This window comes from Gavia stellata, chromosome 16 (genome assembly GCF_030936135.1).
Source record: "Gavia stellata isolate bGavSte3 chromosome 16, bGavSte3.hap2, whole genome shotgun sequence".
In the NCBI taxonomy this organism is placed as follows: domain Eukaryota; kingdom Metazoa; phylum Chordata; class Aves; order Gaviiformes; family Gaviidae; genus Gavia; species Gavia stellata.
In genome coordinates, this window is record NC_082609.1 from 2,467,640 (window position 1) to 2,606,796 (window position 139,157).

The 139,157-nt window shown below is 45.1% G+C and overlaps 3 protein-coding genes across 9 annotated transcripts; all 3 read left to right on the forward strand.

Annotated features, from left to right (window-relative positions):
- The first annotated feature begins 1,674 nt into the window (after positions 1-1,674).
- Positions 1,675-31,220, forward strand: ACSL6 (acyl-CoA synthetase long chain family member 6). 6 transcript variants are annotated; one of them, XM_059825642.1, is made up of 20 exons: positions 1,675-1,896; positions 3,114-3,228; positions 6,024-6,088; positions 6,527-6,628; positions 6,773-6,872; positions 7,413-7,591; positions 8,124-8,156; positions 9,152-9,203; positions 14,374-14,447; positions 17,322-17,399; positions 20,064-20,198; positions 21,531-21,665; positions 23,510-23,605; positions 24,444-24,516; positions 25,945-26,033; positions 26,601-26,717; positions 26,967-27,110; positions 27,926-28,027; positions 28,684-28,755; positions 31,000-31,220. In XM_059825642.1, the coding sequence occupies exons 1-20, from the start codon at positions 1,702-1,704 to the stop codon at positions 31,138-31,140; spliced, it is 2,097 nt and encodes a 698-aa protein (XP_059681625.1). In that variant the 5' UTR covers positions 1,675-1,701; the 3' UTR covers positions 31,141-31,220. The 6 variants fall into 6 exon arrangements, with proteins under 6 accessions (XP_059681625.1, XP_059681626.1, XP_059681627.1 ...); XM_059825643.1 differs by lacking the exon at positions 17,322-17,399 and adding an exon at positions 17,457-17,534; XM_059825644.1 differs by having other exon boundaries at positions 1,684-1,791.
- A 5,804-nt stretch (positions 31,221-37,024) lies between these two features.
- Positions 37,025-48,236, forward strand: MEIKIN (meiotic kinetochore factor). Its single transcript, XM_059825407.1, has 14 exons — positions 37,025-37,208; positions 38,814-38,901; positions 39,128-39,206; positions 40,237-40,297; positions 40,963-41,106; positions 41,532-41,651; positions 41,879-41,918; positions 43,183-43,244; positions 44,027-44,121; positions 44,454-44,633; positions 45,006-45,086; positions 45,789-45,944; positions 46,232-46,355; positions 47,875-48,236. Exons 1-14 carry the CDS (start codon positions 37,025-37,027, stop codon positions 47,919-47,921), a joined length of 1,461 nt encoding a protein of 486 aa, XP_059681390.1. The 3' UTR covers positions 47,922-48,236.
- A 4,147-nt stretch (positions 48,237-52,383) lies between these two features.
- On the forward strand, positions 52,384-120,599 carry FNIP1 (folliculin interacting protein 1). Of its 2 annotated transcripts, none has more exons than XM_059825274.1 (18): positions 52,384-52,472; positions 83,451-83,577; positions 92,330-92,473; positions 96,783-96,883; positions 97,137-97,211; positions 97,751-97,842; positions 100,453-100,536; positions 101,528-101,599; positions 102,342-102,477; positions 103,029-103,230; positions 104,036-104,121; positions 110,927-111,073; positions 113,056-113,225; positions 114,588-116,013; positions 116,379-116,547; positions 118,438-118,635; positions 119,027-119,142; positions 120,122-120,599. In XM_059825274.1, the coding sequence occupies exons 1-18, from the start codon at positions 52,384-52,386 to the stop codon at positions 120,198-120,200; spliced, it is 3,513 nt and encodes a 1,170-aa protein (XP_059681257.1). In that variant the 3' UTR covers positions 120,201-120,599. The 2 variants fall into 2 exon arrangements, with proteins under 2 accessions (XP_059681257.1, XP_059681258.1); XM_059825275.1 differs by lacking the exon at positions 52,384-52,472 and adding an exon at positions 76,255-76,312.
- The last annotated feature ends 18,558 nt before the right edge of the window (positions 120,600-139,157 follow it).

Consider the following 139,157-nt stretch of genomic DNA (forward strand, 5'->3'; position numbering starts at 1 on the left):
AGCTCCGCAGGCTGGAGCGAGGCCAGAGGGTGAGCGGAAAGGGGCTGCCTGGGCTCCCGCGGCAGAAAAGCTTTTTCTTTAAGATCTTGACTGCTGGTAAAGTCATAAATAGCACTGTGGGGCTTAACAGGAAAACTTAACTGTTTGGATCCCCTCCTCTGCAGCATCTGCTCAGCTTGTCCCTCGCAGGGCTGGCGGTTATTGGAGACTCCCTGGCGGGGAGTTGACACTGGCCTGCCGCTATAAATACAAGTTATTTAAAATGCTCCTAGGGTACTCAACACCCAAACACAAGTCCCCTGAGGACAGCCTCACCTCGCGCCCCAGGAGCAGCGAGGCGGGTGCCCGGCTCCTCTCTCCAGTGCTGTTTCTGCAAAAGAGAAGAGTAAGGCAACCTGCAGCGGCTGCGTTTGGAAAGACGCCCGCTCAGCTGCTTCCCCTCTGCTCGCCCAGCGAGTAGCTCTCACTCCGTGAGTCCGGCACAAGCCAGACTGTACGGCAGAGAGCCGCTCTCCCTGCGCCCACAGCAAAGTGATGCCGGCAGGTATGAAGGGGACGAGTTGGGGGTGGCAGAGTGTTTCCATTCCGTGTCATAAAATTCGTCCCCTTGCCTGTCTCCTCCGTGCACAGCTCTATTTACAGAAAAGGAGGAAAGGTTTTCTCTTTGCTTTTGGTTTCAGCGCCGTCAGAGCAGCGCAGGGGCTGGCAGCAGGGGCAGGGGGATCCCCAGCAGCCCCACCGTGTCTGAGGAGCCGAGGCTCCAGCCCTTCTCTTCTTGTGCCAGGACTGCACCCTGCGGGACTGCCCACCCTGCGGGACTGCCCGCTGGGGAATACCCTGGCATTTCTCCCTCCCGGGAGCCACCCATCTCCCCCGTGGAGCAGCACCCGGAGGCGTTGTGTCTGGCGGGGCCGCAGGGTGGGGACCCTGCGGTGGCGTGCTCTCAGCCTGATACCCCAGCACTCCCTTATCCCCGCTCCGCAGTTGCTTGTTTTTTCTTCCAGGAAACATTTAAGCGATGAAATGAAACTTTCCTTGGCTTGAATCACCTATAATTTACCCCAAGGTAAAGCATAAGGAACTCGAACTTGAGCATGTGAAGCTGGCACAAAGGCAGGCAGTGGTGTTTCAGCGCGTGCCTGCGCAGCGTTTTGCACGCAGAGGCACGCTGGCTTTGCCCCGCTCCACGTGAGCCGTGGGCTTGTGGCCGGAGCTGGTGCCGTGTTGCCTGACCCTGCCGTGCTGCCTGTCCCTGCCAGGGGCTGTGACCACCACGCAGCTCCTGTCCTGCTCAGGGAAGGCGGAGCGAGCTCCTGGCAGCCCTGAGGGTACAGTCGTAGCTGGATCCCAGAGCCCGTCACAGCATCTGTCTGCTACAGATAACTGCAGCTGCATCGCCTAATGTACGTTTGTGCTCAATTGTCATTTAGGAGTGAGCTGTCGGCTCCTGCTCGCCCTTCTAGGGATGTTTCCCCCTTTCTCGTATCTCTTCCATAGATGCTGCTGTTCTCAAGTTCAGGTCGCTGTTGGTAGGCAGCCCTGCGGGTCGGCAGAGCAGCGTGTTTGCAATGGCTGACAAGGGAAAGCATCTTCTCCCCTTCCCGGGCCGCAGAGACCTGCGCTGCCCGTGCCCATCCGGCGACGTGGCCTGACTGCATCCCTCTGGCTCTTGCAGAGTTTGCTGTTTCGCTCGTGGAGAAGATGCAGGCTCAGGAAATCCTGCGGAGCCTGCGGCTCCCCGAGTTCGATGACCTCAGCCAGTTTTTCCGCAACCTGCCGGCCACGGCGCTGGTGGGCATCGGTGCCTTCGCGGCCGTCGTCGCTTACTGGTTTGCCAGCCGGCCCAGAGCCGTGAAGCCGCCCTGCGACCTGCGGATGCAGTCGGAGGAAGTCGAGGTGAGGCCAGGGGCACGCCGGATGGAGGGGCTGGGTTTCACCCGAGGTTTGCGTGCCTGGAAATGACCGCAGGGGATGCCAGGAGGTGCTTCGGTTGTTTTGAGGGCTCCCCAACCTCATCCTGAAATCAGTCGTCTAATGCGCTGTGCCAGGGATCACTTCGCTGCTTAATTCACCTTTTTCTGGAAACTGGAAAAGTAGAATACAGCTCATTAATTTATTCTCTTAGATTTTCAGTAACATTTTGGTCTTAGCTTTACTTAACCATCCATGACCAAAAATTACAGGAGCTGTCGTTGCATGGGAGAAACCACTGAAAGGCAACCGCTGATAAGATCAAATCAGCTGGCACTTCTTGTGTGCGCCCATTACTGAGCTTGCTGCTGCGAACTTTGTAACGATAAGAAAAAGTAGACCCGAATCCCTGCTTAAAGGCTGAGGAGCTATTAATTTTCATGCTCGCAAAAGGTTTTAAAGTTTAATGAAGCTGCTCCATTTCAAAGAGCAGAAATATTTCTGGAAATTGTTTCCACTTAAATTAATATCTGGAAGTGTGATGAGAATTTTTAAAGCCTTTTGTGATGTCCCCTCTTAAAACATTATTGTCTTTAATTCCAACAACTTTTTAAAAGGGTGGGAGGAATTAACATTTTCCAAGACGGCGTTCCCCTGTGGTTAGGGCTTTAGCGAGACCTTCTTCTGGCTCACAGCGCAGTCCCGGTTCGGTCACTCTTGCCCTGCCTGCCTCCCCCTGCCCACTCCTACAACGCCACTACTGAACCCACGTGCTGGGGTCTGGACTCTGGCCTCTGCTTTAGCCTGGCCTTGGTGTTGGTCTAGATGTCCTCGAGAAGGTGCCCGTGGTGCTGGTCCTGGGGACCTGTGGAGCCCAGAGCAGTCGCTCCCGCCAGGACGTCCCCACTTTGTTACTTGCAGATTTATAATTCCTCCTCAAATCTCCTTGGGAAATATCAACCATCTCCTGTGGCAACGAGCCGGGCCAAGTGCACCTCTCTGGGAAGGTGGTTCTCCACGTTACGGGGGCGTTGAGGTGGACATCCCACCTCTCCCGTCCCTTTGGGTCTTGGGGCAGGAACACGGTGGCGGCTGCAGAGGCTCCTCTGGCATTTGGGGAGCGTGCTGCTTTATGGTTCGGGGTTTCCCCATCTCCCGCCCGTTGGGCGGTGCTGACGGCTGTGTCACATCGTGTCGCACAGGGCCTGGCTGGGGCGCGCCGGTCGGTGATCGGGGACAGCCCACAGCTGCTGACGCACTACTACGATGACGCCAGGACCATGTACGAGGTCTTCAGGAGGGGATTCAGCATCTCCGGTGAGAGCGCGGTGACGAGGAGGCCTGGGAGCAGAGGCAGGGAGAGGTGGAGGACCAGACAATGTAGAGGCCCAAACGGTGTGGGAGGCTCGAAGGCTTAGGAAGCTCAGAGAGTGTAGAGGCTGAAAGAATGTGGGAGCCCATAAAAGTGTGGGAGGCCCAAATGATGTAGAGGCCCATTTGGACTCAAAGGCCAAAGGAGTGTGGGAGGCTCAAAAAGGAGTGGGAGGCTCAAAAAGGAGTGGGAGGCTCAAAAAGGAGTGGGAGGCCATCGGAATGTGGGAAGCCACAAAACTGTGGAAGTCAAGAGAGCGAGAGGCTGGAAGAATGGGGGAGGCACAAATAGTGGAGAGGCTGAAAAAGTGTAGGAGGCCCCAAGGGTGCGGGAGGCACAAAGAGCGCAGAAGCAAAAAGAGTGTGGGAAGCTGAAGGAGATACGATTGCTGAAGGAGAGAGGGAGGCTGAAACAGTATGGGAGGCCAAAAAAGTGCAGAGTCCCAAAAAGCGTAGAGCCTAAGAGAGTGTGGGAGGCACAAGAACTACGGAGGACTATTACGTGTGGGAGGCCAAAAGAGTTTAGAGGCCAAAAAGGGAGGACCAAGAAGAGTGGGAGGACACACAAGCGTTGAGGCCAAAGACTGGGAGGCCTGAGTGTTGAGGCCCAAAAGGTGTGGAAGGCCTGACAACGGTAGAGGTCAAAAAGGTGTAGGAGGCCAAACGAGTGCTGAGGCCCAGCAAGTGGGAGGCTGAAAAGGTGGGGGAGGCTGACGAGGAGGGGGAGGCAAATAAAAGGAGTGGGAGGCAAATAAAAGGAGCGGGAGGTCAATGTGTTGTAGAGGCTGATAAAGGTGTGGGAGGCTGAAAATCTGTAGAGGCCGATAAAGGTGTGGGAGGCTAAAAAGGTGTAGAGGCTGAAAAATGTGTTGGAGGCTGATGAGGTAGAGATGCCGAAGAGCTGTGGGAGAACGAAAAGGTGTGGGAGGCCAATGAGGTGTAGAGGTCAAAGAGGTGTGGAGGCTGAAAAAGTGTGGGAGGCCCTTTGAGAGTTTAAAGGCGCAAGGAGGGTAGAGTCCCCAGACTTGTAGGAGGGCCAAGGACTGTGGAGGCCCAGGGAGTGTGAGGCCAAAAAGGTATGAGAGGTTGAAAGAGTGTATGAGGCCAAAATATTGTGGGAGGATGAAAAGGGGTGGGAGGCCGAAGAAGTGAAAAGGCCCAAAAAGCGTGGGAATGCACAAAAGCATGGGAGGTCAAATGAGTGTAGCGGCCCAAAAAGTGGGGGTGCCGAAAAGGTGTGGGAGGGAGAAAGTGATTGAGAGGACCGCAGGGTGGGAGGCCCAACTGGTGTGGGAGGCCCAGCAAGTGGACATCTCAGAGAATGGGGGGCCCAAAGAGTGGAGGCCAATAGAGTGGGGAAAAAAGTGAAGGGAGACCCAGAGATGGAGGCCCAAACAGAGTGGGAGGCCCAGAGAGTGGGAGGCCTGAGGGGCAGAGGCCAGGAGAGTGGGAGATCGGGGGAGCGGGAGGTTCGAGGAGAGGAGGCCAAGGAAGGAGGAGGCCCAGTGAGGGGCAGGGCGGGCGCTGCGGCCTGCACGGCCCGTGGTGGTGCAGGTGCCGCTTTTGGAGCATGGGGGTTATAATTAGGGTTATTATTTGCAACGTGTGTTATTTTGCCCTTAATGCCATTGTATTTTACTGTGCAGCCTGTTGGTACCACGAGATCTTTTTGCCGCCACTGGCGGACAGCATAACGTCCTGAACTGTGCAGCATCAGCAAAGCTCATCATACATTATTCACTTCCAGAACATTTATGAATACATTAAACGGGGCTGATCCGGGCATAGAACTGTGGAACCCAACAGAGCTCTTCCTCTGCTGCAAATGCTGATACTTATTTCTGCTTGTTGCTGCCTTTTCATCAGTAACCCATCCAGCTTACTTTTTATTCCGCAACAGGGCAGGGTAAGGGGCTCTGCCAAAAGCTCTTAGGAAAGCTGAGTGTGGTGTATCAGCCCATCGCCCTTACCCCATGATGGATGGTCCCATCAAAGAGCTCTCACACAGCTGTGAGACATCGTTTCCCACTCCAAAAAGCCACGATTACTCTTCCCTGCTATATCTGTGCCCACTGCTTACGATGTCCCACCTCGTTGAATACACCAATTTCATTGTCAGATTATTATTTTCAGCACCACCAGGAGCCTCAGTGGAATTGCAAACATTCCACCCCCCAGAACAGGGGTAAATAAATAACTCAGTAGGTGTATGGAGGGATGGATCTTGTGCAGGTCAGTACAGTTACCAAATTAATTAAGCTTCTCAAATATTCCTCCTGTCATGTAGTGCTGCATATTGTCTTGCCCTCCTCCAGAGTAGGCTGTGCTAAAAATAGCAGTTTTCACTTTGAAGTGTTTAAATCAAAAGGCAGCGAAGGCAGTGGGAGCCGGTGCTTGGGATGAAAGCCCTTATCAGACACTAACGCTCACGCTGCCTTCGGAGAAGTGTCTTTTAATGAGGCTGTTTGGGGGCAAACTGCTGCTGTCCCCTCCGCAGCTGAGGGAGGAGGATTGAAGCGACTGTTTGGCAGATCCCAGCAGCCGGTCTCCCATTAGCTGCACTCGTGTGTTTAATTTGCTCGGGCTTGCTGTGAGCTCTGCCCCAGGAGCGAGAGCCGACCCCAGTAACAACGTCTTTGCTCTTTGAGGGCTCTGCTGCATCCCCACGGTGCGGTACTGGGCAGCACGTTAACTCCTGGCACTGCCCCCGTAACTCCGTCATCTCTGCTTGTGTCTTCCAGAAAATGGCCCCTGCCTGGGGTTCAGGAAGCCCAAGCAGCCCTACCAGTGGCTGTCCTACAAGGAGGTGAGCTGGAAACGACACCCCCCGCAGAGTCCTCTCCCCCAGGGCTCTCACCCTGCCCGGCAGAAGAAGGGGTGTTAAGGCGCCCATCGGTAACACGCAGGCGCTAGACCGGGAGGTTGCTAACACGCTGTGCGAGGGCTCTCGGTTTCCCCAGCCAGGCGCATCCCGGCGTTATATAAGTGTGTCAGCTTTCGGGGACCAGCTCAATGCTGTGAGCCTGCTCTTGAGAGCGGCACTGACACGCTTAAAGCCGTGGGGCATTGCCAACCAGAGGTCAACTGCTAGTCAACAACCAATGGCTCACGATAACAAAAAATTGGGCTTTTAGATAGCAAATACAATAATTTGAGAGCCTCCCTGTATAAGCTAAGTCTTTGCTTAGTTTGGTATTGCTTGTATTCCTCTTTTTTATGTGGTTTTTTTCTCTCCAAATTCCAGGTGGCTGAAAGAGCAGAAGCTCTGGGTTCAGGGCTTCTTCAGCAGGGCTGCAAGCCATCCACAAAGCAGTTCATTGGGGTCTTTGCTCAAAACCGTCCAGAGGTGAGATTTTAAGTTCAACTCGGTGCTGTATTAATAATCTTCCTGACTTGTGAGCTTGCTTTATACTTGAAGCTTGATCTCAAGTGTGTTAAATCTACTCCCATGGTGCCCTTCTCACCTTCACGCTTTGATGTCCTCCTGCAGTGGATCATTTCCGAGCTGGCTTGCTACACCTACTCCATGGTGGTGGTTCCCCTCTACGACACCTTAGGTCCTGGAGCCATTCGTTACATAGTCAACACAGGTAAAAACAAAATGGATGTAATCTTCTCAGAAACCAGTTTTGTTGCTCGGAATGGTTCATTTTCTTCTGCTTTCCAAAAGACGGGTGATTTTACTCATTGAGTTTCTCAAAGCCACTTAGAGAAGTTTCTGGGGAGCGATGTGTCCCCATGCTGGGTCAGGGCTACCTCATTTCCCACGTACCCGGTCGTACACAGCCGTGGATGGGGCTGCTCTGACAGCGGGAATTACTCCATGGCCACCCACTCCTGTGCTGCTTCATATTTTGCCTCCCAGATTTTTTAGCCCACATGGTGAGCTATTTTAGTATTTTGAACTGAATCCCAGAATAATTCTAGATGTCAGCTACAGCTTCGGCATTAATTTAAGTCAGCTAAAATCGCAGTAATTTTATAAGAGAAATGTGTGTTATATCCTAGGGTTTCTGATGTTAGCCTGAAGTGAATATCAGAACCAATACAAAGTTAGCTATGAGCCAGCAGCCAGTCTTGCATTAAAAAAGATTTGCTGTAAGCAACTCGTTTGGCTGCTTTTCTTCCAGCTGACATTTCCACAGTCATTTGTGACAAACCTGAAAAAGCCAGAATACTCCTCGACCACGTGGAGAGGAGGGAAACACCAGGTCTGAGCTCTATCATCCTGATGGACCCGTTTGAGAAGGAGCTGACGGAGAGAGGGAGTCGCTGTGGGGTTCGCATCCAGACCATGCAGGAGGTGGAGGTATGTTTGCTCTCCCTCTCTTTTTAATATATTTCGTAGTTTCTGTAAAAAGATAGTAAAATATACAGGGACTTGTGAACTGCATGGCCGGTTCAGTGTCTGCAGAGCACAGAAGAGCAGCTTGCGGCTGTTAATACTGATGCGCAGCGCAGTTGCCTCTTAGTGTTATTCCTTGCTGATAGGAGAGCCAACAATTCAATCCCTCCAGCTCAAATAAGGTATCAGCTGCTACTTAAGCCTGGAAAGGGGGGGTGCTGTTCGAGACGCTGTCCTCCTACATGGAAGCCTACAGCCTTACACTTTTATGAAAGAGCCTGAATCCTGCTCAACCAACCCAAGCACTACTTGAAATCCAAGGATGGCGTTGCAGTTGGTGCAAGAAACTTCAGATAGAAAAGATGACCTAAGCGTTAGCCACAAATTTTTCTGCTCTAGCTCACACTCCTCCTTAGCGGTTTGCAGTTCATTAGCAAGTGGGTTCCACCACAGGAATTAAAGTGGAAATCGTTTTTGTTACTTTAATCTTTTTCAGGACTGTGGCCGTGAGAGTCGACACGTGCCTGTGGTGAGTGTTGGCATGCTGCTTTTCCCACTTAGAATTGCAGCTGGCTATGTTACATTTATTTCACTGCCAAGGGAGGGAAGGGTTTGCTCTGGGCAGAAGGAAGCCTGTGTGTGTTCAGGGGCAGTGTCCCGTGGCCCTCTCCATGTGGGAGGCAGTGGAGGAGCCCTGGGACTGTCCGTACCACCCACTGGAGATGTGTAGTATTTGCTTCATACCCTCCGCCCGGGACGCTTAACTGGGATAGTTCATCCTTGTTGAACGTGTTGACGGGACAGTAGTTAAATGCCATTATTAAGCCACACAAATTCCACTACCTTACCCAGGTGGCACAGGGGGAATGTGTTTGCACCCTTGGCTTTCCAGTGGGGTTTCTATAGCTCAGAAACACTACTTGGCAGTATTTCTCTGGGATATTTTTGGAAAATCGCACTGGTATTTTTCACTGGCTGCTCACGCTTGTGCAAATTTTTCAAAAGCAGGCTCTGATTTTCAAGCCACTTACATTTATTCATTCGTGACCCAAAATAGCCCACACATGCAGTGGTGCTTAGAATACAGAGATACTACTGGAAATGGGAGCAATCAGCAGCTTCGGAAGGGTGTCCCCTGTTGTGGATAACCACACATTTCCAGAATTTATCTAGAAATCAGTAAATTGTCTCAAGTTTTCCCACACACCTACAGGTATAGATATTATCTTTGAAAGTACTAACTGCAAGACAAATATTCCATCAAAGTCTTCTTACACTAAAGCATGCCCTTAATGCAGCTGGAGCAAAGTGTAAGGGAAGAAGAGAGTCTGCATCAACTGAAGAAACCTGATAAAAAGATTTTTATGACGGTCTTTTATATTTGTCAAGGGGAAGTAAAGCTTTTTATGGCAGAGCTGAAATAGAATTTGTTTGATCTTTAAGTTTCTACAATGACAACAGTCTACCATTGACCCTTCTGCATTTGATTGATGTGATTTTCTTATTCTCCTTGTGTATTTCTAGCCTCCTCGACCAGAAGATCTATCAATTGTCTGTTTTACTAGTGGCACTACAGGTAAAAGAAGCAGCATTTTAATCTCGAAATGTTAGAATAGATTATCAAATCAATTATTAATACCACCTCAATATGTGCAAACTTGCTGTTATAAGGGTATGGCAATGATATTTCTATGCATTTTTAATATTTGAGAATATATATGTATACACATTTCTGTAGATTGCAAATGAAAAATGATGATATATTTATTTTTCACTTGAATTCCCTGACATACACTTTGGCAGTATGATTTTCCGTTGTCTGGAAGTCTGCCCGTGTTCCTGCTTCCTATTTTGCAGTGTAGTTGTGAAGCGCTTGACTGATTGCTATTTATCTTCTGCACACGTTTAAAAAAAAAGAGATGCGGGCCCACAGCTTTCCATTCTCCGTATCCTAAGCACACCACTGTCCCCAGCCCCACCACCGTCCTCAGCACCTCTGTCTCCTCTGCGGTGTGCCCCAGCTTGCTCGCGTGTGCCCCATCTCCTCGGGTTGGCCCTGGGGCACCACGTGCTGGGGCAGGCTGGGGGACGAGCCTGGGCAGCCCACGCTGCTGGAACTCTCACGCCACTGGCCTCTTTTTCTTGGAGAGGATAAGCAGCATCACTTTCCTGCCTGTTCTTAGCAGATGCAGCGCTTTCTCCTCTCTCCACACCCTGGTTTTCATATAGCTTGCGGGAATTTCCTACTCTTGAGAACTCGACCTCTGTAACATCTACCAAAAAGCTCTACAGGTAGACAGCGCAGATGCACAAGGCGTGATTGCTTGGGAAACTGCTTTTATACTTACCTGCAGGGAAGGACCATGCTCCAGGGACCGCTGGAGCAGCTTTTCCAGGTTGACCTGTGCTCTCAGGACACTGGAGCAGCTCTTCCAGGTTGACCCGTGCTCTCAGGATCGCCTAATGCTTGGGCCTACCCCAAAGCATCCTCGATTTGGCCTCCACTCATTTAGACAAGGAGGAGATGCCACTTGACGCCAAGCTGCCCTCCAAGAAGGGAGTTCTTGTGCTGCTCAGCCTGCAGAGTGCAAAGCCTGCAGATTAGGCTGAGCAAGAGGGGACATCTTCATCTTCCACCTCCTGGAGAAGACCTGTGCTGCAGATCAGGTAGGCAACTGCTTTATCAACTCCAAGTACAAACTCAAAATGTATTAAAAGGTTTTGGTTTTTTGACTTTCATGCATCATCCTTAGTTTTGAGATCTGGGCGCTTCAGAGTACCGAAGGCAGCGCACTGTGTGAAAGGAGCCCGCGACTCTGCTCTCAGCAGTGGGAATTCCTAAAAGGAAAAGGTTGAACCCAGCGCAGGATACGGACATCACAGCCATGTACACTGTGCGCACCGTCTGTGCCAGTGCAGAGGGGCCAGGCACAAATGGGAATTGTAGGAAACCAAAGGAGCCATGCCTCCAGATACAGCGGGGCACAATTTGTTTCTGTGGATTTTCAAAAGCAGAGCAATTATTTTTTCAAGTCAGGTTTTTGTTGATATTTTTATTTCTAAATAAGAAATTCTGACTAGAGAAGGGTTTCTTGATTTTCTTTTTATTTGCAAATGCAATCATGGGCCAGTTTCTGACTTTGTGCTTTTCTTAGGAACATGACTAAAGTTACAGAAATAGGGCCACCAGGGAGCTCATTTGCTTTCTCCCATCCAAACCAGAGATTTCAAATTCTGCAAATCATCTGCAAACTAAACTCTCACAGAGCACTGCTTTGTGAACCACCAGCCCATCCATCCTCTGCTGCTGCAGGACTTTGCACGTCACCGTCTGGCTTTTCCAGGGGTCGCATCAACACTCCAGTCTGTTTTCCAGGTTGTGTTTTGATGTAAAAGGCTTGGCTTTTTGTATAGCCCATGTCGGGATATTTTTAATGACCAGATTTAGAATCTTCTTCCAGCAGATATGTTCTCAAGGGCTTTTTCAGTTCTGAAGGGCTCTAAAGTATGGTGTGAAACCATTCTTTGCTATAGGGTTTGTAACTGGGAAATTGTAGAATTGGAAAAAATTTTAGCTGTTCATAAGAAAAACCCCAGAAGCAGACTTTAATGTGTGCTTTTCTTTGATAGGATCAGATGTCCAAATGCCTTCACGGGCTGAAGGGACAGACTGAGGTTGCTGAGCTCAGATGACCAGACCAACTTCCATTGTTTCATGAAGAAATTATCAGTACTCATAAATGGGCCAAAGGCACGCAGATGTCCCCAAACCATCAGGATACAATTTTTCATGTTGGCTACTCCAGCGAAGCAAGCTGTCATTTCCTCAAGGATCCACCTGTAACCAATTGGATAAAAATTGCTTCCCAGCGGTTTCTCACAGCCTGCCAGTGCACATCCCAACTCCCGGCGGCTCCCGGGCGGAGGAAAGCACTTGCATCCCAAAATGCCAATGGATCACACCACCGAGTTAGTGCTGGAGCTGCTACCTGAAATACCCATTTAGTGACATGGAAAAGGTTCTTCTGTTGCTTATGAGAACTGTCAAACCAGCCTGGCACCGAGATAAGGAGAAACTGCCACACCCGGGCTGTTGCCCGGTTTTCGTAACAGGACACTCACAAGGTGTGTCTTTCCAAGGAAATTCAAACTTGAGAGCAGTGTTACAGATCTGGCATTGAGTTTTTTAAAAGGAAAAGCGGTATCGCTGCCAACCTTTTTCTCTCGAAGTGGTAGTTCTAGGAGAGGGCTCATAGCAAGGGGTACCTGTTCTGCTGGGTTAACTCTTAAAAGAGAAGAACAACAGAAGGTCAAAATTTACAGCAATCCCCCAGCCCAAAAAGCTGCAGCTCCCCCGTGGCAGCATGCTTTGTTCTGGATTTCTTCTGAGGAAGGCTACCCTGGCTCTAACGCTGCTGCTCTGCTTTGACACCGTTAACGCCACAGCCTGTCCTGGATGCTGAACCTGCTGCGGGCAGGACATGGGGGAAGCAGCCAGACGTTCACACTGCTTCCAGGCATCCAGGCATGTTCACACTGCTTCCAGGCATGTCACTGCGATTTGAGCAGAGGTACTGAATTTGCATTGAAAAAAAAGTCAGAGGTGGAGTAAGTAAATGCGTCTGAGGTCTCAAAGCGCCTGAGGAATCTTCCAAAAAGAGTCTGAAGAGCTCTGTCAAGATGCAGGAGCCAGATCTGCCGCTGGTATAGCCGGAAGGCACAGTTTTGAATTTCCAAACCAGTACCGAGCACGTCTTCTCCACCATTGTGCAACCTGCTGGCTGCCAACATGGAGAAACTTGTGCAACGCTGCTGGAGTACGGCTACTTGTAGAATTGCAGGGGCTGAGCATGTGTATTTGGCTAGACACAACTAAAATAACACGAGCAATTTCAGGGTCATTGGCACGTATTTACAACTGACATTGGTTCGTGGAGTTTTCTGGAGGTCTGGATCCAGGTGTGCACCCAGCTGTGAAAATAAGCGCCTCGAAATGAAACCTGCCTGGCTGAGCTGGTGCCTGCAAGCATGTCTGTACAACACGTTAGGGCAGGAGCAGTTGTGGTTGGCAAAGACATCAGTCAGCCCTAGCTTCACCTCTGAGCTTCAGAGGAGGACGAATGTAAGTGAGACCAAAATAGCTTCCTGTGCACTGGGTTCATCTGCAAGTATTTGGGACTCAATTACTCAAAGGCACTTGGAACACCAAATACGGATTTTCAGTAAAATACTTTGTGTTCAAAATGTCCTGCTGCAGTGCAATAAATGCGTGCAATAATTACTGCTTTTGTTTGGGCCTTTATTTATTTGAGAGGCCGGGTAGAAGCGATGTCAGCGAAGCCGGCAGGGCACAGGGCTCGGCACCGCGGCTCCTGAGCCGGGCCGTGCCACGTGGGTGCATGCCCGCACCGAAGGGCTGCCAGCGACGCAGCCTGCAAACTGCTCTGAAACTGAGAGGATTAAGCATATTTTCCTGTGCTGAAACTGATTGACAAAACACCATTGCCCCTTCCTAAACTGAGGAAGCTGGAATGAAATTCTGGCTGATTTACAATTTTGCGAGGCTGTTGCGCCCGTCATTTCCTGTAACAGGGTTGCAAAGCTCCTGGGGGCATCCCTGTGCCCGCCGTGCCGGGGCCACGCGGGGTACCTGCAGGCAAAGCTCCTCCGATCTGCTTCCGCATGGCGTAGCAGGAACTGCGCTGCAGTGCTGTGATCGAATTAAAACAATCTGCTTAAAAACACGCTGGAGAGAGGCTGGCTCCATAATCTTTATTTGAGCTGAGCTACACCTCCTTCTCAGAAATAAACCCTTTGAGGGTGATGAAAAGGGACAGTGCTGTGGCAGGAGGACATGCAGAGCCCTGCACGCCAGCGCTGCAGGCAGAGCCTTTCGGGTGGGGCGCTCGGCTCTGGTTTGCGCGCTCAGAGGTTTCAGCCTGTGCGTTTGCTGTTTAACAAACCCTGCGTTTTGGCGTACGAACAGATACGAAATGCAAAAGATGTATTACGGTGCGAAGGGGGATTCTCGGCTCAGAAGAGAAAAGAGGGTGAAAAAGCAAATACCGACGGTGCGGAGCGGCCCACGCGGGCGGCCGGTGAAACGCTGCAGGCACAGTGCCCAGTGCTGGGGTGATACGTTGAGGTTTTGCCAGCTCCCTGTCCTGTCTCCAGGACACCTCTGCTCTGCGGCTGACAATATTAATGACTTCCCTTAATTGCAGTCTCATTGGGTCTTCTTGTAGCCTAATTTTTACCATGTATTACCTGTTTTCTGCACTGTTCAGGTTAGCCAGTGTACTGGCTAAGTAAGAGCTTAACAGCCTTTAAAATGAGGTTTGTTGGTATTCAGGATCATTCTTAGTCAAAATCCGTATGAAATAAATGGTACCTGGAAAGGCTGGGAACAGCCAGACAGGTCTGATGGCCGTGCTCATCAAGCGGCTCCATCCAAGCTCTCTCATAATTTGCAGTTGAGCTATTTCTGGTGGAAACCATTGTTCAGAGTCTCCAATAGAACTATTCATGTTATACCGTGTTTACAGTACCATTTTATTACATTTTGAGGATTGCAATATGTGTTTATTGTGCATGTTACCGCAGACGAATGACTGCGAAAATTACGTAAGTTCTAAAATTCAAAAAGTGAACTTAAGATTTTAACCATTTCCTGCTTTGGTGTTTGTTAAGCTTTTGGAAATTACCTACAGGCTCATCTTTTAAAATCACTCTTTGTTTCCTTTCAGGAAACCCCAAAGGTGCTATGCTGACTCATGGGAACGTGGTTGCTGATTTTTCAGGCTTTTTGAAAGTGACGGAGGTGAATACCCTGATTTAGAAAATGTTGCTGTGTGCGGAGTGTGTGGGTTAAGCTGTGTCCCTGCACGGGCTGGAAATGTGCTCCTGCAGATAAGAGGTGAAATTTCTCTTACTCAGAGGGCCAAATCCATGGAAGTGGGAGCTGGTCTGAGCCTACAGCACTGGCGGGCATTAAATCCCCTTTCCAGCCCCGGCTCCCTGGCTCTGTAAGGCTCAAAGTGCTTCTGAGGAGCACCGTTGGCTCCTGTAAATCAATGAACATCTTTCCAAGAATGGGAAAGCAAGCAAGCCCTGTACAGTTGCAACTGGTGCTTCAAAAGGATTACAGGGTTCACTTCTAAGGGTGCCCACACAATGTCATCCTCGTTTATTTGAAAGCTTTCTGCATATAAAGTGTGTATATATGAGAACATAGACATTTTTACAAGAATGGTTAATTTCATTCATTTTAAAGTGTACCTCAGTTTCCGTTATACATATTTTTAAAAAAGCATAGCACTGGCCAAGTACCCGTAGAATATGTTTCATGCAAGGCGTAAACTTGTTCTTAGAAACAATATAAGAAGCAGAATTGCTTTAGCACAACATATTAAGGATTTTATACAGCTTGTACCTAACAAATGTAAAGAATCTATTTTTTTGTAGTAAACGGGCAATTCTATAAAGTAGCGATGTACACATGGGATGCACAATTTGTTACCTTATACCCCTCGCTGGTCTTATCATTGGTGCTGAAAATACTGCAGTCTTATTGTCTTAATCCTTGAACTTTCTGAGATTTCCAGACCACTGTTGTAAAGAAACTTGGACACGTGGTATGAGAAATGCACTCAACTCACGTGTTCAAGTATTTGAAGGGTTGTGACTCCAGTAATTTGCAGCACGAAATGCCAATATAGCAGCTCACTGCAGCCAGCCCTCGGGCTTCGCAGCGCGGAGCTTGTGTTGGCTTCAGAGGCAGCGAGACGCACAAATGAAAACTGATGCGTAGATAGGTCTGAGTTTCAAAGGGCAGGAACATTTATTTTGGAAGAGAGCTGATTTAGAGGGAGCTGAGGAAACTTGGCATCTTCCAGGACCGGCCCACAGAGATGGATTTAGTGTTCACTGGCGGCAATGGGACTCTGATTAATCTGGAAGGTATCAGATTGAGACGTAAGTCTGCTGTAAGCGGTCGTAAATTTGACAGCTTCAGTCACCAGAGTATCGTTGGCGAGAGTGTAAATGCCCGTCGCTGATCCACACGACTAGGGCAATGTCTAACCACAGCAATGACATCGAGCGAAGTGCAAAATACTTGAAAGTAGTATCGATGAGTAAAATAGAAATACCTAAAGCTGAGAAATACTGCAGATTTGCTGTTTACATACGCTCGTGCCAGTTTTGCTTAGTTCAGTGATTTTTATAAACGAAACATTTTTTGAAGTGAACCTAGAGCTTTATTATAAGGTTGTTCTCAAATGCCAAGAAGCTGTTTTCATTTTCACATTTAACTGGACAACTGTGCCAACTGTGAAATACTATTCAATGTCATCATTTTGGTCCGATTTAAAACGAAATCATTTACTGTCTGGGCACTTAAAGCAGTGTAAAAAAAAAAAGCAGCATAGCTAGTGATGCTACTGTTTTACATTACTGTGCTCGCAGAAAATGAGGCCAGTTTGAAATAATGCATAAATAGATCTGCAGGCCCTAATGGCTTCATTCAGACTGACACATAAAATAATACGAAACAGGATGCTGAAAACACCCGCATGGTCAATCATGTTTGACTTCACTAGGTAATGGTTGGGAGGGCATACCCAAATCTGACTTGCCCGGAGTTAACTCCAATAAAATATTCCCTGAGGAAGACGCTCCTGTGCCTCCATCCACCGCCGTGTCCCAGGTCACGGCCTATTGATTCTGTCACAGCAGTGGAGATGCAAAGTGGGTATAAACTGCGAACACTGTGAGCTAACAGATTTTACACCCATTTTCCATTAACCACTGTCCTTGGTTCAAGTTATTGGGTAATCAAGCTTTCAGTTTTTCTGATCCATAATATTATGGCAAGCCTTACCCTTGGAAATGCAGGCAGAAAGGGTACTTTTCTTTTGGGGCGTGGATCAGGTACAGCTCTCGGGGCCTTTGTTTATTCTGAGAGACAGAATTAAAACCTTGGCAAACTGAAGACTTTGGTCACTTTTATTTTTTGCATAATTTGTCCAGCCTTCTTTTTCCCCACTGCACCAGTCTGTGGGGCAGGGATAATGCCCATAAAATCACATTTTAATCACTTAAAATTATGAGAAACACTAACAGAAATCATTGAATTTTGGAGCTGAAAAAAAAAATCATTCATTTTTCCAGCATATTCTGATTCAAATCGATGGTTAACCTAAGGAAAAGAAAAAACCTATAGCTTTGACTCTCACTGGGAATCTCTGATGGGCTCTGCGCACTGTGGAAAAATGATGGCCCTGTAGAGCCCCGCTGACTTGCAGGAGGCTGCTGCAGGTCTGCAAACAGCCGAGAGTGCGAATCGTGGTCTCAGCACCTCGTGGTAGAAAGTGGAGAATAAGAATTGGGTTCTCTGTCAGGGTGAGCCTCCGTTTCCAGCGTGAGCTGTGTGGACACGATACGCCTTCTGCCGTGGAGAGACCTCTCCATTGCCCTCTGTGTACATCTCCGTGCTCTTTACTCCTCCTGCTAACTGAGCTTCATTGACGCTGTGGCTTAACGCTCCACTTCGTACGCTGCTCCCTTCCTCTCTCGACAATCTTTACCCTTTTGCTCCTCTGGTGCCATTTTTCTTTTTATTGTTTTATGACTTTCTTGTTGTCTTCCTGTCAGTGTTTCTTTCCTTTCTGTCTCCCATGCCCTTCACCTGCAGAAAGTGATCTTTCCGAGACAGGACGATGTGCTCATCTCCTTCCTGCCTCTGGCTCACATGTTTGAAAGAGTTATACAGGTAAGAAACCTGCCCGAACTGACGAGGCCTCGTGGGGCTCCTTGTGTTTTCTTCCAGAGTCAGTGGTCTCCTACTTGTGAGGATGTACACATTTCCTATTTGCCTTTAGCACACATGTTTGAGAGAATGGTACAGGTAAGGTCCTAGTGTCAGTGGAAATCATCTTTTTCCACGCCAAAAAAAATATAAAATGAATAAAATACTAAATAACCAGCGATATCTTGTAGCACTAAAAGAGCTCGTACTCCAGAAGTGCCACGTGCATAACACCAGGGCCCGGCCTCTGGTCTCGGTGACACGGCCGTGAGTCCAGAGCGATTCCAGGAGAGTTTCCCAAGCTCTCCAGCTTACCCCGGTGGCTCTGAGATTGGAAAACGGCCCTTCGTCAACCAGCAGAAACTGCTACCTGCGCGATTTTGGGGGCGGCTTTTCAAAGCACGCTAGGGTCAGGTATCGCGGGGGTAAAAATAATTTCGTGCTGTTTTCTACATCAGCTAAAATCCTTTTGTTGCATAAATAACCAGATCTGCAAAAAACTTGCAGACAGTGAAAAAGAGGAAACTGAGATCGTGGTGTGACACACGTGATCCTCCTGGCAGGGCAGCGTACGGTGGGCATTCACTGGAAGCCAGCGGCCCCTGGAGATAATGGCAAATCGAAGCGCTGACTCGTGCCAGCCCACAGAACTGACTTTTCACGTCTCTTTTCTGAAAAGACAGGTGATAATTCGTGCTGCAGTCGGTGTGTCAGGCAAGTCAGACGAGACGGTCACGTCAGTTCTCCTGGCCTGAGAAGCTGCGAACTAAAAACTGATCCGATATCTGAAGACTGGGTCTGGATTCAGTTGCAGCTCTGTACTTTCTCAGGGAGGACTGGTTCGGGCTGAAAGCATAGTTTTTGAGTCAGACAAGCATCTGAATATAAGCCTTCCACTTTGTAGTAACAACTGTGCCAGAAATAATATATTCTGCCCTGTTAAATAACTTGCAAATTGGAAGTGAAAGCCCGTGAAAGATTTGGAGAATTACAGCCCAGCCTATCTTTACTTGTAAGTCTAATTTTACAAGTTGGTCAGTATGGCAGCACTATTTAGGCAATCGCTTTGCCAGCAAACAAGAATATAATTATTAAAAAGTCATCTGATGGGGGGAAGAAAAAAAGAAAAACGTGAAATAATAACCTCATTTCACAGGATGTTGCCATATTGAAAGGGGCAGGCCTCCAAAGAATGTTCAGGTTTATCCTCTCTCCTAAAAAGTCTCATTAATATAAAGATTTTTTCAAAAGGGCTAAAAAATAATTTTCAAAATTATTCTGACCAGCAAACACTGTGTCAGCTTCCCTAGGTTTAGCCAACATAATTAGTTCCTGGAACTTACAGTTAAAATTATACAGATACATTCTTTAGAGCTAAAAATTTCTAGTAGTTATTTATAATTCCCAATGAGCACACTGATTATATTTTCCTTTTTTTTTTTTTTTTAAATTCATGTGCACATGCAGTGTAAAACACAGATTTGGCAGTGTGATGTTCGTTAAACCCACATCACATGCACAAAATTCCTGTGGTTTCAGTTGGTGGAGAGACAGTCTTGAACTGGTTGACAGAGCACTGAGAGCGCTCCGGTTAGTATTACAGATTTTTAGGAGTAGCACAAAGAGACTTGGGTGTCTCTTAAGGGATTTTTTACTGTTCTAGTTATTTGGGGGAGAAAAGTCCCAAGGGGACCAAAGACCGAAGGGAACTGATGTTCTCCATCTACCCCTTAGAGAGGTCAGAAGAGTGAGCGTGCTGCTCCGGGCTCGGGAAGGCTGGGCTCGGCTCCCGGCATCACGGCCGCTATCCTGAGGACGCCTTCTCCTGCTTGCGCTCTCAAAGCAGGGTAGGGACGCTGGTCTCAAAATGCTCTCCAGTGATAAAATGCCAGTTTTACCCAGTTAGTCACCAGTCCCCTGCAGTATTACTGACTACCAGAGCTGCTGCTTCAGCTGCCGGTTGGCTCATCGCCTGCCCGATCCCGCACATCCAGCTCTATTCCGATCTAAGTGGCCCGTTTTCTCTCCAAGTATGAAACTTCTGGATATGTAGATTCCATACAAGTAAAGCACCTTTGATGAAGGGGGCTTTTATTTCTGGGATACAGGATCAGGCACTGTATTGCTAACGTAGTCTACATTGTTGTATTTTAAACAAAACTAAAGTATTAACATCTAAAAATCGGCTGCTCTTCAGTATGTTTTACGATGTTTCTTAATACGCATTTCTTTATCGACAATAGGTCCTCATGCTGTGAGCTGCTATGGTAGGTCTGGGCTTCAGAGGAGAAGTTCAGATCCAGAATCTGACCAAACTCAGACTTCTCCATCCCCGTATGCAGGGGATGAAGGGAAATCCCTTCTAAAACCTTTGGTTCCTTGTTCTTCCGGAAACGGTGGCAAATTTGGTGGATGCTGAATTGCAGTACTGAGAAGTGCCCAGCACTATCCGTACATTTCTATTCGGTGCAAAATTTACAGTTACATTTATATATATATTTCTAAAGCCCCATTTTTGCCTTACTGAGAGTAGAATTTCAGGAAAGGCACTTCTGCGCTTGGGAGGGATGTTCTGCCATGGGAATTGCAAGCGAAGTGGTTACATGTGTTCCTTTTTCTTCCCATCAGTCTGTCGTATATTGCCATGGAGGGCGAATTGGGTTCTTTCAAGGAGATATTCGTCTCTTATCTGACGATATGAAAGCATTGCGTCCAACCATCTTCCCTGTTGTGCCGCGGCTGTTAAACAGGATGTATGATAAGGTGAGTTTAGTTTTGCTCTTTTGGTAATAATAAAGTTTATGTCCCTTGAGTACTTTTGTGAAAGAATTCCCTTAGTCATGGTGATTTCCTGAGCAGATCACAGAACCACAGAATCATTAAGGTTGGAAAAGACCTGTAAGACCATCAAGTCCAACCACCACCCCAACCCCACCATGCCCACTAAACCATGTCCCGCAGTGCCACGGCCACACGTTCCTTGAACCCCTCCAGGGATGGTGACTCCACCACCTCCCTGGGCAGCCTCTGCCAGTGCTTCACCACTAATTAGATTATACTGCTTCTGCCTTACTGCAACACATTCTTACCCTGTGTAACCGACACAGCTGCTCCGATCTGTAAGTCTATACTATGTTGATTTACACAGGCTGCAGGCATGGCTATTGCACGTTAATATGAAATCCCTCTGTATTCGCCTCTTACCCTGTTCTCACTGAGGTTACTAGTGACATTTCCAGAGACGAAGGAGCTTTTCATCAGAGAAACACCAGTCAAACCTGGATGCAGCAGGACTTTTTGTGCCCTTCAACCAGTTTTGGAACTTGAATCTCTTCCTGGTGGCAATGACAGCTGAAAATCAGGAGCTGCAAAAAGACTATGAGGATTTAGGCAGTGTGAATATGAGGTTGGCTTTTGGATCTAGACAGCTTCAAAACTAAGGGATGGTCTTGAAAGGTATTTAAGAGAGACACGTCTGGTCATCACGTTAAATCTGTTTGACCAGCTGGGAATATTTATTCCTCAGAAGACTTATCCTCTAAAGATGGGCTTAAGCACAAGCTACTGATTTAATTTTTCCCCAAGGTCAGGACTGTTGGATCAGGGGTTCTGGTGCCTCATTAGAGGGATGGGCACTGGGGGTTTCTCGTTTGTAGAGATGTAGTTCATGCTGGTGTCTGATTAAGCTTAGGTAAACGCAGCCCCCATCACCTCATCAGCCAGCGCTGATACCTGCTCAAGCTGCCAAGTATTCACGTTGCTCATTCCTAGTTGCTCAGATTTCATGATTTCACTGAATCCTATCGTAGAAATCATACAGAAATACCAGTCATGTAAATCTAGTCAAAGCCTACCCCATCATCCTCTCTCCCTTTTCCCCCGAAGTATGCACAATAGCGAATGGAGCGAAACAAACCCCTGCTTTTTTTTTTTCTCCAATAAAAAAGCCATAGTATAGTCGTATCTAACTGTACTGCTGCTGTAACTGTACCCTACCTGGCGCCGGCAGAGCTGTATAGCTGTAATTGTAAGAACAGCTGTTGATGTTTTCTCTCCCTCGGGTGCCGCGCTGCCTGCCACCCCGCACTCCCACAGATCTTCAGCCAGGCAGACACGTCCCTCAAGCGCTGGATTCTGGAATTTGCTGCAAGACGGAAAAAGGCGGAAGTTCGAAACGGCATCATTCGAAATGACAGCTTGTGGGATAAACTTTTCTTTAATAAAATACAGGTAAGCAATTTCAGAAGTGAGTCTAAAGTCAAAGAACTGTCACATCTTCTAGCAATGACTGGTTTTCCTTAAAGTCAGTGTGGTCCTCTTGCCTGATGATGAACTGCGGGCAATTGCTCCTCACTAGCGAATAGCAGACTGAAAAATTGAATAGAAAAAGGAAATGGAGCACAGTTTGTTGTTCCACTAACTTTTGCATTAACTTTGGCCACATTTATTTTTATTTACGCGTTTATTTTTAAACACCATGCATAAGACGCCAAAATTTCCGTTCTGTTAGGGATAGTTTTCCAGAGGGGAAGGGAGAAACACAAGGCAGACTGAGACGGCTTTTGCCACATCCCTCCTTCAGCAGCACTGAGAAATCGCCTCTTTGCAGAAGAGTGCCTGTTTTTTGCAGCTCTCGGCTACAAGCTGTGCCCCTGCAGAGGCACCACGGGGGGACGTGGTGCAGTGCAGAGGCACTTGCCCTCTGCCAGGTGAAGTTGCCCAGAAGCAGGATCATAGCCTCCTGCCCGACACCAGGGCTTCTCTCACCTCCTTCGTTATTTGGGTGCTCTGCCTTGCGGGGACCGGGCACCCGCCGCGGGCCCTGCCCGTGCCCCACGGGTAAACGGTTTCTCCCACTCACACCCAGCAACAGGCAGGGGAGAGGACTGCATCCAACCCACTCCCGTTCCTCCCACTGGGGATGAAATGCAGGAAAGTGGTCTGAAAAAGAGGAGTAACTGATCAAAGAGATGTTGCTCCAAAGTTTTTTGCAAACTCTCTACAGACACGATTGGACTTAGGGTCGGGTTTCAGTTGGGCATATTCAAAACTGCTTTTTTTCCTAGGAAAACAAGAATAAGGGTGTTGAGAAAAATGCACAAGTAAATCCCGATTTAACAAGAGGGAAACCAGAATGCCCTGCTGTATGTCACAGATCTTCGCAGGAAAAAAAGATTAAACTGGCTTTTAACCAGGTTTTCCGAGCGCTGTACTACTCCAGGAGGCTCCGATTACTTCGGTTTTTTAATTGGATAACTTATCTGGAGACATGCCACTTTATTTTTAACTAAAGAAACTGACTGTACTTTTCGTCTGCGGATTAGTTGTCCTCAGCGTGCAAAGATAGCAGAGTTCACACAACGCCGACGGGAGCGCAGACAGGAGGCAAGCCGGGCTGCATATTGATTCAGGATCTGGCGAGACTGGCAGTCTCAATCAGGGGTTGTTTGCTTTTGTGCTGGGTTTTCTTTTTACTTTTGGAATAAGACAAAGGAAATGAAGGGGGAAAAAGAAGTAAAATGCGACACAGGAATTGATGTAATACCCTCCACAAATATTTGAAGGTCATCTGCCTTAAAAAAGGGACAGCATTATTTCAGATGGCTTGGGAGCCAGTTCATTAAAAACAACGAGGTGCAAATAAGCAAAGAAAACTGGAGGGGGGAAGAGTCTGTTTTTTACCCAACAGTTCCCCAGAGCCAGATGTGCTTCCTGCAGGCCAAGGCTGCCTCCCCGCAGGTCTGCAGCCTGCCCGGCGCAGGCAGCCCCAGGAGTGGAGGCAGCAGCTCATCCTCTGAGAGATGCGGGACTCCCACCCCCATATGTCAAACGTTTTTTTCTTGGGGCACTATTTCTGCCTGTGAGGGGGACAGTTATTGCTTTTAAGATTTAGCTGGCTTTTTATCCCTAAGGAAAGATTCAGAGCCAGTTCATATTTCCGTAGCACGGCTGCATCTATTGTAGAGAGAGCATTTTGTGCAAGTTCCGTATAAACAATACTCACGGATGCTGCTGGTTTTGCCACCTGTAATAATCTCTCATGCTTTCTTTTGTTTTCTCATGGTATCAAACAGGCGAGTCTCGGTGGGTGTGTTCGCATGATAGTAACAGGAGCTGCCCCTGCGTCTCCGACTGTCCTGGGCTTCCTCCGTGCGGCCCTCGGATGTCAGGTTTGGAGGTGTTCGCTTACTGTTAGCTAGGAAACACACTGCATTTAAGAAAGGAGATGGGTTAGAACCTCCGAACTGCATTCAGGACAGCTTCACCAGGCTCGCTCCAACAGCAGCTGCAGGGCTTGGGGCAGACGCAGCGCCCCGGTGTCCCCGGAGCTCTGCTCCCGCAGCCGTGGGGCTGGAGTGGGAATGACCGGTGGCCCTGGGAAGTGAGCAGCAGGCAAGCGCTGCTTTTGCTGCGGGCAGATGCCGAAAAAAAAAAGCATAGACTCATCCCACCCATCTCTCACTTGAGTATGTGCAATTAAATGTGCTTGCGCATGTGCTAGGAACTTGGTTACATGAGGTTTATTCTATATATAAATGGAGAAGGATAATCTTCAGATGGAAGTTCAACCCACTTAAGACCTCCACTGCATTATTTCTCTTTGACTAGGAAGTCCGGGGCAACTAAAAGGCCTCACTCAAGAGCCTAAAACTAGGTGAAAAAAAATTAAAAGGTGTATTTTCAAAATGTCCCACAAAAATACATTTTTTCTCCCCACTAATAAATTCCTCTCATAGAGTAACACACTTCTTGACTCAAAAACTAAGCGCTGAACTTGTCTTCGCACTATTTGCAGCTCTACAGAGCAACGGTAATTCACAGTCACATAAATGAAATTTTGTATACAGTAAGAGCCAGGGAAAGCGTCCCTGTGTTAAATGCGTGCCTGTGCATTGCAGCTGGCAGGATTAGCTCGCAGGACAGTGCAACAGAAGGCAATTCTTAGAATTTTATTCTGTAACAGTGAAATCATCTATGCTGTCTTAAAGATACCTGTTTCTTTGTCAGGTTTATGAAGGTTATGGCCAAACAGAATGCACAGCTGGATGCACCTTTACGACCCCAGGTGACTGGACATCAGGTAAGGATTTTCTTCCACCCTTTCCAGAAAGAAAAGAAATGCACATTTCTTTAGAAAATTCTGGACTGTAAGATCACAGGGTGTTACGCAACATTCGCCACCGTGTGAATAATCTTCAGCAAATGTAATGTTCTTGAAAGTATCACTAGTCCAGAATAAATACACGGGGATGAGATGTTGGGCCCGTTTGCCTGGGGAGATTTGGAATTGTCCCTTGAGCTGTCATTTGCGATACTCTCATCTCAGCACTCCCGGCCCCATGAGTCCTCCGTAGAGCAGTGGAGCTGAATTTAAAAGAATGTTTGTTATAATGAAATGCTGGAACAAAGAAGAGATTAATACATTCATGTACTTAGGGAGCAAACCCAGGCTTCGAATACAGATCCACCACTACTCAATACTTTATGTATTTCAGGCTTTCAAAACTTTTGAATCTTAACAAAATCAGATAAAAACTAGCACCAAGCAAGATTCGGATAATACATACAAGTACTGCGGCTTAATTTCTTCTTCATGTAATTCATCAGTATTCATAAAAAATGTTTTAAAATGGGTGTCACACTCATTCAAATGAATGCTAGTAGGAAACCTGGACATTGGCTATTAAAGGGTCTGGCCAGTAAACATTTCCTTCCCTCCAACGCAGATTTTCCATGGCTGGAGAAGAGCAGATACTTTCTTCTCGCAGCACAAGTGGCCATCTGTTTGGTTTTCTTCAAACCAAAATCAGCCCCTTGCAGACACCAGTGTGCCCTGGGGCTTGCTGGTCCCCTGCCCGTGCCCCGGGCAGCGCTGGGCAAAGCGCTGCTCACGCGCCAACGCCGCATCCTCATCCTCAGCACGCTTCCATCTGTCTCCTTTGCAAAATGAGAGCTCAGCCCGCGAGAGCTACAGCGCGCGAAGTGCTGCGACGCAGAGTTGTGACTCCTCTTCTCAGGCCGTTTTTCCAAGCGGCTATTTCTGGGGAAAACAGGCCTGTTTTGGACACGGTTGTGCTCCAGCAGTGCTTGTCAGCTACAGGAGACGTTGCCCTTGCTTCAGCTTTGGAGAAACTGTAGGGGTGGGGGGAAACGTGTTCAGCATAACATCGTTGCAGTTGGTATTCCCAGGTGATTAAAATAATGAGAGTCCAGAGCTTTGTGTGTTTTTATAATGAGTTAAGCTTAAAAAAGGGTTTAGTCTCTTACAGGTAAGGGAGACGTGGTCTGTATGTCGACATGTTTGAAAATAGGGTTTATAGCCAAGTAGGAGGTTCGAGTATTTCGTCTTAATAGTGCAAAACCTTAGATGGGGAAAATATTTCTGCACACAGACACAGCTCCTGCAAGAACATCCAATGTATCTACAATTATGCAAGCAACTAATAATAAAATGCTAATTATTGTTTGTAGGAGAGATGACAAGTGACTTGATAACTTTGATTTCCAGGTCATGTAGGAGCCCCTTTGCCCTGTAACTTAATCAGATTGAAGGATGTGGAAGAGCTGAATTATTTTGCTTCCAAAGGAGAAGGAGAGGTAGCAAATCACATTTTTATATCAAATTCTCACTAGTTAACACTGTATTAAGTAGTTCTGTAGTTACAGAAGCATTTTACCTTTGTCAGGTGCACAGTTGCTGATGTGTTACAATCAGGAAAGGAAAACACCAATTCAGCAATAGAGCAGCAAAGCATTAATGAAAAAGGGGCTGTGGCAGTACTTCCAGCCAATGCCATGCCTGCTCACTTTCAAAGTTAAAACTGAATTAATTAGTTCAGCTAAGAAGAGCTGAATTGCTGTGATATCTACATTGCTGATATTTCTGTATTGCACAGGAATTAAACTTACTGAAATAACTTTTTACCTGCAAGCTGAATGCAAACCAACTTCAAACAAATCAGTTTTGCGTTCCCTACTTCATACTTCCATTAGTTTGAAAAAAATCCATAGGTAATTTTATAAGGCAACATATTTTAGTTTCATGGAGCACAGTCGTTAAGTCAACCTTTAAAATACTTCAATTTTACTGACTTACTGTTTAGCTTGTTAGTATTTACAGCAGAAGAATAAAATAATTTATCAGCAACTCTGACTGTTTTGCAGATCTGTGTGAAAGGACCGAATGTTTTCAAAGGTTACCTGAAAGATGAAGAGAAGACAGCTGAAGCGCTGGACCAGGAGGGCTGGCTTCACACTGGAGACATCGGGAAATGGTTACCTGTGCGTACTGGTCAGCTGCTTAGTTCTTAGGTCAATTGTATTATCCCATGGGAATTTTCAAGTACTGAATTTAAATTTCCAAGCAGATCTGTCTTTACAAAGGATTGAGTTTATATTTTGCAGAATAAGCTCAGTATGCCCATGAAGCATTTTCTGGCGATTTAAAGAGCTCTGTTAAAAGCAGACCGCTTACGGAGTCTCTACAGTTAAATAACTTCTCTGGGAACTCTCGTTTCTTTCCCCCTACAGAATGGGACTCTGAAAATTATTGATCGGAAAAAGCATATATTTAAACTTGCTCAGGGAGAATATATTGCGCCAGAGAAGATAGAGAATATCTATATCCGCAGTGACCCTGTTGCCCAGATCTATGTCCATGGAGACAGCCTGCAGGTAAACACTTAAGTTTTCAGAAAATCTTACTTTATTCTTTGTAAATAGAAGACAGAGAGCTGGGCATGAACGAGGCGAAAGTGCGAGTGGATCATGACATGTTTTTGCCTTGATGTCTCCCTCCTGCTCCGGAGCTGGCTGCCAGCCACGCAGGGGCTGAGCTGCTGGTGTGACCCTAAGCAGCTTGGAGGATGTTGTGGCCAAAGATGAAGCCTTTAAATTTGCTTCAGTGTCACCCTTCGGGTCTCTAACGCTCTCCTTTGCCACTCTGCCTGTGGTAAGCCAGATGAAGGCAAAGCCATCACTGCTCCGCAACCACTGCCTACCCATTTTGACCAATCTTGCCCCATTCATTCACGTATTTATACGAACGCATACAGCTTCTGAAATCATTGCAATTCATCCCTCTACATTTATTGGCAACGAACTTGAGGCTTCCCTTGGCACCGGAGTTTGCCTGAGCCTCACAGGCCCATGACCCTCATGTGTATAAATGATACAGGCTGCGTTCGGCTCTGGCTTATGCCTGTGAAAAAGTAAGCAATTTAATTAATGTCCAAGCAGAACACAAACCCAACTGAAGGTGTTAAAATTGTTGGCAAATGCAGGAACGGTCACAGAGAATCATTTCATCTGAGGAAAAGGCACAGACACCAAAATATACTTCACTATGACATGTTAGCAAATTATTGACATAATTAAACAAGAAGTGATAAACGCATAGCAAATTCAACCAGCTTACGTATTCACTTCAATGTAGGGCTTTAAATGTCATTCAGCCTTTGCCTGCAACACTCCTTCTCCTTCACCTACAGGCCTTTCTGGTGGGAATTGTGGTGCCTGATTCTGAAGTGATGCCGGGCTGGGCAAAGAAAAGAGGCTTTGATGGAACATATGCAGAACTCTGTAAAAATAAGGTTTGTCTTTCTGTCTGCAGTACATTTTTTCACTGTAGCATAACCTAGTTAGAGTAGGTGTCTATTATTAATAATCCCAGTGACAAGAATTATTTCCTCACTGAAAATTAAGCAGGGTTGACCCGGATACAGTGATGTGTGCTGACTGACGGTCCAGACCTCTGCAAACTCCTGCATGGCGGGGACCAAGGGTCTGTCTTGCAGAGAACATCAGGACGGCAGTCGGAGAGGTTGTGTTTGTTTAGATATCTTAAATAAGGATCCCAGCCTTATCTACACGTGCTCTCTAACCCTGAGTAACTGAGTTGGATCACATCAACAAACACTGATGCCAGTGGGGCATCCCACTGGTGTCTGTGGGAAATGATTTTGCATCTGAGTCTGGCAAATGGTTGAAGGATTGCAAATTTAAGCATCTATACCATATATGTTTGAAAATATAACCTTACTTTTCATACTGAGGGAACAGTTAACATCGCCGCAATTAAGTTTAATGTTTGTACATTTCTTTAATAGAATATTTGCTAATTATGTATTAACTATCAATAAGGCACTTGAACCTTACTCAGAAACATGTTTTCTTGATGAACAATGACATTAACTGCACGTATGGCTGACTCTGATATTTCATGAGGAATTTATGTGTTTTAACCCAGGAACTGCAGCAAGCGATAATGGAAGACATGGTACGGTTAGGTAAGGAGAGTGGACTTCATTCCTTTGAGCAGGTAAAGTGAAACAATTAATACATTATTCAGCATGGTCAGACAGGCAATTTGTCCATTTGTATGGAATGGGGATTTGTCAGCATTTTTCTGTTAGTGCATATCCTTGTTGCAGCTGCACACAATGTTTTCTGAGAGAGAGCTTTATTGCTGGCAAGTTGTATTTGGTCCTTTGAAAAATATATATGCTGTGATTCTGCCTTCCACTCATGCTTGAAATTTGAATTCAATTTAGTGAAAATTTTGGGTGCAGAGGTAAAAACCTAGTCCAAGGACATGGATAATCTCTCCAGTCTGACAACCAGGGCTCAAGATAAATATCTGTAGGACTCTTGATTCTTCTGCCACTGGAAAGCACTGTTAAGAAACTGGGTCACTAATTACCATCCTTATAACTGACCTAGGAAATGCTGCTGGTTTATTTATTTTCAGCCTGTGTACTAATTCTCTTCTGGTGCTTGTGTAAATATTTCTGCAACAGAGCTACAAACACTTCAGAAGGAGAGATCTGAAATCAACCATGGATTACATAGCATTAAAAACACAGTAAAAAAAAAAAATCCACCACATTTTAAAATGTCTAAATGCTTATTTCTGTTAAAATAATGAACATCTTAATCATTACATATAATTAGCAGGGGCCTTTTTGCTTTTTTTTAGACTGTTCTGGGTGGTAATTCTAATGAGTAGTTCACCATATCTGAGTGCAGCAGAAGCACCATTAAACATAAACTTGTTGTTCTTCATTTCTCAGTTACATATGCAAATGAAATGACAGTAAAAAGAAATTAATTTAAAAATGAAACTCAATATAAAGCACGGTTTGTAATGCAGATAATGATCTGTGGTAATAAGTCTGGTGTGCTTCTGCCACAGTCTTCACAGTATGAAATATCCTCAAGTAATCTACTCTACCAGCAGCTTGCAATTAATAAACGATAAAGCAGGGAGGCAAGCCTTGCCATCTTTCTAAAAGTTAAGAAGAAACGTTTCGCATTTCAAGACTAAAGGGCTTCAAAATTAACATCTCTGTTGCCATACGTAATCTTAAAACCGAGCTTTGAGCCAGATATTACGACTAGTGCTCTGGTGGGATGGGACCCCCTTTATATGGAAGAGCCACTCTTCATCATCTCCGTCCCTGTCTGCAGCGCCAGAGGCCTGAGCTTGGACCTCTGGCTCGGAACTGACAACTCTGGCTTCTGTATCCACCAGCTTCCAGGGTGCAGGCTCTGAAAGCCCGTGCAGCAAGCGAGGGGAGCATTAACAGCACGAACACTGATTTTTGTGAAGGACATCACTGGGGGAGGAACTGGACCACAATGCTTACAGGGGAAAAATGAATCATATCTCTAATGGGCATTTAAAAATTGATTCTCAGTCTACATTCCTGCAACTCCCAGTCTAACAAAATGCAAACCAGTCTGGTTTGGGGAATCACGAAAGCAGCAGATGGCTGGGGAATTTTGTCTTAAATCGGTGGACTATGACCAGTCACGCAGCAGTTTTCTGCTTTCTCCCACACCAGCACTCCCATAAAAGCACTGGAAGGAAAAGCTCGCTCCCATCTGCGCTGCCAGGCTCCCCGCTGTGCTCAGAGGCACCGCCGCTAACAAGGGCAGCCTTGTAAAATCCTGTTTGCCTAGGCTGAATGATTTTATATCATTTTAATTAGCTAGTAAAACACCATCAATTCTTCTTTAAAGATGATCATCACGTACGTTCTTTGTACCTGCAAAGCTTCGTGATAATTTTGCGAGACTGAATTAGTGCTGCTTACTTTCTTTTGCAGTTTGGTTAAGACGATGTTTCTCAGCATGACTCCCTGCCCTCCCTCCCTTCCCCTCCCTTTCCCGGTCTTTCAACTGTGTGAAACGCCGCAGTTACCATATCACATATGGTGACACTGTCCCTTGCGCTCTGCCTCGCTGTGTTTTGGCCTTGGTTTCATACGGAAAAGAGGTTTATGTGCTCCTTCTCTCGGACAGATCCCTTCTGCGCTGCCTGGCTGTCGGGTCAGCGCGGACACGGGAAAACAAGCAGGAGAGCGGGGAGCTGGAGGGGGGGGATGTAGTGGCACCTTGGAAAACTTGGGCAGGTGAGGAAAATCCTGGGGACCCGGCGGCAGGGTCCCCTGGGCTCCAGGCACAGCCAGAGGTAACACAGCAAGGGTGGCGTAAGAAGCTACGCTTATTCAGTGCGATGCCTGTAATTTTTGCTATAAATAGATCCCTTTTTTTATTTTAGGTCAAAGCCATTTACATTCACTCTGATATGTTCTCAGTACAAAACGGTTTGTTGACACCAACATTAAAGGCTAAGAGACCAGAACTAAGAGATTACTTCAAAAAACAAATAGAAGAGCTGTATTCAAGCATCTCCATCTGAAACCACGGGAAGAGTCTTCTGAATAACGGACTTCGTAGCAATATTAGAGTAACACTCAAAAGTACAGAGCCAGAATGACACAGCTGAAATGGTTAAGCATCTGAATCTTATATTTGAGCCTTGCATTGTTCTAGGATTTCACCACTAACCATAATTTTCCTCCTTTTTTCCATCAGGTGTGATACGATTTATTTTTTACTCTATGTACACAGTAGGGTACTACTAAGAATTACGCTAAATTGCCACAAAATATACAGAAATTTCAATCTATGACCAAGTAAATTATGGAAGCTTACCTTATTAATAACTCCAAACATTTCTAATTAAAATAGGGAAAGTTTCAGGTATGTCTGTTGATATTTGATTGTATATAACCCAGTACATTAGAAACTAAAATTGTGGATAATTCAATAATGTGGTCTACCTCAAACAATCAGTGATTGATGGTGAAAGTCTATTTTCCCTGATCTGGAACTTCAAGCTGGATATTGGTTTATATATTAAGTGATAGTTTTTATATTTTCCAGGACATAAATTACACTGACTTGATTTAACCACTAATGACCTAACTAACAACCAACTAATAGAAACAGGAATGAATCTCCTGCTATTTGTACTTCATAGACGTATTAGTATGTTACATCTAAGGGATTAATATTACCTTGAAATTACAGGAACAGGTTAGGAAGCGTTAGGATAGAATTCCCTCTACTTCCTTTTCATCCGAACTCAATTTATACATGGCATGCTGGTTTTGCATTAGGGCCTCCTTCACCACAGAACACTCATGGACATCTCAACTACTCAAACTGAGAAGGTTGCAAAAGCATGGCTGGCTCTGTGGCGGCTTTCCGTGGGAGTTCACGTTAACCCATATGCTCCCGGTCCCTCATTTATTACTTTACATGCTGCTAATACTGTGTAGTCCAGTTGGACTAACTCCTTTTCAGAAACAGTGCTAAAGAAAGGGAGCACAAGGTATAAGCTGCGGTTCTGAACGGGGCTTAGCAAAACAAATCGGTCTGGGAGAAAGGCCAGCCTGAGATGCAGCAGTGGAGGGCGTCCTTCGGCTGGCCGTGGAAGAGGAAGAAATGCTGCTCCAAAAGGCCCCAGGGACGGGCGAAAGGCTGTGTTAGCCAGCGCTCTTGTAAGGTGTCCTGGTACGGTAAAACATTGGATGTGGTTGCAGAAAGGCCTGCTAGGAAAACACCTCTACGCTCAGACGTCTGGAAGCCTCAGTTCCCACTGGCTTCACTTCCAGCGGCCTCTCTGGAATAAACAGCAAGTAGTCTGGATGAAACCTTAGATTCCACAACCAGCTGCAGGCGTTAGAGAGGGGATCAGCCCTGTGTGGAACAGGAACAGACTCCAGAGCTCTCTCCTGACAAAAAGCACGGTACAAAACGATGAGAAAACTGTAACGTCAAGTTGCTTGAATACTTGGACTGTCGGTGGCTTCCTTCTGCTGAACAGCGTCCTAAATACGTGTGTGTATTTTAATAGCTGCTGTTTGTCGCACCAGTGCATACTAGCATTGAGCTGTGCCTGCTAGATCTTCTTTGCTAGGACAGTGAAAGCACACTTATTTTCTCTCTTAAACTGGAATCCACTGTAGACTTCTGAAGCAAAAAGTTTAAATTTTTAATCTAAATGATCTCTTATTTTCCTTCTGAAATTCCATTGCATGCTTCAAAATGAAATAAATTGAATTAATGAGTTGGTGTTACACGAAGACTGATTTATTGCAGTAATTTCAGAACAAAATGATACGAAGGAGACTGTGTCAGCTAACATAATCACTCATATAAAGAACATAGCGATTTGATTTATCAAATGTGGAAGGATTTGTCTGAATCCCTTTTTGCGCCTGATTCGTCATTTGATTCCAGTGCAATGACTCATATCAGTCCGAAGCAAACAAGAAATACTGCTGCTGTGATCTGATGGTATTGTACACTCGTTTTTCACCAATGTACGCAGCAACAGCATCCCTGGGGAATTTGCGTCTGCCACATCTACAGAGGATAGGAATTACTGTATAAAATCTGGCTCTTTAGATCAAGTCATAAAGGATTTTCATCTCTGTGGAGTCTAGTTCATCTCCTTTTTGTATCAGCCAAAAGACAGTCATGACATATGCATGCTTCAAAGCAATGAAGAATTAGGCTCAGTACAATTTCCTGTTTTAATGTGACATACTTTTAAAGTAAAAAAAATAACTAGTCATCTAAGTAAGTACAAAAATGCTATTTTCCACCGAGCTTTTTCTACCCCATGAATTTACTTTTCTCCTAAGATGATATCAGTTTACCAGACTTTTCTAGATGACTAAACTCTGACTTTGTGTAAGTATAGAAGATCCTAATATGAATTTATTTACAGCTTAGATGGCTGTTATTTTTGCGTATCTAATGCTGAATAATATATCTGTATTCTTCTTTTGGTATTTGATGCAAAATGTCAGATGCACTAGAGCCAAAGATCTGAACACCATACGAATAAGAAAGAAAAAATACCAGGATGATGCAAAACTTGGGAGAAATTGTGTTGTTGCACTGAAAGCATGAATACTTTCAGAACTTGTGAAAAGCTGTATAAGTAAACTAAAAGCTCTCTTTAGTATTTCCTTGTGTGATCAGATCTTCCTCTGCAGGTCACTCTCTCGCCATAATCATAACACTGTTGTAAGAGATTAAAACTTGAAAAGAACACATGCGTAATGCATGAGCTCGGCACAAACATGGTTCTCTTCAAATTCCAGGAATATTTATTTTGCATTGAGCTTTTTTACACTGAAATACTTCTTGTGACCGCCAAGGAAAAATCCCCAGGGCTGTCTAATAACCAGTTTGGTTTTTTTTCTCAAGATAACTAATTACAAAATTAATTTTTAATATTCATCTTCTTGAAAGAGTTGAGACTCAAGTGCCGTTGCATAAGTGGCAATGCAAGTCACCCTGCTCTGTAAACAGCCCTATTCTTGATGGCTTCAGGACGAGTGGTTTTAACTAACCGCTGTCATCTGGGGGTTCGTTCCGCAATCAGTGAATGAAAAAAGACAGCAAGCCCACTGAAACGAGCACAGCTGTCGTCTGCCATTGCAGGTGGGATGGGTGCGTCGTCGGAGTCGGGGCTGTTACTCGGTGTCGCAAAAGCACCATCGCCTTGAGCAGCCAAGCGAGACAAAGCAGCTTTGTACCCTCTCCCCCAAAGGCTTGGGCTGCAGTCAGGGTGCTGCACGCCGAGGTACTGTGTTCGTGGACATTTTAAATATGGGAGGTTCTTCCTGGGCCTGGTGCTATGCCTGTGAAATCACTGGAAGACTGTCTCCAGTGCTCATTTATAAACAGCAGAATAAAATACATTGTTCCAGGAAGACAATATTGCTTAGTTATGTATTTTGTATGTTCTTTGCTCAATATATTACACAGAGAAAATACCCTTCTGCCACAGAAGTGGTCAAAGACACACACAAGTGTGAGCAGAAACCGGACCGGACCGTCTTAACCCCACATTGGCAGGAAATACAGAGCACTATTCTGTCCTGAAAGGCACATTGGCAGGTTAAAATGGTTGATACACATCAGGTGAGAGAGAGAGACGGTGAGTTGTTTATTGATAAAAGCACTATTTTGCTATCTGTCCTCACTTTTAGTATACATCGGCATCAGTAAAGTCCAGTGTCATTTTTGCCATGAATATGAAATTCTTGCATATAACAGAAAATAATCTGACTTAACCTTCTGGAATGAAACACATTAACTACTCTTTTTTTTTTATTATTATTTTCCATGTGTTAAAAGCACAAACTGGTGATCTATGTGTAAATAAACTGCTACAAGATGAATGTAAACTGGGAAAGAATATACTATTTTTGCATGGTAACAGATTACTTAAAGACCTCTCGATGCCTTACAGAAAATTTGGAAAAGCATTTTATTTAGAGGCAATTCTATCTCCGTACTCATTGTATCTGTAGCCCACTTCAGTTTTGTCTGTGGGGAAAAAAAAAATATCAGAATTAATCTTTGTTTCTTCTTGGAATTAACATTCTTCAGTACTTTGCACATTCTCTGGTTTCTACACCATCTTTAACTCCTGTTAAATGATGAAGCTGAGGCTGTTCTTTTTGGAGGAAAAATCTGGATGCTTGTAGTCTGAGAGGGAAACAGTTTTAGATCCCTGGAATTGTTCCAAAATAAAATGTTTTCTGAGGCATCTAGAGCCCCTTTAAGCCCTTCACTTCATTTTAGCTTTTTGTTACGTATTTTAGCAAAGTACAAGCCGTGAACGAATGAGGCATTTCCGTGAGCGTTGCCCATTCTATTTTCAACTGAAAGTGAAGGGGTTAAAATATAACATACACATTTGTGTAAAAAAACCCAACTTAACTGTAATTAAAGATTTTTCAGTTTTGGTATATTAGCATGTATATCAAAAAGTCATCTATGGGAACTTTTGTAAAGAATTAAATTGTCACATTTCTCAAAACTGCTCATAAGATTTTCTCGTGGACTGACATACAATAAAAGCTCTTTTCTAAAATCTGTTGTTACTCCAGCACTCTGTCCTCATAATCAGTATGAAGTCATTCAGAATGCGTGCCTATATTAAACGTGTTGTAAAAAAAATCTGTAAAATAAAATAACGACCAAAGGAATAATGGAACCTGAGATTGATTTTAGCAATCTTCTATGAAAAAGTTGTTGCAAAGTTCTCTGAAGATGCAGCAGTCTTTCTGTAATGGTTTCATTTTTTATTTTAGATCAGTAATAATATAACCAAATGTATATGCTTGTTTAATATGAATTGACAATTGGGAATGCATAGTATTTTTTCAGACTATGTGTCTAAAACAATAAACTTTAAAAGCGTTCAGTCTCTATTCCAGTTTTTGCATGCACTTGCATCTCTCCCTTCACTTGGAAATCCAGTAACGCCAAAGCGTTAGCTCCATTTTTCATGTCAGCGAAGCAATGAGATTCCTCTGCTCTATACACTTAAGCTGAAACACGGGGCCTGATCAGCAAAAGGAACATCGCGTACACAATCTCAATTGCAAGATGCAGTATTATAAAACCAGATCCGTGTATTTATTAGCCCAAACCAGTGAAGGGGAGCAGCAGCACCCAGCACACGCCCTGCACATGCCAGCAGCAGGCGGACAGGAGCGGGACCAGGCAGGATTACTCATGGGCAATGATAAACTTCCATCTTGCACCAGAAACCCGTGCCTGGCGTTTGGTTGAGGGGAAACTGCCGTCCCTGAGGCCGCTGCCATCACCTTCCAGGTTCCTCTGCCCCGGCCCGCCCCAGGGCCCTGGGCCCGGGAGACCGCTCCCCCCTCCCTCTCCGTTTCTCTCCGCCAGGTTCAGCAACCGCCACCAGCGTTAATTTACACTCGTTCAGCACAAAACTCCTCAGGCCAGACGCGTACTGATAACGCGCCCAGGAAAAAGCAACTCCCCCTTCCTCCGCCTCTTACAGCTGCGCTGCCTCCCCCCAGGGAGCCGCCCGTCGGCGGGCAACCCCGCAGTGGGGCGCGGGCCCACCACCTTCCCGGCCCAGCGGCGGCTGCCTGCGGGGACACGATTTCCCCCTCACGCAGGGCCGCAGGGCACCGGGCCGGGCCGAACGCAGCCACAGCAGGACCCGCGCTCCCGCGCCCGCCTCCGGCCCGCCGCGCCCGCCTGGCGCCGCGGGGCGGTAGCGCCGCCTGCTGCCGGCCGGGGGTGCCGCCGCGCATGCGGGCTGGAGGCGTGGGGGCGCCCCCTGCGCCGGCCCAAGGGCGGGGGGCGGTTGTTGGCCCCCGAGCGCAGCCCGGGCTCGGCCCCCGCCTGTCTGCCCCGTCTCTGAGGGGCTGCTGAGGGGGACGCGGCCCGAGATGGAGCGGTGCCGCCGGCAGAGCGCTTCCGGGGGCGGAAAGGCACCGCGGAAGAAGCGCCGCTTGTCCCCGCTGCCGGGGGCGGCCGCTCCCCCGGGCAGAGCCGGCAGCCGGGCCGGCGCCTCCCAGCCGTGCCGGCGGCGCCTCTTCGGGAGCGCGGGCCCCCGCGGGCCGGAGCCCGGCAGTAAGCGCTTTTCCTCCGGCCGCCGCCGGCGGTCGCCTGGCCCCGCGGTGCGGGGGTGAAGGGCGGCGGGGGCCGGGCGGTGTCGGGAGGCCGAGTCGCACCGGCGGGGCCGGGGGCGAAGGCGGGCGGGGGGAGAGGGCCCTGTGCTGCGCTTCGCCCAGTACTTGTCTTTTCACGGCGATTTGAGGAGTGGGTGGGGATGCCGGTCAGGTTAAGGCACCCTCCGAAGGGCTCTTGTCGATAGTGGTCTGCTCGGTGTCCCCCAGCCGTGTCGCAGCGGGTCTCACCCTTGGTGTCCAGCCGGGCCGGTCCTCTGCGGGGTTGGGAGGCGGTTTCTTCCTACCCATGTCCCTGAGTGCGTGGAGAAAGCAGGCAGCTCATCTGCAAACAGGACCTTTTCCTCTGTTTCAGCTGTTAGTTCATAACAAAAAAGGGTTTTCCGTTTGTACCTTCCCTCCCCCTCCATCTAATAATTTCCTTTAGAAATGGCACGACAAACCCCTTGCCCACCTTTGAGAGGGTGCTTAAAAAAATTGCTTAAAATTACTCCTCTAAAGGAACAGCCTCGTTGAATACAATTTAGCAGATCTTGAGTTAACAATTTGAGATCTTAAAGAAAAAAATGCGGTTTGAGGGGAAGGTACAGGATTCAAGTAAAGGCTGACAGTAATAGTGTAACTTGCTAAAATAAATGGGGAAGAGCAGTGGAGGGGGGTTTGGTCCCACACTGGTCTTGGTAGTTTAAAGGTAAGACTTGAAATTACTGTTACGGGGTACAATAAACATTATTTTCTGTGTTCTCGTTGGTGTTTAGTACTGTTGCGTACCTGACTGAGTGCCACTAGCAGCCTTGAGGTCTGTTTGCTTTTCATCCTTATATATACATGGAAGAAAGAGGGAAAGTGATGAGTCCTGGGTTGAGTCCTGCTCCTACATTGTCCTGTCCTGAACTCTCAGGGAGTTTCAGCTGAAGGGTTCTGTGCAGTGCTGGGGGATGTGGTACTTCAGATCACTTCTTAGTGTGGGGATGGATGCTCTTTTCTGGCTGTCATAAAAATGTAACTCTAGAAAGTTTGGCTTTCTAGAGTTTTTCCTGGCTACGGAAAATAAAGCACAAAGCTAAACGTTTTATAAAATTGGTTTTAGGGGAAGAAAGTGTGTCTCTGAAATTTGGTGGTTCCTAAGTATTTTTGTCATCATGGCCTTTGTGATTATATACAGTGAGGACCAGTTTATGTAGAAATTCTTATGATACTCCTAATAAACTCCATTTAAAACTGATTTAGACTCAACCTGCTTTGAACATAAGTAGAGTAAAGGTCACTTCCAGAGTGGCTTTTTCTTTTTTAATCAAGAGGTTTCTAAACCACCTGAAGTATTTCTTGAAGTCTGCTATTTTTTTTGTATTGTTGATATACTGATGGTAAAAAGCTTGAGTAAAAATAATAAAGCAAATTCAGACGTTACAATGTTTGTGATAATAGTGTCAAAAATTGTTATGGGCATGGAAGAGGGGGAACAGCTAAAGATGCCCTATTAGAAATAATCATAAAAAGTCTAATATTAAAACTAAAATCACTCAACTGAATACTTGTTCTTCCCTAGGCCTGAAGGGCAAGTCCAGTGTGAAAGTCCTACCAAAAATTAAAGAAGATCTTGACGTGACCAAAGCGAGCCAGTCATCCCACCAAAGGTCTGTTAGAATTCATTCAAATACACCACTCTTAATGCTAGCTAAATCATATATATTGTTTTGCCTGCATGAGATGTCTCTTGGGGATACGCAGTCTGAATTCTCAGTAAACTGATGTTTGTCAGGCTATTTGTTGGCACCTTGTAGACATTTTGTAGGTTCTGTTGCCTTCCTCTAGAACAGTGTAGCTCTGTGTATTGAGCTTAGCTCTGTTCTTCAACTGCAGCAATCAGGTGAATGCCAAAGAAGCAACAGACTTTGAAAAAAATGAAGAGAAAATAGAAGAAAGCACTGTACTGCCGAAGGTGAGAATGCTGTCTTGCTCTTTATCTACTAGTAATTCATGGAGGCTAAATCAAAGAAATGTGGCATCTTAAATTCTTTTTCTAATCAGGTAGACTTTCTCGTGAGTTATGTATGTGTGCACACGCATTTTTCAGGCTGAACTTGGTCCTGTAGTTTGGTGACTATTTCCGGTGTCTTTGTCCAGAATAAAAGCTGTTGGAGCTATTGGTAGCATGGGAAAACATCAATACTAATTATCCTTAACGAGGAAAGGCCGTAGCAATTGTGTTGTGTGGCAGATATCTCATTAGAGTGTGATTCCAGAGAATTGCTTACTTCTAGTTCAGACTCCAGACCTTTGGCAAGTTGCTGTTGCGCTCTTCCTCGTATTAGTGCAAATGAACAAAGTATTTTGCGATGACTGAGCAAAAGTGTTACAGGACAATTAATGCTGCAATGGCAAGAACATAGTTCACCAGGTGTGTTTGAACTGAACTCTGCTATGGCAAAGGGCTTGACTGATACTGGTATAAAACTATTTTTCTTCAAAATGTTAGCTCTTATTTAGAGTCCACCAATTATTTACATTTCCTGCAAATGCTTAGTTTTGTAGGATATACTACATACACAACGTAGTTGTTTATATTTATAGAAATGGTCTAGCATTCTGAAAGTGAGCAGCATGAATTGGGCCTCTAAAAAAAAAATTAAAAAAAATCAAAAGACAGGAAAATTCATTACTCCACTGCTGTCTTATGCATAACTTTGGTTGATGTCAGTATGTCTTCACTGGAAGTCTCATCCAGCAAGGATTGTAAGATCAAATGCTTGGGCATTCATTACAAATTTTAGAACTATAAGTCAGATTGCAGATTTGTTAATGATGCTTGAAAAACCTTAGTACAAATTACACTGTGAATAGCAAGTTTAGGTGGTGAAGTACCAGACAGTAAGTTTCTGAGCATCTGCTAACGTAGGAATAAATTTAACTGCATTTCTTTGACTACATCGAGTTTTCTCAAGTTGTTTGTATTGGTCATTTAATTTTAGGAATCCCCGATAATCAACTTTGATAGTAAAGAAAGATTGAAAAATACTGAAGTGACTTCAAGTGAGTATAATGGCAATTATATATAACGTTATATTATTAAACATATTTTTATATCTGTATAAAACTAAATGTAAAATTAATTGTATGATTTTAATGATAGTTCTATAAAAGTACTGGTGTGCTGTTCTTGTACTGGTTCTGACTGCCTGACTTCTGCCTCTTATTCCAGCATGTGGCTTGGTTCAGATGAATTTATTGTAGGCAGCACAAACAGGATAGGAGACCTACAAGACCTGAGATGGTCTTGAGCCCAGCCTGTTGAAAACCACCTGATTGTGGTTTTATCATTGACAGAACTAGTTGTTGACATGAGTTCTTCAGTTTACTCAAACCTGCATTTTTAAAAGCTTGTGCCCAAATAGTTTGTCCTTCTGAAAACAAACCTGCCTAAGAATTACTTTACCAGAGGCTAAATTCTTCAAGTACTTCTAGTGAAGCCTTGGGCAAGGACAGTGTCTTCTGTTAGCTTGTGGTAGTGTAATTTGGGCTTCAGGATGCCCTTTGTTTATTTGTTTGTTTAACTCTATTATGAATCAGTATAAGATACTGACTTGACTATATTTAGGTCATCACAGGAAAGAAACTTAGATAAGGAAATCCTGATGGTTTGTACAAAATGATACTTTTTTTTTTTGGTAGCCGCCTTTTTTTGCCTCTTTCTCTAGGTACAGGAATGACTCTTCCCACAGGTGTTTCAACCTTTCTCCTAGAGTGTTTAGATGTAGATTCAACTGCAGATTATAACACAGGTGCTAGTGACAGCCTGAACAGTTGCCCATCCCCTGAAACATTCAGAGATGACGGTTCAGGTGAGACTTCTGGTTTTTTGAGCTTTATTTGATGTCGAAAATGTGGGGGGACTATCTATAATAAAAAGACTAGTGGCCTCTCTTGGTGTGACTCACCAGGTCATATCTTTGCTATAAGCCAACCTGTGCTTAACATGGGATCTGTATATCTGGTTCTCCAGTCCAGAGTGAATCAGGTCCTGGTGTAATTTGAACCATACTGTAAACTTAAAAGTATTCACTGTTGACGCAGCCTGTTTATTGGGGATGACCAACAAATCTGCCTTGAGTCAAATTCCTTGCAAACTTTTCTGCAGCTGTTTCAGCCGAGACAATGCTCCCTTTGCTTTAAAATTCCTGTCTTGCCAATGTGATTGCTTTCAGTCTGGTCACAAACTTAATGAATTTCAGCATAAGAAGCTTTCACTTGTACCTTTTATGTCCAGAAAGAAGTAATTTTTACTCTGAGGACTCTGGCAAGTACAAGAACTCCACTCTCCTGGACTCCAGCAAAGCAGTGACCATAGATAAGATACCACAGATCTCAGATCTTTCAGCCATATTAGGTAATTTGTTTCTACAATACTTAAGAATATATACATAAACAAATTTTACTCTAGGGCAGGGAACCTGTATAAAATATGTAATGATCATTTCAGTTAAGACATGTCTGCATAATCTGTTAGTGGTCTGTGTTTGCTTCTAGTATTTTGTTTTATAATTTAGTGTGCACTAAAACGTTGTCTGGTCTGCTTAGCTTTTTCTTTTAAACTTTAACTTTTATGTTTTTTAGAACCTGTACTGGAGGACTTTCAAGACCAATACACTAGAAGGTAATCTGCAAAGCAGACTCTTTGATGCACCTAGATGTTCAGGTTTTTCTCTTTTGAATTATATTTAAAAGAAAGGCCAGTATGAATAAGCCTCTGATCCTGCAAACACTTCTGTTGAGTTTCAGCTACCTGTGTCCTCACTAGCTTTGAAACTGGTGCATTAAGTCAGGTAAGAGTTTGCCTTATAGACTTCTGTTTTGGTCTTGCAGCTGTAGGGAAATCAATGTAAGAAAACTCAGTGAAGGATTTTATGGAAGGGGAAGGTGACACATATTTACAAGCTCCCTAAATAAATTGCTTTATCTGATTGCACTTATTCTGTCAGATTTCATTCAGTCCCCGGCAGCAAGATGTGTGTGCCCAGGTGGTCTGGCCAGGATTGCCTGTGCAGTACAGAGTATGAGGGGCACCTGTTGTCAAGTCCTCGTTAAGTCTCTGGCATTCTGTGCTCACCAAGGACGTAATTAGGTTTTGGGCAGATCTTTTACGTTCTTTTGGAATCATCAGCTTACATGGGGCACTCCTTTGCTTCAGAATCTTGCTGACTTCAGCCTTCATAAATCTTGGGCCAGGCTGCTGCCCATTGTCAGTCTTGTTCTTATTTGGAATACGTGTCTACCAGGAAGCAGAATGGTGTATGCGATATGCCGGAACCCTCTTGCCACCGTCCTATTGTTAGGATGCCAGGTTTTCTGTTGACAAGTCATCTGTGTTGTGGTTTTATCACAATGCAGGCTCTTCACTGCATCTTCTGTACTTGGCCTTGTCACAGTGCCGCCTTCGGGTCCCGACATAAAAATCTGAGTAACTTGAGTGTTTTTCTAGGAACAGTAGCCTTTCTTTTAACCCTTGTGCTGCTGTTTCCAGGCCTACATGCAGACGTTTCCATTCATAACTCATTTATACCATTCTTACAGTGTTACAGATCTCTACGCAATTCAGTCTGAATTTTCTTGTGAACCTAATTTTCCCCTGCATCCTCCTTAAATATATTCTGTCTTGGTATGCTTCAGTGCTGAGTACTTTAGTGAATGTCGTCTGTGAGTCTTAAATTGCAAGGATCTTCAGAATAAGCTGTGTGACTTGGTGATAAACTATCTAAATGTAAAGTGTGATGAAGTATCTCAGTAACAATATTTTTAAAAATAAGCTTTATCCCTTTTCACTCAGTCTATGTTTTCCTATGATTTCCTTAAACATTGGGTTTTTTTAATGTTAACATTCATTCGGAATAGTTTTTCACTTTTTGTTCCTCCTCTCCTAGAAAGAGACCATCAAATTGCCATTATGGTTCTTCAGTATTAAGTGTTTCAACTACTCTGGCAGGTAAAACATGACCTGAAGCAGTTGTACTACCAGTGAGACAACAGAATGTTCTACCCAAGCTCAAATGATGGCAGAATATCAGAACCAGGCTTCCACTGGGTCATTTGTCCCCCTCGCACAAGCTAAGCTCAATTGTGTCTAAAAAAGAGAGTGTGAATTGAAAATCTTCCCTCTAAATAAGACTTGGTTCTAATTAACGTGTTAGGAGAAGAACAAAAAAAACCCAAACCCTGCATTTTTCCATTTAATCACTTGTGATGCTCAATGAAAATTAGCATTTCTTATTTAACTTATCCAGGAACAGAACTGATTGTGTCATGCTCCTTACTTGAACTTAGTTCATATCAGCTTCACAAATACTGTTGGGAGTCCCTCATGTAACTACAGTTCTGAACTGTGACTGATGCAATTCTGGCTATGGCCCAGGTGCCACATAATTTTCCCCTGCTTAATTTGGACTGTAATAGCAGCAGAAGTTGCCACTGGCAAAGACTGCTGTGATTATGCAATTCCTCTGCTCCCACAGTATGTGCATCTAGCAGAAAATAGCCAGGTGAACATAAGATTAATAAGCAACCTTGTTTCCTCAAGGAAAGGGAGAGGAGTAAAGCAGCCCTGTTGGCGGGGAGAGGGAGGTGAGGGTTAAGTTGAAGGGAGGAAGTGTGTTTACATGGGTGGCTTTGGAATGATCCCTCTGTGAAAACCATCCTGTAGGACCTGGGTTGGAGAGTAGCAGTGGCCTTTGTCTGAAAGTTAATTAATTTGTTGGAAATTTGTCACAGGAAAAAAAGTCTGTAAAATTACAGCTGCAAGAGAGAGAACTCCAGACCTAAAAACGGGTATGCGCTGTTCCTCACCGTTAGGACCGGAAAGAAAGGTGAAAGATTCTTAATAAATTAGCCAGGTTGTAACATAAATGACTTGCTCCTTCCTTGTAGAGGTGGAAGACTCCACCTGGAAGTGTAGTAGTTCCCTTGAAAGAGGTGCCTGCAGACAATGGCAGAGAGTGCAGATGTAGGTTGCCTCTACCGCTGGATAGCAGTAATAGTCACGGGTGCCCCCTAAGCTCACTGTTTTTCAGACTGACTGTGTCAGCGGTACCGAATTGGTTGTGTAGAGCTCGAGTATGGCAGTGGGACTCTTCGTTAGTGCTTACCACGCTATAGAGGATCACTTTATAACACCAAATGTAATTGTTTCACCCTTTAGCCTGACAACCAAACTGCTAAACCCAAAAGGATAAAGTGTAAGAATAAAGAAAAAAATTCTAATACATTAGAAGAAGGTGCATCGTCATTCAGTCGGCTCGACGCTGCAGGAAACACTTCAGCCAAATCAGTGGGGTTGACAGCCGAAGTACTGCCATCCAAACGGACAGACGCTGTGGTGGTAAGTAGTCCTGTTGTGCCCCGCTGATGAGTAAAGGCGTAAAATTGAAGTGAGAGTTTTGAATCGTGACAAAAGTTACAATTAAATATAAGAAGTGGTAGGAAGTGCTTTATCCCCTAGTTGCAAAGGGGACCTGAAATGTGCGTGTTCTGTGCTGCAGTAAACTGATTCTTTGTCTTAATTTTAGAGAGCATAAGATTAAAAAAAAAAAAAAATGAGTGATAGGAATTCGGTAGTTAAACCCTAAGAACTATTAGTAATGCTAAATGGAATTGTTCTAAATAGTATTGTGTGCCGGGGAATATGGTAGGACTAATAATAAACAGCAAAGAACTGGAAACTGATACTGAATTCTTCTCTGTTTTTGTTTAGCAAATGAGTTCCACCATGCTGATCATGGAGAAAAACAAAGCCCTAAAAAATCTTGGTTATGCTCAGCCTTCAGAGCTAGATGTGAGTGTCTATCCTGATACTTCTTTTTAATGATTAAAACCAAACAAATTGTTCTTCATGGCACAGTCCAGTTCTGGCTGTACTTATGCTACAATACAAGTTGCACAACAAACTACACGTTACATTCAATCAGTTGGACAGTTAAAAAACTACAACAAAAAACCTAGGTGTCTGGTTTGTATTTTTGCAACATCTTCTGATGTAAAACCAGCACCTAGTAGCCTCATTTGCATTACCCCTTTGATAGAAACAAACTCGGTATTTAAATGCCAGTTTGAATTCTTTGTTAGTAAAGCTAGTATAGTACTACCACTTCTCTCTGCAGGAATAGAAGTGACGTCTCTGTTGCTTCCATGCCATAGCTCCCAAATCAGCAAATTGTAATTTTTTTTTAGAAAAAGGGAAATGTTTACAATAAAAAGACTGCTTAATTTTGCACCAGATTATTTGGCAGGAACACATACTGGGCTTTCCTGGTGTTATTGCACCCATACTTGAGCTTATGGATACTACATTAACAAATAGAGAACATCAGGGTCTTGTTCGAGGCTGAACACAGGAATCACTGGAGTCCTAAATCATGTTTTTGAAGCAATAGAACACCTTTTGCATGAGCCAACAAGTGTTGGCCAATTTGAATTGTTGTCTATTATTTAATCGGGCAGTTATTGCTATATGTTTTGTATTTTGACGGAGCTTTAGCTTAGCTTGTCACCAGTGTGCAAAGCCTCACCTGGGGAAGACCTGTTCCTGAATACCACAGGTCCATATGTAAATTCAGAAGAAATTGTTCCTGCATCTCTGAGCTCAGAAAAAGAAATTATTCCTCAAAGTCCAGAAGAAAAGAATATTTTTCAGGTTCTAATTTTATTGCACTCTTTAAATCCAGTTTTGGCATGCTAGTATGTAATGTATTATATATTAAAGCCTTGCAGTTTTACAAACAGCTGAAGAAAATGTTTAAGCTTTGAAGCTTTCTATCACCCTTTCCGCTAGCATATTAAGTGTATACAAGTAGTCTTAAATGTTTTCTAATGAAATCCCTTGAAATCAGCATGTCATCTCTAATTTCCGTAGAAGAAAGCTAGGAGAATATTTCTTCAGTGGCGATAGTTGTGTGAATGCAATGTCATTAATCTTTTCAGCCTCTGTGTGGCAGACAAGAAGTCTGCTCCATTGTCAGAACTTCACCGTGCCGGAGGCCTTCCAGGCTTCACCAGATTCCAGTTAACACAAAAGCGTTCTGCCTTCCCGAAGGAGTGCCTGAAGGTAATAGAATATAGAATTGGTTCCCTGTGCAGCTGGTAACTGGCTATTTGAGTGTTTAAAGGTTTGTGTGGTTTTTTTGGGTGTGTTAAAGTCTTAGTATTTGGAAAAATCACAAGGCTAGAGAGTAAAACACGCTGAAAACTTCCAATGTCTGACTTAAGAGTTCTCATGCAACAGCACTTCACTAACAAACTACATGCACGATTTATCATCCAAGGATCTTTAGCATGGGAATTAATAACAGTCTGGCCATTTTTTAGGCTAGATCATTAAGGCCAGAAGGTGCTACTAAGTAACTCTGGGAATATCTGCACCTCTTCAAGTTACTCCTGAACACAGCTTTGAGCTTCGCTGCTGATATGGAGACTCCACGGAAAAGATAACGGCTTGTTTAGTAAATTATAATCCTGTGCCTTATTTCTAGGGTGAATATGTCTGACTTCAGCTTTCAGCCGTTGGTGTGTTTTGTGTCTTGCTCAGCTAACCTGAGCTCTTTAGCATCCAGTATTTTTCCCCCCTGAAAGTAGTTCAAGTAATAGGGTATGTTTTTCTTTAAAGATTATCAGTTTCTCTCTAGAGGTTTCTGTTCTTTTCTCCTGAGACCCTTGAGAGAGGGGAAGCTCCTTTCTTCACTTCCTAGATTTTTGTTAAACAAAAATGAGAACTGTGTACAAAACTCTCTCATCTCTACCATGGAGGTAAAATCCCCTCCCTTTCTGATCTCTCTTGAAGTTTCTCAGTGTGCCACTGGATGGCATATGGCAGCCTAAGTTTAAAGTAGTTCTTTACAGACAATGTCTGCAAGTTTTCTGCAGGTTATATTTTTCATTTATGCTGGTTTAGTTTAATACAGAGATAATGCATAAGCATAATGGCTTTCAAAAATAATGAATATACACAAATTTTCAATGGAATTGCAGTCTCTTAGGTCCAAATACTCTCCTAATTTATTACAGATTGAGTTACATACAGCATCTAGAACACAGGGAAGTGCTTTTAAGTGTGTGTATGTGTTAATTAATGACAATCATCTGATGCTTCTGTACAGATCAAAGAACAAGGATGTTAAGTCATGTGCCCAAGAGAATTGTGGCAATACAGAACATAGGTTGTACTTGGTAGGCAAGTAGATCTCAGAAATCGGCAAGCAGATCTCAGAAATCAGCAAGCGGTGGTGTCAGAACAAAAGTTTGGTTTTGTTACTGCTTTTCTAGAGGAGCCTGGGAATCGGGAATGAGGCTGCCTAAAGGTGGTGGTGGGTTTTTTATGCTGGATGTTTTCATCTCTGCTCAAGGAGTCTTTCAGATGATGCTCTTTTTCATTAGGAATGTACATACACTCAAAACTATTGTTCTCTTCTCACTGGCAATTGACCTGCAAGATTCAGATTCCTCCAAGCAAATGATAGCATAGATAGCTATTGAGCATCTAAACAGCTTGTCAGATCAATGAGCTTTCTCCTACACTTGAGAATGTGCCACATTACTGATAGTATTTAACTTACCACTTTTTTCCCCAGATACTATTACGAGTACCAAAAATTGGATCTACTGTAAACACCGATGAGATTTCTGGGTTTCAGCAGGAGTCAACAGACGAAATAACTGTCTTGCTACTGTGGCAGGGAGGTGAAACACAACTACTAACAAGTAATTAATGGCTGTATTTTTTTGGCATATACATTGTTTGAAATTTAGTATAATGCTTTGCAGTATGCTTGTAAATATTTTACTCAAGTACTTTAATATTAAAATTATTTTGTACAAGCAACTAGATGTTCTTCTGGGCCTTGTTCTGTAAGGACTTCATAAAGATGGTTCTTCAGTTCATTTAGATTTTTTAAAAGTATGACTCAAGAAGGGCAGACCAAATTGTGTTAGTGGAGTTATTTTTGGCTCTTGCTGTGCCAAGATTTCTAGATTTCTCTAATAGTATTAGCATCTAAAGATGTGACCTCTGCTTGATTTAAGTGTTAACACCATTTATAAAGGTAACTGCATGTCCTGAAAATGGGTATATAAAGCAGTCATGTACTCTCAGAAGTCAATAGTACGCTACCGTTAAACTACCTGAATGCTTGGGTCTGCAGAACTTTGGCGGTACAGGGCTCTGCGTGTTCTGCTGTAAATTGATTTCTAGACGTGAATATAAGTGGCCTTCACCCTACCATCACTGCAGTACAGCTAGCTTTTTATGATCAGCACTGTCACCATTCTAGGCACACCCACTGCCCAACCACTGTCATCTCGGAGTCCTTCCCATTTCATCTCAGTTATTTTATAGTATCACTTATCTCACTCATTGTTTCTTTTAGTGGTTTCAGACTTATGCAGAGGATGTAGGTGCCTTACATGAATACAGGGGTGGAAAAACCCCCTTTTATAGCTGAACTGTCTCAAGAGCTGGATTTTGGCATTCTGGATTTTCAGGTTACTGTTCACTCTACCTGGCACATAGGTTAGATTCCCAGCGCTTCCAGTTCGGCTTGTGGATTGTTAATCCATAAATGTTGTTCTTCAGCAGTGTGCTGAATGCCTCGGAAAACACTGACAAGAGCACAGTTTTTCTCCAGTTGCATTCACTGCAGGCTAAAGTAATTTGGATCCCTACAGTGTTCTCATTACAATACCCCTTACTCGGACTCTTTTGTAGAGATAAAGGAAGTTTTTAAAAGTTATAAAATGGTAGTGTGGCTTTCCAAACCTCTTGAAATCTGAGTTTATTTCTCAGTATTATCACGCAGAATATTCATGCCCTGGAAAATAGTTCCATGTTTCCAAAAAGAGCATGTCAAGAAGATATATAAAATCCACAATTTTAATTAGTTTGACTACATTTGAAAATACCTGTGAAAGTTCAGACCCTGAGCCTTTTCCCATTGCTCTGGGGTAGAAGGAAGCGCAAATAAATGCTGCTAGATTAGTTTATGAACAAGTATTGTATGAACATACTATATGGCTCAAGGTTAAAAATGGTGCTATTAAATTATTTTTCCTTTAAGCATTAGTAGAATGAGTTCTGCCAGTAACTCCTTGGAGTCCTCTCGGGGTATGCTTCTAATTATCAATACCCTTCTTCTTGCAAATACTAAGGCACTGGTAATTACGCAAGAACCTAGAGCCCCTAGGCAACAGAGGTGAGCTCCTTGATGTAGCTTTAAGCAAAATTGAAAGTTGCGTATGTAGTAAGTTGTGATTATGATGATCGTTCAAGTAAAGGATGGTCCAGAATAAGAGAGGTGTTTATTGTAAGGGTGTTCTAGGAGTCCTAGGAAAAAGCACTTACTTTGCCCAAACCATTTCATAGTTTCTGTACAAGAAATGGACTAATACTGACTAATTGGAGAGTGCAAGAGGAGAAAATATGGCATGTAACTGTGGAGTTGGCTGTAGCAGCCTGAAAATTGCCGAGTTTTGTTTTTCTTGATGTCATGAGGCTATATAGGACAGAAATATCATGATCCACAATCTTTCCTGTCCTTCCCTTCAGTTACAAAAGCGCTGCTTCTGATTTTCATCTTTTGTCTGTCTCTTGGAGAAAGTATAATTAATTACCAGGCCAGCTCCCTGCCCCAGGGAAGGAAATTTTATTCATTTTGAGGCCGCAACAATACCGACTCTTGTTCTGCTTTTCTCAAAGGGAAGGCATTTTCCCATGTTTTGGTTTTAAACTGAAGAATGACCGCATAAAATTTCATTCAAAGTGGAAACTGGCTCTTCCATATTAGTGGATAAAGGTTATGGGTCACAGCCAGTTAACGGGTAGTACAGAAGAGCTTATTTGTGCAGTGATTCAGGAGGGAAATCTGTTCAGTGTCAGTAGGGCTGCTCTGTCACATCCAGGACATGATGAAGTCTTAATGGCTTGAATGGAATCACTTACAGCGAGTCAGTCCATGCAAGAACTGCGATAATACTGTATCACTAGGGATTGTGCATTGCAGATGCATGTTTAGCGAATGTATTATACATAAATCTAAGAGGTTTTGCATTAACACTGTTTGGTTATTTTTGTTATTTGAAGTGTTCTTCTAGGAGACTTTGGCTTAAAGTGCTCAGAGACAATGAAAGATGTTTGCTTCTTGCACCAGAGTGCTATAGGGGTACATGTGCTAGCTGTTGGACAGTAAAGACCGTACATGCAAATGGTTCTGGTTTGGTTCATCATCTCTAAACACAGAAAGGATAGGATTGGGGCCCAAGGTGATACGTGCTGAATGGACAGAGAAGTTGAAATTCATATTCTTTGTGTAGGTACGAAGATTTGCCTACAGGGAGGTTTTTACAGCGGAATGGATGATTAAACTTGTATTTATCCCTTTTTCTCTTACTGTCCATCCTCCACTCCCTCGATTAAGGAATGTCAATCAAGCTGATTGGAATCACTTGCTATTAATTTAGGAGTTTTGGAACAGATTAATTTTTACTTTTAAAGGGACTCATATCAGCTTGAATTGTAATGCACCTGAGGTTAGCTAAATCTGCAGTGCTGTAAATTGTGAAAGTACTGAAAGCTGAGTTGTATATCCTGGCCAAAATTCTATTCTTTCGCAGTGTTCCCTGAGGACTCATTATATTTGAGACTGTATTTACATGCCTGTCTTGAAGCTAGGAGGCTTCCACGTGGTGAAAGGATGTAAAGCTCGGTCATCTGTAAATCTATGGCAGGCAGGTATATCTTTGATACAGAACAAGGGGGAAAAGATGCATCTGAACATGAATTCCTATTTTCTGTTAGAGTTATCTTCAATGTCTAGTAGATGAAAAACAAAGTTCCTACAGATGGCTGATTGTGAGGAGTCATTATATAGATATGTTACACATGCACTAAATTATGCCTTTTAAAAATAATCTGCTTAATTTAATCTTACATCATACACCCTACACTGTTTCAGTTTAATTCCATTTTCTAGGGAAAGCAGATGAGTCAGTTTTGTCAGTTCTTGATTAAACTTCTAGTAGTGGTGTATCTGAGCAGTGAGACGTTGAAGGAGTCTGTTAACTGTAACCAGTGTTTCCATTTTGTTTAAACACCAATAAAGGGTTTTGCAAAAATCCGCAGATCCTTTTCATCTTTTCATTTTATGAAATCTGTCACTTTTTTGTTTGTTTTGCTTATACATTTGTCCTGGATTCACCTGCTGCGTATTATGTCCTAAATAGTGTTTTGCAGGTGGACGTTTTATTTGTGATGATGGCTTCCTCTGCATGCAAATACACCTGGCCCACCTTCCGTGTAGGTTTTGAGCCGAGCGCCCCTGAGCCGCGCTGTTCCTGTTACTGCTGTGCGAGAACCCCTTCGTGTGCCCAGGCAGGTTCACGGGAGGAAGAAAGGGGACAGGAGCTGGATTTCCGAGGTTTGGGGTAAAGAAGTCACCTGTCTGTGCTGCAGCCCTGCACGGGAAGTCCCTGAAGTGCTGGCTACAGCAACGAGAAGGATTTGATACCCAGGTCGTGACCTCTTCTTGCCGTTCGGGTGCTTCAGTCTTCAACTTCCCTCTGAAGAAGGAAAACAAAAGGGCGGCGTGTTATCGCCGCCCCTCGCTGCCCAGCCCCCAGGGGAAATACCTCGGCCCCGGCCGAGACCCGCGGCGGTCCGGGCACCGCGGGGAGCAGCCGCGGCCCCCCCCGCCCCGCCGCTGGCTGCGGCCGCAGGAGCCGCCGAGGCGAGCGGGGCTGCGGGGAGCCCCCGCCGGCGCTCCCTCGGGCGTTTATCGCCGCAGGCAGCAGCGGGGCCGCTCGGCGCTCCCCGGCGGGGGGCTGCGGCTGCGGCTCCCCCCGCGCCCGGCCCGGCCCGCTCCCCACGTGGGGCGGCCGCCGCAGCCACTCGGCGGCCCGCGCAGCGCCCGGCCGGGCCCGCCCCGCCCCGCCCCGCCGGCCCTCCTCTTCTGGCAGCGCGGAGTGACTAATGTCTGTCATATGACTGTGACACCGAATGGAGTCGGGCGGGCGGAACTAGCCGCGGCGAGGGGACGGCGCTGCGCGGAGCCCAGCGCCTCGGCGGCGGGGGCCAGCGGCGGCGCCCCAAGATGCCGCCCACCCTGTTCCAGAAGCTCTTCAACAAGAAGCACGGGCTGATCTCCCCGGCCAGGGACGCCAGGGACGACTGTGTCTTCAGGTAAGCGGGACGGGGCCGCCCTCCTCCCCTGCCCCGAACTTCTGCGCCGAGTTCCCTGCCGCCCTCCGCCGCCTGCCCTGCGCCGCCGGAGGGCGGGCCGCAGCCCCCTTGCTTCCCGGCCCCAGCCCCTGCTGTGGCGGGGCCGCTTGGCGCGGCTCCCCCGCTCTCCTCAGCCGCGCGCGTCCCGCTGGCCCCGGGCTCCGTCCCCCGCCCTGCCGCGGGAGCGCTGCGACGCCCCGGCCCGAGCCCCTCGGGCGGGCGCTGGGCGGGAGCCCCCCCCGGGGCCGCCACGTCGGGGACGCCGCGCTGCCTCCTTATAGCTGCCCGCCTCACGGCTGCCTCCCCCCCCCGCCCGCCCCGGGGGCCGCCTCTCCTCAGGGCTGGCTCGTGCCTCCCCCCGCCCCGGGCTGCCTCCCCTCAGGGCGGCCCCCCTGCCCCGGGCAGCCCGCGGCGGAGCGGGGCTCGGCCCCAGGTCGGCCCGCCGCCGCCTTCCTCTCGGTTTCTCCCGCTGGCGATCGGCGGCGTCCCCCGCCCCGGGGCGGGTGCGGGGCCCCGGCCCCCCGCCGCTCCCTCCGGGGATGCTGCAGGCCGGGGAGGGGGGAAAGGCGCCATTCCGCTTGAGGCGGGCGGGCGGGCGGCGGTCCCCGGGGAGCGACCTCGGAAACGCGGAGGAAAGGGGGGAGAAAACGTGAAGTTTTGGCCGCTGCCAAGAGAGGTGTAGGGTTTCTCCTGAAATTTGTCATGCTCTGACCGCAACAAAACGGGATCCGCCGAGAGGTGCCAAGCCCAACGCGGGGAGGCAGGAAAGGCAGCCCTTCTCCGGGAGACCTTTCCCGGCCCCCTCGGGGCGGGTGGGCCGCCGCAGCCGGGCGGCCGCGGGGTCGCGAAGCCCCTCGGTGGGGAGGCGGTGGCGGCTCCGGCCGCGGTCCTGCGGGGGGACTTGGTGCGGGGAGGGGCTTCGCTTCTGCGCCGGGGGCCTAGGAATCACCCGGGGCCTCCTCGGGGGTCAGTTTAGCTTGGAAAGAGGTCGGTTTGGGGGCTGCAAAGGGAGTCTTGTTCCACGAGTGGATCATGATTACGCTCGAAAGCGATGCGGTCCCGGTCCTGGCTGGCGTAGCGAAGAGGTAACCTGCAAAATCACTTTAAAGCGCAGAGTTTGCGACTTGGATGCAAATACAATATGCTTCATTAGTAAGAGTTACGCGCTTCTTGAAACACTTCTAATAGTGTGGTAAAGCTCTCCTCCCACCCGCTGCCTTGAAATTTATTACCTACAAATGATCAGCCCTTGGGTTGCTCTGTAAAGGGAGATCTCTGACTGATGGGCTTAATTTTACGTGGTGGGATATTCCTTTTAACTGCGGTGCTACAGTTTAGCAGTTTCGGTGGTTAATAGTATATCTGCAGTATTTAAGTGTCACAGTGTTCGCAGAATATCGGATGGGTCTTTTTGCGTCCTTACAGAGTCAGGACGCACTCCTGGACGTTACCTGAAATCCAGTGCTTTACCTGCTAGCACACACCTTTTAAAGACACTGATCACAGCTGCTCGCGCACCTCTCTGCTATTTGCTGCGAAGGTGGTTCCTTTTTTAATGATCTTTTTTAAGAGACAAAACGTTTTAATGATGTCTCTGTCATCTTATTTTCTAAATCAGCTTAATACTGGGATCAGGCCCCTTGGTGGGGAAGGGGCCTTAGGGCTGCTCTGTGTAATTGCCTTGCCTTTCCCCCCCGTTAAGACATTTGTAGTGATGGATTTGTAGAGGCTGGTGGTTGATTCAACAGCTGCAATGCAGACCGTGGGGCAGAAACATGGGGATCGCGCCTGTGTTGAAAGGAGCGCGAGTGAGTACTCTGCAAGGTCTCTTCTTCCCTCTTCACCCGCATCGTTCTTTGCCAAACTGGACATGAGATTTAAAAAAAAGATGTCACTCTGTCTGCTCTTCCCTCCTCTGTTTACGTGGTGCTGTTTCACTTTGTGATGTGAACTGTCAACCGGTAACTAGTGAATTTGCAGGGGGTTTTTTTGTTGGTTTTTTTTTTTTTTTTGGCAGACCCACAGGTGTAAAATCGCAGGAAGACGCTGACGGCTCTTCTGACTTAAGGTTCTGGCGGGGTGGGAGACCCAGCTCTTACATAGGAGAGCCAAGTATTATTTTTTTAAGACTAATACAGATGCCCTCTAGGCATGTTGCCTGACGGCTGCTTTAATTTTCCAAATGGGAATAAGTCTTTAGTTAATCCTCACTATGTATCGTCTTATCAGTTACTGGTGAAACTTTTGGGTAATACACAAAACAAAGACCATTATTTATTACAGCTCGGTCTTTGGAGACTGGAAACAAGCACTCTGGATTTTTAGAGTGTTCCTGGTTCCAGTAAACCTGAAGGCAACAGCCTCATCAATTTCATTGGGGCAAGGTTATGTTTATGGATTGATATATTATTGTCTGTTTATACTCTAAATAAGAGAATATTTTCTAAATATTCTCAGCGCTGTTATTTCTGACTGTCTTCACTTTGAAAGCTTGGTCCTCTTACTGAGGGAACTGTGTGGAACAACCGTAAAACTCACATAAATTCTCTCTCTTAATCTATTTTGTGAATAATATGCACTTAGAGAGAAAAGCCCAACTGCTCTGGCAATGACATGGGTATAGCAGAACATTTAAGGATGATTTTGATGCTCATTCTTTTTTTGACAATGAATAAGTTTAGCATTTCCGTCAGGCTTATTGTGAAAATTTACCAGGACATAAATTCTACTTAATCTGAGTTTACACTGTTTCAAAAATAAAATAATACTTTTTCAGGGGAAATGTATTTTGTTTAGTTGTTGCTTGATTTGGGTTTTTGTTTTTTTTTTTTTTTTTTTTAACCTGCCCAGAATCTCCTTCTGTGCTGTGGGTGTGTGAAATTCTATGCATCTGGGTCTAGACAAACTGTGTAACATCCTTCAGAACTAGGTGCTGGAGAGGTTAACAGTTCCAGTGATGTGACCAGTAAGTTAGCAACTGTAAAGTATTTGCTGATGTACCAGTTTGCCTTTTTTTTTTTTAAATCAATCTATATATATAAGCAGTTTATTTTACAGACTAAGCCTTAGGAAATCACAATAGATCCACTACATGTTAGTATTTTAGCTCTTCAGTTTCACCGAGGGCAATTGGCAGGCTTGGCCCTTAGACTGAAATCTCTCAGTACAGCTCGACATTGATGCGGTAAGCAAGAATACTCAAAATTTTAGTGGTAAGATCTGTTTACAAGAAACACAGAAACACCTGCAAGTATTCTAGAGAAGAGACAACCCCTTAAGTTCCAAGGTGTAGAATACCCGCTGCCTACTGCAAATACTACTCACGTGAGTGGATTTTCCCTGAGGGTAACTTTTACTATAAATAGGAGCTCTTGGCCATATTGTAGCATCTGGCACTGGCGACTGCTGGTGAGAGGAGAGCTCAGCCCAGGCTTGGGCTGTTACAGTTATTAGGAATGTGAGATTTCAGGTTATGTTGTTTTCTAGAATTTTAGAATCAAAGTACTCCTGTTGTAAAAATACAACTCATGTGAACAGCTTCATGTATGCTGTATGTGTCTAAAATGTATATACACTTCTAAATAGCAATTAAATGAACCCTGTCCCAGAATTTTCTGATCAGTTTCCCCAGTAAAATGGAAACAATCTTACAAAAACTTCCTTAAACTAAGCAGAAGCAGCCATGCATTTCTGCTAAATATTATATGGGCACACAAAGTATTCCACTGCACGTTTACGTTACTGACTGCCACAGATACTGATTTCGAGCTGCTGTTTCTTTTCTGGCTTTCTAGGGGTCTGCTTCACTGCTTTGGAGAAGAGGGAGCTGCGAAACCACTGATAACTCAAACAGCTTTTTGTTCTTCAAAATGGGCTCGGTAGAATGAGCCCAAAGCTCAGTAAATTACTGAGAGGTCTCAGGCTTTATATCTTTGTTGTTAGGATATGTGGGCAGTATTTCCAATAGTAAATACAGCTGTAAGGACTGCAGCAGAGTTTTTGCAGGAGAGTGTGTCTGTTGAGATAGTAATTGGGCTTGGAGCACTATTAACCTATAGCAGAGGAAGAGGGATGGTCCTGTAATACTGAATTATGGGACTGGTACATTTTGGGGTTATATGTAGGAGGGAAACTCAGTGTTTATTTCCATCTTGGGTATAAAGTTCAAATACTTGTTCCCTTGTATCTCTAGACATCCTTCCCACCTAGCTGGGGGATAGAGGAATTACTAATTAGGAGTTCTTTTTATGCTACAGCTCAGTAACAGTGTCAGTGTCTTTTTTTTTCTTTTTTTTTCTTTTTTTTTTTTAATCTAGGGAGCTCTAAAGTACCATCTCACCCCGAGGGGCATTCCACCAATGTTTGCAAACTCTGTTTTGCTCTTGTTAAAGCACCTGTTGTAGAGGTACAGCTGTGTGGTAATTGTTCAAGCTTGAAAGAACCCCTTCCAGTTTCGAGTCTTACCAACGGTGTGGAGTATCTTTGGGCACATTCTTCCTTTAGGGGTTTGCTTTGCTTATCTGGGTATTTCTGAGGACAAGCGCAGTTTTCCAAGTGGGAAGGTACAGGAATAACTTTAAACATTTTTTTCTTTATTTATGGAGAAGGCCATTTTTGGTTATCCTGGAAACGTGCTTTCTTGGGGCCTTTCTGTAATTTGTGCTGCTCCTTTATTGAGAGAATAGTTGCCAGGTTCCTGAGATAGGAACAGCCTAAGGCTGGCTACAAAGTAGTATTTCCTGAAATCTGTCTAGGCAGGTATCCCCCATCAGCCTAGACTCTTTCTATTCTCCAAGGCAGTGACTTTAAATGGTATCCTAAGATTTGTTTCCTTTTGCATAATTTTTGGCAGCGGGATTCATCAAGGGAATAGCAATAAACCTAGAGTTGGAAATGCGTAGCATGATACAAAGATGCTTCGTGAGCCAGTTCCTCTGCAGAGCTATTGTTCTTGCACAGTAAAAATGCTGTATGCTTTCTTACAAGGGCATAATTGCTTCTTGAACCAGGAGCTAATTTCTTGAAATACTGCAAAGAGACTCGGAGATATCTAACGACCTGTAGCTGGGGACTTTTTAACGTGGAGACTGGAGTAAGGTGAAGGAGGAACATGAAAGTTGTCTTTACATAGATTTTCCAGTCAAAGTTTTACCCACAAAACTTCTTGGTAAGTTTTCACATTATTTCTGAAGGTGGCTAGCACTTGTGACGTAAATGATGTGGTATTGTTACAGGGACTGTTTTGTCTTTGTTCCTCCTGTGCTCAGAGCAGGGGTAACCACCACAGACTGGCATGTTGCTTTCCATTTTTGAGGTATGGCTTCGTGAGGTGCCGAAGGAGTTCAGAGCCAGCGGTGTCTGGACACTCTAGTATCATCAAACAATTGAGCAGATCAAACCACTGCCAGAATTCTTACTGAATTTACCTTCCACAGCAAACAAGGTATCCCACTCCATCCAGTCAAAGGCTTTTCTGTCCACAGCAGGTAACTTTGTGTGCAGCCTTCCTGAGCCCAGGGAAGCAAATCTCTTACCAAGCTGTGTCAGTCCTTGTGAGCAATACAGCTAGTGAATTCATTATCCTAACAGCGCCGCACAAGGCTTTCTAAAGCTGTTCCTCAACAGTACTGTCAATGCGTCAAGCCGGTCTGACCAAAACCTGCTGTTAATGAGAGAGTGTGTTTTGATATTTGTTCACTTCTAGCATTCTGCAAGTCTTTCACCTTTAGTTGTAAAATTCCTGGGATTTCACCACCTCAAAGTCTATCTTCAAAAAGAGCTTTAGCTGGACTTCATTTTGTAATAGCTCCAGCTTTTCATCATCGCTAGTTATCTGATGAATTTAAAAAGCTTTTGTCCCATAAGTTTTTAAGACTATTCAAATTCTTAAACATCTGAAATGCTCTTGTGTTTTTATTAAGCTCATTTCTGACCTTTAATGTCCCTTAAGTTTTGTTCTTTATAAAAAAAATCCATCTCTTCTGTAATATCTCTGGAAGAGTTTTTGGCTTTTTGGTTGTATTCATTAGCTTGAGTGTAGCAAGTTTTAATAAATATTTCACTTTGATTTATGCACCGTTTTCTCTATTGCTATGATGACTTTGGCCTGTATTTTGAAATATATTGCTGTTTTCTAAAGTACTTCTTTTTGCCAAATTCTGTTTTGCATTTCCTGTCATCTGAGCTTTTATGTACCTTCCAGTGCTTTAAGTCTTGGAAGCAGAGACATACAAATTAATAGGTTCCAGTAAGCACCTCTGGAGCATGGAGAAAGTTTTGACAATTTCTGCTGAAGGGGCCACTCTCCAAGCCCTCCTTGACACCACTCTGTAGGTCTCCAAGTGCTTCTCCAGGTGGGCATGTGTTGCTGCTAAAAGATCCAGCGTGTCCTTGAAAATTATATGCTAGCTCTGAATAAGGCAGTGGTGCAAGCTGGGTCTCTACAGTGGCTGAAGGAGCTGCAAATCAGAGGGTCAGTGGTCGAGCCAGTGATCGTTACTTATTCGTATTACCGTCAGATCCAAAGGAATTAACTTGGATCAGTACCCCCATCGTACTAGGTGCATGTGAACACAGGGAATAACCAAATACTTTGAAAACTGTTGGGGTGCTTGTGCCTACCTGACTGTGCCTTGGAAAATTTTCCTCTGCCTTAGTGGGAACGCATCCTGCCTAGCCCTCGCTTCGTTCAGCTTCTTCCCGTCGCACATGGAACATGAACAGTGGAGTGGAAAAGCCCTCTGCTCGTTTCTTCTCTACATTTTTAGGAGGAGGTAAAGACACAAAATGAGCTAACACAGGTTAAGGGTCACCCTTATTGCCTTTCATACTGGCATCTCCCGTGTTGGTCGGGATCTTGCGGTGACTTGAGAACATGGCATCAGGAGGTCGTGCTGCCCTTACTGCACATCATGAGGTCGGTGCCGTTGGCGTGCTCAGCTTCCTCTCAGCCTGCAACATCACTTCCTCCCCCTGGGATGGCACAGGTTTCTGAGGATGGCCTGCGGTCCCTTGCCTCGCCCAGCTGCCCTTGGAACAGTCACTTTCTTGGTTCCCCTTCCAGCATTTCAACTCCTTCCTCTAAGTTAGAAATCTTTTTGAGGAGAAGCTGTAGTGAGTGAATCACGTGGTGCCTTTTTACCGCAGGGATCTCTGCTGGTTAGGCCTTCGGGCCGTGGTACTAGTTTGGATCTTGCCAGCTGATCAGGTGAATCCTTTGATTTTGAGTTTCTCTTGGATTTCCAATGGTACGTGCCAGACAAGCAAGTGTGGCAGTTTTCCCTCTGGAAGGCATGGATGTCTGCTCTCCTCTTCCCTGTGGGTTTGACCCAACAGGGCTGAGACAGATCCTGCTCCTGTGCTTGTTCTGTGGAGTCAGGGTGAGCTGGCCCATAATCTCCACTGTGGGAGAAAGAGTATGTTGACTTCTTGCTGTGGTTTCTGTGTGCCTGAAAATGTATGTGTAGGTATACTAAAGTAAAAATGCTTCTTTACACTTGGGTTACGCTGGCAAGTGTTGTAAGAAGGTGTTTCTGCAAACTTAGGGGTCCTGTTTTTTCCCTTCTTCTCACGGTGAGGTCATAGGAGCATGAAGATGTGCCAAGAGCATGGGGTGTACATACCTGTTTGTCCACCGTGAGGTCGTCGTCTTTTCTGAAACAATTCCGCCATTTGTTTTCTGGTGACTGAAGGTGTTTTCACCTGCCTTGGATTGTAAACCCTTGCGTTCTTGGGATGATCAGCTCCTCTGGTTGACTGACGGATTGTCTTTGTCTTTTCAAAGGGGGTTTATCCTTTGCTGTGCGTATGCTGAGTTAGCGTATGCTCATGGTGACAGCTTGGATGAATTTAGGCTTCTGTTCTGGAATAAACTGGTCCAGTGTGACTTGGAGCCTGAAACTTGTGTTGTAATTTTGGCTGAATGCTGGAGGTGACCACTTTAGAAGCGTGTTTTACGAGTGGAAAGTAACGCACATGGTGGTTTCATGCTCAGAGGCTGTGTTCTCTCCTGTTGCTACATCTGGAGCAGAACGTCTGCAAGATCACATGTTCGTGAGTAACGTTAGGAAAAATGCAGAGCTCAGTTGCACCAGCAAATCCACAGCGTGGTTGTGCTGGGCTTCCAGAATCGGCTGAGAGCAAAATTTGTCTCCAAGGACTTGAAAAAAATTTGAATTTGTGGTATAGATAGAGAACCTTGTTCTATAAAATATCTGCTGGAGGGAAAAAAAGTTATGCCCATTAAAAACAGGAAGTAATTTTAGTCATCTGTAAATAACTTGCTAATGTGCCAGCTACTCCACCTTACACTGAGCAGTAACAGAATTCATATATGGGAAATATTCCTTTGAGAAAACTCATTTGCACAAAATACATGTTGATTCTGCTGCGCCTAAGGAATGTGACCATAATGATTACATTCAAAAGGGGCAGTTCTCTCTGCAGGATTAATCACTTATTTCTAAAAATACATGCCCAAATGTGTTCTGCTTCGTAGAATTGTGAACAGTTATTATGCAGTCTTTGTATCAAAAAGGATTTATTTATCTTTACAACAATGCGTTGTGCTATTGCTTGGTGCTCAACCGAAGCTTTTAATTGAGGTAATTCTGCGCATTTGTGTAAGAAGTACGACCTTTTTCTTTTCTGAAACTGATAGCTTCTGTAGATACTATTATTCATAATACAATACACTGCAGAGAAACTTGTTCAAACATGTGAATTGCAGCACAAAAACTACACAGACTGCATATAAAACACTAACGGTGCGTGCATATAGCATGCATCCACGAGTACAAGGTGTTTGTACAAAGTTTTCTGTCTCTTCCGGAAAAGTAATTTCATAGCCCTTACCAAGCGATTAACCTTTTGGCCTTAAGCAGTTTGACTACATTCTAAGTTCTTTATTTTCAGCAGTCCTGCCTGGTGCTTTTGGGGTGATAATCTGGGTATCCTCCAGCTTTTATGTATTATCTACCTTTGAAACTACGGCCTTGAAAGAAACCCCCAGTTTGTACAGGTGAAGGACTCTGCAGCGGTGCCAGCGTCGCTTAGTGACAACAAGCTCGGCTGTAGACACCCCCTGTCCGCTTCAGCCTGAACAACCCAACAACACTCCGTGAGTGGTTGTAGTCTGAGTGCGAATCTGGGAAGCAGCCTGTGCTGAAAGCAGTGATCTTGAAGCATGGAAATCACAGAATCACTACGGTTGGAAAAGAGCTGTAAGATCATCAAGTCCAACCCCACCATGCCCACTAAACCATGTCCCGCAGTGCCACGGCCACACGGTCCTTGAACACCTCCAGGGATGGTGACTCCACCACCTCCCTGGGCAGCCTCTGCCAGTGCTTCCATAAAGAAATTTTTCCTCGTATCCAGCCTAAACCTCCCCTGGCGCAACCTGAGGCCGTTTCCTCTTGTCCTGTCACTTGGGAGAAGAGACCAACACCCACCTCCCCACAACCCCCTTTCAGGCAGTTGTAGAGAGCGATGAGGTCTCCCCTCACCTCCTCTTCTCCAGACTGAACAACCCCAGCTCCCTCAGCCGCTCCTCATCAGACTTGTGCTCCAGACCCCTCACCAGCTCCGTCGCCCTTCTCTGGACACGCTCCAGCACCTCAATGTCCTTCTTGGAGTGAGGGGCCCAAAACTGAACACAGCATTCGAGGTGCGGCCTCAGCAGTGCCGAGTACAGGGGCGCGATCCCCTCCATACCATGACATACCACAGATCCTGCTCTGTTTCTCCAGGATGTTTCCACAACATCATCAGCACTGATTTTGGTCTAAAATGAGTAAAATACATCACAGAAACAATCATATTTCCTTTAATATAGGTACTGTTCGTGCCCTGCACTTTCGTGGTATTTGGTAACTCCTCCAGATCTGCGTGTGCCTCGTGCAGTGTCTTCAAATGTCTTTCCCTTGCTCCAGCCAACATGTCAACAAAACATAAAACTTCTAATAGCACCACAAACCCTCTACCCTTTCAGTTTGCGTGATATATAACTGGAAAGAAACAGGAGCCAAATTACAGTTCTCTGCCATCTGTTTTAGTTGATAAATGAAGAAACTTTCAGTTCAGTTCAGCCCTGACTTAAGGTCCTGGCATTGTGCCTGTTTAAGCCGAAGCAGTATCTTCACCCCAGTTCCTGTGTCATTTTCCACTTTAAGATGGAGAAGGTAAATTGTTTGTTTGAGCATCGCCCATAGAAGCAGTTGCTTTGCTATACGCTTTCTTTGTTTTTTATTTTAGCCTCGGTACCTATGGAAATGGTGGCTCATGCAGTGCTGCGCTCGGTCTTGCACTCCCCTCTTAGTAATTTCTAAACCTTTTGATCAACTTCAGTCATGTGTGGCGGAGAACACGAGAATAGAGGTCTGACTGAGCTGAGTTTCTGTAACTTTAGTGAAAATCCTGTACGTGGTGCTGGGTGCCTCCTGCCCGTTAGTACCCGTGAAGCTCTGAGTTGGCTACACCTCGTCGTGTTGCTCTTTCCAGTGGGCATGACGGAAGAGGCGTGGGGACAGCCAGTGTATAGGCATATTGGAAGAAGACAGTAGACATGTGGCTTCATAGTTTGCTCAGGGAACAGCTATAGTGTGATCGCAAGAAAGGCCAGTCCTGGACTACTGTGAATACCAGGATATCAAAACCTCTGTTTGCTGAATTATTCTGCTTTCTAGCTAGTACTAAAATACAGAGTCTGCTACATGCCCACATTTCTCTTGTCTCGTGCATTCCTTGCACAGCTTTGTCCCAAGGGAAAAACATGCCTCCAAAGACTGTGGACTCAGCACTTAGTTTGCCACGTTTGGGGGCAATTACAGAAGAGGACAGTAAGTCAGAAGGACGCACGTGTGAGCAGTTAGCTGAGAAATCAGCTATCGAACAGGAATGAGATTCTCGTCGGGTATTTTGCCGCCCGCCCCAAAGACCTACCTAGAAAATGTTCTTGCCATTTGGAGAGTTGGCTGAATGGTTTGTTTACTCCTTTTCATGAAACTTGATACCAGAAATTGGTAGAAAAATGATGTTAGTTCACGTGTTAATGAAAAATAGGTGCGGATGATAAGCTGTGTGGTTGTGCGTGCAGGGAACAGAGGCTGCAAAACATGGGGTGAGTGCGCTCTCCTTCTCAGAAGCTTGTTCCAGTTGAATGACATTATCTGAACATCTGAGAAGCTGTTAAGGAAGAAGTCTGCCAGAATTTTCTTGTTCCTACAGGAAAAATAACAGTATTACCCCCAAAGACGGAGTTAAAGAAATGCCTCAAATGTTAGGACAGTGAATTGGCTTACAGAGCTTAACTGTGGTTCTATTTAAAGGCAGCCCAAACTCTGATATACAACTTAAATAGTCAGACAGAAAAAGGTGGCTGGTTTTTTTCAGTAGTTAAACATATTTCAGCTGCAGTTACTGGAAATTACTCTACTTTCTTAGTAGAAAAGGAAATTGTTCTACTGACAGCATGGAGGGCTAAGCAGCTGTGAAAATGAGCATGTTGGTTTCTTAACTACATGCTTTTTCTAGTCATACAAGAGATGCTAATCATGAACTCATGACCTCGTTTTTCCAAAACAGACATAATTAAAAGGTATAGAATTAAAAAAAAAAACCAAAACCAAAGCTACTTAAAATAAATTCTTATGAGACTGTAACAGAATTACATCTTTATATGAACAGAAATGTTTATCAAACTTTCAGATAAGCAAAAATACCACTTTGGTATAAGACGGATTTAATTTACTTGCTTTACATTTTAGTGGTTTTTTTAATAGTATCTTACATGCAGTTATCTTCAAATGAATTATTTTGGTTAGTCTGAAAGTTTATCTATTTTAAAATGTGTTATCAGATTTTCTTTTTCCATTGAAGAATGCTCACAGAACTGCTAGATAGCTTGTGTTTGTGTGCTGTGTAAGACTTTTTTTTCACACTGGGGACAGAAGGTAAGACACCAGGTATTAGGTTTTTTGTTCGTTTGGGTTGGGTTTTTTTTGTCCCCCGTCCCCTCCCACCCCCGATTTGGTATATATTCATTTAAAGACTGGTCTTTTCTATTAGTAGCAAGCAGCACAAATCAACTAAATTACACTCAGGACATGACATTAGTCCACACCCACACTGGAGAAAAAAACATGCAAGATAAAGTAAAATTTTACTAATGGCAGTCGTTCTTATCTTTATGGATAGAGAAAACAGAGGAAAACAAAATGTACAGGGAACAGGGAGTTTGACAGGAGATTGTTTCTATATAAATTCTAAAAAATATAAGAGAAAGTTAGAAATGAAGGCAAATACAAAATGGTGTAGTCCTATAAAGTCCTGAGCATCCTCTGCATAATTAGTGGGGTTTGAAGGCTTTCGGTGCTGCAGCCTTGACCTTTGCTAAAGGATATTTATGCTGGAAGAAAAGAGATCCCAAGAGTAAGAAAAACCATACTCTCAGATCTGTCTCCTATATATGTGTGTGTGTGTATACATATATATGTGTTTTTCAAAATATACCCCAGTGCCTTTGTTTGCTGTCATGGCTCTGAGTGTGTGTGCACCGGTATAAAGTTACAGTAATCAGAAGACCGTAAAGCAAAATCCTACCCACCCTGTCCAGCAGAGTGCTTGGCTGTTGTCTTTGGAGTGAGGTCTTTTGTGTCTGCCCCAGCAGTGGGATAGAGAAATCCAGTATATGTGTGCACTGTGGAGACAGGCCTACATTGTTTTAATACAATGCTGGACAGACTTGTTCGCTTCTTAGATCAGAACCATAGTTCTACGCTTTTTGTGTGAGGATTTAGGGGGGTCATAGGTGCTTTTATTTGGAAGGTATAACGTGAACAATGACAGCTGCTAGGTACAAAAAATAAGTCAGGCTGGAAATGCTGGGTGTGAAGTGAGTGTAATGAGTGTCAAGTGGTAGCATTTTGGAGTTGCTCTCTGTTCAGAAAGATAGAAAGATAGGTGTGCAAGTCTAGTTGGTGCTGCCGTGATTTAATGCATACACTTTACAGGATTCTTTCTGCTTTGTATTCCCTGAGCCTCGTAACGCTCTCCCTCATCATCACTGTCCCTGTTGTTTGGTGCTCTGCTTTGGAGACTAGTATTTACACACGTGCACACACAGAGAGAGGAAGGAAAGAGTTAAAGCCCAGCTCACTTTCCCTTCCATTTTTCTGTTCTCTTCTTAGTTTTGTCCTGTCTGAGACCTGCAGTGCTGCCTCTCCTTTCTGAAGGTTTCCCCTGGGTGCTGTACCATCCCCTCCTCCTCCTGCCACAGCAGTAGGGTGCATCCTGTTTGGGGTTACTGCTGTGTCACTTCAAATGACATGCGCTAGCATGAGAAGGGGAAAGGGAAAGGAAGAGCCAAGTGAGCGACTACTTTGCCAACAGCTTCTTTCAAAAAAAAAAAAAAAAAAAAATTCCAACAAAACAACCCAGTCCAAAATGTCCTGGTGGCATTGACAGCTATCGCTGCCCAGCATGTGAGCCTTTCTTTCCTGTTGATGCAGCAGAATAAATAGCTTCATGTGGTGCTGTTACTGGTTCGCAGCAGGACACCCGCAGCACTAGGCTTCTTCAAGTTCCCACATCTTATCGATGCTTGTGTGGACGGACTGAATAGGGAGAAAAAAGATGAGGCAAGGAAATGCTTTTGAATGAGAAAGCAAAGCTGAGTCTGCCACTCCATAGGAGTGAGAGGAAAAAATAAATGTTTTTTTTTGTTCATGTTGGACTGCAGTACGTGAACTGCCGAAGATGCAAGAGGTGATGCTGAGCTGATGGGAGCTAGTCAGAAATGTCTCGTTCTGCTGCAACCCCAGGAGAGTCCCTCTAGGAGACAGGCGGGAGCTGCCCCAGCCACATCTGTTGGCAAGCTGTGTTGGTCGGGAGCGTCTGGAACTACACTCATACAGGCAAAAAGGGTTTATTGAACATACACTAAATATATATATATATCTCTTGATTAAGTACAACCTCTCCCAGTGGAACAATGTAGGTTTTATCAAGCGTTTCTGTTGATTCTGTGAGCTGTGAGGCAGCGCTGGTGTGGAGCGTGTGTTCCAGCACAATCCCGTGATAAGGAAGGTGTGTGTTTGGAGTGAGTTTCAGTGCTGATACCCAGGGAGGGCATGTAAAGCTGGACCTGCAATTTCTTTATCACAGACCAAGACTTTAACAGTAAGAAAAGCTATGTGGACACAGAGCTTGCATGTATCTGTCTCGTGGAGTTTTCAGTAAGCCTTGACCAGTTCAGCTGTTCTGCAGTGGAAAATCCCTCTAGATGAATAGTTGTGTGAAAAGCTTATTTTGTTTAATCATCACAGGGCAATGCCCAGTATTTTCCATTCTTACCATTCTTAGAAAACCAAGACTGTGAGCATGTAGTCAGACTTGGAAAACCAAAGAGGATGGCAGAAAATGTGAGAGTACCGAGTTCAGTATGGCAGTGAACAAGGCACTCCACTGCAAACCCGGCAGAGCACTTTGTTAAGCTTGGTTTAAAGATTGAGCAGCTCCTTTAAAATCCCAGGGACCACTAGCTGGCTGACAGCTAAAAGCATGCCGAAGTGCTCTTCTGCTTTGGGGAACCAAAGTATTCAGGACCTCACAGTTTTCATGCGTTTGTTTGTTAGGTGCCAGGCTGTTCCGTTATTCCGGCAGTCTGTATTTTTTTGCAGGTATGAAATGAAGTGGTATGGCCATGTGGCTTGTTCAAGCATCTGATTTTTATTTGTCCTCTTGTCCTTATGAGTTACATAAAAGTGAAGTCAAGCAATGTCTTTAGCGTCTGCTCTATATAGATCTACCTGAAATAGTTTCAGGTCACCTTTGCATGCTTAATTTGGAAAACAATTGAGCAGCATGACTCTTGCCTTGGAGAATTGAGCAGTCTAGGCTCCTCACAGTAGTCATGGGGTGCTTGCAATATCTGCGCAAATCAAGAGCTCATCCCTTCCGCAAATTAAGTAGGGGCCTGTTCAACTTGTAGATCCAGTAAGGGAGGGATGTTCAGTGCACGGGTTGGAGCCAAGTTGGAAAAGTCTTCCCTCCTGAAAAGCAGCTGCAGGATAGCTCCAGTCCACCTAGAGATTCATGAATGTTTTTCAGCGGATCTGTGAAAGTGTTCCTGATTGTTTCTGGTTCAGAGCCTGGCAGTGGCCTTGGAATGCAGTGACCTTCCTGGTTAGTAGTTTTGAGGGTTAACTAAGGGGGCTGGTTAAAGGCTCCCAGGTGCAGAGCTGTCACGGAAGCAAGTAACCGCTCGGCGTGCAAAAAGGTTGCAGAATTGGACTAAGCATCGCATCAGACTTCTGAGGGTGTCGGAGGATGCTTAGATCGCAAGTGACAAATACAGCGGTGTCAGACAGTTGTTGACTCATGGGGAGTATCTATCATTAGCACTCGTGGGATATCGGTATAAATGAGTATCACGTACAGATAGGCCAGACTGGGATTTCATTCCATAGACATTAATTTGTTATACTTGTTTATACAGCCATCCTCTGTCTTTAGTTTGCAGTTGTTCCTGTGTAACTGAGATGGGCTTTTGGTGAAATCTGAGGGGGGAATAAGACTGAGTCAGCACTCTGCTTAAGCCATGTGCTTTACTTTAAGTATGTAAGTAGTTTCATTGCTCCCAACGAAACCGCTCATGTGCTTAGCATTAGGCATGTGTTTTAAATAAGTTGCTGATCCAGAGTCTAATTTTTTTTTTTCTTTTGGAGTAAAATCTACACAAATGAAGAGGGTAAGGCTACAAACACACAATCTTTAAAATGCTACAAAGCAAAGGTTTAAGGTAGTATTCATCAGGAAAAAAGCTTTTGGCATTTAATGCATTTTAGTGACACACTGAGCTTAAATGTCACCTTCATTGGAAAAATGTTCATCATCCGTTAATTTCATGTGACCGTCTTGATAAATGCCCTGGTAACACAGCAAGCTGAAGTTCACTGTAGTCCTCGACACAACCAGGCTTTAGACTGAAAACAGCATTTTGGGATTATCCCTACATCAAACCTCAGTTGAACTGAGTACATACGAGTAATTGTCCGCCAGCTTTTCCTATTACAAATATACACAGTTTGTGAAATTGGTTTACCATGTGCTGAAAATGTCTTTGATATTTTTAAAAGCCTGTTGCTGTGGCAACCGGACCCCATAACAGAAAAGCTTGTTGGTAATAAGAAGGCTAAGAAATTCTGTTAACATTCAGGAATAAAGCCATAGCAAAATAGCTTGTATTCTTTCTTCAAAAGCAAACAAACGAACCAACCCCAGAAGAAAGCATGCTCTCCCGAAGCAGCTTGGACCTGGATGACCGGATGGAAGGGCACACCCCGCTCGCAGCGCTCGGCCGGGGAGCTCACACTGCGAATGCCCGAGCTGGTCTCGGCTCTTACGGTGGAGAATAATGGGGGAGTTCACAACCATCTTGCTCCAAAATCGTTGAGATGTCTGTCTTTTTATTTTTCTTTCATATGGAAAGGTTGAAGTGATTTGATGGTTTGGCTTATGGGCAAGGAAACATGAGTTTTGCTTCTCGGAACTGGATGTCCCCTTTGTGCTTTGCTAATACAGAAACTGGCAGAACAGGCATTACTTTTTCTTTGACGTTAGGGCTTGCAGCCCTGTTTCCTTGTGTCTCATGACTGAGTGAATCAACACCTAATTAAACAGTCACATGAGGGACAGAGTAAAATGCTGCTCAGGCACTGATCGTTGTGAATCTTTGGAGAATAACTACTTACATCTGTCTTCCTCCTTCTCCAAGGAACCCTGAACAGCTGCAGCTTTGCGCTTTTTTTTTTCCAAGGGGAAAAAAAAAAAAATCACAAAAACCTTGGCTAAAGCAATGCTGTCTGTGCAGATAAATGAGATCTGGGGTAGGGGAAAGAGAAGGCTTGGAAGTGCCGAACAAAATCTCGAGAAATTGGAATGATTTGAGTTTGTGCTGGGGATGACTTAGCTGAAAGCCCGAATTTGTAGTCCTTGTGCATTTGACGTTCCTGGTAATTTAACTGGAAATACGGATGTTGGGCAAGGAAGCACCACTCTTCGGAGTGGTCTGGGGGGATTCTTGATATTTTTAATATTAGTTGTAATTCTTCCGCTCGCAGCCCGTTATGAAGAGTCCATATGAATTGTTTTCCATCTCTGAGTGGCAAATACTTGTGTGGAGATTTATTGGGCTCTCAATTATCACTCAGTCACAAGTGCAGGCACCTTAATCAATTACATGGCCGTGGCCTACAGCCAAAGAATGCTCAAATCCCCACGCTGCCTGCTCGCGCTGTATGACTTTCACCACCAAGGCAATATATTTTCCCCTTATAAAACTCACGAAACAAGTATTACAGGATGTTTTAATCAGCGTAAGCAGATGGCTACCTCCACCCTGACACGGCGGTGGGTTCCCAGGTTGCGCCTGGGACACGCTGGGCTGTGCAGGTGCCTGGGTCTATAGCGGGCGCTTTTATTGGCGTCGTGCGCTGGCACACCGGGGGCAGCGGTGGTTTGGGTGCTCCATGGTGTGGTATTTCCAGGCTGCAGATATCCACCAGCGGTCATCCTGGCCTGCCTGCTGCCAGGCCGGTGGGTTTCGGGGCTGTGCTCAGCCCAGGAGAAAGCAGGGTGTGGGCAGCTGCCCCGGCAGGGACCCGCTGCCTCCTGGGACCCTGGGCACAGCATCGCCCGGCCCCGCTCGCCCACCCCGGCACAGCTCACGGGTTGAAAAGCATGACATAAAAAAATGCAGCTGTTTGCATTCTAGTCTTTTAGCCTTTAAAAAGTTATTTATTTCTTGATGTATCTCTCTGATAAAAAAAATATGCTTATTTAGATGTGTTTACTCAGTGTCGGTGCAGAAATCACATGGCATGGCAGGCATAACTAGAGTACCTTAGCAATTTGTTTATGCATCTTGCAGCTTTTTTTTTTTAAATCTCCTGAAGTAATGTATTTGGGAATCTCAGTTTTCACTTGCGTAAAAAGAAGAAAACTGGAACAGTCCTTACAGTTGCTGGGAAGAGCATGAAAATAAAAGCCTTAAAGACTCTTTAAGCTGAAGATAAATACAGGGAATTCAATGTTTGTCTATTAAAAAATGAAAATGTCAGGACTCCTCAACTAACGTACTCTTGTACAGGGGTCATTGAAGGGTTTATTATTAATATTAGAATTGATAGCACTAGTGGAGCTATAGTGATCCCTCTAAGATGTCTTCGTTTTCATGGCAACAGAGGTCTTGCAGTCAACCTTGACTCTAATATATCTTCTTTTCTCTTCATTGTATCATCTATTAATATCCATGATCTCCCAAATAAAAAGCAGCAATTCACCATTAAGTTATCTAAGCAATAAACTTTGCCGTTGATACTTCTAAGCCTGTGAGCTTGTCTTTGTTCTGTCTAGCCCTGTGAAACAGTCACTTTTTTATCATATTAGTAATTCTCAACAGTGGTAGCTCAGATGTAACAGAGATGCTGGTTTTCACAGGCAAAGTTGGCTTTATTGGCTACTGGAAACTCTCATGTATCAGGCAAAGATAGGTGCTGCATGTCACTGAGCGTCATACTGTCATTCACGTTTTGAAGAGGGGATGGAAAACAGGAGTTAGTTTTATGTGTGGATTTAAGGATTGAAGAATCTAGATAGACATCTCCAGAATTACACAACATAAAGGGGTGGGGGGGAAGACTTTCCCCTACAACCCTCCTCTGCTACACTAGATAATTCTGCGTGGCTTCAGAAAATTCTTTATTTCCAACAACTGTTTATGTACACCAAAAGCAATTTGTATTGGAACTTTTTTCTTCCCAACTTTTCATTAAACACACACAATACTGAACTATTTACACTTCATTTTTAATAGCTACAGCAAAAGATTATTCTACTCTGCACGCCCGAGAGTGCACAATAAAATAACTGTTTGGCAGGGGGAAAATGCCCTGTTGTCTTGCAGTACCAGTTGGTGTTATGGAGGTTTGTTCGCTGTCTTATTTATAGTAGATTGCAATTGGAAATGTGATACAAAACAAACACCAATGTTCCAGTAGCTTAACCATGCATCAGATTTTTCCTTTGATAGTTATTTTTATTTTCAGCATCTTTTATCATGACTTGAAAAATTAAAACAGTGAGGGGACAGTCAATCTGCTGAGGTCTCAGCATCCATGTTTTTAAAAGAAAGATAATGTTCCATGTCGCACCCTCTGGGAATGCTCCCAGGCAGATCCGTATTTATGCTGATGCTCCTTTACACCACCCGTAGAGAAGCTTTATTGCAGTCATGAGACCTCTTGCTGCTAGTGAAAATCCTGTGCATGGAGAGTTTATAAACGTTGGTCCTCTGTTGATTTTTTTGTGTGTTTGTTTGGGTTTTTTGTATTGCCTATGAAAAGCACTTTTTTCAGTATTTAAAAATCTGGTTTCCTTTAAAGAAAATGGGCCCTAGGTGTGGAAAAACCTGCAGACTGCTTGCAGTGATCTTTCTCATCGTTTTGGCTCTTGCTGATCTTTGGCTGGGCTTCTACTTGTGCGTGTGTATCTATGGTGCGTGCAGGTATGTGTATGTGCTCCAGTTGTATACAGAGGGTTTATGCTTTCATACTGTCCACTGCTCTTCTCCAGCAGTGAGGAATTCAGTGGAATTTTTTTTTGCAGGGATATAAAAATGCACAGAAAGCACGTTTTTTTAAGACTCTAGCTCAGTGGTAATCCTACTAAGGCGAGTATTTTGTAGAGAAATGGTATCCAAGTATTTCTAGTTAGATTTCAAGTAAAATCCTAATTGGTTTTCTTTCTTTTTGTCTAGTGTGGCTTCCAGCTTCTACCTTCGTGCATTACTAAGCAATAAACATTTCTTGGCTTGCTTACTCGCTCTTTGTTCTATGCGTTTACAACATGTGTGAGGGAAGCCTTCTTTCAGGAGAAAGACTCAAAAAAACTCTTTAAGGCAGTGGAGAACAAAAATGAATAATTTCATACTCTTTTAGCTTGTTGTTGGAGCAAATTGTTGTCTCCTCGGTTTAAAATTGGAGGATTTATACCCAAAAGGTGCATATGAGCCTTCCCAGTAATTCTAAATGTTTTCAGAAATGCCCCTGGATAAAATGAAGAAAGTAACTCTTTTCAGTGCTCTTTTGTTTTGAGGATTTTTCTTGACTTACGTATGTTTAAGAACAAGCCCCAGTCTGGCATCGGGGTCTGCACAGAATCCCTTGGGTGGGATGTACTTCATCCTCTCGGCTGTTCGATGAGGCTGGACACCATCACCCACATCTTCCCCATCCGACTCGGGTGGATGTGCATGGATACTGAAGTGCCCTCCCCAGATCTCTCTGCAAGGTGATGGGCTAAGGCAGGAGAGTTTGATCACTTTATTTTTTGAACTTGTTCGGTGTTTTTATCAAGCTAGATAATACTATCATCTCTGTTTTCCAAGTTCAAATGTACACACATGAACACTAAAAAAAGCCTGCACCCTTTCAAAGAGATGGAGAGTACCATATGCCCTGCCAAAGCCGAATACGGCTTAGGTGGTAAATGAGGGACATTTTTTTGAATTGGGGGGGGGAAGCTGCCTTTCTGGAGACACCTTTCAATGATAGATGCCGTAGGCCTGTTGCAAAGCCCATAAAGCTTTCACAGCATAGGTGAAAACAAGTTACTGTATCTGGAATACAACCAATATTGTAATTATAGCTTTTCTACTAAGCAGCGGCCCATTTTGGGGTTTATTTTTATTTCCTCCCCCCAGAAACAGTGCAGGTAAGGAGCGAGGAGGAGTGGCCGAGGGGCTGTGCCGTGCCCCTCTGCGCTGCCAGCTGCTGTCACCGAGCAGGGTGGGTTACGGCTCTGCGCGCCCGCCTTGCGTTCCCCCTTCCCTGCGTAGCCCGAACCGCCTCTGAGCAGGGCTTTGCGTCTGCAGCTGGCAGCCGGTAGGTTTGGATTTGAGTGCAGGCTTGGACCCGGGTTTAAAATACCATAGGTACATACTGGTGTGACCAGAACATCTCACCGTCCTCAGAAATTTAGAATCAGGCGTTGTTTTTGAAAACTTCCCTCCTCAGTTCCAGATCAGAACATAGGATGTTCACTGTGCCTGGATATACACCTAGAGAAGAGGATGGTGCATGTTTAATCTTAAAGAGGGCCGAGTATTTTCTTGGATGTGTGAATGGTAACAGTGTGTTTGAACCAACGTTGCGTATCTGAAGTCCTTCCTCAGGCAATAAATATTCACCGATCTGGCTAAAGCACTATTGACTCTCCGTACTCTTTAAGTCTGCCTCTATTTGAAGAGAAATTCCTTCCAATGTTTTTTCCTGGTCAGTTGTTGGATGGAGGCTGGGTCTGCTTTCAAAGCACTTGTCTTTAATACGCATCAGATTACCTTGAGGTAAAATGGAAACCTTAGATGTTACTCCTGTAAATAAATGTTTACATAATACATTGCTCTGAACTTCTCAGCATTGCATGTCTAAGAAAAAAAGGTCACTTTTGACATCAGTAACCTTTAGAGAGTGATGCGTTTGCCACACAGGTAAAGAAAGTTACTGTGCACAGCACATTCCTTTCACTAGATCAAGAAGGTGGGAGAGGTCAAACGTTATTGCTTGCAACTCCCAAGGCTTGGCATTTTAAGCTTTAAAGGCAAAATTTGGTTTTAAGGCATGGATCCTGTAAACAGCACATGCCCAATTTTGCTCATGTGAGTAATTCCATTGAATTCCCTGGCACTGGTCACACACGAAAAGCTAAGTCTACGTCTGTGTGGGGTCAGGACCTCAGCTGTTCATCTCGAAATGAGAAATTTCCTATAAAACATTCATGGTCAGAAAAGATACTTGGAACCAAGTGTCTGTCTCCTTAGTTTTACTGCATTTGTGTCAAAACACTTGCCCAGCAACAAACATAAAAATATTACCTTCCTGTAAGTCAGCAGCAAAACTGCTGTTGTGTCAATAGATTAAGGATTTGTCCTTGAACTTAATCCAGGAGATGTGTAGCAGAAGAGGGAGCTCGGTGTTCTCCAGTGGAATCCATCTCGGAGGGCAAAACGTCATCCGGGCTGTTGGGATTGTTGGGTCTTGGGGCCAGAGCCCATGAACAAGTGCATCAGCTCACCCACTCTGTGAAAGAGGGGAATCATCGATAGCCCTAAACTTTGGCTTGTGGGATGCAGCGGGACAGGAGATCCTGATGATAAATGGAGTTTTGCTGCCTTTGTATTTGAAATATTGGCAAAACCGGTAGGTTTTCAGACACTGAAAAAAATGAGCTATGGTGCTACAGTCTCCTGCCTTTATATATTTCTTGATCTTTGCCCGAAGATAATACAAAATTAATAGTATGAATGATTGGCCCCACATACGCCTGTGACAGTACTTGATGGCTTTTAATGTACATTGCTTTTTTGGATGCCCGGTTCCTTCTTCACTTCCCTGTCCGTCTCTCTCGCTCCTCCCCCACAATTTAGAGAAAAAAGTTCTTTAAATAGCAAGCTCTTTGCTTTTGTGACGTACCGGGCAGCCTTCCTAGCATGGCCCGGGTTACCACAAGAGCAATCGTGAAACCTTGTTTACAGCTATCAGGTTGGTCAGGATTTTCTTTGTGGGCATTATTTCACTTTTTTTTATTTCCCCTTCCCCTAAAAAAACCTATGTATTGCCATCCAGTTGTCTTGCATGTTCCTGATGCTTCACTTGTAATATTAATGAGCCCTTACAGGGCATACAGTGCTTTCTTTGTTCTTATAGGAGCCGATGGGGAGGGGGAGTGGGTGCTGCTGCAATACACGGCGCAGAGCTGGTTTTACTTCGCCTGCAAACACGCTGAAGAACTGAGAACCAGCGAGGCAGAGGCAGGCGGCAAGCGTTGGGGAGCTGTAGGCACCTCTTCCCCCTTCCCAGCGCGCGTGCAGACAGGACCCCGCGTAGTTAAACATTTAAAGGCCTTTCTTTTATGGGTGAGATGGTGCGCGGGGGTCGGCGGCGGCGCTGGGATTGGTGGCGGCGGATGGCGGCTCCAGGTGGCACACGCTGACAGCTGGGTCACATGATGGCTGTCAGCGCTCGCTTTTCCACCCCTCTGCCTCCGCTCTCCCGGGCTCCAGCACAAGCATCCCGTCGCTTCCAGGAATGTAAAGGCTGGGGGTGCAGTCTGGAAGGAGGCCGCCTTGCTTCGCCCCCCCCTTCTCCTCCGAGCGGGCTGGGTTCCCAACGGCCGCGGCTCGAGGTGCAGGACGGCAGCCACAGTTGCCAGGGGACTTGGGTCATGAGACTCAACTCCGACCGCGCTCGCTAGAGGAGGATAGATGGGACTGACATGTACGCTCCGGCGGCTGCCGAAGCGGCGCTTCGCTTCCCGATGAATTAGATTGATCTTCTCTGCAGCAATACCCTGGAAGAGACAGAGGAGCGGGGAAGACGGGCGATATTCCCTTGAGCAGAAATCCCGGGCTGTGCAAGAGAATGGAGGGGCAGGATCTGGGTTATGAAACTCCAGGGCAGTGCAAACGCAGCCTGGTGCAAACGCCTATACTGCGCTTCAGCGAACGGCTTTCTTTAAGGTGGTTTTTGTGATCCCGTTGCTAGGATTAAGCCTTTTGCATTGCAGCATGGAGAGTCTTTTGTTTGAGTTAAATTCAGACCTCTTGATATGTCACCTGACAGTCTTGTGGTTTTGGATGAATGTGGCTCATTGCTATTATTAACCTGAGTTGGCAGCCGGGCACAACAGGAGTTTACAGGGATTTTGAAAAGTGGAACTGCTCGGGGGACAAAGATGCTTCCCAGGTACGGTCACTGCACAGTTCTTGAGATTATTTTAATTATTTGAAAGCTTAATATTTTCACTGTGATGAAAGTATTTCTCTTCCAGAGATGTGAAGATTTTAGAGATTTAATTTTTTTAATGATTCTTCCTATCATTATCTGCTAAATGGCATGAATGTTGTTTTTTTTTTCCCCTGAATTGGTTCTATCTGTTGTAATTTTGCAAAGGGAAGTGCAGTCTACTTGAACAATGCAAAACATTGTGTTCAATGCTAGTGAATTTAACCGAAAGGAGCTGTGTCTCGTTTGTGTGTGGTTTTTATTAAAGCAGGTATTTCAAAAGAGCACAGAGCTCGTGTGTGTGTGTGCGCGCATATATGTGCATATGTTTGCATGCACATATGTGCTTAAATCAGCTAAAAGCTGAACAGGTACTTTTTGAAATGACATACGTGAAGCGGTCCCAAAAAATATTCTATGCAATTACTAATTGTAAATTCTGAAGCTGTGGAAATTGCAAAGTTACTCACCATGCTACACATCTTTAACAAAACCTTCCAACCTACTTGTTTTCAATATCACACTCCAGATTATGATTAATGTGTTGACTAGACTGCACCTAACCTGTATATATTATGTCTTTTTGCTTGTGGAAAGGCATCTGGCTCATGTATTGGACTTTAGAGTATAAATTAGATATCTTAATGAGAGCCAAGTGACTTGGTAGAAGGGAGAAAAAAAAGAAAACAAACAAAAGTCAGCTTCATATACAGTTAAAGAATTGGACAGAGCCGAGGACCTTGGAAGCCAATTGAAGTTTAGGTCCAAGTTTATTATACTGAGTGTGAAATATCTGGCTGACTGAGTATGTGCCTAGTGTACAATATGTGCTTAGTATAAGCAGCAGAAGTTTCCTGGAGCTCAAGTAGTGCAGCTATTCAAGGTGAGGATTGCTAAGCTGGTAAATGAACGAGACAGATTTATAGATGTAGCATGGAGCTGACCTCTATGGTGCTGCAGTGCCTGTGGACGTGCCACCCTCCTTCAAGACATGAAAAGGGGGGGGCTTGGATTTTATTTTAAAAGAAACATTATTTCCTTGTGATGAACCTTAAAAATGTAACTGCTACAAGCAGTCGCCCGTTGTGAGTGGTTGCCCCTGAGATGATCTACCGTCTATTAGTTCTTCCAAGCTACCCAGCGTACAGGTCTGTTGACTTTTGTGAAAACCCCCCCGAGGTCTAAGTGATGGAGGGCAGCGTCGCCCAAAGCGATGGGTAAACTCCTTCGCAATCGATCGTCACAGGCTGCCTCCGTGGCCTTGGTCAAGTCACAAATGCCGGTTTTCTCTGCAGAATCAGCAGGCGTTCACCACAACAGTCACACAACCCTGAAGTGACCTCAACTCTCGTAAAGACAATTATCTTGCAAATTTTTTTCTAAGTATAGGCCCCGTGGTTTCTCTAGCCTAGAGATCTTCTTCCTCCACACAGCCTTATGGTCATGTTATGTCACCAGCATTTAAATGGAATCTCTCGCTGAGAATGCCAACTTTGCAAATTGGCAACGCAGTCTGGATTATCCTTATCATGTGAATCCTGATGAAGTTCTTTCGCGTTTCAGGTGTTATTATCAAAAAAATAAATAACCTGCCCGTGCCTCTTTAAAAAAAGCTAATGGATGGTCTTCCAAAGCTGGAAGGCATCGTTAACATGCTGTACATTGCTGTTTTCATTGCTTCCAAATTAGTTGTGCTCTTTCAGAAAGGTCTACACAGCTGTCTTTGTACAATAATGGTCAAATAATAAGTGTATTATTGAATTGCAGTAAGAAGGTATGAGAATACATACAAGACCCTCCCCTGTCCTATATACTCCACTTTTGTTGTATCTTCTCAAAGCCAAAAGAAAAAAAAATAATCCAGTAACAGGTAATAGAAATGTGCAGAGGAATTTGGGCAGAAGAAGGGAATCCCTTGTTGGATAAGGCATCTCAGTCAGGGGTGAGAGGTGTATGATATGATGGTTGGACTAGGCAAGGACCATTTTCCTTCTGCTTCTGATCAGCCTTCCCTATAACAAAGCAACTGCAGGATCCTCAATACTACTGGGCTGTATATGTACCAGTGAGCATGCTTCGAGGTGAATGTACATCTCTGTGGAACGCAGAGATAATCTGCATCTGAAATATCCCAATGCACCCAGCGGAACGCTCTCGTATTTACAACGTAAGCTCTTCAAGACAGGGACGGTCTCTGTCCAGTGCTCGTGTAGAAGTTGGCTGGGTCTAAGCACCACCGTAACAACAATAGGACATGAAGAGGATCATCTGCAGGAGTTGGAGATAAGCCCTGGGGATCCCCATGCCTCTGTTCTGATGCTCGTCTTAACAGGAGTAGAGCAAGATGTTTCCTTCCATGAGGAGCCCCGCGAGGAGGGCATGGGGCAAGGGGGACCTGCCGTCCGCTCTGCCCTGGCTGCTCCTTTCAGCCTTTTGAAAAGGTGCTAACATGAAAAACACGCAGAACAGATAAGCTAGCATAAACTATAAATATCATTTGCGTAGATGCATTTAAAAATAGTTGGAAGTGATTCATCGCCAGGCAGTTTTTATAACTATGGGTAACATGATGTAGGAAAACAATAGTTCAACTGATAGTTTCAACTTGCTTTTTCAATGATTAGTCATATTCTGGTTTTGAGCGACTTGACTTTTCAGCAAAATCTTTTAGAATTCCTACCTGCTTAATATCTTGACCAGTTTGCTTCAGTTGCTTTTCTTTAAGACTTCTAAAATATCTGTGTTAATTATTAAAAAGTAATTGGATACTACTGAACCCGTGTTAGTGTGAAACTGTTTTAAAAGTCAAGTCTCAGGCAGGAGGAAAAATAGCACTAAACTAAACCCTTAATGTAATAAAGAGGTGCTCTTCGTGTTGTAGTGGAAACAAGGAGGAAGAAATGTACTCGCTTTCAGTTACAAGGGAAAATCTTGTCTTTTAATTGTGTAGAGGTAACGAAGGATTTCTGTGTCTGTTGTTTCATCTATTAAAGCTTGGACAGAGTGTAATAATACCAGTTTAAAGCCATTCAGTTGCCTTTCGCTGAGAAGTGTCCATGGCAGTAATAAACTCCAGGAATTGGATACATGAGAAAAAGCCGTCTTTGGAGAGAATCTGGATTGCCACGCAACTTGCGGTAGAGATGTCGGGAAGCGTGTGATGGATCTGTAAATGTAAACCACAACTAATGTTCCTGGTGGCTGAACGTAAAAAAGGCAGGAAAACAAAACGGGTGAAGGAGCAAGAAGAACTGAACAATGGTAGGGCTTCAGTGTGAATGTGCATTAAAATACCATTTTTCAGGCCTTAATTTCATTATTATTAGTTTCTAATAATGTCATCATTATCCATGTGGAAGTTTGCCTTTCTGTCCCAAATAATTCCTTTCCTTATGTGCCTTCTACTTGCATTAGCGGCTGTGTGGGGGGTGGAGCAGATGACCTCCAGAGGTCCCTTCCAACCTCAAGCCCTCTGTGATTGCGTGAGAGCCGGTTTTACGTGATTTGTTTCTGAAGTATCCCACACAGCGTTTATACAGCACTGATTTCTACCCCATTCTATTCATATAGGTATTTCTGAACATCTCATTCTAGAGGAATTACTGTTTGTGTAGTGGAGATCTCCCCAGGACTGGTGTCCTGCTCAGGAATCATTTGTTTATCACTACTTCTTCTCCTGCTCGACGCGTGAACTCTCAGCACTAACTGTGCGGCAAACTCACAAACGTTGCCACTGGTGAAAAGATTGTTGGGGTTTTCTTGGTGGTGGTTTTTATGTTTGTTTATTTGTTCTGGGTTTGGTTTTGGTTTTTTTTCTTTAAATATAATCAGTTTCAAGGAAATATCAAAGAGTGGTAGATAGGTCGTGCAGGAGAAAGTCCTCGGTAAGAGAACCATCATTTCCAAAAGAGCGTGGGAGATGGAGAGTCACCTTTCATTAACGTTGCTAGAACACTTGATTCTACATCTCCTGGTTTTCCTGTAAGAATCTCAAGAAAACATCAGTGAAATGTCAAAGTTAGGTTCCATTTATAAACAGAACTAATTATATTCAGAAGATCTAGGTCAGTTTTCATCCGGCTGAAGAGCAGTGCTGGAGTATTGCCCTGTTATATTTGTTTTGAGAATGTGCCCTGCGTATTGCACGCAGGAATTTGTACGTTTCTGGGGATAATCTATCCAGATATCAAGCTTTAGGGTACCTTAAAGCTGCCAACAGCAGCAGAGCTACTCGGTGTCCCGCTTCCTCCTCGCTGGGAGGTGGGGGGGTGGGGGGTGCCAGTCTGCCTCTGTTTACTGTCTGTCTAAATGAACTTTCCCCCAGCTCTCTTAAAGTTTCTTCTGGTTTGGGAAGTGGCCCGCTATTGCCAGGGAATGCTTTTGCAAGGCTGAAATGTGCTTAAGGACTCTATTATGTAACAGAGATAACGCTTATTTGGAATTATCACAAATTATGATGGATAATGTCTGCTAAATGCTTGTCTAGGGAAAGTTAAAATGTCATGTGAAGAAGCTGAGAAGTAAACAAGCTCTTGTTACCTTGATCAAATATGTTTCCGAATACAGCAAGAGTTTTATATTTAGCTTTCTCTCCTCTTAGTGTGTAATCTGCTCTTGGAGCTTTTTATAAGTAGACTTTCCTAAGATCTGGAACAGCTACTGCCCTTCTTTGCCAGTAATTTCAAAGTCAAATATCAAAAGTACTAGGTAATGGAAGTCATGCTTTTGTCCGAGTGTAAAGGAAATTCAAACGCATTGCAAGGGTGGAGCAAGCGATAGCACCTTTTTGGCAAGGAATTCCTTGTTATTGACACATACTGTTTTGTTATAGGAACCAGAGTGGCCTATCTGGAAACAAAATGAGTTTCCAGACTTCCACTGATTTCACTTAAATGTAAGGAGATGGTTCCTCCAGGAAGCCCGTTTATCCAGCGGTCTCACTTGCCTCCTCACCTCTAGCCGAAGTCAGGCTCTTACAAGTAACCGTCCCCCACGCTACTGCCTTTGAGCCTCTCCCTTGATAACGCTCCAAACGTGTGTCAAACAGTATGGATATCGTTTTCTTACATTTTCTGAAATGCAAGATGGGGCTCACAAGCAGAGCCCCCGGTGAATGTGAGCTCTGCTCTGAGTTTGTCACTGGGCTTGGGTTTTGGTACAGAATTTGCTCAGTTTGCAGTCTGCTCTTCGCATGGGCACGTCCTTCCGTGGACGATGCTTGCCTTCAGGCGCCCAAACAGAGAGGGTGCGTGGCTCTCTGCCCCCAAATCTAGACATCAAGTTATTGCAGTTTCAAGTTGCTCAAGCTTTTTTCTTGTAATAAGTTGCTTTTGACATTTGTTGCACGCTATCTTCTCTGCAGCTTCTGTTTTTCTCTCCTGTTGCTAAATGGTGGGGCTGAGCAGATGAGGAAATGGATTTCCTCTCTCAAGACACTGAGTAACTGTAGGTCTTGGTGCTTAGTTTCACCTTGCTGGGACTACACTAGTTGTAAAGCCTGTGGATCTACATTGGACAGTCTTAAAAACTTCCAATAGGCAACCATGGCTTTGGTGATCAAATTGATTCTCTGCTGTGACCTATTACAGAAGTTGTTGGGTTACAAATTGTCATTAGTGTACTGATCACATAAAGCATGGGCGCAGGGAAGGAAACCTTTTGTTTGGTGAATTAGAGGGACAGAGGAGAGGAAAATTTACCGTAGTCTTGGAGTCTAGCATACCAGGTTTACCTTAATCCATATTATCACTCATGGGTATCTTTTTGCTGAAATAAATGTACAGCTCCTTCATGTAAATTGGGAGCCTGTGTCCTTCTCTAATGGCTGGAAAGCTCCAGGGCCTCGTATCTCACTTCTTGGGGTTTCATGCTAAAGCTGCTTGCCTAAAAGCCAAGGATAAGGAAGATAGAATTTCACTTGGTCTAGGAAATGGCTCGTAACTAGCTGAAAGATGATTCCTGTTGGTTTCATGGATAGAGCGGGCGTCTTGTTTCTTGTCTTCCAAGAACTGAGAAGGTATCAGTGAAAATGGATTCCCAAGCCTGTGGGCAACAATGCTTGCCAGGCTTTAGAGTGATGGCTGGCGTTTTAAAATGGAAATTTAAGATGGTGGCTACAAAGCACCCTTAAAGGCAAGAATACGCAACAGTATTGAAGCCTGAGCCCTGCAAGTTCTCCCTTTGCAGAGCTCCTCCGAAGCCAGTGGCACTAGGGAAGGCAGAGGCTCGGGAAAGCTCCTCTCCTCGCTACCGACGGCAAAAACGGTTTGGGGACGGGTGCGTTTGAAGGGGCCTGCTGGGTGTGTTTTGCTGACCCATGCAGCAGCACGGCCTTGAATCCCAGTGGCTTAAGTGGAGATTATTTCTAAGGCTGAACGTAGCGAGGACCTGAGTATAGCCAGGACCACGCTACACGTGGCTCTCTGTTCCCCAACATCAAAGCATATCCAGTAGTATGAATGTTGTAGTTTATAATACTGTGGTTAGTTCTATACATGCATGCTACTACAGCGTTTGTGAAACCTGTAGAAGGGTAGGAAGGTACTTTGCATTTTTTCAGCTGTGGAGTTCAGTGCTTTACCAACCCATGAGGCTGCAAAACCCGTGACTGCAAATGCAGAAATTCATTACTTAAGGGAGAGGCCGGTGTGAATATGAATATGGACCTTTTTTCTTTTTGCTTTTGAATTGTGAATGCTTGCAAGCTAGTGCTTGCAATGATGAGGGACTCTCTTTTATTTTTGTCTTTAAACACAAAAGCTGACTTCTTCTATGACTTTGATTTCAAAAAGCTGGAACTTGAAGCAAACGTAAAATATCACAAGACAGAGCACAAGAGCTAGTAATACTGCGCACATCCTCGTATATGGTTGTAGTGGATTGATGCTGTTTATGTCAGTGTAATTTGGCAAGTGTAGGGGAAAGAAAAAAACCCAAAAGGCATAGTTCTGGCTACAGGATCAAAGGGTTTGATGAAATGGCATTGCATTTGCTCTCCTTCATGTTTTAATACAGTTGTATATACAGATAATGTAGAAAGAACTGTGTAATAAAGAGTTGTGGTAATTGATCCTTTTGCTCTTTTATTTTTTAATTAAAGCTGGCCTTTGCCGGAGTTTGACCCAAGCCAGATCCGACTGATTGTGTATCAGGACTGCGAAAGAAGAGGACGGAATGTCTTATTTGACTCCAGTGCTAAAAGAAAAATAGAGGATGTTTCGGTGTCGGTGAGTATTTTACTAATTTACATGGTTATAGTCTGTATGTTTTAAAATGGCAAGATTGATAAATCACAAATGTTCTGGTTTGTTCACATTAACATTTAAACGTCGGTTATATGCGGGGCTATATTTAAATGCCTGTTAAGTTGCAAATTATTCAGGCTTCAGTGATTTCACTCTTAACAGCTTTAAATACTATAGTGATCTCTTTATTCCTGGGCTCGTCTACTTTTGGCTCTTTCAGAGAGAAGGACTCCTTCCTGGGGCTGCAGCAGGCAACGCTGGGGGGCTGAGGCAGGGCGCAAGCTGGTATTTACGGATGTGCTTTGATGCCATGGCGGGGTCTGCGTTCTTAATTGGAAGGTCCTCCCAGTCCTGTGTCCTTCTGCGTCCTGTTTGGTTAGCTTTTGCCAGTCGTTGTGTCTATGCTTTGCTGACAGTTTTTTCACACACAGTTACTTGAAGACTTTTCCTCTGTTTTTCCTTTTGGCATGGTCTGCGTGGTAATTTATTAATTGAAACTGTAATGGATGCAGTCAGATGAGGATACTTCCTTCTAAGGGCTCTGGCCAGAAGATTAATTTCTAGCCACAGTGCTATTGTTAAGTGGTTGTGTGAGGTTGGACAGCTTATTTCGCTGCTTTGAACTTCCTTTTCACCATCTCTAAAAACATTTGCAGACCGTTTGAAGCTCTGCAAGCAGAAAGCACTGCGTGAACTGCAATTTATGATCCCAGTTGCTTTTTTACCCATAGGACCTACTAAGTTCTGTAAGCAGGAGTACACAAAATAATATGTTACCCCAAGCCCTGGTTTTCATGTTGGGTATTGGAGTACAGCCAGAAGATTCTTCATCCAGCTTTGTGAACTCTTTCGGCCAATTGCTGAGTGCTGCTGGCCTGATGCTTCTCATCCTGGTCCTGAATGCTTCGTATGTCCACATATCCTAACCTCTGGGAGTCAGTTTGTGTCTCATCAGGCACTAACTTCCAGGCTTCTCCATCCCTTACTCTAGCGCTTTTATAGCCATGAATCAAGATCCCAAATTCCTAGTTCTTTTTGAGAATTTGCGAAGTAAAGCAAGTCTCACAAATGTTGAACAAAATGCATCTTTCTTTTTAACTTGTTAGAATGGCTTTGTAATTTTTAAGTTCCTGTTCTTCTAGGTGTTCTTGCCAGGAAAACAGGTTTTTAAAGACAAGAGATCTTTAGAAGTGGTTTATTGGTACGGATTGCTGGCTATGCTTCTTACCATTACTTCATTAATTATAAAGTATTACTTCATTAACAAAAAAGACGTTGTGCAGTATAAATCCTCTTGCCGTTTTTCAATTGATTTCTTGAAAGCCTAAAACCTGTTTAAGATAGATCTGTACTTGCACAGTGAACTTGCAAACTTCACTGTTTTGGTTTATTTCAGAGAGATCGTTGGCTGTGGCAGCTCAACAGCAACAGAATAAACGGCTGATAATGAAGCTAATACGGTTCCATCTTAATCTCTCCTATATTTTTCTTTGCTAAGGGGGAGGGAAATAGCAGTATTCACCATCACTATTAAATGGGTATGAGACTGGTGGAGGAAGACTGTTCCCAGGGTGTTTGAAATGCCCAGTACTCATCTCTAGTAACCTGATGTATTTCTTCTTTTTTGTGGTATGAGGAGACTTTGAAAGAGAATGTATTGAAACATTTGCTTGCCATGATATCTGCCTTCTGCAGCACTCAGATAATGTCATGTCAGGCAAAAATTTCCTCGTAAAACAAAACTTTGCAATAGCAGAAACATTATGCAGGTAAAAACGTGCAGAAGCGTCCTCGGCTCGGCTTGCTGCGAGCTTAGTACAGGCTTGTGCAGTTAGCAGTACATACTGGCCATTTTCAGGGAATTGCATTGTTTATTTTTCTCGCTCTTTATCACGATTTTCATTAACAAAGACACACCCTGCCTATACAAAGCCAGATCTTGGCTCTAAGCACATTCCAGGGCACTCTTGCCCTTTTGCAGCAAGACATGTGTGTGGGCTGGGCACTCTCCCTTCTGAAAGGGTATCTGTTCACCACCCCACAAAAGCCAGCGCTTTCTGCATCTCTCTTCACCCCCCCACCCCATTTCCAAACGTGATTTATACCTCTGGATTTTCAAATAACACTAGGGGGGAGATTTGCAAGAGTGCCTAGCAGCGGCCAGGCTGTTCTGGTGGAACTCTGATCAGTCTAATGCGGAGAAGCGAGAGGGTTTCAGTTTGCTTGATGTTGCTGCGCTCTTCAGTTCCCAATTTCTGTTGCTTATGAGACGTGTAGCAAAATTGTCTTATTGAAAGCAAGTATAATTTAAGACTTGTATGCCTGCAGCAAGGTGAGGTATACTTTGCTCTATTTTATATATCTAATCTCTATCTATGTCGAGAGTTGTGTGCGGTGGACCAAGGTTGAACACGGCTCAGTCATTTGAGTTCTATGAGGGAAGGTATGGTTGTAGAATTTAAGGAGCATCAGAGCAAACTTTTCCAGACACAGATGTTTCAAGAAATAAAACAGTAGGCTCCGACTTTTTGATGAGTGAAAACTGCAGAGTTTGTGCTCACACCAAGCTGGGCTCTAATTATTAAAGCATTACTAGGTTCATATTATCCATGAGGGAAATGTGACTGTAACATAAATAAGGATTTTGTGTTTTCATTGGATATTAAATCAGCCTCTTCGTGTCCTCAATAAAGCTAAATATTAGGTAAACGAGAGTTTTGGGAGGGTATTGCACAGAGACAGAAGGCAGCTGAGAGTTTGCACTATGGCCATTAAAATCTTTTAATTGCGCAGGAGAAGTGATGTTTTCCCCAGGTCTTGCTAGAGTTAAACTTGGCGAGCAAAGCCGAGAAGCAATCTGGTGACTTGGAGGGCTGGCGGCCGCCGCGCCGGGAATGTTGGCCGAAGGCTGTGCCAGGCGTTTCCACCGAGGCCAGGCGGAGATCCGCCTTAGGCAGCTGCGGGCACTTGGCATGGGAGGGAGGCAGAGAGATCCCCTTTGTGAGTCCTATACCTTTTTTGGTGCTAAGCAGGAGAGGTTCTTCCCAGCTTTCCAGGGGATGGGCTATTGATCAGCCGGGCTCTGTAAGCAGAGCCCAAAGACTGCTGCCTCACGAGCATCAGAAAATTGGGTAACTCCCCTGTCTGAGTTCTGCCAGGGTATCCCAGAAGAGCGTGGCTGCGCTTTCCAGCCCTGTGACACGAGGTCATGAGCAAATGTGTCAGAACAGGCATTTGCATACTGAGTATACCAGGGCAGCGTGTGATAGGAGAAGTAGATGTTACCGACGCCTTTACTAAGCAGCCTTTGTCCACACCCAGACATCCACATCCCTTGGATTTTGGGGTATCGAAGTACTTCTATGGGCAAGCTCGTGGGTTTGATCCACTGTCTCCTCTAGAGAGTGACTTCAGAGTTTGTTCCTCATACTAATAAGCGTCTCCTTTCTAACGAGACTGTATTACTTGATTTGCAGGTGATAGCGTTACGACCTATGACTGATTTCTACTAGTAGACTCATTTCTGTGCTTGTCTGCTCCTTTTCCTCTAACACCTCCCCGCCTGCTTTCCGCTCGCGCCTGCCACCGGCCCCGCTCACCTCCCTGCGCGGTGCCTCGTGGCTGCGCGGGGTCCCGCACACATCCACCCCGTTGGGTTCTACTGCGTTTCCAAGCCGGGAGCCGTGTCTGAGCACAGGTGTACTCCTCCAAGAGCTGTGATACCGGGCCTGGTTTGAATTTCAAATCGAGCATGACAAGCAGCTCCTTTTCCTTTTCAAGGTGCAGAGGCCAGGTGGCCTGGCCAGTGCTGAGCTTTCAGCCTTGGCTCTGCCTTTCCTGACCCCCCTGTGCTTGGCTTCTCAACCTTGACACTGCGCTCACGCTAACCTTACGCGAAGGCTGTGTTGTGCTTTGCCGTGCCGCTGCTGTTACGCGGCACATGAGTTATGTCGCCATAAAATGTCAGCGTGCAAAGGCCAACTGAAGCGTGAGGAGTGTTCCTCCAAGGGCCAGCAGCTGACTGGGATAAGGATGCCACAGAAATGGTACCACGAAGGAGAAGTGGGGAGTAAGCCAAAGAAGAAGCTGGGAGGGGAACCTTGCAGCAGAGAGGTGCTGATGGACAAGTAAGAAGCTACAAGATTTTTCTAAGCCTAAAGATCAGCCTAGAGGAAGGCGTGGAGTCCAGGGAGGAAGAAGGGGTGTCAAGGGACCACGAGGAAGAGGAGGGAGGAAAGAAAGCAGGAGCCAAGCTGTGCGCTGTGCTGAGCGGGGATCCGGAGTTTGGGTGGTTTGGCTGGGAAGCGAGAAAGACGAGGAATCAGACGAGGGCAGTGGCTTGTTCCCAGGACTCGGAGTCAGAAGAGGATTTTCAGAAGCAGCGTTAGGTTTGGTTTCTTGAAGAAATGAAAGAGTGGCCTGGGGTGCAGAATTTGAGATCTAGAGGTGCAACAGTGGACTTGGATTTGGGGAGCGAAAAGTTCACTTTTGCCACGTAACCTAGTTGTCTTTATCTTTAGGATAATTTAACTGAAAGGTCATATGATATTTGATCTCCTACTGTGGCAATTTCTTTCACTCCAAATGTCATATTTATCCCAAAGTAGAAAAATGGCATGCTGTTTTAAACAAGCCAGGATTAGCCACGTGTTCTAATATACTTCAGCACTGGATAAACGTTGAGCAGCAAATTGCTTTGAGGGATTAGTAATTGGATAGGGAGCCTTTTGCTTTTAGGTGAGTTGTGTGAAACGGAGACTCGGGTCTGTGGCTGGCTCTCGGTGGACGGCTTTCCAGTGAGCCAGGCTGAGCGGACAGATAAAAGACCCCAGCTGTAAGCACAGAGACAGAGTCCCACCTTCTTAGCTCTGCTTATTCGTGCTAAACAGAAATGGAGGAATACTAGTGGAGCGGGGGAGCACAGGGTTGTCTTTACTTCTTCCACTGACCTCTGAGTAATAAAGCAACTTGACAACTCTGGAAATAAAGGGAGAATGTAGCACTTGACAGCTGCGTTTTAAGAAAGCTACCTGGATTTTTACAGCAGCACTTGAAGGGAAGGAATGAATGCCAGTTCAGGTTGCTCTCATGTCCTAGGTGGATGCATACATTTAATTACATATTCAGACCAACGCGTATTAACAAAGCAAAAGAGTTACTTTACCTATTTTGGAATAATTTTTCGGCTTTGCTGAAAAACCTGTTCTAGAAGTGAGGTACAGAGCTCTTGAAGAGTGGCAACTTTGCTTGGAAATACAAATTTCTCTATCACTACCAGCACAGTGCTATTTGAGCACCTGCTGTTGCAGAGAGGTAGAGTAAAGCATATGACGACATTTCTCTTTCCTTCTGTCACTCGCAGCCCTAACACACATGCACACAGTCTGGATTTAGTTCAACACACCCGGCTCCTTTCAATTTCCTTACTATCCCCAAACCAAAGCTTGCCCAGCAGAAATTCCTCTTCCTAGGCACAGCGCTGGGCAGGTTCTTTCCACTTACTGAGGAATTTATAGACCTTGTGGCAAAGAGTTAAAGGTCTTTGCTGATAGAGGTGGAGAAAAGAGATTCCAGAAGCAGAACTGTAGAAGAAAACTACTTTGTACCCTGTTGTACTATAAAGACTTTTACTCTAAGTTACCTTCGGTACTACCTGATAGGTCTCCAAGACTTTCAGCTAATGGTGACCTCTGGCAGTCAGTTCTTGCATTAGGAAGTCTTTGGAGCTGGGCGGTATCTGCAGCGAGTTGGCAGAGAAAGAACAAAGAGTGTGACCACAGCGGGGAGAGCAGCGTGGCAGCCAGGAGCGGCAGCTGCCCGCGGCATCCTTCCAGCAGATGTTCTGCTCTCCAGCAAAAGTGAGCATTTCGGAGGACTCCGGCAGCACTTTGCCTAGGGATCTGATTTACTGCAACGATGTCTATTCGGAAAGAAAATCCACAACTTTGAAACTTCCCCGTGTACAGTTCTTCTTAATAATTAGGTTATCTTTTTATTTTTGGAAAGCTGGCTTGAATATCTTTGGAATATTATGCTGGAATGCAAGCAATCCCATTCCTTTGATGCATAATATGTTGAGATTTGTAGCATCTAAAATTGCATTGACATTTGGAGTCAGAAACTGCAGAGGAGAGGGGCATTGCAGGTACTTGATCTCATTGTCCAACAGGTTATTCTTAAGCACATGCTAAGTTTGTAGAAGAGCAAACGCCAAGATTTGTCAGCAGTCTGCATTTTAGGAGGGACTTGCTGTTCGCAAGGTTCTGAAAAGTGGTATCTGAAGGATCCTGACCTCCTTTACAGACTCCTTGCAGGAGTCTTGGTTCATTAAACTCCACTGCAAAGACCAAACAGCCATTTTCCTCATTTGCTCTTTAAATTAGGCAACTATTACTTCCAAGATACCAGACTCCCCAATGGATCTGGGAAAGCTGCTGTGCAGAAAAATGCAGTGATAATGAGAAGAGATGATTTAAAAGTAAGTAATTTGCAAACTCTAGACTATTTTTATTAATGCCCAGGATTTTTTTTTCACCTGTAGAAATCCATTTACTGGCTTTACAGTCTCAAGGAAGCTTAGTTATAATTGTAACTTTTTAGAAGGAACTTTCAACATCTGATGGAAAATGCAAGCTGAAATGTGGTTTGCCTGCAAAAGCTTCTGTAACCCTGTGGATTTTATGTGGTTTTATCACATGATGCTTGCCTAGCCTAGGACATTGTTGTTTGTGTCAGAGATAAAATGCAATTCTAGTTCACGAGTTCCTACTGAAGTCATATGATGATCATTCACATGTTCCAGCCATTGTGTACTGTGCTCTAGCCACAGATCCTAGCCATTAGCAAATCTACATATTGCATGAATTCAACGTACTCACCACGATGTCGTAATGAGAGGATACTACTATGGGAGGCTGTATATGTCAGTAAAGCACAGGACTCAGCGGCTAGCGAATGCTTCCTTCCCCTCTGCCACAGAATTACTGATTTGTCTGCACATTTTTCCTTAAGGCTTTCTGTGGCAGCAGCTCTCTAATGGGAGCAGCAGTGCAGACTGCCGCGTGGAGCTCGATAATCCCTGACATTTTCTGCTGTTTTGCTAAATCTCACCCACCGTTAGGGCCAAAGAAAAGTCACCTGACCCTAACTGTGGGTGAGATTTGGCAAAAAAAGAAAAAAAAAAAAGTGACCTGTACAGCCCAGGACAGAGGCGTGGGATTCCCATCTTGTCCCTCATCAAAATCCCTCCACAGCATTAATGGCAGTTGACTTTTTCTACAGTTGTTGCTGCTTATTGAGGAGAGTCATGAAGTTACCACCCAGTACCTTGGTATTTCACACTTTTCTTCATGCCTTTTCCTTTTTTTCATAGCTATTAAAGATTGAGACATCCTTATGCTTTTGAATGAAGGGGGAGCTTCTGATGCGGACCCGGGAGTCCAGAGATGAAGCTGTGACATACAGCAGCACTTCTGTATTTCCATCTGTCCCTTGAGCCTTGCTTCCTGTAGGGTTTGCTTCCAGCTTGCTCTTACTGGTTTGGTGATTGTATGGGAAATGTTAATTAAGAAAGTCTTAAGGCAGAGTTAGTATGTAGTTTTGAGCAGTGTAGACTATTTCTGTCTCCTAGCGCTGCCCGCTAGCTGATGTAAATAATGCCAACCTTAACGTGGGTGTGTTGAAGTGTAACGAGTATGTGAAAAATACATTGAGATCTTCAGGTGAAGAGGGTTGCCTAATGCTAGTGTAAAGGGCATTAACTAACGGGGATGCTGATTCTGCTTGGGACGCGGAGATTCGCAGGGGAAATCACAAATGTTTTAAATAGTGAACAAAACAGTAGCAGCACATCTCCCGTGCCAGTGATGGATAATACTGCGTGTGTAGAGTGGGCACAGATCCTACCCATCCGGTATGACAGCTCCAGCTCCATCTGAGCCCTCCTAACTCCCTTTTTTGCTATGCTTTCTGTCTGAGCCTCTATCAGAAAGCACCCCTTGGACCATTTCTCCATCATTTTGTGAAACTTTTCTGGCTTCTCTGTAACACTAACTGTGTTTTTCAGCTTTGTCCATTTTCAGCCTCACAATTCCCTCATACTGAAAACGAGGGGAACGTGTTACCTCTGGGGCACTCTTTAAAAAGACTCGGGGACTTAGACACAGCTAGGGAGAGATCTATAAAAATAGTATCTTTTCTTGCCACTTATCCTGGTAACACGACTCTCTCTTGAATTCTTGCTCGATTATTCCTAATCAGGGTGGTTTCCTGTACATCGTGAACTGCTCCTTGTCGTGATCTGGCCGGCATCGTCGCTCTGGAGGGCTGTGCCATCACACTGCCGTGTCACCTCCGCCCCGGGGGGCACGGGGAGCAAGGTGAAGACAGCTGGAGTCTATTGTTGCCATCCTTCCTTTAAACACTTTGGTACCATCCTTTCTTCTAATCCCAGGTTTAAAAAAGTAATTTGTAAAGTTTCAGAGACGGATGGCTCCTTAGGAAAATGGAATTGGAGTGGCCTGTTAGCTCCTGGCTAACTGGCAGTAAAACAGCTCTGCTTGCTTTCATACAGCCAGGCTGCAAGAGACACTAATAAATATTCTGTTAACTGTTTTCCTGGGGCATAAGCCTTTCAGCTGTTAAATATCTTACCTGAACAGGTAAGTGCAATGCTACTAAATGGTGATTTCAGGTCATGGGTCTTAGTGTGTCACGTATGTTGTCTGTATTTCAGAAACTCTGCAGCGATGCTCAGGTGAGAGTTTTTGGGAAATGTTGCCAACTGAAGCCCGGAGGAGACAGCTCTTCTTCCTTGGATAGTTCAATCAATTCATCCTCCTCGTTCTCTGATCCAAAAGAACAATGCCCAAAATACCAGGCGAGTCACTCTTCCTTTTTTTTGCATAACCCATGTGCAATACTAACGGCAGGTAAGGTACTGAATGTTTTAAAATGCTTGAAATTAGAGGCTGCTGGTGGAGAGCAGTTTTCAGCCAAAATCAGACTTTGGTTCTGACTCAGTAATGTTTAATTCTGTCGCTTTGGGTTTGAACAAGTCTAAAACCACCCAGCTGGTTCTCTCGGGATGTGTCTTGAACGGCAGCGATTTCTCCAGGGTATTTGTTTTGTCTTTTGACCTGGGTGATAACACTCGTTCAGTACGATCAGACTTGGCACAAACATCTTATCTTGGTATAGGTGAGGTAGTTTGTTTTACTTTATTGCTAAATGCCAGGGAAATAACAGAGAAATGCGCTATCTGTAGGGATAGTCTGTGTATCAGCTTTATAACAAGGGATTCGGTGCACTTGAGTTACATTTTACATAAGAGATTTTGGCCATGAGAGTAGCTAGAGTCATCTGACACGGATATATTTCTGTCATCTCTCCTTCCATGGATCACAAGTGTTTTATATTAAGCCACCCTAAAATAGAACTAAGCCCTTCCACTCTTTGTAATGAAGTAATTGTGTGTTTGAGGGAAGCTGCTATCTCCACAACCTGTTTGCTATCTCCACAACCTGTTCTGAAGTACAGTACTACTGATGTCTTAATCTACCGTAGATATAAATGAAGAACCTTTCAGTGCTGACTTTCCCACTGTCACGTTAGCTCGTGCTATATTTGGCGAGCTGGGTATTCTTGTTTTCTCTTTCTCATCACACTCTTTTCCACAGCTTTAGTAAGGTGGCTGAAGATCTGTTTTCCATTCCTCCCTTCCTGGAAGGGCATTTAGCTGCGGTTATGAAAGGAAGAGACATTTCTGTCAGCAGCTTCCTTCCAGCACAAAATAACCTCCTTCGTGCATTGTGTGACCAAGAAAAATGGTGCCCCCCACTATCCAGAAATTGTCTCTCCTACTGGGCAGGCTCTGTGCAAACAATGGTCAGCGTTATTAAAGGAAATTAATTTTAGTGGTTGGCATGACAGTGTATTTTAAAGCTGTGGAAAGTTTTCCCTTTCACGTCCCCATTTCTTCACGCGTATTGCTTAGTCAAAATCTTACTAAGTTGAACTGAAATGATGTGTGGCTATGTGACCGGCTCGGCGTGCGAGAAACTTTCAGCTTGAGTTGGTCGTCCACAGAGTATTTGTTGTAAACTATCCACTGCGTTCCCTGTGCTCCTTCCAGGCTTCCCCAGCAAGTGAGCAGAGGGCCATAAATTCAGGAGTTCTTTACTGCACAGTAAAATTTCGTATCATGTATGCCAAAGGGCCGGAGTAAGTTTGTCCAGACATCAGTCAGCCTGGCGTTTCCTATCTTCTAACTGCTGTGTCTGGTAACCTCAGAAGTTACTTAATGTATTTGCAGTATTTATAAGTTCTTTTGTTTGTGTTTTTTTAAAAGCCATAAAATGGAAGTTCAAATAATACAATGCTATAGGACTTTTAAAGTGGTTCTTTATGTTTCCTTGTTTAAATACACTCTGACTATATACGAGCAACTTTAATTGCAAGGTGAAATACAGGGGTTTGTTCCAGGCTTCCATATTTTAATTATGTCCCATCCAGATCCCTCACAAATATGATTAGAATCCACTAAGATGGAGCTGAATATGGCTCTAAGCTTGCCCACAGTTATTGGCACGTTATGACACTAGTGTTGCCTCAGTACTTGCTTGTCAGACTGAAAGTCTTTCTGATCTGTTGATCGTGGCATTTGACATTTATTTTTGTACTGCGTTTTTAATTTACTTATGTACTTAGTTATTGATAGGACAATATGTACAGTGCAGGACAATGTGGAATATTAAAAGCTGTAAATATATTCAGGAATGTAATTTCCAAATCATGCAAATTTTACTACCTCTAATATGCTAATGTGCAATAACAAACACTCGTGGGCATTTTATGATCAGTTTTTATGTGAGCTTGTAAATATGACCTAGGGAATTGGTTTGCCTCCAAGCTGTCACTGCCAGAGGTTGTGCCCTTTTTGCCAGATGTTCCTTGGCTATTTTTCGTTTGAGTTTTTAATATTTAACCCCTTTCCTCTGTTGATTGCACTCTACTTTGGTCTTGAGTGACCTTTATTTTGCAGCATTAAAGGCCCAAAGAGTTGAGCTGTAGCAGTGTTTCCATATTAAATGCATTAAATATGTGCATCTTCTGTTATGCGTGATAAAATTAAGTGTAGATGAAATGCCAGGCTGAAACAGGCCATGGGTGCATCTTATCACGCTCTTTGCCTTCAGCATTGCTTGCCTCTGTCTTTCAGAGGAAAGGGAAACCCCTGTAATTAAATTTGAAAGCAGCTGATTTTCACTTGCTTTCTTTAATTCCGTTGCTTGACAAAGAAAATCAGTATTTTATTTTAAAGTATTTTCCTCAGCTTTAGAGTTAGATTTTCACAACAGCAGAAAGCTGAAACCAAGACCAACCATCAAGGGCTCGACATTTATTCAGAACGAGTCCTTCAAGTGGGGATCTGCAACAGATTTAAAAACAACAATCATAACATTGGCTGTAGTAATTTGCAGTGTCCTTACTTCAAGATTGCCTGATGCTGGCAGACCTATCATTTCCTAGAGCCATTAAAATCTATACTTACATGTCCTTGGAGCTGCTGGGTCATACTGACTGATTTTAAAGGCTAGTTTTTCCAGCACTGCCTACAGTGCACCTAGGCAGAGTGGTACCCTGGGAGGGCAAGACGGAAATCTCTCCGAGACCCAGCTAATGATCAGATTTTGCCCTTTCATATGAACAGTAACAAACCCTGCAGTCGTATCCTCATTTTTATAACTGTGGTTGCTCCTTTTAGTCATCCCCTATCTTTCTTGCACTGATAGCAGATATCAGAGGTTAATAGTATGTCTGTTAAAGTACCATCATCTTAATTGAGAGTGCTTGAGAAGAACTAAAAATTGAAAAGTGTTATAAGTGTGTTGCCTTTTGGCTGATGAGCATTTCCGTGTTCCTGCCCTTGTTCTGTGGGCTAGCGTGAGCGGAAACGTCGAGTGGTCGTCTTCATATCACTTCTTACTGCTGGTAGGAATCCGTGGTGTGGACACCCTGTCCTTGGTTGTGCTCTGAGCTCACTGTCTGACGCTGGGCAAAATACTTAGATATATTCCAAGCTTGTGTAGGAATCCGGGTGAGGACCCTGGTTGTTGAGAGCTTGGATAAGGGATATGGAGATATAGCACTTAGCATTTTCCAAACACAAGGTTATTTCTGTGACTGGTTTTAGGGACATTTTGGAAGTTTTTCTCCAAGGAATTGTTATTAGTTATCATGCACCTCAAAGAAAATGCATTGCTCTCTTGCACAGTACCAAAGTATCTCACCTAGGAACTGCCTGAGGTCTGTGAGTGAGTGATCACAGTACTTTAAATTATTCAGGGCAAGGCACAAACGGAGAGTCAGCACTAATATTCTGCTAGCCTGGAGATGAAACAGCCCTGGATAAAGGGACAGTAATCTCAGTCATTGAAAGTATACAAATAAGATGACTGTCAGCTGAGCAGTCGTCTCCAGTTGATTGCCCTGAGTAACTTTTTAATTTTAGGTTTTTGTTTGCAGTATTCGATCTAGCCTGTGATGAGGCATAGTGACGTTCCTCCGCTGTATTTAGCCAGTATGCCTTACGGCATACTGAGCATACGGAGAAGCAGGAATTGCAGAACTTAAGCCTGGCATCATGATGCTACAGCTCTTTGCTGGTACCATCACAGGAGCACCAGGGAAAGATGCATCAAATAACAAATACCATCCGTGGATAAGCTATGAAGCAGTCTTTGTCAAGAAAGCACTGGTCCAATTTGGCTCCAATGCACAGTCTTACAGACTTACAGATCTCCAGTGAACTTCTGATTCTTCTTGTCAAGCAGACACAAGGTTTAGGCTTAATGGTTCTTATTCGGTAAAGTGTGTTATCACACTCTTAAAACTCTTTAGTCCCCAGACTCAGCGCACTTTGAATCTGCTTCCCCTCACCCCCGGTAGATGGGTTAGGTTTGTCGGGTGGCTTTAGTGGTTTAGCTCACAGCCAATGTGAAGATCACTTTCTATGCTAGCATTACCTTCATTTAACTGTTCAACTTAGTGTGTTCAACAGTGTTATAGCAAGATATTTTGCATGTTTCTCTTTTAAATAAACAATATTTTCCTTAGTTGTATGTTGCCTTAATAGAAGCATGCTTCTAAAATGCTTAAAAATAAATGTCAGTGGGGTTTTTTTGCAGGGTTCTCGGTGCTCCTCAGATGCTAACATGCTTGGAGAGATGATGTTTGGCTCTGTGGCCATGAGCTACAAGGGCTCCACGTTGAAAATTCACCAGATCCGGTAAGAGTAATTTTTTACTGCTGATCTCTTCGGAAGACTTACTCCTTAGTGCTAATATGTAATGAATTGAATGCCACAGATGCAGAGTAAAAGGAATTTCTGGGTTTGCTTTACAGTTATTCTGATGTCACTTTTGACACAAAAGGCTGTCATGTCATGTTTAGGTCTATAAAATCTGGAGGGTTGTGAAATGGAAAGCAAAGCCTGTCTTGGCACTGTGTTTCTGACTGACATCTTCCTTTTTGCCCTCTAGCTCACCTCCTCAGCTCATGCTCAGCAAGGTTTTCACAGCTCGCACTGGAAGCAGCATCTATGGAAGTCTCAATACGTGAGTCCATTAGAAATTATATCTATTGCACGTAAGCAGATGAATGTAAGAACACAGAAGACTTTTTTTGGACCCTCCAGATTCTTTCTCTAGAAAAATAACTTCTTGGTCCCTGATCTTTTACATCCTGTCACTAGTGTCCTCACCTTTCCCTTGCGGTTGTCTTCACCTCAGTTTGCTTTAAGCGAATGAATGAACCATTCCTTTAATGCTGAGATGGTGAAGCTTGATATTGTGAGGTACAAAAGTACCTGCAACCACCAAAGGCGAAGGGATGAGGACAGAACACTGGAGTTGGGGAATTCAGTCCAAGATGAAGAAAAAGGTGTTACAAAAACATCTGCCTTCAGAGAGTTCAATGTTTAGTTTTCTGTGTATTAATTGACCCACCTGAGAACGTGGCTTAGGCTATGAAAGCTTTTTCTAGTGGAAGCCTGCGTTCTTATCTTGTCCATTCCATTCGGGCTATAATGAAGTAACACTATATTCTACTGAAATGCAAATAACTTTTTTTGTGGTATGTTTTATGTTTGTTATAGGTTGCAGGACAGTCTTGAGTTCATTAATCAAGACAGCAATACATTAAAGCCTGACCACAGTACAATTATGAATGGACTTCTTGGGAATATAGGTAATTACAACCAGATTTTATTTCCTGGCATCTTTAACTGAGTAATCACAGATTCTAGAACATGCAAGTCTTCTAAATAGAATCAAACTTAAAAAAAAAAAAAAAAAAAGGGAAATCTAAAGACACAACAAAATTAATGTTGGTGGGGTTTGGAGAAGAATAAATCGGAGAGTTCAAGGAATTAGCAGTGATTCAATATACATGGCTGTATATGTGTATATATGTATAAAATACATAACAGAAATATTTAGATATACTTAAGTTCAAATACAGAAAATGTTGGAAAATAACAGTCTGTAGAACTTTCTAAGCAGCATCTCAGATCAGGCAGGATTGATTCTGCCTGACTCAGTTCCCCAGTTTTATTCTCGTTAATAATTTTCATTCGGTTCTGTACTCTGGCCACCTGAGCGCATGCGGCCGCGTGTTTCATAGTAGTCTAAGTTAGCCTTGCACAGTTGTGCTGGGGTTTTTGATCAGATTAGACAGAATATCTTTTTGTTCTCTTCTCTTTCTCTCTCTGTCTGACCGTGGCAGCTAAGCAGTCTTGAAAAACCATCTGGCATCTTTGGTTCTCAGCCTTTGTGGAAGTGCTGTGGGTGAAGGCTCCGTGACCGTTAGATTACAGAAAGAGGGGAAGGTCTTGGCTTTTCCCTGTGGGAATGGTAGGGCTGATAGTAAAGACACTGTACGTTAGGTCTTGGTTGTCCAGTATAGCAGCCTGATGAGCTCTTCAGCACATCCTCCCTTTCCCTGGGTTTAGATTGTTGACTCTCCACACAAATGTCTGTTGCAGTAGGTGGAATAAGGGGCTTCTTTTTACATTTGCTTTCCAGAGTATTGCTCTCTGTAAAATACATTTTTCTAGGGTTGGAAGTAAGGAGTGAATGTGATCACTTTGTTACTTGAACTGGGTTTTGGGCTTTGACATGGTCCTAATTCCTGTCGGGTGTGTTTACTTCTCTCCTTCACACTGACTTTGATAAGACTGCACCTAAGCATGGGCTTAAATGCTTTTCAGGCTCAAAAGCTGTATACCTCATTAAAATCATTCCCAATAGTCCATTTATAAGGGAAGCCAATTAAAGCCATAAGAACTTACTATCTAGTAAATGCTTCCTGAATTTACTAAGTCAGGAAAGTTAAAAAGATGCATTTTTCTTAATAGCCAGTATTCCTTTCAGACTTCAATTGTGATTTTTCACGGTGCACGAGTGAATGAGGTGCCGGATCTAAGAGAGAGGAACCCACTTCATCTACTTTTAGGGTTTTGTTGTGGTTTGTGCTTGGCAAAAGTTTGCTGTATCACCAGTGTGATCTAAGCTGCAAGTTCAAATTCAGATAACGCAGCGATTAGGCGTGGACTCAATACGATTTAGGTGTAGCCAGTGCCACGCGTTCACCTGTGTCCGGCTCTGCAGTGAGGGTGACTCTTCCCCAGCGAGCAGAAAGGATAACTGCCTCGAGAGCTGGCCTGGAGCCGTAGGCACCTCAGCGCGAGGGTGTGCGACAAGAAGTGACGAGATTGCCTTCTGCAAGAGGATGCTGAAACTTTCTTTGTAATTGAGCCGCACAAGTTGTCGGTTGGTTCGGCAGCGTTTGTTTACCGTTCCCGTTTCAGCGCGGAGGGAACCATGGGTAAAGTACGTAAAGAAGTTAATCTGTAACTGTGGCATTTCTAACAACGGTGTTCAATAGCAAAGACTGCTCCTGACTCACTGGCTCTCGCCAGCCCGTGATAGGAGGAGGGTCTATGTGTTTTGGTTGGGAACTATTTACAAGCTGCTTTTTTTAGATACGCTGGTTTAAAAAAAAAAAAGCAGTACTGGTCATGTCCCTTCCTTTAATGAGTGAGAAGGGAAGGGAGCTTGTTGAGGTGCAGCCTTCATGTTTTGTATAATCAGAAAACTTGGAGTGAGCAGTAGCTTCAAATTTAGGAGAGGGACTGGCAAGTAACTCATTAAAAATACCCATGCATTTTTCCTGGCTCTGCATACAGTAAATACATTCTTTCCCTGGTATATCTACAATCCGGTATTACTTTTAAATGGACTACTGAGACTGCTAACATGTATTTTCTGTATGATCATTTCACTAAACTGATGTACTGACTGTTCTCAGAACTACTACTTCAGCCTATGATTTTCTGTTGGTCTGCTAAGACGAATTTCTGCCTGCCTCCTCCCCCTTCCTCCCCGTTGTCTTCAGCAACAGTGCTCCTCGGCCACCCCACCAGTGTGGATGTTAAAACAAACATTGTACTCCACGATGAATCTCCTGTTTGTGATCAAGTTAGGCTTTCAGCCTGCATAAATTAATCATTTTTCAAGTAAAAAAAAAAAAAAAAGCCCTTGGATAGAAACCCCGTGCTTGTATGGGAGACAGTGTAAAGCTGGCTCTATTATTTTAACTCTAGAAATACTGTATAGTTCAACTGTAAGCCGTATCCTTGAATCAACGTTCTCGTTAAGCGTAAGAGCCGTTCTCCTGCCTACGTTAGTCTGCATTTATGTTGGCTTATATCTTCTCCCTGCCCTGGCCCCCTCCCTACAGACTGTTCTGCTTTACTAACCTCATTCTTTCATGTGTATTTTACGTTTTGCCATGTAGGTCTTTCACAGCTTTGCAGCCCTAGGCGGGCATTCTCAGAGCAAGGTCCGCTCCGCCTGATCCGGAGCGCCTCTTTCTTTGCAGGTTTGCAGTGTGCTGTGTGCTGTGCTGTGTGGCTAGTCTAGCTGGTGTGACAAACCTGTGTGGATTTGTAGTTTAGCCCTGGAAATAAGATTTTTACTTTCTTAAAATGCAAAATGGACAGCGATATCTGCTGTCTTACCTTTTTGGATATACGCTTTAAATCCCCAGAGGACCGCAGGCATTTTAATAGTCCTCTTTGGGGCTGGTCGTGCTATTTTGTTTTGGAAACTTACATATTTAATGGTGGATTTCATATTTCTGGAAATAATATTTCACAATAGTGTCAAGCTATTTTGATCTGGACTTGTTTTAACCAAACTCTAAAAACTAAAGCTAACCTACGTCCATTTAAAATGGACATTTCTTGCTGTTAGTGGCTGGGTCTTATTTCCAGGGCTGAGTAGCTTTTATTTCACACACATACTGGTAAAATATATCACATTTAAAGACTATTGAGCCTGAGACACTTTTGATCTTCTGTATATGCAGACTGTGAATCTGGACAGCTTACGGCTTAGTTGAACAACCAATGCACTGCTCACAATTTAAAAGTATTTATTTTCTTCAAGACAGCATTGTAAAATCCTTTTCAAATTATATATATAATGCCTGAGAAAGCTGGTATATGAATGAAGTCTCGTGTTTATATTGGTTTTTGGTGGGTTTTTTGTCTATACACCGAGTACTACCAATGTGACCGGCATCTTTTTGGTACATTAAAATTTCATTGAAAAGTATCTGTGTAAAGAAACAAAGTGTACTAGTTTTAAGCTGTACTAAAATAGGTGTATGGACTTCAGAAAAATACATACAAGCTTTTCAGATAAGTGTTTTGGCTTGTTCAGCTAAGCAGCCTTTCTTGGTGATGGCCTTGTGCAGTGCTGTTGATCTGAATTAATGAGCATGTTTTTGTTTCATTAATTACATGGAGATCTGCAAACAAGAAAGGAACTGTATATTCCCCTGCTAATTGGTATTCCTTGTTTTACAGTTCATAGCAACCCTATGGATATGCCTGGGAGGGAGCAGAATGAGGACAGAGACAGCGGTATAGCAAGATCTGGTAATGGCAGTTCCGTGTATTAACCCTGTAGACTCCAAAAATACTCAGTAATATCTGTCACTGAGATGTCTAGGCATCATCAAGTAGTTTTTCTTGTGCTGAAATGTGGTTGTTCTGTTTTTTTACATATGAGCATTAATGCATACCTATATGTTTACGTACAAACGTTGTAGGCGTCAAGGGTATTGCATTAGGAACCTTACAGAGGTAATCTGAACAGCAGTGCAATTTATTAAAGCATGCTGCAAATAAGCAAGCCAAATTAAATATTGACATGAGTTTGCAGCATTTCTAAATGATGCTACTTGTCATCTCCTTTCCAAATTGAGGACGGTAATGTTAAAGCATGAATTTGCCTCCACAACACCCCCCTCCTCCCCCCAAATTCAGGATATTGGGCACTTAAGGTTAGGATCGGAAAGGCTGTTAAAGGATGTGATTAACGTTCCTCTGTTCCACAAAGAATTTATTTCCCGATGCTCAGGGTTAATGAGCAAGGTGCAGCCTGTATGTTGCCTATTATGTAAAGCTGCAGGACTGTCCCACCCTTGTAGTGCTTGTATATCTTGTTAATGTTACTATAAACTGGTTATTTTTAGATAAGAAACATAGATAAGCAAAAGAGAAGGCACTTGAGAAGCAACACCGGTTTATCTTGAGGGGCTTCGTTTAGTTGCTGGTATTATTTTTCAAATGCTCTTTCTTCTGGAGAGATTTTTATTTATTCCTCTTATTATTGCAGCATCTCTTAGCAGTCTGCTTATCACTCCGTTTCCATCTCCGGGCTCTTCGTTTAACAAAAGCTGTGCTAGCAGTTACCAGCGGCGTTGGCGTCGCAGTCAGACCACCAGCTTGGAGAATGGGGTCTTCCCTCGATGGTGAGCTGGGAATGAAAATGCCGGTTGTGGCCCATAAATTTTCCACCATTGTCAGCTTGATTCTGCTCTTGCATACGTACATCTGCTCTGGGTGTTGCTTTCTGTGGGGTGTTTACAGCAGTGTAAGTCAGGCTGCACTTCAGCGCCTGATCTTTTTTAGTATCTGTTTTCCTCATGGCATTCACTGTTTTGCACTACCTAGAAAGCCTTCAGCAAAAGGTAAACCTGTAGGCTGTACTTTTGAGGGTAAGAAGCCCTAAAATCCTACTCAAAACACCAGTTCTTGGCAGAGATGGGAGGGAACTAGAATACCCTATCCTGATCCCACAAACACTTTGAATTTGGATCCAGCTTTTGTGATTGCAGGATCAATTAATGGTTGCTTGTAAAAAATTGCGAAGTGGATGTTATCAAAGGTGACGATTTGACCCCACATGCAAACAGAAGGTGTTTATTGAAGATAAATGTTCAAGAATTGAACTACACAGGAAACCAAGGTACAACTTTAAGCAGTGGATTACATTAACTTTCTGGTTTTTTCATGCTTCAAGGTCCATGGATGAAAGCTTTAACTTGTCAGATGACAGCTCTGGTCCTAGCCCAGGAATTGTTAGGAAGAAAAAGATAGCAATTGGAGTTATTTTCTCACTCTCGAGGGATGAAGATGAAAACAACAAATTTAATGAGTTCTTCTTCTCACACTTTCCTCTTTTTGAGAGTCACATGAACAAACTGAAGAGCGCAATAGAACAGGTAAACACAGTCTCTTTGGATTCTTGCACTTGTATTGCTGTATGTTCCCCCCAGCCCTGTCAGATTTAATTCCTAACTCTTGTTACTAGTTTACAAAAGCGGGATCAACTTGCTGTTGGGTATTGGAATTGCACCAGAGAAGAGCTTTGCTCCACAGCGTCTTTGATATTTCTTATTGCTAGCAAAAGCACAACACAGGGCGAGGACAGAGCATGCCGCATTACGCTACAGGGGTTGCCGAAAGCCAGACCAGTCAGGAGGCTGCGTAAGCTCCCAGCAAGCCCCGGATCAGCCACAGGGGAAAGGTGATTTTAAGGCCACCTCCACCTCCCTGCTTCAGCTGTATCTGAGTCTAGTGGATCGCAGGGTCAGAACCTATGTCTAAGCAATTCCAGTTTGTAAATAAATATTGAGCTTTTTTCTCTCTTTTTTTTTTTTTACCCCCCTGATTCTGATGTGTAGGAAATCTTCAAAGATCAAAATTTCAAATGTGTGGTTAGATTTGCTTCAAATCTCTCTTCTAGGAAATAGTTAGTGGTTACTTTGCCACTGCGATGAAAACTTTGACCCCTTTTATGCCTTGAATGATGAAAAGCACAGAAGAAGCAGAGGCCGCAGATCCATGTGCCTCACCTATCTTTCCTCAGATATAAAAGTTGGCACTCGTACCATCGTTTTATCACTTAAAAAAAATTATTTGCATGACTAGTTGCATGAAAGATAAAGTCAAACACATGACTTTGTTTTCCATTTTTTATGCTTCTGCAGCTATGTGTTACTTATCTGTTTAATGATTGTTTTCAAGGCTATGAAAATGAGTCGTCGATCAGCTGATGCCAGTCAGCGGAGTTTGGCTTATAACAGAATTGTTGATGCCCTTAATGAATTCAGGTGAGCAGTTGGTCTCCTATCTTTTGTGTCTGTTTCTTCAAAAACACTCAAGTCTGTTTTAGAAGGATCTTCTCCTCGGTGCAGGATAAGTAACTTAAAATGTCTAAAGTCTTCTACAAAAGTAAGTACAATAAAGGTATTGGTGATAGCAAGCCATTATAATCTGTTTGTGCTTTTAGATTTTGCTAAGTGTGTGTATCCATCAGGGCTCGGTGTGAACAAGACACAGATGATCAAGGTTTTCTGTGCTTTAGGTAGTAATGAAGCTTCCAGCAACCTCTTAAATTATCTTTTATGGCCCATTGAGGGGGGGGAAAGAATTGCAAAGCCATGTTAGGGAAATCCTCCTCTAGCGTGTATTTTCCTGATGTGTGAACAAAGCAAGACCTTTACCCTGTTCTAAATTCTGCTCTAAAGGCGTTTCAGATAACCAGCTGCTAAGGAGGAGGACTATCTTTTTCACACAGTAAAATGCAGTACTGTGATCTCCAGCTATCGGTACCTGCAGAGTGTCTCTATTCAACAGTTAGTATACAAAGTAATGCAGATAAGCACATCCCTGGCATTTAACTGTATTTTCTTTCCATAGTTTAAGTCATGGGGAGGGAATTAAGATGAAATCCCTCTGTTTCAAGTGATTCATCTCCTCTCAGATGGGAGTGGCAGGGTGCTTCCTTTTACAACCAGCGTAGATCTACTTTTTAAAGACATTATAGAAGACAGTGCTCAGATGTTGCAAAAAGAAAATCCTGACATCAGGATGCATTTTACTGAACAGTGAAGGATCGTGAGGGCTCACTCATTTTTCCATAATTCCACTTACTACCTGAATGCTGTGGATTAGGTCGTGTTGCAGGCTGAAGGCACGGTATATTTTTAATTTTTTTTTATTTTTTAGAACCTCACCTCCGGGTGGTTGCGAGGGAGGGATACGTTCAGTAGGGACAGGAGGCAGGGAAGAGTGAGCACGTGGGCCTGCGGTGAGAGGTGGATGGGATAAGCAGCGCCAAGAGAAGGAGCAGAGGGAGCTCGTGACTGCTGGGAGCCGCCGATCCTGCCCAGGGGCCCGAGACGAGTTCGGCAACTCTGAGCAGCTACGGTGGTTCCTCCGCTCCCCCAGCTCTGCTCAGCCTCTCCTCCCCGTTCTCACCCAGAGCCATTTCTCTGCGTTCCCGCCCCTGATAACACCACCTCCCCAGCTGTTTTCCCAAAACTTCCCCCAAAACATTCCCCCTCAAGACACGTTCTGCGGACTTTGCCCGTACTCCTTTGTCCTTCCAAGTTAAACAGTTCCAGAGCGGTGGGGAGGGGCGCGTATCCTGAGTCAAACGTAGGAAAAATAACCCTGAAAACACAAGCCACATCCCCCCTGCTAGCTTTTTCCTCCTTGGAGGGAAGCTCGGCCGTGCTGAGCTGGGACGGGACGAGGAAGGTTGCTCGTGTTGGGCTGAGGAGGAAAGTAGTGTCCCGCTGGACGCCGGAGGATTGGCACTCTCCTGAGCCGCTGTAAGACGCGATCATTCACATGACACGGCCGTTGCATAACCAGCACTGGAAGCATGTGTCTAACTACCAGTTTTATGCAGAGGTTTCCATGGTGATATAAATATTACTCTTTAATAGTGTAACGAGGTAAATTAAATCCAGTTTAATTTCATATAAATGAATTTCCTGGGGCAGCAGGCTTTGGCAATTCCGTGTTGTGTGTTTTTTTTTTGAAGCGAGCGCATGGCGAGGCGCGCCCCGGCCGGTGCCCCCAGCCCGGGGGCCGGTCCCGCAGGCGGGCAAGGTCCTGGTGCCCCCGCGGCATCTCGGGGTGGCACATCGTGTGTGCTGCCCTCAGGAAGGGCGTTTCTCTAACAGGCAAGAGTCACTCGCTTTTCAGAGCAATGCAGTATGGTAAGAAAAAAAAGGCGTATTTAAATACTTGAAGGCTGGATGCAAAGATGCTTTGGCACAGGTTCAGCAAACCCATTTAGGCCGCTATTATCTCTTTAGGCGTCTGCTTTCCCACTGAAGTCACGGGGAAGTCAGGAGCCCGAGTCCTTTGGTGAACCTGAGACTTGCGTTGATTCCTGCCCTCTTAGCAAATTGCGCTGGAGGGAAGAAGGGTGCTGACTTCAGTGGGTTGGTGTTTCTAAAACGTAATCCCATGCTGGTTTAACTCATTGCAGTATTTTTTTTTTTTTTAAAGGAGAATTTTTTTTTTTTTAAAACGAACAGACTTTCAGAGGGTCTCAAGTGCAGCTGATGTGCACTCTTCTGGTGATCAGATTAACCTCAGATCACTGCGGCATGGGGGACCGGCTACACGCCGCCGTGCTGCTCAGAGAAGGGAGGAGGGAGTGTGAGGGCTGTTACCGCAGCCCCCCGCCACCCAGCAGTCCCCCTCCGCGGGCAGGGTGCTGTGGTTGTAGGTCCGCCCGCTAGCCTGCAGGCAGGGTTACTGCCAGGAGCTGGCTGCAGGGTCAGCCAGGCAGTGACAGGCATTTACCTGCCGGTACTGAGGCTTGAGGGGGGAGAAAAGAAGACCGTAAAACAGAGCCCTTCCTTTGCTCTTGTCGTCTCATCCTGGGGCAAACAAAGCTGCCTTCTCTGAAAGGCCTCGGCTGCTTCTGCAAATTGATGCCATTGGTAAATTTGCCCTCAGTTTGGTGCCTAGCTCCAGGCCTACCCTTGCATCATTATTCACTCTACAGCAATTTTTAATTTTCTAAAGCACTGATGGATTTAGCTATTAACACTTGACTTAGAGGCTTAAAACTCTCTTTGGATGTCAGCTGTGCAGACACATGACTTATGAAATAAGCTACCGCACTTGCATAAACATTTCAACTCCCCCGGTCCCTGAGGCCAACGCAGCACATTGATAATACAGATTATGCATCAGACTAATACCTGTGTGGCAAATACGGAGACTGGCAAGGAAACACTGAGCGCAGGGCCTAGGGAAACACCTCGCTCTGCTTTCTGGCAGCCAAATTTGATCCTGTTTTATGCCAGTAATTTTTAAGCGGCTTACGCTGCTGTGAACTGCGTGGTGCGTTTTGCTCAGGGGTGCAGGCTGGCCCCTGGGCACGGGCACAGGAGGGGCACGGGCTCCCTGCACGGGGGAGCCCCGCTCCTGCGCTCACTGCAGCAATTACTGCCTTCGTTGTCTTCTTCCTTTTTAAGGAAAAATCATCTTTGGAAGGAAGGAATGAGGGTAGGGAGACAAATGCATGTGAATTAAGTTTTATAAACCACTGATGTTTTTTCTCTTTTGAAACAATCCCTAAAGCGATGCTCAGCTTTGCCATTACATTGCAACTCTTGAACAGCAGAGCCGCTCTCGCAGCTCAGTGCTGCGGGTCGGAAGTGTTTCCCTTAGGGAGGAGGGGGGCTGCAGAGGGATGCTCTCATCCACGAGGAGCCGTCCGTCGCCTTCGGTTTGTACAGCACCAGGGAAAGACGTCTCGGACTGGTACTAAAATCCAGGACAAAGGCCGGGGAGGTTTGCGGGTGCGTTTGGGTGAGGGTGAAGCAGGAAGCAGAAAGCAGCACAACACCTGACCCGCGGCCGTGCCGCACCGTGCGCAGGGCGGCTGCCGCGGTCCCGCGAGCGCCTTCGTGTCTGCAAGCAGCAGGGCCGCTCGCCGCGGTGCCGTCTGCGCCCGCAGAGCAGACAAACCCCAGAGGGTTTGCAGGAGGGGTTTTGCTCAGGTCTTCATTTTCATTTGGCTGAGCTGGGCTTTGTTGGCTTTCCAGCCACTGTTAGATGCGAAGGTGGCTCCTGAGGAGCTCCCCCAGCCCCTGCGCCTGCTGCACCCATCGCTGCTTCCAAGGTGCCCGTCAGCTCCAGGCTGGAGTTCAGCCTCCCAGAAGCATTTCCAAATATAAACCATTTAAAATGTACTGGAACCCCCAAAAGAACGGAGTCTCTCGTTAACTGAACTTTCCCTCGCATGCCGCGGGGCGATGCTGCTGTGCGAGCGGAGGGGAGGGGGCTGCTTGCTGCAGATGGCCCAGAGCGCTCAATTTGATTTTTAGCGGTGGTTATTTTTTAAATGCCGTTAACTTCCCTGTAGTGTTTTGGGTTTTTTTGTTGTTGGGGGTTTTTTTCATTTTTATTTTTTGTTTTTGTTCTTTAAGAAACGGAAGGAGAGCGTTTCCCTCCGTCTCTGCAGAGCTGGAAAGCAGTTAATCCTTGCCCTTGGTTTCTGTGCCATTGCTGCCTGCGCTGGCATGGAGGGTTCCCTGCACTGCAGTCACATGCCTGCTGGCCGCCGGCCAGGGCAATCTGATCTCTCTCTGAGGAAACACTATCAGTTGCAGATGCAGCCAGGGTTACCAGAATAGTAAATAACGAATCACAAGACTCGGTCTATCTTTTCAACGAAAACAAATATTTTAATATGTTGGTTTTAGTATAGAAGTAGCTTCTTTTTCCAAAACAGCCGAGCTGCAAGAGGCTTGGCTTGGGTTAGTTTGCATACGAAGGAGAAATAAGCTGTATTTTACATTAAGTTGTGCGATTTATCTTCAGCTTCTAAGGTCAGCTGTGTCTGGGGGGTGTAAGTTTCAATACTTGTTTTCAGCTTTGAAACGCATCGAGCTTTGAAGTCCCTGGTGTTGGGGTTTCTCCCTTTCCTTGGGCCTCTTTAACATCCACTCCAGTTTAATGGGCTGTGAACAGAAGGCTTTCCCTTAATAATCCCCCCTCTAGTCCCAACTTGCTACTGCCGAGGCACGAAATCCCGGCGCCCCAAGAGCGCTGCGCTGCCGGAGACCCTCCGGTTCCCCCCGCGGTGCGGCAGTGCCGGTGTGCCCCGGCTGCATGCCCCACTCGTGCCCAGCTTGGCAGGACTGTCGTGCCCAGGGCTGTGCGTTCCTCCCAAGAGAGGACCAGCAGCAGAGGGTAACGTAGAGCAGCTCCGAGGCTGCTCTGAACTGACCCAGCGAACAGCTCTGAACAGCCAGCCGGTGCACCTGGTAACTTCACTTTCCCCCTCTCCAGCCCATCGACTGTTTTCTGGCTTTCCCATCGTGCCTGTGGCAGTGGAAGACAGGGCTGATTTTGGCTATTGTGAATGTATTTAAGCGTGTCCAGAGAAGGGCGACGGAGCTGGTGAGGGGTCTGGAGCACAAGTCTGATGAGGAGCGGCTGAGGGAGCTGGGGTTGTTCCGTCTGGAGAAGAGGAGGTGAGGGGAGACCTCATCGCTCTCTACAACCACCTGAAAGGGGGTTGTGGGGAGGTGGGTGTTGGTCTCTTCTCCCAAGTGATAAGCGACAGGACAAGAGGAAACGGCCTCAAGTTGCACCAGGGGAGGTTCAGGCTGGATATGAGGAAAAATGTCTTTCCTGAGAGAGCGGTGAAGCACTGGCAGAGGCTGCCCAGGGAGGTGGTGGAGTCACCATCCCTGGAGGTGTTCAAGGACCGTGTGGCCGTGGCACTGCGGGACATGGTTTAGTGGGCATGGTGGGGTTGGGGTGGTGGTTGGACTTCGTGATCTTACAGGTCTTTTCCAGCCTTAGTGATTCTGTGTGTGATTCTGTGTGTAATGAAAACTGGTAGAAAAAATAGGGCAGAAAATGCCACTGCCCCCCTCACCCCCTTTCTTCCTGAGCAGTCCCGGTGGCTTCGGCACAGTCCCCTTTGCCACCTTTGGGGAGCTGCTCTGGGGGTCTTGTCACCGTACAGCTGCTTTCTTCTCTGCTGAATAACCAGGGAGTAACTCCTTCCTCCCCCCAGTGCCCCTCGCACCGGCGCCGCTGTGTGCTGCTGTGCTGCTGACGTGCGGGGCTCTCACTTCCTAGGGAGTTTCGCTTTAAACACTAACCCACGGAAGATTTGGCAGCTGCTGCTCGAGTGTGTTTGCCTGCTTGACGTGCACAGCCATTGCTTTACTTCTGGAAGCGTCTATAAATTTTTAGACCAACACATCCAGAGAAGATCCTTATAAATCAGCGGTGGTACTAGGGATAATGGGATAATGTAAATCTTTGTCTTGTAAAACAAAAAGATCTCATCTAGAAAAAGTAGTGCATTAGGTGGGGAGAAACCTGAATTGTGATCATTCATTTCCTTTGTTGTTTTGGGTTTTTTCAGGCTTGTATTTTTACCATGATGAAAATACAGGTTCCTGTAGTGTCATAACTTAGTCATTGTACTTAAAAAAGCGCTATAATTCGGTTTAGATTTTAGAGGAGTTTAACAGTAATCTGAGGGGTTTTAATCTGGTGGTTTACTGCAGAGCCGAAGTTTTAATCATACGTTTACTATCCTCTGTAGAGTCAAAAGGGATGTGGGTAGGTGTGTAATCCTTGAAACCGTGGGGTAACTTTGACTCTCATATGCTTTATTTAAAGCTAAAGTAGTAACCTGGCCCCCTTCTCTTTGGTGGGTTTGGCCTGCAGAGACACCGATTTTTTAAAGCAAGGAGGAATTTAGGGTATTTTTTTAAGTCAGATACACATAAACTTGCCCTAGTCATAAATCAAGCAGAATTATGGAGGGTTTACATGTTTTGAATGAAATGGAGAGAAAGCAGGGAGATAACAACAAGAAAAAACAACTCATTTCTTCTCCATTCGGAACTGGGCGGCTCTTGACTGTTCCGGTGCTTGGGATCAGTTCAGGTACATGCATGAAGAACCTTAACTCTCCGAGGTGGAAGGGTGAATTCATACTATTTAATGAACAACATGGTTTGGATAATGATTGATGAGAGAAATTTTGTTTCTGATAGAAATGACAGCTGGAACTAAATATTGCAGTAAACTCTTTGAAAAGGGATCTTTGCCTGTCGTTGTTTTGTTTTCTAGAACGACTATTTGCAATCTGTACACGATGCCACGGATTGGGGAGCCCGTCTGGCTTACTATGATGTCGGGGACACCAGAAAAGAACCAGCTTTGCCATCGCTTCATGAAGGAATTCACTTTCTTGATGGAAAATGCTTCTAAAAACCAGTATGGTGGATTTTAGTTTTTAAATTACATATGCGTTTCTGCCTTTGTATTTCAAACCAACTTTTGAATCTGTTTTTAAAGTCCAGGTAATCAAAGAATGAAAAGACCATCCCTAAATACCTTCTTTCTAAAACGAAAAAGAAATGAAGTATCTCATTAAATGCCTGCTTCCCCACAATCCTCTAAATCTTGGTAGAGGCTAAACATTTGAAACATGTCCATAGGAAGCGCGTGATGGGTGTGTATGTCTGGAAGGGGGTGAACATACCTTATGAAATGCATTAATCTACCTTTCAAAATCAGTTATCATATGATGAGCAAGGTTAGACATTCAGTAAGAGCTGTGTCTGTAATACTGTCTGACCACAAATTGCTCTTAAACCTGACTTCTGTAAAATGCCACTAAAGAAATTGTGTGCTTCATTAGTACTCACCTTTCTGCCCTCAGGGCAAAGCCGTGAGCGGTTGTTAAAAATTGAGAAAGAGAATGTTCTTGATAAACTCAGGAGAATCTGATAAATTTACTCTTTTGTCAACACTTCATCCTCTTTCCCCAGGGCATGAATAGGGGAAGTTTTTAAAGCATTTGGCTCCACTGAAGTCCTAAAACGAGCAGAAACATGTGAAGTTTGGGTGGGAATGGCACTGAAAGACCAGTTGCTGGCTCCGGGGAAACTGCTCTCCGCAGGGTGGGGAAGGGGCTGCTGCTTACCAACTTCCAGCTTTGCCACCAACTTGGTCACCTTTTCTCTCCCCCAGATGGGAGGGTGACAATTAGTGGTCAGTGTGATCCACCTTCCTCTGCCTCAGTGCGATGGGAGAAACCGTAGGGAGTTGTGGGGGCCCCGTTCAGAGGTATTGTTTTAAAATCAGTTTGCCCTGCAGAGGAAGCATTTTCCTGGGATTGGCCCCTTTGGTCCCTGCCATTCTGAGCCCTATACATCTTGGTCACGTTTAAATGGTCATTTGTTTGGTGTTGTTTGCTTGCTTTATTTTAAACGTAGTAAGATTTACACTGATGGAAGCAAGAGGAAAATCAAGCCCCGTATCCTTTTCAATCCAGTTTTAAATCTCCTTTCCTCCTTTGGCTGTCTCCAGTGAGGAAACGGGGCTGAATTTAAGCTGTAGGGTTCCTGATGCTTCCTAAACCATTCAAATAGCATTATTTTGAGGCTCGGTGGCGTTTGACTGGTTTCCTCCCCGGGCACCTGAGCCATTCGGCGGCCGCCAGCACCATCTGTCGGCATGCGGGAGGCTCTCGGGCTGCGCTCCTCCTGCCAGGAGAGGGGACTGGGAGGGAAACCATGCTCTATCCTTACAATAAATCTGATCGTTAACATTTTTCGGAAAGGTTTTTTCGCCTTACTTGCTTAGCTAGTGAAAACTGTTTTGCCGGTGTAAGGACACAGACTTTTTGGCTGAGCTACAGAACTTTGGGGGGGGGGGGGGGGGGGGGGGTGTATTTTTGAAAAGTAGCAGCCATATGTGCTGAAATTGCATAACAGTTAGATGAAAGAACACGGCACCTAGCTATTTTACAGGTGTGGTAGCAGTAGCCTTCCTTCTCATCAACAGTCAGAGATCTTAAGGGTTTGGGATCTCCTTCTTGGAGCACAGAGGCCACACAGTGCCACTGTTTTCTTGCAGCGAACAAAGTAAGTTGGTTTTGAGATGTTTTACAACATAAAGCTTGCAAAATAGGAAGAGTCTCATAATTATTGCCAAACAGAGGAACTCGGATGCCACAAGTTTAAAATATTTCATTTTACTTTAAATGTGTGTTCTAAAAAACAGCTTTGCAGGGCTGGGAAAGAGGGTACAGCCCTCCCTTCTCTTCCCAAAGAACCAAGAAGGGATGATCTCTGCCGACTTTGTTAGGTTGTTTCTGCAATCCTTGATCCATATAGACTGGAGAACTGCTGTCAGCTTAACATCCTGAGTGTGTACCTGGAAAAAAACGATGTTGAACATTTTGCTTTCAGGTTTTTACCAGCTTTACTGACTGCAGTCCTGACTAACCACTTGGCCTGGGTCCCTACCGTCATGCCGAATGGCCAGCCGCCTATAAGAATCTTCCTGGAAAAGCATTCTTCCCAGAGCGTGGACATGCTGGCCAAAACTCATCCATATAACCCGCTGTGGGCACAGCTCGGTATGTGGCAAACATCTCTAAACCATCCAACAGCTTTACACAAATGGGTATGCGCGCGGTGGTTTTTAGGGTTGCTTGTTACTTCCCCCCAAGTTTTGGGGTTTTTTTTATTCAAAAAGCGTGTATTTCAAGCTTTGAGAGTGGTGACTGTATTTTTTTATATATGCTCTAATTTCTTAAGGTATTATCAATTATAAAATGGCAGCCAAAACGTAAAGCCCTCTTTAGTCATCTATGGCAGGTTTCTTAAGGTCACCTGCCCTGGTGATGATGGAGGATTCCAGTCCTCCTCTTGTCCTCCTTCCGTAAGGAAAATCAATGGTTATGTTTTGGGATGTTGCTATCAATAAGCCTGGTTCTGGAAACAACAAATCAGGGAAATCCATCTTTTGATATGAAATGAACATACTCTCAGTACAACAGGCAAAGGAGCGACACGGGACAGGAAATGATGACCAGGCCACCCCCTGGGTAAGGGCTCAAAGCCTGGTTGATTGAGTAGCTAGGCTTACTGCCTTCTAATTGCTGAGTAGAGAAGAGGAGATGAGCTTCCTACTCTCTGGCCTGATTGACCTGCTCTGCACACAAACACTGATGGAATTTGGTTAGGGAAGGGAAAGGAAAGTTTTGCGAGGTTGCCCTATTCTGGTATCGGCAGGAATGGCCAGGGAGTCGGCAAGAAGACTTGACTTCAGAGCTCGTGGGACTCAAGGGATCCACTGTGGTTAGGCTGGTCTTTGAGGCCTCTTGGATCCCTTGTCCTCCCCATCCCTGCATTCATGCAGTGCCCTAATACCTCCGGAACAACACGTGCACAGGCACTTCCCCAGGTGAACCTGGAGCACCGTCAAAACAACCCATCCAACCCATAGTAGAGCTCAAGGGGAGGGAAGAGAAGAGGGTTGGCTTCAGCTGTGCGCCCACCACTGTCACTTTTTGCCCTCGTTCTTGGCATAGGTTTGTTTCTCCTTGCAGCTTTGCTTTGTGGGTAAAAGTTCAGCCCAGTTTCCAGACTATCCAGGGTAATTCAGAGCAGATGCCTCCTCTCTCCCATGGCTATATAAGGAACCCAGGAGAAGAGCCTCCAAAGCTAGGCACTGAAGTTAGGTGGTGCAAATACTCCCTAATATGTGAGATCAGATGTCTCCCTGTGCAGCGTGTCACCTTACATATGATACCAACAGCATCTTTGGGATTCTCTGTATTGAAAACAAAATACTAGCATAGCTGTCCTCCCTCTTCTGCTCTAGTATTTTTCTGTTGTAGACCTGGCCTTTGAAAACTGGCCACAACAATTGTCTGTTAGAAGAATAATTTATTTTAAAGACGCAAAATAATTGTCTGTGTTATTTCCTGTTCTAGGTGACCTGTATGGGGCTATTGGATCCCCTGTGAGATTAGCGAAAACAGTTGTGGTTGGCAAAAGGCATGACCTGGTACAGAGGTTGCTTTATTTCCTTACTTACTTCATCAGATGCTCTGAACTTCAAGAGACGCATCTCCTAGAAAATGGGGAAGATGAAGCCATTGTCATGCCTGGCACTGTTATAACTACCACGCTGGAGAAAGGAGAAGTAGAAGAATCTGAGTATGTGCTTGTCACAATGCACAAGAACAGGGGCAACTTGCTACCGACGGAGTCTGAAGAAATGAGAACTCCGAACTGTAGCTGTAAATATTGCAAATGTCCCATTTCCCTTGCGCAAAACATAGAAGGTGTTTCACAGCAAGAGAGGGAAGACTCGCAAAACACTCCTAAGGTAGAGCTGGAAACTTCTTCAGATGAGAACAGAACTATTGTTCCTGATGATTGCCAGGAAGATGCTGTTGATGTTAAGCAACCGAGACCCTGCCTGGACGCAAAACTAGAGACCGTGGTGTGCACAGGGTCGGCTTCACCAGAAAAACGTGTAGTGGCAGAATCTGGTTTGGAGCCAACAGCGAACGTGTGGAGGAATGAAGACTCGCTGGAATCGGGCAACCAGGCGGTCAGTGTAACAAGGTCACCGGGTATTGCTGTGGAAAAGAAGCCGCCAGATAAGCTCTTCTGCGACACGTTTCCTTGCAGTGCTGCCGAAGCTCAGACAAAGGTGACTTTCCTCATCGGAGATTCCATGTCACCCGATTCAGACATCGAACTCAGAAGTCAGGCAGTAGTGGAACAAATTGCTAGGCATCACAGCCCGCCAGCAACGGAGGAAGGAGTGTCTGCTGATCAGAACTGTGAAGCTAAACAAACTGTTGAGGACCAAAATAGAGACTGTGGGACAGCTGAACCCTTTCCTCAAGTTGCTAGTGAGCATCAGAGCTGGAATCCAAATCCATACAACGCTGAGAGCATGAGTCTGTTTGACGAATATTTTACTGATGACAGTTCAGTTGAAACCCGGACTATTGATGATATTCCAGGGCAAGCAGCTACGGACCTTCTTGCTCACAACAGTAGTTTAGAGTTTTCTAAAAAGCTGTGTACAAAGACTAGCAAACCACCTAGCGAGTTTTGTAAATTTATGGACTCTGTTCGACAAGAGACCTACAAAAACTGCTTTAATGAGCAGGACCAAAGAGAGAAAATCTCTATTCGCGTCCCCCATGGGGACAGAGAAAACATAGAGAAAAAAGTCGCCCCGGGAATTGATTGGGACATTCCAAGAAATGAGAGTTCAGACAGTGCTCTGGGTGACAGCGAAAGTGAGGATACAGGTCATGATCTAACTAGACCAAGCGGTAACTATTATGGAGGAGAGCAAGAAGATTGGGCAGAAGAATATGAGATTCCTTTTCCTGGGTAAGTACCATCCAGCAGTAATAGAGCCTAAAAAAGATAGAGCCTCTTCTCATGTCACATGTTTGGAGGAATGTAGCTTAACTTGGCATCAGCGGTTGGAAAAGTGTCTCTTGAGCTTGCTGATTGTAAAAGAATATTGAGAGATCAGTGGTCTGGAAAAAAATATTAGTTGTGCATTGTCATCTTGGCTTGTATCCTTTTCTTCCACAATGGTCTGACTGCAAAAACTGACTTTAAACTCTTTCTTTTTAAAAAGTGCTTGAATGGAAGCTGGAAGAGCTATGAGAAGTGTGAGAATGCAACCTCTCTGTAAGCTGAATTTGGTGTTTACTGTTGTACATCTCTTTGATATGCCTTCCTTGCAGGTCAAAATTAGTTGAAGTGAACTCTGTCCAGCCCAGCATTGCCAATTTTGGAAGATCCTTACTAGGTGGCTACTGTTCGTCTTACGTCCCTGACTTTGTATTGCAAGGAATAGGAAGTGATGAAAAGCTGAGGCACTGTTTGGTGTCAGATTTGTCTCATGCTGTGCAGGTAATTAAGCTATATTTGGTAAATGTATTTGTCACAGTAGGGAAAGGCAAATGTTTTTAAATGTGCAAACCTGCTGGAAGTGGAAATATTTACTGTTGCAGCTCTCTTCAGGTTTCTCCTGTCCCAGGTCACCAATTTTTTCTCCTCTCTCAATTAACGTATCTGAAAAATGTGGGTATTTCACTGCAAATCTGGAGCACAAAAACTTAGACTCCCACTGAAGCCAGCTGAGAGGCTCGTGCCCTTGGGAAGACGGATCTCTTGGGCTAACTGTAGAGAAATCGTCGTCTCCTGTAGGCATGGCAGCCTGCTGACGGTTGCATGCCCACGGGATGGAATGATGTGACACAAGACCGAATGCTGAGGTTGCTGTGCATCTCTTCCTGGGTACGGAGTCTTGCTGCAGCGGTTGTGCAGAAGCTCCCTTTGCTTCCTCCTCTTCCCGTGCACGTCTAACCAACATGCTGCCGCTTGTGGGGCAGAAAGTGTTCTGTGCGGTGAAGCCATCAGGAATGCTCAGTATTTTGGGGACATTACTCCTTTTTTAGGATTGTAGTCAAAGTGTCCGATAGTGCCAGCTTCGTTGGAAATGGAGAGACCAATGTGAAGATAATTGTCCTAAGAGGACTCACACTTCTCAGGTGTGCTGGAAATCATCTCTTCTCCACACAGCTTTCCATAGATGAACTGGGGCATGACTGGGGAGCGTCGTATTTCCTACCCCTTGTATAGTCAGCGGGAGAGGAGTGGAAAGCAGGCTGTCATTGAAAAGTGTGATTCTTCTCCCCTCTAGTTTATTCCCGAGGGACTGGGAAAGACCTGCGCACAGACTGGTAGCAGGCAGTCTGCGTCTCTGAGCGCTCCCCTGGGAGCCTCCGAAATGTCCCCTTCTTCCCCACTTCCCGAGTTAACGTGCATCACAGCTTACACAGACGGCAGAGCTATCCTTCCTGTGGCTGTTCCCCGCGTTACTGTCCCCTTTTCTTGTGCCCAACCCTGCGGGGGGGAGGTTTCGCTCCCTGCGCGACTTTTCTAGGCGCTGTTTTAAGCCATTGTGCTTTAGGCTGAACGTTTAAGCCATTTGTGAAGTGTAATTGAACTTCAGGCAAGAGAGGCAGCAGTGTGAGGTACCTGCTGCTATGAAAAAGATTTATCTGAGATGTAACCCAATAGCGGTGCGTGTCCATCAGCAGACTTAAACTTCAATTGCAGAAGTCAAAGATCGAGAGCATATGAAAAGACAGAGCAAGATTTTACATGCTTATCTTCAAGTAAAATAATAACTGCCTCCTAGCCCTGTGTGAAGTCCCTGCGGGACTCTTTGGAAAGAGGTGCTTCCTAACAGTCCAGCCCCAAAAAATGTACTGGGGAAGGACAGCGGGGTTCCAAATACTGCCTTTTTAAAACCTGCGTGGCTTTAGAGATGCTCCTTGGAAGGAATGGAGGAGCTGGGCGCAGGCTTGGTTCCTGCCTTCCTCTGCTGGCCCTCCATCAGGGGAAACCAGTGACAACTGGGAATAAACCCGGCCTCGTTAACGCAGCCGTGCTGAAGAGCAAGTTTGGGCACTCTCAGTTTTAGGGGTCTAAAATATACTTTAGATACATCAGAACTCTTTACATCAAATATCAAAAGATAGAGTTGTCAGCCAGGGACACACTTTCAAGCCTGGAAGAAAATGTAAAATAGCGACCATCCTTCTAAGACTGCGCCTTGCTTACAATAAAGCTCTGTTTTTAATAGACGGAATGCAACCTTAGCCCATGTTACTGTATTTTAGATGAATACAGCGTCTGGGACACTATCCCTACTATCCAGGATGGTGATGTTTTGTGAAAAGACTGTTGTCATTTGTCATTCTCAGGGTTCTGCTATTCATTTTTTGTTTCCAGCATCCTGTTCTGGATGAGCCGATCGCAGAAGCCGTCTGCATTATTGCAGACACGGACAAATGGACGGTGCAAGTGGCCAGTAGCCAGAGACGAATGATTGATAATAAGCTGGGAAAAGAAGTGTTAGTCTCGAGTCTCGTCTCCAACCTGCTTCATTCCACTCTTCAGCTTTACAAGCATAACTTATCTCCAAACTTCGTAAGTATGAATGACAATTGAGAGGGTGATGTTTTTTAAAGCATCCTTTCACTTTGTAGGTTAAAGAGGGTGTAAGATTCTGCCTAGTTTATTTATCCATAGCCACAATTTTAGTAGCCAGTGCATCCCCTGATGTAGCTGTTCGAGCTGTCCATTTAAATGCTGCTCTGTGATCGAGACAGCTGTCTCATTAATTCTGATTTAACATGCAATCAAAGGTTTCTGCTCAAAAGCGAGAGTCTTGCCAGTGAATATCTTACTAATTATTCACCTAGACACGGCCACGGAACAGGCAATAGACGTACGGGGTCTGTGCTGTTTTGCTCTGAGGCTGGGTGCGGTTTGGGTACAGCGCTGTCTTCTCCCTGACACAACTCCCTTTGCTTTCTAGTGTGTTATGCACCTGGAAGATCGGCTGCAGGAGCTCTATTTCAAAAGCAAGATGCTGTCCGAGTATCTCAAGGGCCAGATGAGAGTTCACGTCAAGGAGCTGGGCGTGGTGCTGGGGTACGATCACAAACCTCCTCCGAGCAGTGCTGCCCTGGGTTTCCTGGTGCCAAATCCTCTGCCTGGGCTTGTCCTAAGCACAGCCAAATGGATTTCTAAATGGGACTGGAACCGTAGCGTGGCATAAATCACCCATGGCCGCAGGCTTCTCCTTAGCCATTGCTTGATCCTGAGGATCCCCCAGCCTTTCTCTCTTCCCTCCGGGCAGGAAGATGGGCTCAGCACTCCAGAGCTTGTCAGGCTCCTTCCTTAGTTGGTCAGTCATCACTGAACAACGTGGGGCACCTGATTCCTCCAGGTTGACTTTCCCTACATGGCAGCAAACACCCTCTGTGTCATGTAAGGCACATAATACCTCTGTGTGGGTGTGGGGCCCAGGCAGAGAAGCTATATAAGGGGTGTTTATAGGAAGGCTCTGAGTATCTCTCTATGCAGAGGAGTACGGGGTGAGCAGGAAAGCACACGGAGCACGTGTGGAGCTGGAGCTGGGGGAGCAGCTGCAGCACGGCACCAGGGCTTCCTCGGTAGCTGCAGAAGTAGTTTAGCCTAGTCCTCTCCTCCTGCGCTTTGTCCCCCAACCCTTTACTTCGAGGGTAGGAAAGAATCTGCTGTCTTTCCTCCCTCCATCTGCTGTCTCACCAGATTGTTGGCCCTGTGAAAAGAACCCCACCAGGCAGGTAGGAGCTGGGGCAGCGCTGGCAGCGCAGAGCTGTTGCTCATCAGCGCGGGCAGGCACGTCCGGGGGGGATGTTAGAAGCAATCCGGGGGCTGGCGCGTGTAACCCGGCTGGCAGCGCAGCAGTAGGAGAGGAGCGCAACTGGCTTCAGTTTTCCTTGAAGAACGTCCTGCCGCTCAGAGCTGTATGCACTCACGGCCCAAGCACAGACACTGGGGCTTGAGCCGGTTGTGGTTACTAACACGTGTTCAGCCCAGCTACGTTTTGGGTTAGATTAAACGTGACTCTTCTGCTTCCTTTCAGGATTGAATCCAGTGACCTCCCTTTACTGGCAGCTGTAGCAAGCACCCACTCGCCGTACGTTGCCCAGATACTACTTTAAAATGCCAGAGGCGGCAGACGTTGACTTTTTTTCCCCTCTGGAAACAAAGTGGAAGACAACTTGTTCTGGCTCCCTTCTCTTTGAAGCAACTAAAACAAACTGCTCGTTGAGCTGCAGCACCTCCATATATGACTGCAAGTTATGCAAACACTTGGAGACTTTTCCTCTCCCACTTTGGTCGTTTATAAAAAAGGATAAAGGAAGGAAAAAAGAAAAATGAGTAAGCCCGCGATTTCAGCCACAGAAAGCAAAGATTTTAGCAAAAGCTGAAGATCTGCATTTTTTATCAGTTTCTGCCACAGTGGCTAACTGTAATTTATACTGGGGAATGCGAGGAAGAACTGCTTTGAGAAATAAGTGATGCTATCGCCAATTATAAACTTAACAAGAGAATGCAGCAGCTGTCTTCAGGCTGGCTTCTGCTGATTAGGATCTTGTTAAGATCTGCAATTCTCAAGCTGCAACAATTTGTAAACAACTTCTACTTTTTCATGTCATAGCCAAATTCTGGATCCTTCCCAGAGGAAGGACAGGGGTTGGGGGGGGGGGGTTGGTTGGTTTTGTAAAAAGCTTATTAATGATGCTCAGCTCCAAAATTTATTTATGATCTTTCTCCTGGGGAGAGGGAATAGCGGGGGGCGGAGGGGGGGAACGGGAGGAGGGAGGAAGAGGCCGTCAGACAAACTAGCGATGGAGATGCTCCTTCTCGGCCGGATGTTGTAACCAGTATTAAATGTTTATAATGTTTAAATGTTGCTTTATACTAAGTGATGCTTTTCTTCCACAACGTAATCAAAATGTTAAAAAAAAAATCTAAAGAGAACGTTGGCTGAAATTTCCCCCTGGGGTCCCCGGAACGCCGTGACTATTACCTCTAACTTTTTTATGGATCTTGCAAGATCCTATTCTTTTTAGAGCAGTCAGTCAGCTATGGAAATAATGAACTAGAAATAATTGTACCAAAGCATTGGGGAAAAACCGAATAGACTATTACCCTAAATTGCTCAGGTAACTAACTGATAAATTTTTTAAAACCATTCTACAAAAAATGAACGTTGATTACACCATAGCATAGTAACATCGAAATTATTTTTTGACAACCGTACCCTTGATGCAGATGACTCTAATCCCTTTTCTACTCACTTGTGTAATTACCAGCAGGAAACGTTTATTTTATTCTCAGCATTTCTCCTCTACTCAGCCATCACTGTTTTGTCATTGTATATACAACAGTTGTACGAATAGCTGATGGACCCAATCTGGTGTAAGTGATGTACATAGACAGTGGTAGGTGGATGATGTTTTCAAAGGCTCTACTACCTCAGCTTAACTGGACACTTCATTATAGGCTTTCCTTTGCGTGTTTGTCCTAGCAGCCAATTAATGTTGCTGATTTTTAGGTTCTGTTTTCATTGATTATGTTCAGGGTATTGAAATTCACGGATTATCCACAGGAGATAGGTGTTCACTTGGTCACTAAGCTCTGTAAACAGTTCTATAAATATGTCATTCTGTAATCATCTTTTCAGTAGCATAGCACGCCTGCTATTGTTATTCGCAAAGTTATTTTACATACAAATCTATTTTAACCATTTGATAAACTTGAAAACAATAGGAGAGATCCCTGCCCCACCGCTGTCAGCGACAAAACTCTCCTCCCTTCCTTCGCTGGGGCCAGGGTTTCACCCACCGTGTTTTTTCAGTAATTTTTAAAACCTGTAACTTAAGACTCTGTTCCAGGGAAGATCTACATGGCAAACCCACACCCCTTTCCATGTAGGACTGAGTCTACGTTAGAAAGTAAACCAAACGTTAATATAGGATAGGCAGTGTCATCTGAAACTCTTCTGTATATAAAACCTAACGCTGACTGCTGCAGGGAAGAAACTCATGTTTAATATGTGATCTAAGTATATGTTTCTCCCCTGTTCTTCAAACGTCCTTTCTCCACCACATGATTCTCTTACATCTGGCTTTTGGAATGAGCACAAAACGTAGGGGCCCAGTTGTGTAAACACATTTTTAATGAAATATAGGATTGAGCTCAGAATATGAATTTTTAACTCTTTGCTATGTTACGTTATATAGCCAATAGTTGCGATTCTGAACATTGTACATAGATTTGCAGTTGTAACCTGATGATGCGAGTGCTGTCGGGAGCTGGCGTTGCGCTCCTGGTCGAGGAACCTCGAGGATGAGCTCCTGTGGGGAGGTTCCTTCGTGGCTTCACCCGTAGGACGTGCCCAAATAGCTGGGCAGCGCCGCACCGTAATCCTGGCACCTCCCAGGACTGTGCTTGTAATGCATCCTTCCAGGAAAATACTATGTTCTCCTCCATTTAACCATTATTAGGCAAATTGCGGGTATTGCTTTGAAACGGATTTGGCTCTCAAGAAAGGCCCTCGCACAGCCTGAAATTAGTATTCACCTGAGAAGAGGAAAAAGGTGGTTGTTCGGTGGCATCCTTCTCTGCCGTCTTCTGCCGAACACGGCCCGCTAACGTCGTCGGAATGGTGGGTGCGGTCAGGCCCCGACGAAGCGGCCACGGAGGCGGCTTCCTTGTCGCCCGCCCAGCGGTGCCGGTCCCCGCAGAGCCCCGGGGCCGAGCGGCGGCTCTCGGCACGGTGGCCCCCTCTCGAGCAGCGTTGTGGTCAGAAGGCAGCCAAAACCCTCGTGCGATGGGAAGTTATTCCGTAAGTTAACTTGTAGGGTACATGAACAACGTGGTACGTATGTCTATTTGTTAGATAATACAAAAAGGGATCTTTTACAGGACTATAGCATCAACTTTTAAAAAGTATATCACGATTGTTTTATGTGAATAGAAAACTAACGTTTGATTTCTTCTTTCCACTATTACCAATCTCCATTAACATGTCTTAATTTTCTGGCTGAGAACTAAGTGTACTAGGCACACAAATTAGCAAATTGGGTTTTGTTGCAATTGGCAAATGCTGGGCTGCTAAGAACAAAACATTTAAAAGAAAGGATTTTACACCTTGCATATGTTTTCTCTATTAGTTACTATAGTCATTTTATGACAATTTTTTGCTTTCTCTAAATTATTTAGATGGTGGTACTTGTAAAATGCTGGGTAAAATGTACATATTTGTTATCTCTTCTGTTTTTGTATATATTTCCCAAGATGTGCACTTGTATTATAATAACCATTCCCAATTTTAGGGGAAATTTGTGCAATAAATACAGTATGTCAATTTACTTTGGGTACATTTTTCTGTCCGTTTTTTATACTTGTAGTATGAGAGTGCTGGTGGGTGTGTAAACGATGACCATCTCAAGGTGGCCATCTGTCCCTCTCCTGTCACACATCCCCGTTGGGGCGTGCTTCCCCGTGCTCAGAGGTGCTGCAGCCATCTCCTTTGGGGTCTCTGAAGGAATTAGTCATTTCAAAGAGGAATTTGTGTTTCACAACTGACAGGCAGCAAGTTCAATGTCCTTGGCCCAAAAAGCAATAGTAAGAGGGGAAGGTGGTCCTGACCGTCCGTACTGATGCTTGACTTTGTGTGAGGAGAACAAGCGTAAGCATAAAGCCATAGTCTTCACGCTGGTCTGTACGTCCGTTCCCAAATTTACCTGCAAAGCTGTTTGTCATGCTAGTTGAGTGTTTGTAATTCCTCTCCTACAACTTACCGTATTCATGCTCATCTGCCCCGCTACAATCCTTTCTCTGTCTCTCTGAGCCGCTGCGCAGGAATCAAGGTTATTGAGAAGTCTTCGTAAGGTTTAATTGACTGGGAGTTCAAATTATGATACAGTGCTGGCAAGAAAAGTGAAGTAATAATCATACAACAGGAAAAAGAATTGGCCTGGGAGATGTAGCAAAGTGTATATATGACGGCATTTGGAGTGTTCAGATTAATACGGGTCCTGTATTGCGGAGGGAATAAATAAGCATTCAGACTAATACAGGTCCTGTATTCTTGAAGAGGGACTAAATTGGCAAAAGGCGCAGGCCTTGCTTTGCCTGAAGTGGCTGCACCCAGTGTTTTTGATAAGCTCTCGTGGTTTACTTTCCTGGCACGTACCTTCCCCAGCTGCTCTCGCCGCACGCGAGGTGCGGGACTGGGACGGGGACGAGCCGGGGCATGAGCAGCTGCTGGGCAGGAGAGGCCGCGGGTCCGACGTGCGGCGCGAGGGCGCAGACCGGGGCTTTCTCGGATTCCCACGTGCACCTGCCAAGTCCTGTCTTGTCAAAAGATACCTGGTACCTGCCTGAGCTTTTTCATCTCCAGGAAGAATGAAAGCTGTAACAGCAGACTCGTGGGTGTTTGAACTGCTCCCGTGACACCACCGTGAGCTTCCCCTACGAGCCAGGAATGGATGAATTGCTCAGACTCTGCGGTTCCCATCCCAAGTAGCGCGATATTAAATGGCTTAATGCCCCGTGTGGGTGGGTGGGGCGATGTAAAAACAGTCGATAGAGAATCAATTGCCTTTTAATAATTACAACATAAGGGTTTATTGCTTGGCCTGGCGTTCCTGCGCCATGACGGATTCAAAAGGCAGAGCCTGCCATCCCACAGCAGCGCTGGAGGGGTGGCGCGGGCAGCACTGGGGCCGATTCCAGCAGCAGCTGTGGCAGGAGATGCTCAGCCTCAGCCGGCGCCGCGGGAGAGGCAGGAGGTTCCGCTGCGGGGCCTCGGTGATGCACGCTTCTGCGCCGCTGCTTCAAAGGGCCAGCCAGACCTCCTGCATGTTTCTGGGGCTGGGACTCAGCTGGCTGACAGAGAATTTTGTAGATGGTCATGAGGTGTCCTCCTGACGGGGGATGCGCGAGGTGAGCCGGTGATCATGGGTCTGTGTGGGTGTGCGGCAAGCGATCGTGTTAGCAGTAAATTCAGCAGCATAATCACTGCAGCATCCAGAAAATGCTGACGTTAATGCCCAGAATTGACTTCCTTTTTAACTCTCCAGCTAGACTGGGATATAGCACTTGCTAGCCAGTATTTTTAATGTATTGTTACTCCTTTTCTGTAATTCCCTTAATTTTCCTGAAGCAAAGGGGAAAGCGAATTTGCTTTTGCCGAGGCAAAGGCAGGGAAGCAAGCCACAGGCATCCGAGTCCACAGCGTCTTTCATCCCTTGCATGATTACCAGGGGGTCTGCAGAAGAGGAGATGACTATTTTCTGCGTGGCTTGCTGCAGAGTAACCACGGGACGATCTCTGGACCCATGGGGCGGGAGGCAGCTCGCTGTGCGGCTGCTGGCTGCTCAAATGGACAGAGCTCCTAAACAGCTCACTGCCGAACCGCTGTTGCTTTCTTCTCGTGGCCATAAGTTGCGCCAGGGGAGATTTAGGCTGGATATTAGGAAAAACTTCATCACTGAAAGGGTTGTCAGACACTGGCAGAGGCTGCCCAGGGAGGTGGTGGAGTCACTATCCCTGGAGGTATTTAAAAGCCATGTGGATGAGGCGCTTGGGGACATGGTTTAGTGGTGGACTTGGCAGTGTTAGGTTAATGGTTGGACTTGATGATCTTAAAGGTCTTTTCCAACCTTAACGATTCTCTCTCTGCAAATCTGACTTAAACATTTAGCATTAAAAAATAGTGGCCTTGTAGCTGGAGTTAAAAATGAGCCTACACCCTGGAGATAAACACGTCTTCTGAGTCTGTGTTTGTGCTGAAAGTAACGCCTCTGTTTGTGTGCTGCAGTGTGCACATTCTGTTCCAGGGCTGCAGGAGCAGTTCCAGGCTTCGCGCACCGACTGTACGGCCTTCCTGCCTTGCTATCATCTTTGCTATTGCTACAGGCAAATGCAAATACACCCGTTCTCGCGTTTTTGAAAAGTGTTGCTAGCGCTCGCTGGAGACGCTGCTTTCCTGGAATCGGCGCTTTTCAGCTTTGACAGTCGAAGAACCACAAGTTCAAATCCTGGTGGGATCTATCCAGGCTTTTAGAGCAGAACCTGGTTCCCCGGTAACGTGAGCTTTGCTTCCAGACCTCTCCTGGCAGAGGAGCCCGAAGGTAAATTGGTTGTGCCCGATGTGCCCGGTGTCTCCCCCGAAGGGGTGGTTAATTCTCCCCCTCCCTGGGGGTCCGTGGGAAGGAACAGGGCGTCCCCCGTCCTGCCCCCAGAGCAGGGCAGCAAACCGCAGGGCTGGGGCTGCGAGTCCTGCTGCCTTCCGGGGGGGAAAGGAGGAGAAACGGGCAGCGTTTGGATGCGGTAACGCCAGAGGCACCGCACAGTTCCCAACCAGCAGAGCAGGAGTTCACTGCTGACCCGCAGCGTGTGCTTTTACCCTGTCCCTAACAGAAAAACTTGATTTTAAATATGTTTTCTCCAGGTTTCGGCTGTGCTGTGCCAGCTTCGCCAGAGTCACTGCAGGACACGCAGCTCACTCGGCACCCAAGTACAGCGGTGTGAGGTCCTGCCTCGACCGGCTCAGAAAGTGCCAGCGTGGAGCTTCCCACGGAGCCGTGGATCCCCACGGGAATTGGCTGAGGAGCCGGCGCAAGGGGCTGTGTGTCGGAAGGGTGCTGTGGCTCTCCTCTCCCCCGAGGGACAGCTGCTGGGCAGCGTTTTCTGCCTCGGCAATGGCTGCCGGCCGTCCTGCACGGCTGGACACGTCGTGTGGCCTCTGGAAATGAACAGCTTCGTTTGAGCCATAACCCACTTGGGTCTTCCGCAGGTCCTCTGCTCTCTACAGCCCATCTCCTCCGGGGAAGCATAGTAGCAGGAGGAAGCATGTTACTCCCATGTCTTTGTTTATTTTCATCACTGAAAATATTTGTACAGCGGCAGAATTTGATTTCTAAACCTCTGCCTGTTCCAGCTGTTTGTTCCCAGCTGGAGCTGAAGACATCTGCTCCGAGGGAGGGGAGTCACTGCCTGAGCTCCTGCCTTCAGCTGCGCTCCCGAGAACCAGCCACAACAGGGCACAGATTGCTCTTAATGCCAATCACCGGTAATTACTGCACAGAAGAAAACAGTGTAGAAGTAAGGCAGATGACAGTAAGTAGCTGGTCCTGTGGTTTGAGACATTACTGCTGAAGGAAAGGCTACCTGAAGAACGTCACGAGTGTTTTGTGGTGAGGCACTCAGCAGCACCTCCTGCGCTGCCGGCAGATGGGGGGCCCTGCGCAGTTGCCTCTGCCACAAGATCGTATCTCTTGAATGAGCTCAGAGGTACAGCACAGCAACACGGGCTCCTTCCCCAAGCCGCGACGTTAATGCACGTCAGCTGAACCCCAGCGCGTGCTCGCTTCCTCTGCCCGGTACCTGTTGCTCAAAGCCCCTGCGGGTTTGAGCAACGCCCAGCGTGGCCGGTCTGTGGGCAGGGCAGCTTGTGCACGTGGATCCGGCCCATCAGCCCCACGGGAGCCCCACGGGGCTGCGGCGGGCACAGGGCTGAATAACCGGCCCCAGAGGTTTGCGGGGCGAGTCCGGCCGTGTGGCTTGCTCGCGCTGGGGCTTGGGCGCTCCGGTCCTGCCGCGGTCACTCGCTGTTCTTTCAAGGCCAGATTTCCACCAAAGCTCCGTACTGGAGCCTTGCAATACAGTCTAGCCGGCTGCTGGGTGCTCAGCCACCACCGAGGGTGACGAACCGTGACTCCTGGGCAGAGCTGGGAAGCACGGCGGAGATCCGCTGCTGTCCGGCATCGATGAGGCATCCCGGACCAGCCAGCAGGTCCTTATCGCAACATCCCAAAGGAAGTCTGAGCTGTAGGTTGGTCCCGGATTCCCAAGCAGCACAGGAGACAAGCAGGTGCCTGTTTCTTGTGCCCCAGCTGCTCCGCCTGTGCCCCATCTCCCGCCAGGCCCTGGGCAGGGACAGGAGCCCCAGTCTGGGTGCTGGTGGGGGCTCCTGGGGTGATCCACCCCTTGCTCCCCGAATGCCTTTGTGCTTTCTGTTTGCTGTTGTTTTCCATAAGGACCTGCAACCCGGCTCCTTTGGTAACAGTTTTTCTGTAGATATGTTTTCTCAGAGATGAAGTTATAGACCAAGAAAAGTCTTCAACTTTTATTATCTCGGGGTGGGGGTGGCGGGAGGGAAACGTCCTGCCCTGGCTCATCTTTTTCCCGTTACAACATCAGAACCTTGCGTGAACAAGAGAGAGCCACTTCCTCCGACGCAGGTCCCAGCTCACGCCCCGGGGAGCCCAGGGCCGGGGCCAGGGGAGCCCCCGCGGTGCCGCGGATGCCGGAGGCGGGGGCCGTCCCTGGCCCCACTGGGTTTTAGCCCGCAAAGACATTGTTCAATGCTGGTATTTTATTGATTCAAGATTTTTTCTATCCTACGCTTTCTAAACTGCTGAGAGAGAGGAACTTTCTCCGACCGCCGTGCCTTTGGCTGCTCCCGTTTTTCAGTTTCTAACCACCATAACCAGAGCGTCTGTTTAATCTGGAACTTGCTTTTTCTTCTTCGTTAACTCCTTAGCGTGAGTTTTTGTGCTGCTGGTGGGACAGACTCAGCTTTTGTCTTAAGGAAAACCACTGCGGAGGTGTGGGATGCTGCAGTGACGACCCGTCGTGGCTCTGCCGCGTTGGAACAATTGCGATAAGTGAGATGCAGGGCTGCTCTTGGTGTTATTTCCTTCTTGAGTAGGGCTGAAGTCGCAGCTTTGAGACACACGTATGCGTCGCTTGTGGCATCGCTAGGGCCGGGTGGGAGAGCTGAAGGTGGAGTTTGTCCCAGCCTGTTAACGGAAAACAAACATTTTCCCTGAGCGCCGTGGAAAATGAAACTGGTGCTTCTTACGGAAGTGCATGTAGTCGGGCTGAAAAAGATGGGTGAGAGCATTTACTTGAGAAATGAGCATCTTACCTCCTAAAGGCAAATTGTTTTCATTTTCTTGGCTAATAGAATTAATTTCTAGAATGTTTCCACTGACGTCACCAAAAGAAAAGTGGTTTATAAACAGCCCAGAGCCAGCACAGAAAGCAGCGGTGAGAGCGCACGGAGGGAAAGCCCGAGACCGTAGAGGGGTGATCACGGCAAGTCACTTGGTCGGCTCCCACTGGAACCGGCGCTTCGAACGCGTGGGACCTCTCCCGAGCGAACACCCTCCTTTAAGGGCTCTGGTGTGAGGATTGCGCAAGGTCATTATGCTACAAAGGTGTTTATAAACGGTAACTTTTGGGAAGACGGCACAAATGGGTTTGTGCGCTTGATTTTTCCTGCCAGAGATGCTTTTCACTTTGGAGAACTTCGATGCATTTGAAAAAAGACTACATTCAGCAATTCTTCTATAATTACTTCAAAATTACAGCCACGAGCAATTATATTTTTCAATAGCTTATTGAGTTCACTGAATCCTAAGAAATTAACTACCAAATTTTCAAGGAGTAGATTTATTAATAGCAGCTGTAACTAGAAATCTTGTCTAATTTGGATCACTACTGAAAGAGCAGAAAGAATAAGGGCTCCTGTTTCCATGTATTAGCAATATGACTGATAAAATTTGCAGGAGACATTCTCGGCGAACAAGATAATTACAGCTGTGCTGCTTGTGCCGCAATAATTAATGATCGTGCGCTTTATTCTCCAGGCTTGTTTTTCTTGTACAGCTCCAACAGTTTAAATAAAGGTCTTGATCTCTGTCATTTCACATGACATTGTTCTGAGCCTGGTTAGGCTGTAAAAGCTATCAGCCTGGAGGCAAATTTATTTTTCAAAATACAGTTTAAATCTGCAAACCATTTCTTAAATTATAGGTTAGTGAAAAGCAGGCCCTTCCCAGGGAAACAGATACGGTTTTTTAAGAACCGTAGGCTTGAACTGATTTAGTATTAAAATCAAGGGCCCCGTCCCGGGCTAGTGAGAAGCCCCACTGCTCCTGGCAATTCCAGCTCTTCACAGCTATGGATTCGGACTCCCATTTTTCGGGGGAAAATAATCCTTAACCTAAATATAACTTTTCAAATATGTTGTAGTTCATTGTCACATCCTCGTCTGTTTTTTTCCCAGGCTTGCTCACTGGGAAGCTGCTGAGCCCGTTGGATGGCGGGTTCCTGCGGCAGGTCACCCTTTGGTCTGCAAAAGAATCACGGGCTGGGGCGGCGCGTGGCAGGAGCCCACGGGGGATTTGTCCAGTGCGAGTCGTCAGTCTCAGAAGCACGGGGTGAACTCCCTCTTTTTCAGGACGCGTACAACAGAGGCAGTTCTAGAGGAAATGTCTTCCGTCAGCAGTGTCTGTCCTCTGCCTTCACCACTTACAGTCAAAGCATGACAGCTCATTAAGCGTTTCTAATTAATTTGAGAGTCGGCTATTTCCTGTTCAGACTGTCAACTAAAGAGGCAGCTGAGCATCATTACAGGAGCACGTGGTGCTCTTGCTATCCCAGTGAGGACAATACTTTCCCCAACAGAACTGTAGCCCCCTCCTTGCCCATGGTGTTACCAACCGTTGATGTGCTGGCCCACGGTTACGGGTGGGCTGTGCAGCAGTCACCACACCTTCACGTTTGTGGTGTCTCTGGCACCCGTCTCCACTCGCCGTCGATCAGTGCCAGCTAGAGGCCAGACCCCGGGAGATGCCTTTGCAACTGCTGGTGATTCCCATCCTGGATGCGGGCTTCTGCTGAGCTCTGCTCTCTTAGTTTCTTGTTGTAATACTCTTCCTCCCACTTTTGGCTGCAGATTCTTTACCATTTGTGGGCACATCCTTCTTTTAGACCACAACTGGAAAACCTCTGGGGTGGTTCCTGCTACCTCAAGGTCTCCTTAACTGCAAGCCCACAAACTGTTTCCATTTCACTTGGTACCTTCTTTAAAAAGTGCAGCACATCTGTAATACTGGAGACAAACCCAATTAGTAGTTCACAAATAGCAACTGCTACAGCAATTGTTTATATAAAAGAAAACACTTATACTGCAAAGGCAATTTTGCCTTGGATAAAGACAGCAATGAAACCCAACTGTTTAAATGCAATGCAGACTCCTATGGAAAGAATCTGCCCACTGGCCAAAGCTCCGAGAAAAATATGAGTCACTAAAACAGTTTGAAAAATTCAGATGTTGAGATATCTGCTGGTACCGTCCATGGCTTCTGGCATGCTGGTACGGCACTGAGAGTATTCCTAACGGCATCGAGGCGAGCTAGGGCACTTGGAGGGCAGCTCATCTGCGGTGTGTCAAAATACAGCGAGCCCCATTCAGCTTTCCAGAAAAGTCAAAGTTTGCTGGTTCAAGCTGCGCAGTCATTTCATACGCAGTTATTAAAAATAATTTTTCCTTGACAAGATTGTTCTTGGTATCACGGTGTTTCTGGCAGTCAGTGTGCTTCCGGCAGGCCAGGCAGGTCTCTGCATGAATTTCATTGTGTTCCCCCTTCTAATGGCAATAGCAAATACTTTTCCAGACACGGCTCTGCCGGTACTCCGACAGCAGCCTCCATCACCTCTTCAGTATTTCAGATTGGGGAACACTTGCATCTCAACTTCCACCTAAGCGGGATGAAATGTCTAAAAATCTAAAGAAATTGTTTCTGCCTCGATATAATCAGTGCTGTCCTACCTGATAGATCTTTTCCCCATTTTTAAATTCACAGTATCATAGTAAGAAACCAAAAAAAAAGCAGCCCATTCTGCCCTGAGCAAGAGAAATTACTTCCACGTGGGGTAAGTGATTGTAGGTAAGCAATATTTGTGTACTTGGTGGCATCTGGTTTTATTGGGCGGTACACTAAGCTGCACGCTCGATAACTTGCATCACCGTATGATTCATATGATCATCTGACCTTCATCTAGCTTCTGTTCTGCTTGTATTTCCTTTGCTCCCGACAAGTTAGAGTAAAGGAAATTCTTCCTGTGTGTCATACACAATGCTTCCTTTCATTCAAGGAAGACTGTGAATGGTTGTACTTTCAGCATTTAAAAACCCAACTGGTACAATCATCTGCTTGAAAAGCACAGGATGGAGTAACTCTTCCCTCTCCCCTCACATTTACCAACACACACCATACGCGCTCCAGGAGTTGCTGTATGTTGGCCATGCCCCCGCCCCCCCGGGTGAAATCCCTGCAGACCCTTGGGGTGGGTTTGCAATGAGGGTCCCTCCCCGGTTTGTGTGCCGAAAGGAGAAGTGAGCAGGTCTTCCAGGAGTCGTCTAACTCTGCGCGCTGGCTCTTGCTGGTGCTGTACCTTCAGCTCCTGCTCTGCGGAGAGCGAGGCCGTTCCTCCTGGGGCCGCACTCGTGTCCCTCCCCTGCAACTGAGGAAGGACGGCCGGCGTCCCTGGGTGTCTTGGCTTTTTGATGCCTGAAGGTGAAAGAGAGCCTGGTGGTCTCTCAGCAGGAGCATCTCAGCTGTCCACTGCAAGAGAGCTTCTGGGCTGTGGGAAGAGGCCACCACAGGCTCTGGGACGCTGTTGTGGATCAATATCCCCTGCCATCACATCTACCGTGATACAGAATTGCTGGGTGACTTTACCAAGGCCAGGGCCTCTAGAAGGAGGGGAGGAAAACCACACCGAGTGGAAGAAGAGTCATCTGCAGATCTTTTTAAAGTTAAAAATAGACAGGATTTTGTCTGCAGAAGACAGTTTGTTCTTTTATGCTGCTGACATCATGTGAGCATGCCGTACGCTTCTGCATTTGAAGACCAAAACCGACAACACTGAAAACAGGAACTTTCTGGATATTCTGCATGCCTGAGATTTAATGGTTTCAGCGAGCCGCCTGATATCATCTCATCCATATGGTTGTGCTTGGGTGGGGGAACTAAACATCTCATTATCTCTGCAGGGTCATTAAAAGCCGGAGAACAGATCATAAGGAATAATAAGGATGTACGTCATCGTGCGAAGACAGATGATAAAAGCAACCGCCTCTGACACCGAGTGCCTCAATACGAGGGGACCCAATTTAACAGCACGGAGGAGCTGAGGGCTTCCTAACTCACTAATGTCAGCAGGAGCTGTTTATACTCTCTTTGTGAGAAAAATCAGACCGACAGCATCGAAATGGGACTAAAACTGGAGGATGATACAGGGAATTTTGGCCTACATAACTTTGCAATGAGTTCACGGAGCATTCCTGGCTCCCAGGCCTGAACTGAGTCTACTAAACTGTGCAACACTTCTTCGTAATCAGATTATAGTGTATACTCACACACAGAAACGCAAACACACAGACAGGTATCTTCCTACAAACATACAAAATATATGCCTACAGTGGAAAGCTGATGTGGCGCTGGCTGAATTGTTGCACTGGTCTCAGCTACGATGGCAACGCTCGTGGTTGCAAAGTACCCTGACACTGACACCAGCAGCAAGAAGATGGTAAGTCTTCCCCAGCTTTGGTCTTGATTCAAATGCTGTAATAGAGATCGTAGGATTTCACAAAGAAGTAGCATGTATTCGATTGCATAAAGCAGAGAAACAGCATGTCACGCGTTTGTTCACAATTTCTTAATCTAGTTGATTGCCAGTTAAGAAAAAGTCTAGACTGTTGGCCGGTTATTTGGCAGCAGAGAGGTTGTTTATTATTTTTCCACATGCGCAGAGAATTACTCCATTTACTTAAAAAGGGGGGAGGACTGAAATCCTATTTACTCTAATCTTTATCATATTTAAACTGGCTCCTCTCCGCAGACATGCCCTGTTCTTTTACTAGCTCAACATTGTCAGCCAAAGTGTTGTCCACTTACAAATGTCATAGATACACGGAATGGTAATACTGAGTTATGCAAGTGTTTGGCGCTTCGCCTCTGAAAATAACTACTCAGTAGAAAAATACAAATAGCATTGCATGTTCTCTCTGGGTTACAACAGGTCATCGTCACAAAATCCCCACTGCTTGTGAAATCTTCTTGCAACTTAGAGTTGCACAGCTTTAAGCGCCCCCCAAAAACTGATGAAAAAGACATTACATTTTTGGAATAAGATATGTTGAATTGGCTACTGATGCCAGATTACTGGTGGGGAGTTTCCCACGGCAAGAGTGTTCTTTCTTTTGTTTTGTTTTGGTTTTATTTTTTAACTCTTCATCTTTATCTGTGCCCAGCCCATCTCTTACCCACCCTCCCCTTTCTAATGGTTTTTGGCATGAGGTTTCCTACAGACAAATGAAGAAAATCCTTCAGCTGAAGTTTTAACCTGATTATAACAACAAAGAAAATGCAAATGGGATAGTAACTAGACTCCAGATTGCCTCCTGTCAGGCCAGGTTTTCCCCCACTGCCCCCATCTTTAATTTTTTCAGGCTAGAGCTTGGACATCTGTATACTGTTGCTGGATACCTCCAGTAGCTAGACAGGTCCATATGCTCTTTTAGCTTTTGCCAACAAAGCGCTGGGGCTGGAATCAAATATCTGTAGGCTGTGCATGGTAAGGGTAAAATGGCAGAAGACAGACAAGCCGTTTGATAAAAGAGCCTGTTTCAGACAGAAAGACAGAGCTGTTCCATGGCGGAGTGCGTGTCTGTTTGGGGCAAGAACTTCTGTCTTTAAGCAAACCAACTGTTTTTATTTTAGATGATATTCTATAACAATTTTGAATGTTTTTGTCAGTTCTTATTCTGTTTTATCACACACTTTTGATAGTGCTGTACACTACACCATGCCTGGGGCAGATTGGATGCTGTGGTGACTTGGCAGGAGTCCTTTCACTCCTGATTCCACTCACTCACACTCGACAGAGCCTGGTAATTCAGCGGCAGGCTGGCGGCAGGCACAGGACGGGCAGACAGCCGTTCCTCGCCTCAGTTGCACCTTTCGAGTCACTCAGCAGCCGTCCAGGGAGAGGAATGTCCCTCTTGATAGGTGTCTCTTCACATTTGGACATGGAGGGGAAACGAGGTAGATGAGAACATACATGTAAGTGTCACGGGACAGCCAGTTCTGTTTCAGTATAAATAGCTCTTACTGTCTTCACTGGCAACTTTCAGAGAGTCCGTATCAATGCACGCCATTGTTTTCATAGAAACCTTTGTAAATGAATAGCAAATAACCTAATTCACAGTTTGCTTTAGCAGATTGCTCCTAACTTGGGAACCAGGACTCCAGAAGCGGTCCGGTGCATGACTGGCTGGGCATTACCTGATACAATGGCCAGGGTATGATGTTCCCAACCCTCTATGCATCCTCAAGCATGAAATAGTTGTTATTTCACCTGTCCTGGTGAAAATAACCAAAAAAAAAAAAAAAAAAAAAATCGAGCTGCAAATTTCCACTTGTCCTCCATGAAGCCCTTCCCGTGAACATCCTGTAAAGTGCCCTCAGCTGAGAGGAGATGTTCCCTTCAGTCGGGAGCCAAGGCGTAGGAAATGGTTAATCTCTCCACACTGGAGCTATGGTTCAGTCTGCTCCAGGGAGCAGCTGGGGCTTGTCATCCCCCTCTCTTTGCATGTTAATATAATCTTAAGACCTTTCAATCTTAAGGCTCACTGTATTCACAGTACATTCACACCAGCACTCAGCACATTAGAGACCATCAAAGATGTGTGACAAGGAACATGAAAAGCATGGAAAATTGCTGCTGAAGGTAAAGCACAGTAGAGAAAGCGTTGTATCCCCGCGTTTGGAAGTTGTTAGGCTTCCCATTTGTTTCAGTCTTGTTGATTAAGGCTGAAAAATAAGAGTTTGACTGTCACGATGACCTCTGTAATTGCTTACGTGTACATGGCTTTTTAGTTTTACCCTTCAGGAAAAATCTGTACGTGGAAGGAAAGCCATGCTACTCTTGAGTTAAAGAGAACAAAGATGGGGTTTAGTTTTAAAAATTTTATTATGGTACAGCAGAAAGATATTATCTCACAATTCTTATGCTTCATTTGTACACTTTACTGTTATCCTTCGTGCTGAAGCTCTAGGAATATGCACAGTGCGGAACTTTGCCTCAGAAGGAGCAAAATTAGTGGTACAATACAAAATGACCATTTCATTCTTGCTTTTGATCTTGCAAAAATAATTTGGTATTTCACAGTGGCTGGGACATAATTTCAGAAATTGAAATTTTGAGCTGCGAAATGCAGTTTTAGACAGGAGATCAATGTTCTTATCTGGGTACCTGATCAGTGTTGTGCCATTTGCAAAAATGCAACGTTCCTGCAAAAGGTGCACTTGCACAAAGTTACTAATTATCCCTTTGCCTCCCCCATTTCACACACTTTTACTGCATTGTCACAAACGTGTTCTACTTGGGAAGTTAATCATCAGAATAAGCATATATGGTAAAACAGTCTGAAGAGATTCTTCCCATTGGGGGATCCCAGAACATTTTGTTTTCCTCAAGTCAGGCAGAGAATTAGTTTGTGTGTCTTCTTGCGGCGTGTTAACCACATACTTAGCTAGCAGTCGTTGCCAATGATGTGAATGAATCTCTGAAGGGGAAATTTTTTTCAAAGCTACGAAATCAAAAACAATAGCCTAACAGCCGTATTGGAGAACGAGAGGAAGGAAATTGCCAGGCTGTAATAAAACTCCCGGGATCAAGAAATATATAGAATACATAAAAATACAAGTAAAAAATATTTCAGGGTATGATGATTGTTTATCTTGCCCACTGGGAGAGGTGAGGAAGTTGAGTTTTACCCTGAAGAATCTGGGATGTGCACATAGTGGAGAAAGGCGTGAGATTAAAAGACATCTTTGGGAGTGTCAATGAACCCGAACAATTGAAGGAACATACCAGGAGGAGAAGTACTTCGTAATTTAGCTGATCTTCTCAAATTCACGGATGTTTGAAGCAGAAACATTTAATCTCCTGAGACTGAAACTCATGTGTGTAAATAGCAAGACACCTTCGATTCTTATATGTAAGGCTACAGATACTGTTATTTTTTCAATAAATAAAAAACCACGTGATAAGTAACGATGCTTTATTCGGGCAGAGTGATACAATCCAGACAAAAGGGAAGCAAATTTTCCCCTCCACACAGACAATAGGCATCCTGCTTGGCCACATCCTTTAATCCCAGCCCTGAAATTACTCACTTGTGAAAGCTTCTTAATTGTGTTAAACTACCTAGGCTTTACAGTGTGGAGGCATAGGCTGTAACACCAGTAAGCAGTTAGGATCATGACACTCGTTTCCATTGTTCTCCAGATATTTGGGAAAATAAACCTGACAGCTAAAATAGCCCCTGGCATAATTGCAGCTATTAGAGCCATTACCTGCCCAAATTCAGGTATTTTTGGAGTGAGGAAAGTCTTGTTTCACAGGTCAGTTGAGCCAAGCAATTAAATGGGAATAGCAGCTTTGGTTCCTATCGAGTACCTCTGTCTACCTCACTGCTCGATGCGTGCCTGTTGGCTGATGTACAATAAGTAAGACAGTTTCTGTGCTGAAGAAAAAGGAATTCTTAAGCTAATAATTTTATTCCCATGTTGAGTGCCCACTTCTGCGTTATTTTGATTGCAGGAACACTGAACAGCTGGAATAGGTGGTAGAATGAGTTACGTTCTAAAAACCGAGATTAGGATTTAAATTATTCCAGATCCACGAGAACTGTCATAGCACAGATTTCAGTTGCGCTTTTTATTCTAGTCTTCCATTCAGTTTTTTTCCAGCCACCTGCACTTGGGGAGTATCAACTAATCTTTTACATGATCCTTAACTATAAACTGAGCTGATAAAGAAAAATTACTTGATTTGCTATCACATCTCTGGTAAAAAAACCCCGAAAAAATAAGAAAAACAGAATCTCTCAATAAAGAAGGATTCATGCTTCAGTTCTTTTCTACTTGCGTCTCCTCCATTACTCAGGAGAACTTTTTATCTCCAGCTTTTTGATCGGGGTTCCTGGCAGGAAATCTCAGAAGATTCCCACACTACTGGAAATAATATTTTATGTACTAAAGTTGAAAAAGGATAACATGTTCTGCCAAATAACCAGTACAAACTTCTGACCTTTGGAACAATAATAGACATGATATTTGGAAATGTTAATTTTACCACGGAAGTTCAAAATGAAGTAAAAAAAATAAAAATTAGTCTTGATGATAGACTTTATGGGCCTGAAACTGTGTCCTTACCAGACTGTCATTTTTGAGAGCATCTTACATTGTCTTTCTGGTGGTTGCAGTGCAGTGACTTTGTGATGTTAAGAATAGTTGCTTTTACGATCCGGGCTATCCATTCCACTGTTGTTGTGCCTGTAATGATACTAGGCACGGCACCAGAAAAAGTCTACGGTCGAGGAAATGTCAAATTTCCTCAGATTTTTCTTTGAAGGAAACACTAGAAATATTATAAAACAACTCGGAATGGCCAATAAAGTCCTTCAGTACAACAAAGACAATTGTGCCATAAAGGGCAAGTGGTAAAGAGAACGGGAAGGAATAGCTGGAGAAAGGGAAGAAACAAGAACACTCTTGTTTATTAGGAAGGAAAGAGAAAAAAAAAGGACAAACACAAGTTGTGTGCCTGCACAGCTTTGATCTCATAAATTTACAAAACTGGACTTGGGGTAAGGAAGGAAGCCTTCCGAGGCACGTTTGATACACGGCTGCTTCCCGTCATCCCTGAGGGGCTCTCGTCGCTGGAAACGCAGGTCCTGGGAGGACTTGGGAACCAGCCCAGGTCCACTTTGTAAAAACCCCACAGGAATTCTGAGCCGTGCAACTGCTTTTTATTTAAGGCCAAGGTGCAAATTGGGTGGGTTGGTCTTTCCACCCCAGTGCCGGACGCCCGCGAGGTGTTGGTGGGCAAAGCAGGGATGGGGTCACACGTCTGGAGAGTCTCAACCCCACAGCTGCGGGCCCGAAGCCAGAGACTTTTAGAAGCTCAAGAATCAAGAAGGTAAATATTCTATGAACTGCAATCGTGAGGAGAAGGTGGGAACGCACAAGTGCAGGAGTAACGGTGAAGAAATGACATCGTGATGTTTGGCGTCATGACAAAAGTATCCCTGCCCATGGAAACTCCAATTGGAAAAGGATGTCCCATTTGATGTTGAAATGTAATTAACGCAGAGAATGAGTTATTTCGGGTGTATGGGTGGAAGGAGAAACTCGGCGGGTGCCCTGGGGGCGGCGGCCTGTGAGGCCGCACCT

Excerpts from the sequence above, each read along its gene's own strand:
- ACSL6 (XM_059825642.1), top strand. The coding sequence starts at position 1,702 with ATGCAGGCTCAGGAAATCCTGCGGAGCCTGCGGCTCCCCGAGTTCGAT. Across the intron at positions 3,229-6,023 it reads GAGGGGATTCAGCATCTCCG|AAAATGGCCCCTGCCTGGGG; the intron begins GTGAGAGCGCGG and ends TGTGTCTTCCAG. Across the intron at positions 6,089-6,526 it reads AGTGGCTGTCCTACAAGGAG|GTGGCTGAAAGAGCAGAAGC; the intron begins GTGAGCTGGAAA and ends TCCAAATTCCAG.
- MEIKIN (XM_059825407.1), top strand. The coding sequence starts at position 37,025 with ATGGAGCGGTGCCGCCGGCAGAGCGCTTCCGGGGGCGGAAAGGCACCG. Across the intron at positions 39,207-40,236 it reads AAAGCACTGTACTGCCGAAG|GAATCCCCGATAATCAACTT; the intron begins GTGAGAATGCTG and ends ATTTAATTTTAG. Across the intron at positions 41,107-41,531 it reads ATTCAGAGATGACGGTTCAG|AAAGAAGTAATTTTTACTCT; the intron begins GTGAGACTTCTG and ends TTTTATGTCCAG.
- FNIP1 (XM_059825274.1), top strand. The coding sequence starts at position 52,384 with ATGCCGCCCACCCTGTTCCAGAAGCTCTTCAACAAGAAGCACGGGCTG. Across the intron at positions 116,014-116,378 it reads TATGAGATTCCTTTTCCTGG|GTCAAAATTAGTTGAAGTGA; the intron begins GTAAGTACCATC and ends CCTTCCTTGCAG. Across the intron at positions 116,548-118,437 it reads ATTTGTCTCATGCTGTGCAG|CATCCTGTTCTGGATGAGCC; the intron begins GTAATTAAGCTA and ends TTTTGTTTCCAG.